This window comes from Talpa occidentalis, unplaced genomic scaffold, assembly GCF_014898055.3.
Source record: "Talpa occidentalis isolate TD23 unplaced genomic scaffold, MPIMG_talOcc4v2.1 talOcc4.12, whole genome shotgun sequence".
Taxonomy (NCBI): domain Eukaryota; kingdom Metazoa; phylum Chordata; class Mammalia; order Eulipotyphla; family Talpidae; genus Talpa; species Talpa occidentalis.
The window spans coordinates 96458416-96599327 of NW_023601212.1; the positions used below are offsets into that span (position 1 = coordinate 96458416).

The window sequence follows — 140912 nt, forward strand, 5'->3', positions numbered from 1 at the left end:
CGGTCTGCTGTGCCATGTGGGTCAGCTCCCTGGCCAGGGATCGAACTGGTGCTGCAATGGCTGCATATAGCTTCAGAGAGCTGAGACTTAACCCTTCTGCCACCAGGGAGGCCTCCAGGGCCAGATCTTGATGCCTCACCAGGTGAGGGGAGCAACAAGCCAACAAAGGCAACGTTGCCCAGTGGCTCTACACATTCCCAGCTTATAACACCAAGGATCTCAAAGTGCACTGTCAGGCAACAAATCCGCCTGTGCTGAGGTCACACACGTCACTGAGAACAGCGAAGCCAGCGTGGAGAGTAGTGCAGCCATCTGCGTAACCCACCCCAAACCAGGCTGAGCCTTGAAGAGTACGAATAGCCAGAAACTGCCAAGAAAATAAAGATGATGAACTCAGGACTCAGATGTGGGAGGACAGCCCAGGGCCATCCAGATGGGAAAGGAGCCAGCTGGGATTTCATCCATGTTTCCGGTGTCCAAAGCCCTCTTGTCTCACCCTGCGCTGCCTCCTAACAGCTACTGATGCCTCAGAAGCTCGTTCTCTCAGTCCATTTAGACTGCTCGAACAGAAAACCATAGACTCAGGGGGGCGGGGAGGGTTGGTAGTTTAAACAAGCATCTAGTTCTCCCTGTTCAGGAGGCCGGTAAGTCCAAGATCAAGGTGCGGGCAGGTCTAGCGTCTGGTGAGACCCACTTTATGAGTCTTGACATGGTGGAGAAGGCAGCACCTTCCTGGCCTAGTCACCTCTCAAAGGCCCCACCTCTAAACACCATCATGTTAGAGGTTAGAATTTCAACACTGTGTATGGGGGAGGCATAAACCCTTGGTCCAAAACATGGACCTTGTATTTCTTTGGACAAGGCTGAGGGAGAACACCCTCTTCTTTTGGAGGGAACTTAGAATGCAAATATATGAAACAACAAAACCCCCACATTGGTCAAGTTTGTGAGAACCTTCGAGAACTTCATATCTCAAATAGAACTTTCACTGCTATCACTGCTTAGGTGTGGGAGCTGCTGTCCAGAGAGCCCATGACCCAGGGAGAAATCATTCAAAGTTAACAGATGAGCGTGAGGAAAGGCAGTTCTTTCACGGAGCTACCTAATATGGTTCCCAGATTAAGGGAAAACCAAGGCAACCAGAAATAGTCTTCTAGACTGACTTCTAGTACTGTTGGGAAATCACAGGTAGTGGGAGAAGATATTTGCATGTCACATTTATCTGTCTTCAAAATACATGAAGAACTCATATAACTCAACAACCACAAACAAACAACCCAATCATCAAATGGGCAAAAGACCTAAATGGACAGGTCTCCAAAGGAGACAGGTTTCCACCGTGGTGGTTTTCCAACTAAATGATATTTTCAAAATAGGGACATTTCCTCGTAATGTGATCTAGCTTATCTTGAGATGGGCTGGGATTTCCAGCAAAGCTAGGTTTGTAAAGGCCACACTGGTCAGGAATCAGGTGCTACCTTAGCTAGAGGAAATGCAAACTGGTCTCCCACCCCCACCCGGCAGGCTACACTCATCACATCACTTGCGATGCCCCCTGCAGGAAAACAAGTGTATGACCCAGTTGTGTGACTGACCTATGAACCATCTCTTATGTTTTTTTCTTTATAGCATTTACCATAACCACCCTCTCCACTTCCCAACCTCCTATCTCCAACAGTCTTCCATTAGTACTGATTCATCAGCCTCCCGCCCTTAATGACCACCCCCACTCCTGATGCACCCTGCATTTCCCTTTTATGCACTGCGTAGATTCCTATACTTTTTCCAAAAATTTTAATTTTTGCATAGAAGAACTGGGGTGCAGGCCAGAGGTGTGGGGGGTGAGAGGATTCACCAGAGACAGAGTGGGGAGAGGAACAGGTGGATGTACTGAAATACACTGCTGAGGGGAGCAGTGGGGAGACAGGAGAGGTCTGCTGCGCCATGTGCGTCAGCTCCCTGGCCAAGGATCAAACTCGGGCCTGTGATAGAGCTGAGACTTAACCCCTAGGCCATGGGGAGGCCCTCTCTCTGATACTCTTTATGATTTACTTATATTTTGCTTGTCTGTTTCACTCTCCTGGAATTTCAACTTCACAAAGACAATATGTACTTTGTCCAAGCAGCTACACCACCACCTGGGACGGTAGGTGCTCAGTAAATATTTGTGGATAGAAAAAAGAGGTTGCTCCCGGGTGTTCCTGCAGATTCTTCTGCCTACCATGGGGCACACCTAGAACCATGGATGTTCAGATTGTACAAGATTACTGCAAGATCATTTCAAATGTTGTCGGCTGCTGTAAAGAAGGCCAAACAGGGTGATGGGTTCATGAGTGATTTTAGAGGGGCCGTCAGGGAAAGCCTCTCCTGGAGAAGTGATGAAGCTGAGACTTGAATGATGAGCCTCCCCGGCCCTGAGAAAAACTCCTTCCCCAGAGGGGCCTGCCCTAGAGCCACAGCCCCAGCTCTCCTTAAAATTTCTGTGAAGCACTGCCCTGGTGTTGTGAACCAAACTATCTCCCTCCAAATCCATACATCAAAGCCCTGACCCCCAGGGTGATTGTAAGGGGTGGGGGGAGAACGGGCCTTTGCTGAGGTAATTAAGGTTAAATGAGGTCATAAGGGTGGGGCCCTGATCCAGCAGGACTGGCATCCTTGTAAGAAAGACAGCAGGGGTGTGTGTGCACAGAGAAAAGATCCTGTGAGGCAACAAGAAGGGGGCCCTTTGCATGTCAGAGGGAGGCCCCCCCAGAAACCAACCCTGCAGACACCTTCATCTTGGACCTCTGCCTCCAGAACTGTGTGAAAAGTCTCTGTAAGCTGCCAGGTCTGCAGTCCTTTGTCAAGATGAGCCTGGTCTGCAATTACCTCACAGACCATCCTAAGAGCCGCCCTGCCGGCTCCTTGTCCCTCCTCTGGCCCAGTCTCTTGCACAGTAACCCCAGTGAACTTCCTAGGTTGCACTTTGGATGAGCCACTCCCAATGAGAGAGTCCCAGTCCTCAAAGAGCAAACTCCTCTGTCTCTCAGGGCGTTCTTTCTTTATGATTTATTTTTATTTATTTATGCACACAAGAACTGGGGTGTAGTCCAAAGGTGGGGGTGGGGTGAGTGGATTCACCAGAGACACAGTGGGGAGCAGAAGAGGCAGATCCACTGAAATGCACTGATGAGGGGAGCAGTGGGGAGACAGGTGAGATCTACTGTGCCATGTGGTTCAGCTACCCTGCCGGGATGGAATTCATGCCTCAGTGGCTGCAGATACCTTGATAGAGCTGAGACTTTAATCCCTGCAGTGCAGTACCCAGGCAACAGCATCTCCAGCCTCAGGGCCTTTGCACTTGCTCTTCCCTCTACCTGGGACCTGATGTCAGGCACTGGGAAGCCTTCCCTCACTTATCTGCCCCCTCCCCTCCCTGTCACATCACCCTGGCTTCCCTTTCTTTCCCTCTCACTGTCCCACATGGTCTTCTCTGTGTTTTGTTGTGTTTTGTTTTGGCCCACTTCCAAACCCACCATGGGGCGGGGGCACTGCCTTGGGCAAGGCTGGGACCGAGCGTAGAACAGGGCCCTGCAATAGGGACACCTAACTGTTGAAAATACAGGTGGATTGGGCCTCCCTGCGGGCGGAAGGGGTTGAACACTGTACGATGAAGCTATCTGCAGCCTCTGCATCACGAGTTCGATCCCCAGCCAGCCAGGGAGCTACCCACATGGCGCAGCAGACCTCTCCTGTCTCCCCGCTGCTCCCCTCAGCAGTGCATTTCAGTCAGTCTGCCTGTTCTGCTCCCCACTCTGTCTCTGGTGAGTCCTCTCACCCCCCGCATCTCTGGCCTGTACCCCAGCTCATAAATAAATAAATAAATCTTTAAAAAAAAAACACAGGTGGCCGGGGCCTGAGGGCCGGGCGCCAGGACTCCGTCTTCCGTCCCACGGCCGCCGCTCGGCCTGAGCTCCCGGCCGGGTCCTCAGCCGGCAAAACCGGCCCGAGGCGGCGGCCCCGCGGCTCCGAGGGCTCCTCCCGGCGGACGGGGGCGCCGCGGGTGGGGTCGGAGCCGAGCCGCGCCCAGGCCCGCGACGGGCCGCACCCCGGGGCGCCCGGGCGGAGGGTCCGCCCTCGGCCTGTCGGCGGCTCCGTCCCGCGGCTCCGCCGGGCCCCGCGCGCGGCCGGGATCCGGGAGGCCGCGGCGCCCCGGCCCGGGGTCCCGCCGCGCGGCCCGACGTGGCGCCACGGCCGCCCCCGGCGCCGACGCTCCGCGCGCAGCCAATGGCCGCGGCTCCCGGGCGGCGGGCGCGGCCTCCGGCCGCCAGAGGGCGCCACGCGGGCCCGGGAGCCGCCGCCGCCGCGGGTCGCCGAGGGGAGCTGCGAGCGAGCGCCCAGGCCGCCGCCGCCCGCCGCCCGCCGCCGGCGCGACCGTCCCCGCAGGTAGGTGCGCCCGCGCCCCCCCGCGCCGCCCCGCGCCCCCCGCGCCCCCCGCCGCGCCCCGCGCCCCCCCGCCCGCGCGCCCCCCCGCCTCGTGCTCGCGCGGCCGTTAACGGACGCGGGGGGAGGGGCGGGTGGGGGAGGGGCGGGGGCCGCGGCCGGGCCGGGGCGGGGGGCGCGGGGCGGGGAGCGCGGGCCGCCGGGCGCCCCCGATCCCGCCGGACGGCCGAGCGCGCAGCCGCGGGGCGGGCGGGGCGCGGCGGGGGCGCGCGGGGGGCGCGGCGGGGGGCGCGGCGGGGGGCGCGGCGGGGGCGCTCGGGGGCCGCCTCTCCCGGCGTCGCGCGCCCCCCGCCCCGCGGGCGCCGCCCCCGGTGACGGCCTCGCCGCGCCCCCCCCTGTGCGCGTCCCGCCCGGGTCGCGGCCCCTCACCCGAAGCTGGGGTGCGCGAGCCGCGGAGCGCCGGGCCCGCGGGTGCGGGATCAGCCCGCGCCTTTGTGTGCGGGCGCGGGGCGCCCGGGGCGGGCGAAGGCGCCTGTGGGGGCGCCGCGTCCGGCGATGCCAGCTTTGGGGTCCCCCCCCCGCGAGGACCTGTCAGTCCCCGCCGGCGCCGGGAGCTGCGGGCGGGCGTGGTCGGGAGCGCGCGGCGCCTGCGCCCTGGGGGCGGCCGCGTCGGGAGTGGGGTGCTCCCGGCGCCCGCGCCCCGCCCGGCCCGGGTTTGGGGTGCGAGGCGGTACCCGCCGAGGCCGTGGTCCGCCCCGCGGTTTGTCTGCGCTGGACCCGCGCCAGCAGGGCCCGCCGGGCGGGGGGCCGGGGCTGGGGGCCGGGGGTCGGGCGGGGGCCGGGCGGGGAGCGGGGGCCGGGGGGGGGGGCGGGGGGCCGGGGGGCGCCCCGCGCCCGCCCCTTTGTGCTCCGCGGGGCCGCTGGAAACCGAAACTCGGCCAGTGGCCGGCGCCGCGCGCTATGGGCCGCCTCGCCCGAGCCCCGCGGGGTGCGGCCGCCCCGGCCCTTCCTGCTTCTGCCGGCGGGTGGGTCCTCGCCCCGGGGCGCGCGGGGACCCCCCTTTCATTCTCAGTTGAACCGAACTGGTGATTGCGCCATGACCAGCTTGTCTTGGTTTGCTGAAGAAGCCAAGTGTGTGGACCGATTCGTGGCTGTTGCATTTCGCCCTGTCTGCTGCCGGCTGGGGCTGGAGTGGCCGGATGAAGGGGCGGCACAGAGTCGGGGCGCGCGTCTCGGGGCTGAGGGGGTCAGCACTGGCGCGTGTTCTGGCCGGAGCTCGGGGCTTCTCTCCCGCCTAGAGGGGAGAGCGCGTGCCGCCCCCTCCCAGCCCCAGACTCTGTCACCTTTTACCATTAAAGATGGGGCTCAAGTATGTTGCCCCACAATATTTATTTATTTATTTATTTGTTTGTTTGTTTGTTTTGTTTGTACAAGCACTGGGTACAGTCAGAAGCGCAGGAGGGTGAGAGAATTCACCAGAGCCAGAGCGGGGAGCAGAGCAGGCAGAAGGACCGAAGTACACTGCTGAGGGGAGCAGCGGGCGGCAGGAGGGGTCTGCGCGCCATGTGGGACCCTCCTCCGGTGGCCGGGGAGCAGCCGGGGATCGAACCGGCGCCGCAGAGGCCGCGGGCAGCTTCGCAACCCAGCGCTCAGGCCCTGCCCCACAATTCTTAATGTCGATTGACTTTGAAACTGCCGGTTTGGGTGGGTTAAGTTGATGTGGCAAGTGGAAAGCATCAGTTACCGTAGGAATCTCAACTCTCGGAACTGGGAGGTAATTTTGGGAGGTTTCGAGGCTTCAGTAAAGGATGTGATAGAAGCAAAACGAGATGTCAGCGCCTGCTGCCTCAGATACTCCAGAATGAAGTTCCCAGAAAAAATATGTTCTGGGGACGCTTGTTTTCCAGCTAATATCTTGAAGTGTTTTGTTTTAGTGAAAACGTCTTTTTTCCAGTTTTGAAGAAAAAATTGTTTTCTCTAAAGTGTGAGGTGTTTGTAAATTAAGAAAAACTTCCAGTTGTTATTTTAGGGGGGGGATATTAAAATATTAATCTAGAAGTTTATAGTGAATGCTTGTGACAATCCACCGATCTTCATTCTCAAAAGAAAAAAAGGCTGATGTGAGGTGATTTTCCTTGACGTAAAGAAACTTAGCAGGTTTGGTCCTACTAAGTCTGCTTTTTTGTTTTGTTATGAGTTTAGCAATGTATTGTTTAGTTAATGTCAATTAATGTCACCTGCCTTGTGAGACTTTGTGGAACCTGTAAGAAAGAAGCAGGTATTTTCTGTTTCACAAATCAGAAAAAAGGAATGTTTGCATTTTATTAGAATGCCCGAATTTGGCAGGATATTAAGCTGGCGCTCTGGAAGACTGGACTACAGGCCTGGGCAAACTGTCTGTCTCTGGGGTTTCCCATCTTTCTCCTTGATTGCTACCCTTGCAGGGTGGGTGGGTGAGGTGGAGCTATGAACCGTGGCGGTGACCTGGCAAAAGTAAGCATTTCCTTTCCTAATGTCGTTTGGTGACATCTCCATCACCACGTTTTTTTTTTTCATTTTTAGTAAAAGGGAAAACTCTCATTAGGATCCTTCTCCTCCTCCCACTACTGTCTGTCTCTGGAGGGTGATAGAACACCCCAGATACTGTTTCACTACTGGGTTTATAGTTGTTGAGGTTGCATTGTAGCCACAGCTTTTATGAAGTGTTACTGCTTGAGCTGACACACTGTTGCAAGACAGAGTTGGCAAGAATGTTACTTTAATTACCTTTCCCTGTTCCTGCCATTATGCAGAGAGGCTTGAGTCTGGGGAGAGACTCCAGTGCAGACCCCTAATTATACTTTTTCACTTGAAACTTAGGAATCCCTTTTTAGGTAAAAATGCAAGCACTGTGCACAATTCCTGGAGCTCTTTCTCTGACGGTATTAGTGCATCTTGTAAGGAAGGCTCTCTGATATTTATTCCCAGTGTCTGACCACATTATGTCAGGGTGGAGCATGCTTCCCCCTAAAGGCATCCCCGGAGTGGCACCCTGCACCCTTGCCTGCTGCATTCCTGCACTTGCCCTGTGCCTTGTGCAGGTTTCTCTAAGTGACAGACAGCCTTGAGCGCGCCGTGCATGCGTGTGTGCGTGCATTTGCTCCAGAAATGTTTCTCTTACACGTCTTTGAAGTGCCCACCCGCCTGGCAGCGCTGTCTTTATGTTTCAGAGTCTGGCCCAGCACCACCCTAACTGCGCTCACCGCCCCATGCAGGAGCGCGGTGGATCATGATGGATGAGAGCGTGGGCTTGGAGCCAGGCTGTCTGGCTTTGAGATCTAGCCATGCCACTTACTGGCTGTGTGATCCTGGGCGGCTTGCATCATTTCTCTGCTTCAGCTTCCTCGTAGTACCCATCTCTTAGGGTTATCATGAGGACTCAGCGACTTAATAAAGGGAAAGCCCTTTAACAAGGCCTGGCGTCGGTTGGAGCAGTGATGGCCGTTATTTCCGTCTGTACAATATGTTGCAGTCAGTTTCACTGCATAGGTCTTTGTCTTCTGTTAGCAGGAGCTAAAGTTATTGCCTAAGACCACATTGTCTCGTTGCTGGTATTGCCCTAGACTTGAATGAGGATGAGTTCCGCCGGGCAGGAGTCAGCACTGAGGGAACTGTGATGATAATCCAGGGTACCCTTCATCCTTCTGGAAACTTCAGAGGGAGTGACACTTCTGAAATCAGCTGATTCCAGAAGAAGGATGTTCCAGCTTGCAAGACTTTGGTTACTTGATAAAATTCATGCATAGTGAGATCAAAACTTCACCCCTTCTGCATCTCCATTTCCTTTTCATTGAAGGAGAGTGTGTCTGACCTGCTTTCTCCGCTGCTGGTGATGAATGAAAATTATCCCCACGCTGCTTCGGGGGCCCCCTGGTTTCAGGTTTTCTTCTCTGTCCCTATCTCCACCTTGTTCCCTTAAAGGTTGGGGGCTGAGCCTACTGTAGCTGGCTCTGCTTGTGCCCCAACATTTCCTGTGGGCATCTTCTTTCTGGGAGCAGTGGTGCCAGATTTTAACTTGGCACGAGTCCTCTCCTTATACTGGCACACATTCATTCTTCCAGTTCAGTAGTGAGCGCCCTGGACCCAATTTGTAAGACAGGCTACGACAGGTCACCCGGGAAAGGGTAAGGAGGGCAGGAGTGGGCTGTGGCCACATCCTTGGGTGCAGGGGAAGGCCTTTGAAGGTGACAGTGAAGGCAGGACCCCAGGGTGAAACGCAGCCAGCACTGTGCAGGCCTGGAACGTGTGTGGTGGGCAGAAGGAACAGCCGGCACAGGGCCCCAGGAGCGGGAGCCCTTGACTTACCTGGGAACCCAGAAGGCTGGTGTGGTGGAGCAGAGCCAGGGAGTCTTCGCAAAGTGGAGCTTTGCGAAGAGAGGTCAGGAAGGGTGACCCAGATGTGGTCAGGGCAGTCAGGAATCTGGATCTCACTCCAAGTCGTGGAGAACCCATTGAAGGATCTTAAGCAGGGATGTGAGTGATGGCCAATTTGTGTTTTTGAAAGCGCATTCCTCTTAGTTCACTGTGGGAAGTGGATGGGAGAGGGGGGTGGGAGGACAGGGCGCTGAGGCAGAGGCAGAGGCAGGGAAGCCGGATATTGCCTCATCCTCGGTGGAGGTGTGTGCCCCAATCCCCGATGGCAGGAGTCTGTGGGAAGTGGCCAGATTTGAGGTGCCTGGTAGGCGCCGTGAGCCAGTTGGCTGGATGTGGAGCACGAGAGGCGGCGAGGGGCCTACCAAGCTTCCGGCTAGAGGTGATTTTGTTACTGAACAGGCCAGATCAGGCAAAGGTTTAGGATGGGGAGGAGGGCATAGGATCAGGCATAGGACCGCCGGCAGTTGGGGGTCCCTTGGTGAAGTGGTGAAGGTCAGAGCCTGGGGCACTGTGGGTAGGTCGGGACATTTGGTATAACTACCTGGGTCGAAGCCACAGGTAGACACAGAAGCCCCTGCGCGCCACAGGTGAGCTTGCGCTTCAGTGTAGAGCAGACGGGCCTTTCTGCCTGGGATGTTTGGGCAGCTGGATGGCAGTTCAGGAGGGAGATGTGTGTATCGCCACATCACTACTTGCAGTAAAATGGTGGATCAGATAAAAAACAAATTTATTGCCTACGACTCTTCCTAGGCAAAAAGAAAAAAAAAAAAACCAAAAAAAAACCATGAAAAATTGTTTTGTAATCACAGAGAGGAGAATGTATTTCTGAGTATGTCAGAATCCAGCAGCCATAAAGAAAAACATCCATAAGCTCAGCTGCTTAAAACATAAAAGGTCTGCTGTCAAGTACCGTAATCAGAGTCAAAAGATTGACATAAAATTGGAGAAATATTAACAGCACCACAAAGGACTACTTTCCGCAACATGTAAAGAGCTTCCAGAAATAAAAGCTCAACCTGGGAAGAAAGTGGGCAGAGGAAATGAGCAAAGACTTCAAGGCACATGCTGACTAGTGGATCTTAATTCTGAAAAGTCGTCCAGCCTCTGACGAAAACCCTGAGCACGCAGGGCCCCGCCGCAGGGCCGCACTTTTTCTCACAGCCCTGATGGACCGCGGGCAGTTGGGGGTCCCTTGGTGAAGTGGTGAAGGTCAGAGCCCGGGGCACTGTGGGGAGGTCGGGACATTTGGTATAACTTGGCAATAGCTGGTACAACAAACAAATGCATCTGTCCTGCATCATACAGAAATACTTCAAAGATACACATACAGGAAGCATCCTGTGTGCCTGGTGAACTTTTAAGATTGGAAACAACCAAAACACCCATTGCCAGGAGCACAATCATATCACAGTACCGGGCTGTGGAAGATAAAGCTGCTTTCTATGTACTGATAAGGAGTGACCTCCAAAGTCAGGACCCACGTGAAAAAAGCAAGGTGCAGAATGTGTTAGGAGCCCCAGTGTATTTTTAAAAGCAGCACATGCACAGGATATTTTTAACCTTTTATTTTTGAAATAATCCTAGACTTAACAGGAAATTGCAAAAGTAGTGTATAATCTGTGAACCCTTCATTGCCACCCCTCCTCCCCCCCCCCACCCCAGTGCCATCTTACATAACCGCAATATCAAAGCCAGGAAACTGGCATGGTTTAACACTGGCAACCAAACTGCAGTTTTTTACACATGCTCCTGTGTGTCCCTGTGTGTGTGCGTGCATGCATGTGTGCAGTTTCATCTTATGCATAGATTCATGTAATTACCACCACAATCAGGAAAACTGTCTTTTTCAGGACTTGTGGAGATTGGTAGCCCTGGGTGATTTGCCTTCGGATGGGTGATTTGCCTTCAGGATGGATAAATGGGTCAGACTTGGCAAGGATACTTTCCTTTTCACTGTCATTGCAATACAACTTTAAGCGTGTGTATAGTTGAGACATCCATGTACAACTGTCACTTAGGCAGCGGGTGTAGACTCTGCCTGAGGGTGGGTGTGGGGACTTGGCAGGGTGCTAAGCTAGGGTAGGGAGCCTCTGGGCAATGTAGAAGGCCTCCAGGAGAGACATTGGGGAGCAGCAGGAGTCGGTGAAGCTCTTGCTCCTGCATTTCGAGGTCTACTGGAGACAGAACCCAGGATCAAGGAGGAAGTGGTCACTGGTCATGTACTGCTGAGTATGAATACGTGGCTTTATAACATTTTCCCTCCCTTTAAAATGGAAGCCAGCTCTAACTGGATCCAAGAATGGTGGGGGAAAAATCAGAACAGTGGCTGCCTGGGTGCGGTGGGGCAGGGGCTGGCTGGGGAGCAGTGGGGGCAGGGACAGAGTGACCATCGTGTTCTCCATCTTCATCGTGGTCTGGATGACATGGGTGTGCCATTCGTCAAGTGCCTTAAAATTTGCACATTATACCTTAAAAACCATAAATAAATATTGAATTCTGCTTATGTATGTAGAAGTATTTCATGGTGGATTATAATTGATGTCTGTAATCCACTTTGCAATTTATCAAAATAATAAGGTGGACTGATGGGTGCACAGAAGGATGGGTGGATGATAAAAGTGAGCATATGTGATAATAGAATTAATTAATTGTAGAGTATGCACATTTATATTAATTGTAGAGTATGCACATTTATATGTATGTGGTGTCCATTGTGGGAAAAAAATCAAATTTACTGTCTGTGTAAACATTCCCATATTTTTGGGAAAAAAACAACTTGAAAGACTCTGTCATTATTTTAAAATGTCATCTGATTTTATATTCCCAAATCTCTAAATATGTAAAGAGGCCTGAATTGCTTCATTCTCATTTCTTTTAATCACTTACTTGACCTGTCAGTTCTTTGCCTCGTGACCTGTCAGTTCTTTGCCTTTGTCCCTAATAGGTTCAAGGTTTTCTAGCACTTTCTGAGGGAATAGCACTATGGCTATTAACTTGTTGGATTATCATTGCTCAGAAGTCCCTTTTTAGCCTACAGATGTACTTTCTGAGTGAACCTCAAACTAACCCCCGCCTCATCTGGACGAGGTGGGGGAGGCCTGTCCCTCCCTGAAGGGAGGGCTTTTGGCTTCCTGTTCTTTTGTCCCTGCTGTGTCCTCACTGCCATCGTGCCCCCCCCACCCCAAGAGTTTGGCTCTGGGTGCCTCTGAGCTCGGAAGTTCTGACTCTAAACTGGCCTGTTTTAAATAAAGCAGAAAGAATAAAAACCTGATGGCCCTGGAGCTCATCTTTCCCACAAAGGGCTCAGGCTACATAGACTTTTGAAAAAATACCTTTTCCCCAGAGATAACTCATTAACAAGGTTCCTTCTCCCTCCAAAGTTTTAAGACATGCAATAAAAAGACACTGTCCCCTGCCCTGGTTCTCTAGCATCCCTGTGATTTTCTGTGATTCTTCCTGGGCCTCTTTGGTGTATACACAAGCAATTATGCCCCCCCCCCCCATCATTTGTGGACACTTGGATCTTACCACTCCCTTCCCTTGCCCCCCATCCCCTGCATATTTCGTTCAGTCATTTCCTTTTTGATAGATGTTGACTTAATGTCTTTCAGTCCTTTTCTGTTACAAATAGTGCCTCCTTAAATAACTTTGTACACATGCGTGTGCATTTAAAAGTTGTTGGTGGGAATGGTGAGGCCTGCAGGGGTGAGGAGATGCCCATGTACCTGCCCCCAGTTACTGTGTTCCTGGAGCTCTTGTTTCATTTCTACCTGTTCATCCCCCGGCAGGACTGTCCTCAAAACAAGTTCCAGAAATGCCATTTTGTTTCAGCATCGTGGGGGCTTTTCACTTTGGAAACTTTTCACTTTGGAAAGTTTCAAACATACACCAAGTAGAGAGAAACCCCCCTCTTTACTGCCAGCTAACATCCTACCCTTTCATTTCCATCCCCCACCCCCCATTTTTCAAGTGACTGTATTTTAAGGCAAGGCCCAAATTTCATATCCTTTCACCTGTAAACACGTGAGTGGAGGAAGAGATCAACTTTTAAGTATAAGAAAAAAAGAATCAGAATGGACAATACTTAGATATGAAAAGAATCAGGAGCTGTTATTAACCTCCATCCCCACCGCCACCCTGCCTTACTTTTAAAAAGGTAGCTTCAAAGATAACTCTTCACATGGTAAGCAATAATGAAACCAAAAAAATCTCAGCTATGTGCTTGAAATAGTTGTGCAATGTTCCTGTCACGTGGTTTCTGTGATAAGATGTCTTCTGAGGTTTAGATCTCAGCAGTTCTCAACTGAGGGTCACTCCTGCCCCTGCCCCTCCACACCCACCCCCCTCTACCATTCAACAATGTTGGGGAAATTTCTGGTTGTTACATGGGGGTGAGGAGGTTGATGCTACTGGCATCTAGTGGGTGGAGGTCAGGGATGCTGCTAACGCGCTGTAACGCACAGTACAGCTTCATAATAAGGATTTCTCTGGTGCACACTGAGACTGAGAAACCCTCATTTAGGACATTGAAAGACAAGGTTTCATCACAGATCTCTTTGCTGTGGTTCTTCCCCCTTAGCTCCATGCTGGGAACTGCCTAACGACCGTTAATTAGTGGGGTAGATACAGCAGCACTGACCTGTGTTGACATGAGCAAGTGTACACTGAAGGGAAACCCTTACCTTCCAGAAGATTCCAGTGGAAGTGGTTTCACTTAGAGCTTTACTCTAGCAGTTGTAAAAGAAGGGTTATTTCAGAAGTTTGTATAAGAAAATATGTAGAGGGTTCAGATTCTCCCCGAGGAGCCATGCTCCCTCAGGCAGGCGGATGTGCGACCTTTTTACTTCTGGAGCATTTCCAGGAGCCAAACAAGGCCCGGACTGTTCTCATGGCAGCTTAGCCAGTGTGTGTGGACAGGGAAGGAGGGGAGAGGAGGGAGAGGCAGGAGAGGGATGACTCTTTCATGGAGATTACCTCGGAGAAGCTACAGAATCTGCATGGCTGTTCAGCCTGGAGCCCTTCTGCTTGACCACAGGGCCACAAAGAGCTGGGGGTGGGGAGTTGCAGGGGAGGGAGGCACCTGGACTCATCAGAGTCAAGTCAGCAGAGGTGGACCTACCCACAACTGACTGTGTGACTGGACTTCAATTATGGGTGTTTTCACTGGGGTTCGGCAACCTTATGCAATGTTGTGCCTTTCTTTCTTTCCAGGCCCTTCGTTTAGAAAGTGGATGTGCGGGGTAACATGTCCTGTGTGTCCGAGGAGAGAAGAAAAAGGCAGCAGAACATTAAGGAAGGACTGCAGTTCATACAGTAAGCGCTTCCTCTGGCCCAGGGCACTTGCAGGCGGTGTCTGTTTTGTGAGATTCCGAAGTCTCTAGTCCTGTTAGTTTGTGTGAGGAAACTGATATTTCTGTCCCAACACTGTTTTCTGCTCTGGTACATTTTGTAAGGTTAAAATCCTTTAGTAGCCCCGAAAATGTTAGACTGAGGAATTTGAACCCAGTGTCATCAGAGCAGTTCCCGTGAATGGAAAGTGGCTGAGAAGGCACCTCTGTGGCTTTGCAGTGCACGCCTGGCCACGAAGCTGGCCTCTCCCCGCCTGCCGAAGCTGGCCCCTAGGAGACCGCCTGCTCTAGGCCCAGGCCCTGGCTCATCCCGCGCAGGGACCTTCTCCTCTGCCTCAGCCGACTGAAGCAAACAGTCTTAGTGGTTTCTAGTATTGTAAAACCTTTTTGGCTTTTGAAGGATCCAGACCCTCTTTTAGTACAAGCAGATTTGAATGGAAAATGATGTACTTAGTCCAAAAACTGCAAGGAGTGGGTTTAGATTTTTTTTTTTACCGAGCAGAGTTACATGTAAATAATGTCAGTAAGGTGAAGTGTCTTTTTTGCGGGCTTGAGCCCGTGGCAAGCTCGTGGAACCTCAGTTTCATGATGACTTCTGGGTGGGCAAAGCCTGACAGGAGCCTGATGATGACCGCTGATCTGTTTCTCCTCAGGTCACCGCTGTCGTACCCCGGGACTCAGGAGCAGTATGCGGTAATGACTGGGAATAGGTGCAGCCCATGGCAAGGGGCTGTGCGGAGCGTGGCAGCACATGGGTCCAGTACCCGCCGTGCAGGAGCCTGAGGGAGCCCAGCACTGCCTGTGCCTGGCGCTCTGTCCCACCTGCATGCGTGGGGAGTGCAGACCCATGCAGCCCAGAGCCTGGGGTGTCACCATGTGTGTTTCCACAATGCCAGCAACCCCGCCTGCGGGAACGCTGTGTGGTGTCCTCGGACAGTTGTGCTGGGTCTTCTTTATGGCTCCAGTGTAGTTCTGAATTAATTCACTTTTTGAGCCCCTCAAAAGTTACTTCTTTTTTTCCCATTTTAAAAGGACAGGCTTATTAGGAAAAGGAGAAAGGAAAAAAGAGGTGCCTGCATAGACACGAGTGGGCAGTCTTAGGACAAGAATTGCCTTGAAAATTCCTTTTTTTTTTAAAATTGTGCATAGAACTGGGGCATAGGTCAGAGGCGCGGGGGGTGAGAGGATTCACCAGAGACAGAGTGGGGAGCAGAACAGGCAGACTGACTGAAATACACTGCCGAGGGGAGCAGCAGGCGAGATAGGAGAGGTCTGCTGTGACATGTGAGTTGCTTCCTGGTCGGCTGGGGATCGAACTCATGCGGCAGAGGCTGTGGATTGCTTCATAGTGTGGTGCTAAACCCCTTGCACCACCAGGGAGGCCCCACTTCTGAAGTTTTAGATCCAAAAATGAAAATGAACTCGTATTCCTTAGTGTGCTTCACGTGGTGACCTTCTTTTTTCAGGTTTACTTACGTGCTCTTGTGAGAAATCTTTTTAACGAAGGAAATGATGTTTATCGGGAAGGTGATTGGAACAACTCGATAAGCCAGTACACAGAAGCTTTGCACATAGCTGATTATGCAAAGTCCGAAGAGATTTTAATCCCTAAAGAAATCATTGAAAAACTACATGTAAATCGTATTGCTTGTTACTCTAATATGGTGAGTGGTCATTTTTAAAACAATGATTCTGGAGAGAAAAGTGTTTGCAATAACATACCTAACACATTAATAAAAGTTTTCTAATTAATCAGTTTTTTAATTTGAGGTTTTTAAGAGCCATACTAGCTGCTTTTAGAGTAGCCTGAAACTTTCAATGTTAACTTTGGACATATGTTTGGGATTTTGAAAATAACTTGTTTCTGTTACTCGGTCCTTGGAGAGTCGCACTGACGCTGGCTGGCCTGGGTCTGCCCACCAGAACGCTGCCTGGGAAGGGACTCTCGGTCTCCTGCTGACCGTTTGTGACTCATCAAGATTCAATTAGTCCTTCTAGCAGCATTTTTAGTACAAAACAGTAATTAGCCTTCAACAGAATTAACGCAAGTTTTCCGCATTTCTGATCTTGAACAACAGGGCTTTGAAGTGCCTGGGTCCACACTTACCGGGAGTTTTTTTCTAACTGGTTTTGCATTCACGGATTTAGCCAGTCTCTGGTGTGGGCTGGTTGAATCCCAGAAAAGGGGCCTGTGCTTATGGAGCGCCAATTCTGAACTATATGAGGTTCTGGACCCGGTGGGGCATGGGCACCCCAATTCCAGTTGTTCAAGGGCCAAGTCTTGTGATGTGCTTACAGTGTTCACTGTGGACATTCAGTAAAGTTTAAGCATGAATTTAAGAAATGCTGTGTTGTCACGTTGTTCTGTACTAGTGAACATTCATTGATGATTTATTTTGTTTTCTCTTTTCCTCATCACTTCCTCATCCTTTGCCATTTGTGTGGTCCAGAGAGAATCACCACAGAGAGAGGGCAGGAGAGTGACCCTGGGGGCCCCAGTCTGGACAGTTTTATTTCTTAAAGACCTGGGACCTCTGGTCCTATGTTACCTTCTGTCTGACTGGGGTAGGGGCACATGGGTGTCTATGATCTCTTCTCTACTTCTATGTGTTTGAAATTTCATAATGAAAATGATTCTGGAAAGAAAAATAAGGCCGCTGACTTTGAGTTTAAACCGGGGGTGATAGACTGAGGCCTTGCGTTTGCAGGAGGCATCGGTGCGAGATTCTGACTTCATTCTCTATTCTTCCACACCAGGGCTTCCATGAGAGAGTTCTAGAGGACTGTGATACTGTCCTCAGCTTAAATGCCAGTAACTGCAAAGCTCTCTATCGGAAATCCAAGGCCTTAAGTGATTTAGGAAGATGCAAAGAGGCTTATGATGCTGTAGCCAAGTGCTCCTTGGCTGTGCCTCAGGTACGAGCTTGCGTTCGAGTTCATTGGTTTACTTCCTAACCATTTCACTGCTTCTCTGTGGAGACATGGCATTTAAAGAGTTAAAATTCCCAGCCAGCTCTCCACCTGCCTCAGTTGGACCTCACTGCTCATAAAGGAAGTGTCTTGGCAAGAAATAAGTCATATCTCTTTGGCCTCTGCTTGTCTGTGGTTGGTAAACTAGCCCTCCATAAGCATATACTCTGCCTTCGTTTTAGGATCAACATGTAATAAAATTAACGCAAGAACTAGCTCAGAAATTGGGATTTAAAATAAGAAAAGCATATGTCAGAGCTGAGGTAAGCTGGCATCCTCTCCGTGAGGTATCTTCATTTTGTTTTGTGACTTGAAGTCAGTTCTGTTTTGATATCAATGTCTTTATTTTCTTTTAGCTCTCATTAAAGTCAGTTCCTGGAGATGGGTCTAACAAGGTAAAGTTGCTATTTTTCTAAGATTCATATTAAAAAATAAAGGGGAGAAAAGAGACATAGTAGCAGATTCACCAGAGACAGAGTGGGGAGCAGAACAGGCGGATTGACCAATATACACTGCTGAGGGGAGCAGCAGGCGAGACAGGAGAGGTCTGCTGCACCATGTGGGTTGGCTCCCTGGTCGGGGGTCACACTGAGGCAGTAGCGGTGATAGCATTGAAATTCAATCCTGAGGCCACCAGGGTGGTCCGAACTTTGCATTTATTGCTTGGATCTGAGTTGGCAGGGAGTCCTAGGAACACCCCCGCTGCTCTCTTAGATGAACGAGCATAGAAGCCTGAACTGCACTGACCCATCATTCTATTTCATTTCTAGGCTTTGAACTCTTCTGTGGAAGATATCGAGCCAGGTATGACTTTACACCATCTTAACCTGAAAAGTGCCAGTGCTGGGCACTGCGATTTGCACAAAGTTGTTGGAAAAGATTGCTCTGGGGTTGTCAGAATGAAAACATGAAAAATTTCCAAAACCCCCTTTGTGCTTTAGGCTGCATTGGCTGGCGTGTGATGGGCACTGTCAGTCAGCCTCACCCACACTCTCTGGGGCTCAGCACCATCCTGTACCCCTGCTAAAAGGGGTCTAGGCATTTTAAGAATGTGGGAAGTTCTCACAAGAATATAGCTTTTCCTGGGTAAAACAAGTTGCTTAAAGCATGGCTTTTACCCTTTCAGTTGCTGTTTGCTTGTATCTGTTGAGTGGTCTTTTTATCTATTTTTGTAATTGCTTTAGATTTTTACCTAATCCTTCATTTTCTCATTGGTTGGCTGTTCTCACTCATTTTGAATAAGTTCACTGAAAAGGAGCACCCACGTTTCTCTCCATGTTGCAGATTTATTAACGCCGAGGCAGGAAGCAGCACCTGTTGTTTCCATACCTGCACCCAGTTTTTCTCACCAAGTCGGGAGCGAGCTGGCCTCTGTTCCTATGATGCCCTTAACGTCTGTGTTGCCTCTGCCAGTGGAGGAGAGCCCTCTGCCATCCACGGCCTTGGCCAATGGAGGAAAGATCCCCTTCACAATGCCGGAAGCTTTTCTGGATGATGGAGACATGGTCCTTGGGGATGAGATAGATGATCTCCTTGATTCTGCACCCAACACTGATGAAACCGTTCTGGTAATTCCAGCATCACTCCTATCTGCTGAAGGCAGGGCTGCTTGCTAGAAACCACAGTGTAGCCAGGCGTGTTCAGTGCTGACGGTAGCCTCACTTTGGTCTCTTATCTGTGATCCTTTCCCATGGTAACTAACTAATACGGACATTATTGAAATAAAAACAGAAAGAAACATGCTATCTAGTGATTAGCCAATTTCTGGAATCACATCTCATGCAAAGGGTAAATGTAACATTCTGAAAAGGAATCAGCAGTTGATATTTAAGGGGAAATAAGTTGTATGGACTAAGGCTCCTCCTTCCTTGAGAATAGTTTTCTAGTAACCATGTGCCAGCGCAAGTCAGCAAACTAGAGCCCATGACCGAATGGGCCCGCAGCCCATATGTGTGGCTAGGGAGGCTGAGAGTTGTTCTCACTATCTTTACTGGTTAGAAGAAAGAAAGGAGAATCATACTTTGTGAGACATGAAAATTCCATGTGATTCCAAAGTCAGTGTCCACGCAGATGTCTTTACTGGCACCCAGCCGGGACTGTCCATTGATGGTTCACCTGTGGCGGCTTTGCCCACCACCCAGTAGCCTGTGTGCCGTCCCCATCCAGCCTTGACAGCTTCCTGACCCTCGCTGAGAACATCAAAGTATCAGATGCCGCGGAGGATGAGAGGGAGCAGTGCAGGGCCTTCCAAAACCTCCAGCTGCCTTTTCTTCAACACACTTCCTTCTGCCCGTGCCCCCCACAGCCTCACAACCCCCCTGTAGTCAAGTTCATTCTTAGGATCCTTAAGGTCGGGTGAAAGAGAGGACATCATAGAGAAGTTTGGAAAATGAAGCATGACTGTAACGCGTGGATTAAAACACTATGAGATATTGCTCCTGGCGCCATTTTTAAAGAAACAAGCTTTTAAAGAAACAAGCTCTGTAGTTGACATTCTCCTACTGAGTCTTGTTTTTGACTTTGTTGTGCCACCATAACTGCCCAATGTAATACTTGCTTTTAAGAGCCGTTCGGCTCACATGGAAGTGACTTTGGGGGTTTTAATCAGGTCTTCGTTCTTTTCCAGCCTTCGGCCTTGGTCCGAGGACCCCTCCCATCGGCCAGCGTCCCCCCTAGGCTGGCCTTCTCGGCCTCTCTGTTAGGCACCTTGTCCATGGGTGCGAGGTATGCTGGACCGCCCTCCCTTTCCGAATTGTATCCACCTTTGACTTCATCCTTAGAAGATTTTTGTTCTACTTTAAATTCATTTTCAATGAATGACTCCAAACGAGGTAAGCATTGAGCCATCAGTATAAACAATTGCAGTTCATTTTCTAAAAAAGAAAAATTTGTGCCGTGCAGTTTTTGACTGTAGGTTTCAGGTACTTGTGTTATTATCTTTGTAGCTGAAAATATCAAAACAAAACCTATTTAAACTCACTGGGGCCTCACCTGCCATCTTGGAGGTCACAAAGCAAAGGCCTGACAAGAGGGGTATCTGTGGCACTGTTTATTTTTTAATAGGATAGTTTGTTAAGTGGGTGTCTCTTGTTTTGGGGTCTGAAGTGGCTTTTAATCATATTTCTCTGAGACCATTTCAAGCATTTGAAATGAAACAACTTCTTAAAGGGGGTTGAAAGGACAGATTATCCTTTTAAACTCTGAGCTAGGCAGCTACTTAATTAAGAGTGATAGGAGCTTGTCTGTCTTAGGCTTTGTCCTCTGAGCTCAGCCAGCTCTGCCTAGTGCCTTAGCTTCACCAGGGTTGCAGTTTTTGGACTGATTCTTGGTTCTGTAATCCTGGTTTAATATTTACTTTCAACAATGATAATAAAAATCTTCATTTTTTTCCCTGAGACATTTTATATGCTGAAAGGGACAAAAATCTAAATAATAGATTTAAAGATTGACAATGAAAGAAACTGAAAGGGAGACAGAAGGGCAGGGAGACAGGGAGTAGCAGACAAAGAAAAAGAAAGTGATCGAATTTTCCTGATTTTCTTAATATTCAGGTGAGCTCATGTTTCATATTTTCAAAAGGAGAGTTTCTTTCCCCAATTTGAATATGAGTTATTAGTCTTTTTCACAGCCCCCTTCAGTAGCGCTGGCCTTAGCTTATAGCTCTGAAGTAGCTTCTGATTTAAATGTGTTTCTTTAAGGGCCGATTATGCCCTCCCTCCCTCCCTCCCTCCCTCCCTTCCTGTTTTTTTTTTAATTTATTTTTTATTTTTACTTATTTTTGCGTAGAACTAGGGTGTAGGCCAGAGGTGTGGGGGGGTGAGAGGACTCACCAGAGACAGAGTGGGGAGCAAAACAGGTGGATCCACTGAAATATACTGCTGAGGGGAGCAGCGGGCGAGACAGGAGAGGTCTGCTGCACCGTGTGGGTAGTAGCTCCCTGGCTGGGGATCGAACTCAGGCCGCAGTGGTAATAGTGCTGAGACTTAACCCCTAGGCCACCAGGGAGGCCCATGATTATGCCCTTGGTTTCTTGAGGAAAGAATAAACTCCATAGCATTCTTTGAGTGTCATTAATGAGCACGAAAGCCCCCAAGAATTGGGTTGGGAAATAGCTTGGGAAAGCCACAGCCAGCTACTTGGCCCTGATGTTCTTTTCACATGACTGGAATGAAAAGGTCTGTTGATTTTTTTTTATTATTTTAGATCTGTCCACCTCAACTTCTAGAGAGGGAACATCGCTGAATGACAGTGATCCTTCCCTTTTACTTGTAAGTGTCACTTCCTCTTTTGTAAATACCTCTCTTATGTTGAAAATAGGTCTTTTACTTAAGTAACTTGAGTTGTCTGAATGAACGTGACAGTCGCCTTTTCATTTTGGGGGTGCCCTGGGAAATAGCGTAACCCCCTGGAACATCCAGCAGTCGGTGCTTCAGGCTTAAGATGGATCTCCCAGCGAATCCTACACAAAACAAGGAAATATAAGCCCAGGATATGTACAATGTATCTCCTTTTTGGAACAGAACAGCAACCCATTATTTCTTTTTATTTTATTTTATTTTATTTTTTGGGGACCCTCGCCGGTGGCCGGGGATCAAACTGCTGTTGCAGAGGCTGTGGGCAGCCTCGCAACCCAGCACTCAACTGCTGCGCCACCAGGGGAAGGCCTGCAACCCATTATTTCTAACAACTCACAGAGTCCGAGTAGAGGGACCTAGAGAGGAAAATGGAGAAAGACCCTATTTCCAGCGTAGGCTGCAGCCTGAAGATCTTCCTTTTCAGATGCACGCACTTCCCCTCTAGAGACAGCGTGGTGTGGGGCGCTTTCTTTTTTTATTGTTCTTCTCATTCTTCTTGCAGATGAACGGACCTGGCAGTTTGTTTGCCTCCGAGAGTTTCCTGGGAATTTCAAGTCAGCCTAGAAATGACTTTGGAAACTTTTTTGGAAGCGTGGTGGCTAAACCGCTGGCGTCACTGGCCCCAAGACATCCTCTCGAAGGGACCCACGAGCTGAGACAAGCTTGCCAGATATGCTTTGTGAAATCAGGTCAGGACCACAGAAAGGGGCAGCCGTCCATGTAGTCAGCCCCCGAAAGTTCTTAGGAAGTTGCTGACACAGGTGGCTGCTTGGGACCGCAGGAGGCGGTCAGGAGAAGCCCGTGTTCTCTCTCGCTGTGCCTTCACGGACAGAGTCGGACGGGAGCGGATAGTCACTTGGTTTTGAGAGCTCGTGGAGCTTTTTGAGAAATTCTTTTTGTCCTAAGTTCATGTTTAAGAACTTGGTAACTTTGGAACAGAAGAACGGGAGCTGGGGCCGCCGGTCTGTGTCGCTGCCCCCCAGGGTGAGCCAGAGGAGCAGTTTGTCTGAGTGGGACCCGAATTTAATTCTTGCTAGTTGTATATTTAACAATGTGCTTTTTATCTTTATAAGCCAGCAGAGTTCCTAAGTTATTTACCTAATAGTTAAAATTGGAGAGACCTGGTGTTGACTGGAAGTTTTATGTTGTCTGACAAGCAGCTTAAAAGGCAGCAATGAGTAACCTCTCAACCTTCTGAGGTTATGAAAATTGCATATTTGTGGGAATTTGGTAATCAGTATTCATGTACTTGTCAGGGTACCTGTGAAAGGAAATGGTATTTTTGTGCATTATAAGCCATGCTTTTTGTCTTTTTCAGGCCCTAAGTTAATGGATTTCATTTACCATGCTAATACAGATCATAAGTGTAAGAAAGATATTTTAATTGGTAGGATAAAGAATGTTGAAGATAAATCATGGAAAAAAATACGTCCAAGACCAACTAAAACAAATTATGAAGGACCTTATTATATATGTAAAGGTACATACTTTAATTCCTTCCTGTGTATATTTCCATTAGTACTAGGTGATTCGCCACATTTGCTGTCATGGTCCCAGGAATATGGCTTTTAAAATTATGTTTTGCTAGCTTAATAGCAAGTTCCTTGGGGTGAGACATTAGTATGTTTTATATTGTTTTCACCTTAATTTTTAGCATATTGTGTGTAAATGTTTTATACTTGATTATGGAAACAGGACCAAGTTTTAAGCCAAAATATTCTCAAACTTTGTGTTCTCTGATTTAATCTGGACAGAATCAGAACCCAGAATTAAGGCTTTGAAAATGGTTCTTTTAAACTGATGTGAAATACACAAGGGTGCTGAGGCCTTTTGCCTTCTGAAAAAAAAAAGACCTTGTGGGCTTGGGTGCTGTTTCTCCAGAGAGCCCTTCCAGAGCCCTTCCGTGCCACACCCCTGTGCTCCTGTGGGAGGCCACGCACGAGTTGTTTGGAGATGAGGCCTCAGCACACGTCCTGCTCACTGGCTTGGGAAAGACAACAGCATGTTTATTACGTGTCTTTTCACCCCCTCCAGATGTGGCCGCCGAGGAGGAGTGCAGATACGCAGGCCACTGCACGTTTGCGTATTGCCAAGAGGAGATCGACATCTGGACGCTGGAGCGAAAGGGCGCCTTCAGCAGAGAGGCTTTCTTCGGTGGCAACGGGAAGATCAACCTCACTGTGTTCAAACTGCTCCAGGAGCATCTCGGAGAATTTATATTCCTTTGTGAGGTGCTTTCTCCAAACCTTATTTTCTGCTGTAAAATTGGTGATATATATATATATTTTTTAAAGATTTATTTATTTATACAAGCACTGGGTACAGTCAGAAGCGCGGGAGGGTGAGAGAATTCACCAGAGCCAGAGCGGGGAGCAGAGCAGGCAGAAGGACCGAAGTACACTGCTGAGGGGAGCAGCGGGCGGCAGGAGAGGTCTGCGCGCCATGTGGGACCCTCCTCTGGTGGCTGGAGAGCAGCCGGGGATCGAACCGGCGCTGCAGAGGCCGCGCGCAGCTTCGCAGCTCAACGCTCAACTGCTGCACCACCGGGGAGGCCCAGTGATAGTTTTTTTAATGACTGTTTTAATTTTTTTAAAAGATTTATTTATTTATGCATACAAGAACTGGAGTGTAGACAGAGGTGCTGGGGAGGGGGTGCGGTGAGAAGATTCACCAGAGACAAAGTGGGGAATAGAACAGGTGGATTCACTGAAATACACTGCTGAGGGAAGCAGCGGGGAAACAGGAGAGGTCTGCTGTGCCATGTGGGGTCACCTCCCTGGCCAGGGATCGAACTTGTGCTACAGTGGCTGCGTCTTAACACCTTGTGCCAACAGGGAGGCCCCTGATTTTTTTTTTTTAATTTTTAGAAGATTGTACTGAGGTCACATGCGTTGAAAACACAGTGTATGATTTCAAGATCAGGCTCATGTCCTTTAGGTGTATGTTGCCCAGCACACCCACTCAGGCACCCAGAGTTCTCCACCATGGTCCACTGTGCCCCCACTCCCTCCTGCCCCTCCACCACCATCGCCTCATCTAATGACTTTCAAGCCCAACGTATTAAGTATCTAGTATTTAGTATTTAGTACAGGTCCTGCCATTTGATAACACATTCACTCAGCACATGGTGGCTGCTGCTGGCGTGACATTAAGACCCCATCCTCAGTATTATTTGGTCCAGTGTGTGATGTCTCAGGATGCCTCATTACGTATAGAAATGTATTGTAAGTAAGAAATAGTCTAGGTATGGAAGTTATACTTTGTATTATGTTTTTGTGATAATTTTTCTTCTTTATTCCAGAAATGTTTTGATCATAAGCCTAGAATGATAAGTAAAAGAAATAAAGATAATTCTACTTCTTGTTCTCATCCTGTTACAAAGCATGAATTTGAAGACAATAAGTACGTTGGCACTTTCTCATTTTTTTTTAAAGATTTATTTATTTATGCATACAAGAGCTGGGGTACAGGCCAGAGATGCGGGGGGTGAGAGGATTCATCAGAGACAGAGTGGGGAACAGAATAGGCAGACTGACTGAAATATACTGCTGAGAGGAGCAGCGAGTGTGACAGGAGAGGTCTGCTGCGCCACGTGGGTTGCTCCCTGTCCGGCCGGGGATCGAACTCGTGTTGCAGAGGCTGTGGATTGCTTCATAGTGCAGGACTTAACCCCTTGCATCAGCAGGCCCTGTTTCTTATTTTTATACCAACAACGCAGGTTCTTAGATCCATGCAGAACCAGAGCAGTACCCACCTTTTGTTGTTTTTTTTTTTTTAATTTTTATTTTTTAAAGATTTATTTATTTATTCATACAAGCACTGGGTACAGTCAGAAGTGCGGGAGGGTGAGAGGATTCACCAGAGCCAGAGCGGGGAGCAGAGCAGGCAGAAGGACCGAAGTACACTGCTGAGGGGAGCAGCGGGCGGCAGGAGAGGTCTGCGCGCCATGTGGGACCCTCCTCCGGTGGCCGGGGAGAAGCCGGGGATTGAACTGGCGCCGCAGAGGCTGCAGGCATCTTCGCAACCCAGCGTTCAACCGCTGCGCCACTTGGGAGGCCCTGTTGTTTTTTTGAATGATGGTGACTATTTAAAAATATTACCAGGCCATTAATAGACTTGTCTGGGCATTAGAAAATGAACTGTGGATTTGATTATTTAATACAGAAAACATTATTGACATAGCTTCTCCTGGCATGGATTTAGGGATTTCACGACTTCACGTAGTTCTCCTAATTAATCCAATAGTTGTATGCAGTGATTTTTTTTTTCTGATAAAGATTTAAAACGTATTTTAAATGTACTTGAAATTATATATATATATCAAATTATATAGCACGTATATGTGTGTGTGTGTGTTTGGCTGAACAACATTAAAGTGTCCCTCCATTTTCTTCTTAGGTGCCTTGTCCATATTTTGCGAGAGACAACAGTAAAATATTCCAAAATACGTTCTTTTCACGGTCAGTGTCAACTTGATTTGTGTCGACACGAGGTCCGCTACGGCTGCCTGAGAGAGGACGAGTGCTTCTACGCGCACAGTCTCGTAGAGCTGAAGGTCTGGATAATGCAGAGTGAAACAGGTGCGTGCGGGCGGAGGCGTGCCCGTGAAAAGGGACCAGAGCCCCTTCCCCGGCTCCCCGAGCTTTAGCTGTGTCCTTGCTCTCCGTGTTTACAGTGGCTGCTCTGTGTATGGTCTCATGCACTCAGCGGCCAACACCCGCTCACGCATGCTGTATGTGCGAGGAAGGAGGATTCCTGAGACCCCCCCGAGAACTGTGTTTGTAGACATTCCATTTTGAGAAAGAGTAATGTGCTGTCCTCTCCTCCCTGGCAACGGGCGAGGCTCCGTGGGAATTATCAGGGCACTGAGTCTGGCTAGGACTGAATGGGGGGACGGTTGTCACATGGGGAACCTAGAGCAAGGTTGTGTGTTTCCAGGTATCTCCCATGATGCTATTGCTCAAGAATCTAAACGATATTGGCTCCATTTGGAAACCTCCATGCCTGGAGCACAGGTATCTCTCTCTCTCTCTCGCTCGCTCTCTCTCTCATGCTTTCTGTATTTGGCATCTCTAGGCTGACTTGAAGGTTGTTAGTTGTCAGCAGAGAGCAGTTTGCACTTACAGTCCAGTTACCTTCTTAATGTTTATTGAGTTGAGTGATTAGTAAGGGGGAAAAATAGAATTTTGGTTCATCATCCTAAAAATAAAATCAGGATCCCACGGTACCTGCCAAGAGTGGAGGGTGTAGATTTCTCATTGCAGGTCCTGGGCTTTGGGGATTCTTGGAGTAAGGGAGGTGGATTGTGTTTGTAGTTTTGCTTCCCACCTGGCAGAGCTTCTTTGTACACTTTGTACACTTCTTTGTCCTCTCCTTTCTTCCCCACCCTTTCCCCAAAACAACACAATTCTGTCATCAGTTTTAAGCTGACTTTCCTAAGTTGCAATTTGGCACCTGTAATCTGCAGTATTATGCTCTCCCGCAGTTGAGTGGAGAATTGGAGATTTAGTTATCTGTGTGTATGTGTGTGTGTGTAAATAAAGCAGTCATGTCAAACCAGATAAAACCAGAAATTGTATGCTATTATGAAAAATATGCGTGATGATTAGGTATTTTGCAGAAAACCTGTTTTCTGTTAAAATTAAAACTGATCTTTTAATATTCAAGGTACTTGGCAATCAAATAATGCCTGGATCTCTTAATATGAAGATAAAATTTGTGTGTGCTCAGTGTCTGAGAAACGGCCAAGTGATCGAACCAGACAAAAACAGAAAATATTGTAGTGCGAAAGCAAGGCATTCGTAAGTAGCGTGGGGCTGCCTTTTTTCTGACCGATTCGTAGGTATAAAGTCTTATGTAAAGAAACAGAGGTGAATACCTGGAAGGGCGCAGAGGAAAGTAGATAATTTAGGAATAATTACAAAGCAGAATGGAGGAGATTTTTAGGATTTACTAGCTAAAAACGCAGAGAATTTAATAAGTGTTTTTTCCTGTATGTTACGAGTTCTGCTTAAGACTTACAGGGGACGTTGTTTACAAATAGGAGCAGGAAATGAAGGGACAGAAGCATAAGGCATTTTTTTTAGAAGGGTTGGAAAAAAAAGTCTCTGGACCTCTGGGCCCAGACTTGGCCCCTCGCCCGTGTTCCGCCTCTTCCCGGTGTGTCTTTGTCTGTTCTGACTCCATTTTCCTTAGGTGGACGAAAGAGCGGCGTGCGATGAGAGTGATGTCTATTGAACGTAAGAAGTGGATGAACATCCGTCCTCTCCCCACAAAGAAACAAATGCCTTTACAGTTTGATGTACATACGTAATTTTTAAGCCACTTTTTTTTTTAATTAGGCATTTCAAATCATGCGCAAGTCCTAGTAATTCAGACAGAAGACCTTTCAATAACGCTCATCACGATAATGAAATTTAAATGGTCCTCTCTCGTGCTCCTTCCCGTTAGCTCATGTGGTTCTGTGAGTTTTCAGATTGACTGGAATTGTCTGCGTTACTTGGAAAACGCAAATGAGGATTCGAGTAACAGTTACGGGCACGATTTAACTGATTTGTCAGACGAATTACTTTGCGGAAGGAATGGGAGAGAATTTCATTTAAATTTGCTATCGAGCCCAGGGCCTCCCGGGTCAGTAGGAATGCTGTCGGTGCGTTGTCTCAACATCCCAGTGCCCGTCGCTGAGGACGGGGCTGCTAGCCAGGAGCGACCCAGCCTATAGGACGCTCAGAAAGGAACGCAAGGAAACACGCCCAGTGTTAAGAGGAGACCTGGCGCAAAATCCTTTCGAATGAGAAACCCCAAGACCCCTTAGGGCTGGGATGGCATCTTGTTCACGAGGGGCCTGGCTCCTCTCTGCCTGGGGCTCTCGGTCCCGCAGATGGCAATCCGAGCAAACCGCTTGAGCTGGCTCTGGACTGTCCTGCCCAAGAGAGGCGCCGGAGGTCCCTGGTCCCTAGGGGGAGCTGCTGGACAGAGGCACTCGGAGCACTCACAGTAGTAAACTTCCTGCCACTTCAGAGGAAGTATGGCTACAGAGTCCCCTGGCAAATAGGCCTCCCACTGAACTGCCAGGTGGGGTTGAGGAGGAGGCAGATAAATTCCCCATCACCCAAAGTACCTGCTGGTTTGTGAAACTTACAGGTTTCAAGGTCATCCTTTGGAGCTGGTGGTGTTTGTGACTCACCTATGGTGGTTCGGACTCAGAGGTCCGGGTGTGTACTTAGTGGGTCATGTAGGAGCCGGGTAGGGTCATTGGAACCGCTAGTAGCTTGTGTTGTAAGAGATCGTGGAGAGGGTGGTGTCTTCTTCGATGCGTTGTGAAAACGAAGATGACCGAGGACAATCCTAGTTCATGAGCTGGCTGCCCAGGACTGCTGATGATCCAGCTGTGGCATGCGCTCCGCGGCGTTACCGAGCTGCGAGCTGCCTCCTCTCTTTCTCCCGACCAGGAGTGGCTCAGGGCTCCTTTTCTTAAAGGAGAAATAATATTCTATGTGTACATGTGTAGACAGTACAGTGAGGTGAAGAGCCTGGGCCCGAGTGTCTGCCAGAAGGCCTTGGTCGAGCTGTCCAGCTGCAACTGGCAAGGTGATCAGAGGCAGTGCCATATAAAAGCCCAGCACGGTGCTGGCCTTTGCCCTTCCCTCCTCTCTCCCTGCTCATCACTGAGCTTGGAAAGACTGTTTCCTTGGTGATACTTGATGAAGCAGTCATGGGGGTTCAAGTGGGGAAAGGCTGTAATAATGTCAGTGGCAAGAGCGTTGTATTGATGGAAGACCCTGTGGGTGAGGTCACTGACTTTGGAGAAGTGCAGCGTCAAGGGCTGGTTGCTTCAGGTTTGTAGTAGACACACAGGTCAGCATCGAGCATTGTGGAAACCAAGTGGCAGGGCCAGGCCCTGTTGCCGAAGGTCCACGGGCTGTCGGTTGCCCACCGCCTGTGCTCCATGCAGACAGGCCGACAAGCGCTGTGGGCGACCGAGGCATTCTTATTCTTGATCGACATCATTCTCACGGGAGTCTGGTCCTGCTGGTCACTTTGTCTTCCTCTTCCTACCAGTATCACTGTATTCCCTTTGTGAAACAAAAACGTAGATGCCCAGACAAGGTATTATTTGAACCTTCTGTGCCCTGATGTCTTGGTTCAGACAACACAGGCAGAGCGAGCGATGGCCGAGCTGAGCTGCCAGCAGCGGTTGTGAGGAAGCTGACTGGCCGGGGTCTCTGACACCCGTCAGTGCTTCAGCTTAGCCCGCAAGTTTCTTTTGTGCTGCCCATGTGCTGACGTGCGAGTCAGGCAGGGAGAAATCATTGCTGTCAGGCCCTGGGGCCAGGGGAAAATGCCTGTGAGGTTGAAAGTGATTCCTCCCCATCAGCGAGTTAGTAGACAGATACCTGTAGGAGAATGGTCCATATTCCTGTTCTGTCCTTTTCTTTTGGAAACTTTCTTTTGAGACATTTTGAGACAGAAAGTTTAATCTTACTATCATCTCATGTATGTTGGACTTAGAGATTTGAATAGAGTCAATTTTAATAGAATCAAATCAATTTCATTGTAAAAGTATATTACTCAGCATTAGCATGGTTAATAACACTTATTTTGCTTTAATGTAAAATTAGGCAGTTTATTTAGTGTACTCTGTCTTAAAGCTTATTCATATTTTCCCCTCACAGCTGTGCAATCATATTGCTTCTGGGAAAAAATGTCAATATGTTGGAAACTGTTCCTTTGCTCATAGTCCTGAGGAACGGGAAGTGTGGACTTACATGAAGGAGAATGGGAGTAAGTTGACGTTTTGCTGTGGCCTTGACATCTGTGGAATGGAGCTGAACTTTTCTTTCCTCTCTGTAAATGTGCCAGCTCCTGTGAGCACAGGACGTGCTGGCATGCCGGGCGGCGCTGTGTGCCTGTGGAGCCCAGCCTGACACCAGCCTGGGGCGCTGTGTGGTGTGCGGCCTGTGGGGTGGGACCCCAGGTGGGTGGGGGGAGTGCAGCTCCCCCAGGACCGTGGCGGTCAGATCCTCTGCTGCTGGTGAACCCCTGAATTAGTCCGGGTAGAACTGGAGGTTTCAAGGAGGCCTTGCTGGTGGGACAGGCCTAGATTTCAAGGCCAAGGAGAGAATGGCATCCTGGCCAAACTTCACGTTGATTGAGGAGCCTCAGCCAACCTTTCACTTTTGATCAGAAAATGTTTTACTACAAGGATCGCTGTTCTTTAATCTTCAGTAAACAGATGGAAGCTTGCTGATCGCTTAAGATCTGCCCTCTCTGGACGCAAGCTCCCACTGGAGCTGGGCATGTCACTGGCCTTGTTTCAGCCACAGACAGCCAGTGACTGCGGGGACAGGGCTGCTACTTGCTGTCCTGCTTGGAATGGGGATACCCATATGGGCCTTCTGCTATGTCCTTGCATCTTGAGGCTCCGTGGTGGTTTCTGCTGACCCTGATCTTACCTGAGGGCCAACAAAACAAGTTTTGACCAGATCCGTATTACCAGTATTTTAGCTTAGTGGTTCTCAACTGGGAATGAATTTAACCACAAACCGTGTCTCCATCTGGAGACATTTGTCTCGCCTTGGGGGGAGGTGTCCCCAGCATCTGATGCTTAGAGCCCTGACATGGCACTCACCATCCCACAGTGCACAGAATGGCTCCCCACACCATGGAACATGGTGCAGAGCCTCAGCAGTGCTGTTAGCTCTTGGTAGTAATGCGGGTGTTCTCACCTGGTCACGCCTGTGTTGTCATAAACTGCATCCCACCTGTCAGTACTCTGGGACTGTGGCTTGGCTGATAGACCCCCCTCAGGGCCAGCACCTCAGTCCCAGTCGCAACGTGTCTCATCTTGCCCAGTAAACAGTGAGGAGCAGGTCAGTGCGGCTCCAGACGTTGGTGGCCACTGTGCCTGTCAGCCATACCTGGTGCTTAGAGCTGCACAACGTAGGGGCCTCCCCGGTGGCGCAGCGGTAGTGCGCTGTAGTGCGCTGGGTTGCGAAGCTGCCCGCGGCCTCTGCGGCACCGGTTCGATCCCCGGCTGCTCCCCGGCCACCAGAGGAGGGTCCTACATGGCACGCAGACCTCTCCTGCCGCCCGCTGCTCCCCTCAGCAGTGTACTTTGGTCCTTCTGCCTGCTCTGCTCCCTGCTCTGGCTCTGGTGAATTCTCTCACCCTCCCGTGCTCTGACTGTACCCAGTGCATGTATAAACAAAAATAAATAAATAAATAAATAAAAACATGCCTCTTAAAAAAAAAAAAGCTGCACAACGTAGACTGAAGCTGGGCCCAGGCTTTTTACCAACACCTGTGATGGTTTCTGAATTTTAGCACCCCCCCATCCCCAGTGTCTTGTACATGTAGGGAGGGGTGGATTAATCTTGAAAACTATTGTTTGTGGCTTGACAGCTCTGAATTGGGTTCTCACCCCTGAGGATCTCCCTGCCGCATGGACACGGACCCTCTCTCCAGGGCCGACGCTTAGGCTCTGTCCGGCCCTCTTTTCTCTGGAAAATGATGCCAAACGTGTGCGTGATTTTGCTTGTATTCAAATGGTGTTTAGGTGTCGCTGCTGAAAGTGATTCATTTTTCTTTAGTACAAGATATGGAGCAATTTTATGAACTGTGGCTAAAGAGTCAAAAAAATGAAAAAAATGATGATGTAGCGAGTCAGTCAAACAAGGAAAATGGGAAACAGATCCACATGCCGACGGATTACGCGGAGGTCACTGTGAGTACTGGCTGCTCTTCCTCCCCTCTGCTGCTGCGCTCCTGGGAGACTTCCTCACCTGCTCCATCACCCGCTCCCCACTCCCCCTGCCCTCCTCTGGAGTCTCCTCCGAGGCTGTCCTCCTCCCTCCACGGCCTCCCTGCCCTGCGCTGGTGTCTCCTCTCAGAACACCTCTCCTGACCCTGTTTTCTGACCTCGGAGTCAGAATTGCTGAGTCTGGCTTGTCCCCTCACTGCTGGGGACCACTGGGTGGGTCTGGGTGTCTGCCGTGGGGTGGATGGTGGACAGGGAAATGCAATGCCTCTGTAGCACGTTTCTCTGTGCTAGGCCCCCAAAGGTACTCAGGAAATGTGGGCTTCCTCCGCCCCCCCCAGTCTGCAGTCCCTCCTTCCCTCCTACAGTCTGGCCTCTGCCTCCCTCCAGGATTCTCTGGGGACATTAATTGCCTGTGGACTTTTACTGTTTGTTCTTTTTTGTATTAATTTTTCACAGAAGTAAAAAGGATAATATGACTATTTTATCCCACCATCCCAAGGGAACTAGTAATAGTTTATTGTATTTGCTTCTGTAAAATAAATAAGAATGTTACAGATAACGTCGGTGCCTGATTTGACGCCTTTCCCAGAGAGACCAGATCCAGTGTGTATTTTTCCAAGCCACGTTTACCTATCTTTGACATATTGATTCCTCACCTGCACTTGTGCCTGGCATGCTTTGTAAAAACTGACGTCAGTGCATTATCCTGCAGCTTAGTTCTTGGTCCCTCTCTGCCAGGGCTCAGCCACGACTCCCTGGCACCTTCTCCTAGGAGTTCCTTGTGTTTCCAGAGCAGGGTCACCCAGCCTGCTGGGGTGACATTGACCTGGAGTGTTTAATAAAATTCTCATCTATACCCCAGATGCCTTCCCATGTTAAAATCTCATGGGAAGTCTCCAGAAATCTGCTTACCCAGGGCACTGGGAGCACCACATGGGCACATAGCACTAGCGTCCTTGGTGGCACATGTGCTCCCAGCGCGGTGTCCTTCTGTGGACTTGCTGTGCCTTCCTGCCTGCAGACAGGGCTCGCCCATGTGCATCGAGTGCCCTGGTAGCTCGTCCTGGGCTTCTAGTCCTCTGTTTTTCCTCATGGTCTGAATTCTGCCCAGATCCTTGTTTGAACTTGGCTCTTGTCCTCCCAGCAAACATCCTTGTTTGCACACAAGCTCCTGTCATCTGGAAGTGTGTGTCCAGGTGACACACCCAGTGACACACCGGGTTGGGCTCATCGCCCCTGTTCTCTGCTTGTTCCTTCTGCCCTACCTCCCAGCGTTGGGACCCTCTCCTTGGTCCTGGGCCCTGTCTGGTTCCCTCCGCATGCCCCAGGCGGGGTCCATGAAATCCAGTCTGAGTCTTAGGCTGACTGGTTTCTGGTCATCCCGGTGCCCTGGCCTGTGTTAGACTGGCGAGGGGCACACAGACACTCCCACTTTCCTCTGCTCGTGCAGGTGGACTTCCACTGCTGGATGTGTGGGAAGAACTGCAACAGTGAGAAGCAGTGGCAAGGCCACATCTCCTCCGAGAAGCACAAAGAGAAGGTTTTCCACACCGAAGATGACCAGTACTGCTGGCAGCACCGCTTCCCGACAGGATATTTTAGTATTTGTGATAGGTACGTCGGTTTCCTTCGTTGCCCCGGGCCTTGTATGGTCACTGTGTGTAGGAGGATGTGGGGTGAGAAGGTCTTTGTATTGATGCTGGTGTTTGGGCTCCACGATTGAATTGCCCCTTGAACATTTCCTTCCTCTTCTGTGATTGCGTGAAAAGATTTCACCGTCTGCTGACATGGGTTTGAAATGTCTTCAGTCACCTTCAAGGTCACAGAGATGATTCTCTGACCCTTTGCCATGCCCTTTTCTGTAGTACATGTTCTGCAGTTTTGAAACTGCCTTTGCATTACATTTCAGATGTACATTTGGGACTCTTTCAGGTCAAAGGAGAATGTATCATGATCCTTTAAGTTTACTTGGAAAATTTCTCAGTGAAAAATTAGCTAGCTCTGAACTGCTTCTCATTTTGTTAAATCGCGGTTTCCTTTTCATTTCCAAATTTAGACCCACATGATACTTAAAACTACTTAAGACTCTCTTACCTGATGCCATATCTGATTTCTTTTCATGGCATTAAGAAGGGTTGTGGTCTTTTCTCTCCCATCAATCAGTATTTTCCATGAGATGCATTTAGTTGAAGGTACTGCCCTATCATGTCTGTCAAGGCTGTGAAATGATCATTTTTCTAGGCTTAAGCTTTTGAACTAAGACTTTTATGCAAATCATAAAACTCGTGAAGTGCCCATCTTGACAGAGCTTTATAAAACTCGAGGGCCCTTACGAGGCTGATTTGTCCTAACAGGTTTATGAATGGCACCTGCACAGAAGGAAGCAGCTGTAAATTTGCCCATGGAAACGCTGAACTTCATGAGTGGGAAGAGAGGAGAGATGCCCTAAAGATGAAGCTCAACAAAGCAAGAAAAGATCACTTAATTGCCCCAAATGATAATGACTTTGGAAAATATAGTTTTTTGTTTAAAGATTTAAACTAATATGCTGGCTTTTATGTATGTAACCTAATCAGAGCATTGGCCAGAAAAATTGGAAGTGTTCTAAGGCACCTAGCAGAGAGCTGCAGACTTTCTGCTTGTATTGGCGTATATCGAACCTCCTGAGCAGCAACCCACAGTAGGTAGAAAATGGGCTGTTTAACAGGTCTGGTCACGCTCTCACGGAACCATTGGCATCATGTGGCCAAGTGACCGCTACCCGGCTGCCATCTGTTGAACAGACTTTTGGGTGAAGAGTGTTGGGGAAAGAGGATGAGGTTATGTCTAGGATGACTCCTGGAGTTGAGCCCTCAACTCCAGAATCATGATGGTGAGAGAATAAACACTTGTACTAGGTTCAGAACACATGATGGATAAAATTCTTTACATGTTTTAAGTGGAACGAATTTGTTTAATATAATCAAGTTTGCTACTTATCTGTATGTAGGTTGCTAAAAAGGATTTTCTTAACTCAGATTTTAAGTCAAATAACCATTTAACACTAGTATTAAGTTAAATGGGGTATTTTTCTGTATTTGTATGTTTCACTATAATAAAGGAACTGAGGATAATGTGCATTGAGATTTTTTGGAAAATAATCAGTTGAATCAAATTTTATTTCTTAGTCTTTTGCTGTTTAAATGATTTTGAAAGATTAAACTTGTACTGTTGGTTATTGTGTAGTGTATGGACCAATATTGCCCATAATAAAGATTTTATATATAGATGTCTCATTTTTGGGTGTGGTTCTTTCCCCACAAGGAATTTTTGAAAATGGGTACCAAAATCACAAGGTTTGATTTTTTTTTTTTTTAACATTTTTATTTAAGCAGCCAAAGATGGTATGCAAATTAGAGGAACCCGAAAACAATTTTTCACTATGTCCCTTCTCTGGTTCATTGTTCAGAAAACTGTTCTGGTGTCAGAGCAGCAGCCAGATGTCTAGAAAGTGGAGGAAAGAAACCATGCTCTTGTTAATCCTGGCCTGTAAGATGTCACTCTGCTTTGTCACCAGATACTGTGGGTCTTGTAAAAGCAGCAAAAGTACTTTGAACCTTAGGTCCGTGCAAACGACAGCTGTCTTATGGACATATACATTAAGAGTCTATCCTAGCCTCCCACAGTGAATGAGGGCCTATGATCTTTGACCATATTTGGTTTTGTCAGCAATATACCAACTAACTCCAGTCTACACAAAGAAATCAAGAGAACTAGAAATGGTACATAAGGTTAATATTAAAAAATATTTTTTTTCCCTCTTCATAGCTTCTTGAAACCAGAGTATATAAAACAATATTAAAAAAGTAGTAATTTGGGCCTCCCCGGTGGCACAGTGGGTTGAGCGCAGTGCTGTGAAGCTGTCCGCAGCCTCTGCAGCACCGGTTCGATTCCCGGGTGGCCAGGGAGATTCCCACATAGCACAGCAGACCTCTCCTGTCTCCCCTCTGCTCTCCTCAGCAGTGTATTTCAGTCTGCCTGTTCTGCTCCCGGCTTTGTCTGTGGTGAATCTTCTCACCCTCTCTCGTCTCTGTTGTATAAATAAATAAATCTTGGGCCTCCTCGATCCCCGGCCGCCTGGAGGAGGGACCCACATGGCGTGCAGACCTCTCCTGCCGCCCGCTGCTCCCCTCAGCAGTGTCCTTCGGTCCTTCTGCCTGCTCTGCTCCCCGCTCTGGCTCTGGTGAATCCTCTCACCCTCCTGCGCTTCTGACTGTACCCAGTGCTTGTATAAATAAATAAATAAATCTTAAAAAAATAAATAAATCTTAAAAAAAAAAAGGAGTAATTCACCAGGAAAGGAGGGGGGGAATGGAATTACACTGAAGAAACTTCCATATCTCACTGAAATCAAGTTAGTACAGATGTGAAGTCAATGGAGGGGGGCACACTGGATCCCTCATGCAGCTGATGAATCATTGGAGGAATGAATGGTATGCTAGAAAACATCCACCTAGTACAGAGGAAGACAGTGAAGAAGGTGTCCAAAAGGCATGAGAGAGAAAACAGTCAAGCGTCCGGTGTAAACGAGCGAGGGCCATGCGGGGCCTCCCCAGTGGACACTCGCAGGGCTCTGGCACAGCCTGGAGGCAGCCACGCCCAACTTCACCTCCCCGGACATCCCGCCCCGGGTCCCACAGCTGACTTGTGGCAGAGACGGGGGTCACCTTAACTTTGTGGGGCTTTTTTTGCCTGACATCATAGTGCCTTAGTTTCCTCAGTTTTGAGTGACTTGCAGCTCATGACCGTGGAGATGGAGTCCTGGCCTCGGGCCCCAGCGCGGGGTGGCAGGCAGGTCCGCCCTCCGCTCTCGGGGGAGCAGCGCCTCCCGCCGCTCTCGGTCCCGCCTCGCCGCCCAGCGCCGCGCCCCTGCGCCGCTCACTCAGCCGGTTCTTCGGCGGCTCCGCGAACACACGTGCGGGCCTTCCCCGGAGAGCCCCGGACACTCTCCGGCAACCGGAGCGCCTGCGCCCAGGCCCCGCCGCCCGAGCCCGAGCCCGTGACGGGGCGCGCGGGGGCAGCATTTCAAGTCCCCTCTGAACCCCGTCCCGCCCCGGCCGCGACCTCACAGACGGCGCCGAGGCTCTGCCGGCCGGACTGCGGCGCGCGGCCATGACGTCCGCCCCTCAGGGCCCGCGCCACCTCCCGGCGGCCCCGGCGCCGCCCCGACTTCCGCGCCGGGAGGACACCGGGTAGGCCGGGCGCGCGGGGGCGGGCTCCGTGGCGGGGGCGGGGCCACGGCGCGTAGCGGGGCGGCTCTCGCGCGGACTCCGAGCGCGGGGGCGGGGCCTGTGGGGGCGGGGCGGCGGGTGGCGCGGGCGAGGGGCGGGGCTGCCAGGCGGAGTCGCCGTCCGCGCAGACTCGGAGCGCGGGGGCGGGGCCTGTGCGGCGCGGGCGGGGCCGCGGGCGGCGCGGGCGAGGGGCGTTTGCGCAGGCTCCGTGGGCGAGGGGCGGGCCCGCCGAGGGGCGGGGCTGCCGGGCGGAGTCGCCTCCGCGCAGACTCGGGGCGCGGGGGCGGGGCCGGCGGGGCGGGCTCCGCGGCGGCGGCGGCTGACGTGGAGGGCCGGGGTTAGCGGGCGCGGCGAGCTGCGGGATTGGGGGGCGACGGGCCGGGCCGGGCCCTCGGGCCGGAGGCGGCAGCGGCGGCGTATAAAGCCGGCGAGCGGGAGCATGTAATGTCGGAATGCGGAGGCCGCGGCGGCGGCGGCGGCAGCAGCAGCGACGACGCCGAGGACGAGGCCGGCGGCGGCCCCGCGGGCTCCGGCTCCCCCAGCCCGGCCCCGGCCGGAGCCTCCCCGGCGGGCCGGCTGCGCCGCGGGCTGCGCGGAGCCTCCCTCATGGCGCGCCGGCGGCCCGAGCTGCTCTGCGGGGCCGTGGCGCTCGGCTGCGCGCTGCTCCTCGCCCTCAAGTTCACCTGCAGGTGAGGCGGCCGCGCCCCCGTCCGCGGCCGGCGCCCCCGCCGGCGCCCGAGGCCCGCGTCAGGGTCGGGGGGTCGCAGCGGCCGCGGCCCGGGACGGCGGGGCCTGCCGGGGCCCCGAGCCCGGCCTGACCCGCGCCCCGCGCGCCTCCCGCGCCCGCCGGGCGGCCACACGGCGGGGGGCTCGCCCGTCGCGCCTCGTCCCTGCTGGCTCCGAGGGAGGCGGGCCCGGGTCTCCCCGTCGGCTGCTGGGGTTCGGGGCGCACCTGTCACCTCCCCCCGGGCTCTGGGACGCTCGTCTGTCACCCGTGTTAGTCCCCCGGTCCCGGCTGTGGTGATTCACGGCTCTGGCAACTGCTCGCGGCACCCACGAAGCGGGGCGCGCTCTCCCGGGTGAGGGAGATGGAGGGCCCCGCTCTCCGTGCGTCCCAGGGGTGGGACGGCTCATGAACAGGTAAATTTACCTGATTCTGAAGGGTTTCAGTAAGGGCCTTGCAGGAATAGAAGCGATGAGGGTGAGGCAGAAAAGGCAATTTCAGGAAGCGCAGAGGAAGCTCAGGAAAAGGGGCAGAGACCACCGTCGTGAAGGCTGGGGAAAGGGAGAGGGAAGAGCAGGGGCAAGTCCTGAGGCTGCACAAGCCTGGTGTTTCCTGGAACTGGAAAAGGCCCAGAGTGTCTTCCAGCCTGGTGAGCGGGAGAAAAGAAGACTAGTGTGCCTCCTTTGAGATAGTACGCAGAGGCAAAATTAACCTTAAATTTCAGGTGTGCTTTAGGCCTCCCAAATCTACACTGTGTCCCCTGGGACTCCAGTTTATGAATCTGTGTTGCCAATTACTGGCATGTTGGCCAAGAGGAAAGTTTCAACTTGGATTTTGATTGAGTCTGTTAAGCACAGTTGGCGGCTTCTGTTGTGAAACGATTGGGGGATTTAGTGGAAAGAGAACAAGTTACATTAACTATCATTTGCCCATATGTCAAGTACTCTGCTGTCAGTGGGTTCGCAGTCTCAACACTTGATATTGTGGGCCCGGACATTTTTAGTTGTGGGAGGCTGTTCTGTCCATTGTAGGATGTTTAGCAACATTCCTACTAGATGCCAATGGGACACCCTCTCACCGCCCCCACCCCCTCAAGCTGAAATAACCAAAACGTCCCTAGACATTGCCAGATGTCCCCTGGGGAGCAAAATTTGAGAACAACAGGTTACATTAGCACATTTATTCATTTAACCTGCCTGCTAGTATGAATCATTTCAATCTCGGGCCCCTGTAAATAAAGTCTGGATATACTATTATCCTGCACAGTTAGAGACAAAAGAGTTGAGCTTTGGTCATGTTACAAAACTTGCCCCAAATGACACCCATCTGTTAAGTGGCTGAGCTGGAATTTGAATCCTTCATTGTCAGGAACCGAACTCTTCAACTTGCTCTTTATTGTGTCCCCCACAGGATCATAGACAACTTATTTTACAAGGCACCATATTGCAGGGTGGCGTTTGGGTTCAAGTTAGGAAGAGAGTTCCCCCTCTCCACCCAGTTGGGGAGCTTACTCGCATCAGTAAGTAGTGTTTGCTCTGAGAGAATGTGACTTAATAGTTAGGAAGTCTTGAGCGATCTCAGAAAGAGGGAAGTGTGTAAATCCAGTTACTGGAGCAGGCACAGCAATAGCCCCACCTGCTTCAGGCCAGGGGAGTGAGCCAGTGAGAGGCTGCGAGCCTGTCCAGCTCCCTTCTGTGCCTCTGGCAAATCTGACATTCTTTTAATAGACTCAGATGGACGTTTTTTAGAGTCTCTCATTGAATGGTTCCACGATACTTTATTGCTGTACTACCCTAACATTTCTGTTCCCCCCTTTCCTGTTTTACTTTTGAGCTCGTTGCATTAATGAGGACAGAGTCTTAAGGGAGAGACAGATTTTTCCCCCTAATTTAATTTTATTAATAACTCCAGGCCTGACATGTGACAGCCCTCTACAATGTCTTTTGCTTAGCTGTGTTCAAATAAGATTTTACAAAAGAAGATTGATTTGGGGTTGAAACACAAGTAATCGTGCTTTTCTGGGTATTTAATCTCTATCCTATCTACCTCTCTGTGTATTGAATCTCTGTGACATCATCCTACTCACTTTACTTTCATTCTGGTTTGGAGGGAAATAAGTGTGTGTGTGTGTGTGTGCGCGCGCGTGTGTGTGTATCTGTAGATGTATGTGTGCATAAATTTATTTTGCCTTATTGTGAAGCTGCTTCAGATCCTTTTTGGAAGGAGGGGTAAAGGGGCAAATAATTGGGAGTTACCACATGTCTTTCTTGTTTGCAACTACTCTAAATTTTTTTTTTGTACCTGAGACTTAGACTTTAAAGCTGCAAGACATCTTTTTTTTTTTTAAAAATATTTATTTTAATTTATTTATGCATGCAAGAACTGGGTGTAGGCCAGAGGTGTGGGGAGTGAGAGGTTTCACCAGAGACAGAGTGGGGAGCAGAACAGGCAGACTGACTGAAATACACTGCTGAGGGGAGCAGCAGGCGAGACAGGAGAGGTCTGCTCTGCTATATGGGTCAGCTCCCTGGCTGGGGATCGAACTCTGTCCGCAGTGATTGGCCATAGCTTGATAGCACTGAGACTTAACTCCTGCGCCACCAGGGAAGCCCTGAAAGACATCTTTGATCTAAGTTTAATGTCTCAGAAAGCACTTAGCAAATTTGAGAATTAAATAGAAACTTGTGAATGCGTGTGATGGACTAATTCCCTGGCTAACGTTGACTGTCTGCTTAGCCCTGCATTTTACCTGTTTCACTTACCTAGGAACTGCTCCGAGCTGGCAGACAACACTAAGTTGATGATAATTCTTTATTGTTTGTTTAGCTGTTGAAAACCCACATCTTCCCTCATTGCATTATTTAACACTTCACATGCGATTTGAATAGTAGAAAAAGAATTCCTTCCAAAGCAGAATCTTGGAGCTATTGAAGATTCATTTCTTCTGCACCAGGCCTGTTCACTTCTTTGCACGACTATCTTTCTGTCACAGGTGTAGGCTGTCACAGGTGTAGGCTAAAAGCTTCCAGCCTGCCCACTCCCCCATCAGAGGAGCATCACGTGCCCATCATGTCACCTGCTTAAATTCTCCACACGCAGTGGGTGGTTGTTTGGGTTTTTTTGTTTATGAGTTTAGTTATTTCTTGTCTTCCTTCCCAAGAAAGCAAGTCCCCTGACAGTCTGCCTGCTTGCTGCGGTCTTGGTCCCCATGGCGCGCCGCCTGCAGTGCAGCGACCTTTGCTCAGTGAGCCTGTTTTCAGTTGTTGAGGTGACTGATTTTTTCAGGTTCTGAAGATATTTTCCATAGACAAAGCTCCCTGGGTTAAAAAGTTCATTTCAGTGGATCCGCCTGTTCTGCTTCCCACTCTCTCTGATGAATCCTCTCACCCCCCGCATCTCTGGCCTATAGCCAGTTCTTATATGCATGCATAAATAAATACATCTTTAACAAAAAAAGTTCATTGGAGGAAATAAAGAGGAAATTTGCTCCAATTTTTAACACCACTACCTTACTGTGTTAGTGATTTTTGGTTAAAATAGGGAAGTGTAATACATTTAAACTCTCTTCTTAATTCCGGAAGCCTGAATTCAAGTAAGTGACTGACGGGGAGAGTGTGTGGACTCACCCGCATGCTAAATGCCCAGGCTCTTAGAGTAGCCTGCGTGTTGGGTGTTGATATTGGACTGACTGCTAGTCCTTAGTGCTAGCTTCTTTCAGCATAATTACTTTGCACCCCAACATGTTATAGAATGTATCTTTTTTTTTTAATTGCCGAGTAACATTTAATTGTAAGAATATATCCCAGCTGGTTTAGCCTTTCACCTAGTGAGTTTCTCCACCTATTAATGCTTACTGTTTCCACAAGTTATCTTTTCTCCCGTGTCTTTATGTTTCTGTTTAAAATGTGTGTCTCTTGGGCCACATATGCCTGGTCTTGCTTCCTTTTCCTGTCTGGCCATCTCTTCCTCTCAGTTGGGCAGGTTAGTCCTTTCCTATGTTATGTGATTTTCAAAATGGTTGGATTTAACTCTGCCTGCTTGCAACTTTCCACTTATACCTTTTGGCTTTGGTTTCTTTTTTGGCCTTTTTCTGCTGCCTTTTGGGTTAATCAGATATTTATTAGGATCCCATTTTTATTTCCTGTGTTGGTTTCGTAGCCAAAATGCCCTCATGGTTTATGCCATGTTGGTGCAGATGTGCGGATAACTCGGGGTTCTCGTTAGAGCCCTGTAACATGGTAGGGTGCGGCCTCTGCCAAGGCCCATTTGTCTTGCTGGAGAAAGTAGTCGTGGCAGTTCTGACTTCCCACTGACCTCTCCTTTCTGGAACCTCAGGTACTCGGGAAATCTTTTTACAAAACAGTTAAATGGCCTATTGCTTTGTTACTTGTCTTTATTAACCTTTGATCATGATATCTCTCTGGAGAAGTCTGTATTATTATTTAATGATTGCTTTTGCCTTATTTAACGATTACTTTTGCCTGAATCAATACCCTGGAGTAAAAGCTTTAAGTACGACGTGCCAACTCCAGCTGATGATGTTTTCTCAGACTTGAGTGATGTCCCATAGAGATCCCAGCATTGGTCATAGATGCTCCCTCCCTTCCTTCTAAGTGAGGCACTGCAGGCTCTGGGGCCCTGGAGAGCAAGTGCCTCCAGGGAGAGCAAGGCTGCAGAGAGATAGGATGGAGGCTTTGGGGGTAGAGACTGAATATAGATTATATAAAGACCTCCTCTGCCTTCTGCAACCTGCCCCCACGTGGGGAGACAGTGTTAGAGAATTGATTTCAATGTATTATTCATTTATTTTTTTTTAAGATTTATTTTTATTTATATAAGAGCTGGGGAACAGGCCAGAGGTGCAGGGGTGAGAGGACTCACCAGAGACAGTGGGGAGTAGAACAGGTGGATCTACTGAAATCCACTGCTGAGGGGAGCAGCAGGCGAGACAGGAGAGGTCTGCTGTGTCATGTGGGTCAATTCCCTGGCCAGGGATCAAACTGATGCCAAGGTGGCTGGTGATAGCTTGATAGCTCCCACCAAGGAGGCTCTACTGTTCATTTCTTGCATGTTCTTTGCGAAATTTTACCGTGGCACACAGAATGTTTCCTTTTTATTTCAGGACAGTGTTTTGGAGACTCCATTTTCTTAAGTAAAAGAAGATTTTTCTTTCAGGCATCATTCTCCTGCCATATAAAGCTGTTGCTAGAAGATAAACTAAGCAATGTTGTTTGTTTGCTCTTTTTTAGTCGGGCAAAAGATGTGATAATACCAGCAAAGCCCCCTGTCAACTTTTTCTCCTCGAGGTCTCCAGTCCTTGACCTCTTCCAGGGGCAGCTGGACTACGCGGAGCATGTGCGCCGGGACTCGGAGGTGGTGCTGCTGTTCTTCTATGCCCCGTGGTGCGGGCAGTCCATCGCCGCCAGGGCGGAGATTGAGCAGGCAGCAAGTCAGCTCTCTGATCAGGTAACGCTGTCATTCAGCCTAGGAATAAGTGACCCTTGGTCCTGCGTGCAGTGGTCTCATTGGGACACCATACCTCCCTGGCTGATCTTGCCAAGGAGAAGGCCATCCTCTTTGTGAGTTGTATCGCCTTTGATAAGGAAACAGGATCCCCTCTGGTGGTGATCACAGCCGGTCAGAGGCAGGAGTGACAGCAGGTTCTGCATTTCCTGGGCACGCAGGCCAGTGCACACCTGGGGCCGTGCTGTTGGTTTCAGTGCTGCAGGAGGTGGGGGCTGAAATTCTAGTGCTTGAGTATCCATTTGCTACTTACTGGTTAGGTATTTTGCGTAAGAGCAATTTATGTATCATGACCACTATGTAAGAGGCAGACCTTTTAAATATTTGGACCAGAACTATGTTGGACAGAACTATATTGGAATCTCATCTTGTGCTAATTAAGAGGGACACAGGCAGATAGTCACCTCCATAGGTTTGCCTCCCAGCCACGTGCGTCCCCGTGTCTTTTATGAAACAAGTGTTTTATGTAAAACAAGTCCAGAAAAGAATTCATGGGTGATAATACTTCCTGCACATATAGTTTCAAAATAGTCAGTCTGATGCACTAAGTGTAATGTAAAAGTGAGGGAAAAAAGGAAAAAGAATGCAAAGTTACATCATTCATGTCTCAGTCTGAAATGCTTGGGCACAGCAGTTCCCGTGCCTCTGTGTAGAGCTGCTGGGTGCAGGACAAGTGCAGGTGCAGGCCAAGGTGTGATGTGCTGGTGACTCAGACACCATGGTGCCTGTTCTCTGCGGTGTGATTTGGTCTAAGTGGTGAGCGGCTCTTGCTGAAGTCCCAAACTAAACAGAGTACTTCGTGCCCTCAGTTTATACAGAAGTTGCCTTCCTGAGAAATTCAGTGAATACAAAAGCCAGGCTTTATGCATATTTAAAATAGAGTTAGATTCTGAGCTGGAATAACAAGTTTCTTCCAATCCTGGGATGGTGTGATGTGAAAACAGTTGTGAATGCTGCTCGCTTCGCCCACTGCGCCTGCCCACCGCCTGCCCACCGCCTGCCCAAAGCTGCCTCAGATCTTGTGGGCACTTTCTAGGTGAGAGGCTGCTGCTGAGGTCCACTGACCTGTGGCAGCTGTGCAGGCAGTTGGCTCCAGAGGTTCTTTGAAACTCTCAGAAATCTCTATATGATAAATGGTGGCTGGATTCCTGCCCAGCCTAGCAGAGCCTTTGATCCATGTGTCCTTGAGTGTGGCACTCAGTATGTTTACAAGACAGTCTTCAGTCCCTGTAACATTAATTCTGAGTGCTCCAACTTTGGACCCATGGGATTATTCCATGTTCCCTGTCTTTCGTTACCTGCTGCCTTCCTTTCAAAAAATGGTGACTAGTAACCTGTCCATAGCAGACACTCCTAGGGAGGAAACAGGAGCTGAAGTGGAGCACCAGAGGCAAGGGGTTTGTTAACACAAAAGGAATCACCGCTTTGTCAATCACTTCCAAGTTTTCTGAATTTAGACAGCTTCTGGGAACCAGGGGGGAAGCTGGTATGTGTAGATGAAGTGTCAGTTCCTTGCTACCGTCTGTCTTCTAGGCGGAGATCACTAGGGTGGCATCTGCCGAGCCCGGCCCGTGTGCCTCACGACAGCTCTGCAGGCTGATGCTGGACCCCTGTCCTTCCCATGCGGGCTTAGGGGGCAGGTACAGAGCATACTTTGCGGGGTGGAAGTCATAAAGCTGTCCACAACTAACTAGTTTTCATATTTTCTCCAGCTTCTTCCAGATTGAGAGTTAATTGTTATATGTTCTCCAGAGGAAACAGACAAAAATCTTTTGAACCTTTTTGTTTAGTGAAATTAACAAACATGGTGAATTGTGCCTTATTAAAAAATGAGGGGTCCACCTTTAGTAAAGATGTTGTGTATGTTCCTCATATGGGAGCCCTGAAAAGAAGCCCTAACAGCATGCACTGCGCTCTGAGCGATATGCCGGCGTGCAGCTCTAGGGCATCTCAAGGTGACTGTTCATGTATGATCTCCTTGTTTGTTGAGTGTTTTATCGTAAAGAGGTAAAAGAATTTTACATTTCCCCCCATTTAAATTCTACCTGTGAACGTGCTGTTAGGCGTGTTTTACCACACGCCAGCGCCTTACCCTTTACTAGTCAGTGTCTGAACTGGAGGCAGCTTTGCCACCTTGTGCTGGCAGCGGCGCTGCCTGTGACCTATTTCCGTTTTTGGTTGTCACCGCCAGGCATGCTGCATCCAGTGTGTGGGAAAGCCCCCCCAAACAAACATAACACCCCCCAAAAAATTCAAACCCAAATGTCAGTAATGCCCAAGCTGAGAGACTCCGCTCCAGTCTCTACTAATACATCTTATTTGTGGCACATTTCTAAATGCATTGCAGACATCAGGATGCTTTTCCTTAAATATTTCAGCATCCATCCATACATATATACTTAATCCATATTTTTCTATTCAGTATTATCTTTTAGAATATAGTTTTATGTATTTTTAAAGATTTGTTTTATTTATTTATGCATACAAGAACTGGGGTGTAGACCAGTGGTACGGGGGATGAGAGGATTCACCAGAGACAGAGTGGGGAGCTGAACAGGCGGATCCACTGAGATACACTGCTGAGGGGAGCAGCAGGTGAGAAGGAGAGGTCTGCTGCGCCATGTGTGTCAGCTCCCTGGCTAGCCAGGGATAGAACTCATGTCGCAGTGGCTGGTGATAGCTTGATAGCACTGACTTGAACCCCTGCACCACCACCATGGAGTGTAGCTTTATTTTATTTTAGTTATTAAAATAAAACTATTGTTTTAGTTTTTAAAATAAGTCATTAAGAGCTGCCCTTGAAAATTTGTGATGTTTTATTAGCATTTTTCTTTCTCAGTTGCTTAATTTGACTGTCAAAGGGCATAACCTTCTACTGTATTAGTGTCATCATGCTCAGAGAAACCTCACTGGTACTTGTTCACTTCAGAATTCACAACAAATCATTTTCCTTTTACATAGACTGCAAAATATTCAGAATCCTCACTAGCCTCTGTAGATTATTCTAACTTCTTTATTACTGTTGATCCTCTTTGAACATTTGAGACAATTTTTTTTCATACTTTCTCTTTCGGTAGAGGAATAGTTCCATTTCTATATTTTCATCTTTTAAATCTTGGTAATTTTTCAGTTGTTATTCATAGTCATTGAAAACCTCTCTTGCCCTGCAGGTGTTGTTTGTGGCAGTTAACTGTTGGTGGAACCAGGGGAAATGTAGGAAACAGAAGCACTTCTTCTATTTTCCTGTTATCTATCTGTATCATCGGAGGTAAGAACTTTTAAGTGGTGTCTCTAATTCCAATTTAATGTATCAATATAAAAGTGAATTTTTTGCCCTGCTTATAAGTATTAGATATTCACTGTAGAAAACTGAGAATATATAGATAAGCTAAAATAAAATGAATAAATCTGGGTGATTTTATCAGCCATACATAGTCACTGTGTTTTGATTTATAGCCTCCTGTGTCTATACATATTCGTACACACATTTTTTTTAAATAAAAGAAAATGGGACCATGCAGTAATAACGTCTTAAATTGCTCTTTCTTATTTTTGTGAACATCTTTTCATGTCATCACGTATTACAACATTGGTTTTAATAGTTCCAGTTATTCCATGTAGGGCTGTACACTTCAGATATTCTGAAAGTGTGTAACAGTACACACAACTCCTTGTCCTGCTCTGTGGCAGCATAGCTTAGTCAAGAGGGCGTCATGCTATCTTGTCAACTGGGAAGATGCGATCATAAGTCTGCAGTCTCATGCCCATAATTCACCTGTAATGCTGACATCCAGAAAGCTCTGAAACCTCAGAGATACTTAGGATTTTTGTCCCCCAGTACATTCATCTGGCCCCAAGTAACAGAGGGTACCTGTAGTCTTTATCCCTTTAGCTACCATTTTATTCATTTTGCTGCGGAAATACTGATTTTGGACTACTTAGACCCTGCTGTGGGCATTCAGTAAATGTCTGAAATCTGACTTGAGGACTTTTAGAGACAGGAGATTGGGTTTTGGACTTTACTTGGGGTGATTGGCTTGAAGTTTGTTAGTGCAGGTAAATGGGTAAAGAGGATTGGGCTAATCAGAGCTTTACATTATGGATTTTATTTTTTTCTCTCCCTCTGAACTTCCTGGGCCTTAATCAGTAGGATTTATTACATCAACAAAATTTCTTTTGTATATTATCTTTCATATTCCATCACACTTCCATTATCCCTTGCATAAAATGTTGAGGTACACTTAGTATTGTTTCTCGGGAGCTGTGAAATTTGGGCAAGAACACACTTTCCTGCCCCATCTCTACCCTCAAATTTTTCTCTAGATATTAAATGTCTTGACTATTTGTGGTAACAAACCAATTTTTGCTTGGGATCCATTAGGAATATTTTTGCATTTTATCTTCCCCTCTACCCCCTTTGCCAGTAATTTGGAGGTCCTGCTGCTTCAACTTTGAAGGTTGAAGTTCAGTTTTTTTAAGTGTAAGATGATTATGCTTGAAGGTTCTACAGCTCTGCTTGGTAACAAAATGATGCATTTGCTCCCCTATACTAAGGTTCCTGCATTTCTTTTTTTGAAATAAGAAACAGGGAGCAGGTGCCTAGCAGGTTTTCCTGACCCTGCAATTTGATAAACCAAGCCAACAACCCAGAGGTGAACTTAACTTGATGTGTCATCAAAATCTTCCCTTAAACTGAGTATAAAATGCCTTGGATAGTTTGTTTTCTAGGAAGATTGAAAGGAACTTTAGAAATATCTTGTCCAACCTCTCATTATACTGATGAAGAATTTGAAGTCGGGGCTTACCTGAGGTGCTTACCCCTCATCTTAAAACTTTATTTGTTTGAGTCAATTCAGACCCATTAATATGTCAACATCTGCTCTCAGTGTGCTACAAACAGAAGGGGACCTTTCCATATTTCATTTCAGACTCTTCAAGCTGTGTTACACACACACACACACACACACACTCTCTCTCTCTCTCTCTCTCTCTCTTTTTCTCTCTCACTCTCATGTCTTCCATGACACTCTCTCATAGTGCAAGGGCTCTTACAGATGTGGCCCTTGAGTCTCACCATGGGGTGAGCTACTGTCTGTGTTGCTGCTGCTACTCTCTGTGTAATGGCTTACCTTGTAGTGGCTGCTAAAAAAGTTACTAGTTGTTTCTGTTTTGTGGAAGTGGATTCTATTTTTTGGCTGGTATTGATGCCAGTCCTAAAGAAAGTTTATAAAAGGCTCCAAAGCCGGGATCATTTCTCAGCCACACTAGGTCAGTAGTCCTGTAGCTAAGACTGTAAGATGTGGGTAAAAACTGTTCCACATCCTGCATTTTGCAATCTTCTTAGCTCTTACAAGACACGGACACTTGGGAGAACTCAACAAAATGTGTTTCCTTTGTTAGTTGAGGTTTCCAAATTGGATGGCTCCTTTTTCTGAACAGATGCTTTTCTGGGTTCTTCATTTAAATTAAAAGTTGGTGGCGGTGGGTGGGGTTGGTGGTGGTGGGTGGGGTTGGTGGTGATGATAATTTTTAAAATCAAATTAGTTAACAAATTAACCATATTACGTTCTGAATTGATAGAATCATGAAAACTCTCCCAGCTGCACACGTAGGAGGCTATTTTTATTTTTTCCATGCTAATTGTCCTCTGTCTGGCATCATATCTGCAGTGCACACTGAAGAATTGTGTTTATCTCATCACATTATATGTGTGTTTGTGTTAATTTCTGTAGCCATATAGTACAGTATTGTCATCACAGCAGTCATAGAATTCTTTACTGTGCTCTGGCTAGTGTTGCTATTCACAGTGAGCTTAACGTCAGTTCCCGTGTAGAGGAAGAATGGCTGTCGAGCTGCTGAATTTCTCTGTACTCCTTAACCCCTGCCACATACTGTCCAGTTAGAGCTGAGCAGTGTGTGTACTGTGCAGGACTGAAGAAAGCCATGGGAGGACTCTGACTGGCATAGTAGGGGCAGAATGGCAGTAGTAGTGCTTAGCAGTACCAAGAGGAATTCCTGTGCATCCCCAAGCACAACTGGGGCTGAGCGGGAGGAGTTAGAGTCCCTGACTTCCTAGTTTCACAGAATTTTTTTGTTGCTGAAATAAAGTTTTCAGTAGGTGTGACGTTCATTTAGTGATCCTTTCTGTTCCACTGGTTACTTATTTTAGAATGATGTGAAAGAAAATCCGCCCCCTCCATTGAATCTGGTTAAGATCCTGAAATTCTTTACCATTTGTTCCAGTTCCAGGGTTGCTTGTATGTTTTGCTTTGTTTTTTAAAGAAATGTTATTGTGGGAATTATGTATTTCACCCCCCCCCCCCAGACTAGAATGAATGTTCTTTGTTTTGAAATTAAGCTTGCAGTTGTATTAAGTTTGAGATGAGTACTGGCTGTGTCTGCCTCCCCTCACATACAGTGGTGATTCTCAGTTGGCTCCCAGGCACCTCCTGAGTCAAAGGTGTGAACCAGTTGGGGTCCTAAAGCAAGATGTTTTCATTGTGTGGTGTTGATGATTTCAGTTGCACATTACCGGTTTAATGCATGGTGTATTATTTTTATTTTTTATGTTTATTTTTTTGGTACTAGTTTTGGACCAATCGAATACAAAGGCCCCATGAGTGCTGTTTACATTGAGAAGTTTGTCCGCCGAGTGATGACACCACTTCTCTACATCCCATCTCAATCAGAATTACTAGATTTTCTCTCAAACTACGAGGTACCTGTCTTTCATATCTCCTCCTCCCCAGGCTTCATCGGGTTGGATTAGATTGTTTTTGGGGGGGGGGGTGTACCTCGTGATGTGCAGCAAATGAAAGATCACATTGTGGAAAAGCCCCAATTAAGTGCTTTTGGAGAAACTTGATTTTAGGAATTACTTGGCCAAGCAAGGTTTAGGGGCATAGAATACTTACAAAATCTTGTCTAATTTTTGAGAATTTTTCACCCATTTTTCAGCTTGTCTCACAGTTAACTTAGAACCTGTAAGAATTAATTTATCTGTTGCTACAAATTTTTTTTTTTAAGATTTATTTATACAAGAGCCGGGGTACAGGCCAGATGCGTGAGAGGGTAGAGGGTGAGAGGATTCACCAGAGACAGAGCAGGGAACAGAACAGGCAGACTGATGAAATATGCTGCTGAGGGGAGCAGCGGGCGAGACAGGAGAGGTCTCCTTGCCATGTGGGTTGCTCCAAGGCCGGCGGGGATCGAACCTGCACTGCGGAGGCCGTGGACAGACAGCTTCACAGCGCTGCGCACAACCACCTGCGCCACCAGGGAGGCCCCTGTTGCTACAAATTTTTAAAAGTTTTATTTGATGCTTTTGGGCCCTTAACTATGAGCTACCTGGTTTTTGTGGTCAGTTGTAGCTTAGTTTAAAAAGAAAAACATGTTCCTTTTTATTTTATTTAAGTCCTAATTATTCTGAGTTTTCAGTAACAAGAGTTTCCTAACTTGGTTTCTGTACTGCTTTCCCACTGCAAGCTTCAACCCGGAGTCTCATTTTTGTAGGCGCTTCAGTGAGTGTTCAGCTTTTATTAAGGAGAGAGGCGAGCATAAAGTTTAAAATAACCTCAGTAAATGATAAATAGTTGCACATAAAAATTAATTGGAACAAGTGCAAAATCATACTTGGGCACAGCAATTGTAAGTGACAACTTAGGCACAGCAAAGGTGAGTCCCCTAAGCACCCGAGGGTGAAAAGAGCCACAGGAGCCCAGAGCTCACTGACTGAGGATCTGCTCCCTGGGTTGGACCTGCCCTTTGCGCCGTGTGTGTTGGATGTTGATCGCGTATGTGTTGCTTCCAGAGTAGCATCTATAGCTTTTTTTGGATCATGTAGAAATGTTATTTATATGTTAACGGTGAGTGGACTCCCCAGCACCAGTGTTAAACTCTGGTGCGCAGAACTAAGAACTCTGGTTCTTAGATGTGCAGGACAGCCCTGTGAGTAAAGACTGATTTCCATGCTGCTAGGCTTGTCTCCTGTGTTGCCTGGGCAGGCCGGTGGGCAGGGGCTCCCCTCGGGGGTAGAGCCCCAGGTCCAGCCCCTTTGGCCACACTGACTGGATCTGTGACTTGGGGCAGGTCATTCACCTGCCAGGAGTCAAGCGCCTGGACCCCAGGATGTTCTTGAGGCTCCTTTGAACTGGTAGGTGCCACGCAGGGTGATAGCGGATTTGCTGCAGATGGCAGGCAGGGTGACCAAAGAGCGGTGCTGGGGAGGAAATCAGGAGTCACAGACCTGAGTTAAGCTCAGCTCCAGCCTGTGGGCTTGTTTCTTCACCTCAGCTGTAAAACAGGGTTTCAGTGAAGTGAACTAGAAAATGCACTGGATTCCCAATAAACAGAAACTTATTATCAGTAAAATAAACATATTGGAAAAATCCTGGTATCTAGTACTATTGAGAAAACTTAAAATGTGGATAATACCAAATTCCCTGTTTATGTTAAAAAAAACTTTGTCTTGTAATTAAAGTATTAAGAAGTGACCTGCAGAGGTCTGGGCATCTTGCTTTGATTTTGCTCTGTTAGGACTTCTGTGGAATTATTGGACCCAGCTTTGGTTCATAACCTTTCTTTTTTTCTTTAAATTTTCATACTGTCTCCTAAAAAGTAAAGAGAAATGGGAGCAGGACTGTGGAACATCTGCAGATATCACAGAGCATGTGTTTCCTCTTCTTAAAAAAGAGTAGAGAAAAACTTGAGATCTGTTAGCATAGTAACCAGAGCACTCACTGCAAGGCAGTGGCATTGTAACTTCCAGCTCTATTAAGAGTTTGGTGTCACCAAGTTCTGAGCCAAATCTGCTTCAGGTCTTAGCAGAGGTCACGGGATAAGAAGAGCTCAGCTAGGATTCTAGAAGCCCTGATATGAATGAGACTCGAATTTCTGAGTGTTTTGCAGATGTCTTGTTGGCTGAGATAATGTCTCCTGACTATTTTGCCTTTGGGGAAGTTTAGAGGTTGGAGAGAGGCAGACAGAAGAAGGTGCATCAGGTTTTAGTTGGGAAAATATTTTTTAAGACAGTTTTATTTATTGCTTATTTTATTTATTGCCCCTGAGCTGACTGTAGTGTTGACTCTAGTTGTCTCTGCGGACTGGGACTGAGCAGCAGAGGTGATAACTTGCCTTTCAAAACCTTTGCAGTCCTTGAGTCCGCTGCTAGGAGGCATCCAGAGGCTCTGCTGCCAGTACTGACCCTGACTCAGGCTCATTGACTTACCAGTGAGGTCACCCCAGTGCTAGTCATTTCATTAGAATGATGTATAACAGTAATTACCCAGCCTTTAAAAGGGAACTGCCTGTGTGCCACCTAGCTGGGCCCCTGCATGTGCGTCTGTCTTTAAAATGGACTTCCTCCCCAAAGCTGTAGACGGCTTTTATTGTGCTAGTGTCTATTCTATCTCATCGAGATGAAATCTTCTGGTTGGCAAGAGACAATATTTGACTAATTGTGAAAGAACTCGGGAGTCAAGCCCAGCGTGACACTTGTGAAGACGTTTATCTTGTGAAACCTACCAGTTCTGCCTGGGAGGATGTGCTGTCTGTCTCAGAAGCTCCAGATCCAGAAATGCCTGTCCTGAGTTTGATAGACAAGTAAATAGGAAAGTTAAAAGAAGTTTTGGAGCCTACTTTGCAACACAATAGACTTTTAAACTTTCTTTTAAATTGAGTTTCTCAACCTAAGAGTTTTCAAGTTTGGGCTCAGGGAACTCTGAGTTGAGGGGCTGTGCTGTGCTCAGCAGGATGTGGAGCAGCATCCTGGCCTCCGCTCACTGTGTGCTTTCCTCTTGTGACAATTCAGAGTATCCAGACGAGGCCAAGTATTCCTTGAGGCTGCTCTAAATGATTCCATTTCTCCAAGTCAGGCCTTAAGATGATACATCTCCAGCTTAGTAGCAACATCGCTCTTCACATAGTACACAGAATGCCAGATTCTGCCTGTGGCAAGTTTATCTGTTTATGGCAATGGAGAGGGGATGGAAGTTAAGCAGTAACTGAATGGAGAATTCTGAGGTGGTGTCTGTGGGGCACTAGAGTCAAGAGTGAGCATACATGTACCCTCACTGTGTTAAGGAGCTTGCCAATTTAAAGAAATATTGCTATGAAAGATTCTTGTGTTGATCAAGAGACATATCTCCTGATTCATATTTTTTTAAAGTATGGATTGCAATATCAAGTGTGTTAATTGAGATATAATTGGTCTGAAATAATTATTTAATGTTTTTGCAAGACCAGTGCTCTGACCACTGAGCTATAGAGTCCACTTTATTTAATGTTTTTATGGCACTTCTGAGGTTTATTAAAATGACGTCATTTTTTGCCGTATCTCTAGATGTATTTGTGACATCTTGTAGGAGTGCATTTGATAATTTTCCCTTATTAGTAAGTCATATTGATGAATTTTGTTTATTTGTCTCTAAGCCAGATATATATGAGCAATACAAGCCAACATAAAATTGTGCAGTTAAGAATGTAGAGCTTAGGAAGTGGTGGTATCTTGGAATTAGCAATTTTCTATTTTGACACAAAGTTTTATTATATATATACTAAACTGTTCATACAAACTTATATTGCTGTTTGAATTTTTGCAAGTTCCCATGGAAGAATACTTTCGAAATCCTATTTCAGAAGATTTGGTGGCGAATTACCTAGTTTGTTACCAGTGGGAAATATTTTACTTTGACTCAGATATCTCAAACCTTCCCAAATCAGGTTGCTAATCATTAATCATAGTTTTATGTTTATAAAGTATGCCTCTGAGCCCAGATGCAATTTTTAGGAAAACTAATTGCCTTTAGCTCACTTGAACATCACAGAAGGACAGTGAAAGGGTGAGTGTTATAAATAGCTGGCTGTAAATTCCAAAATATGTTAGTCGTTAATTAGCAAACAGTGAGGAGACTGTGCCTTGGTAAGTACCTTCCAGTTTGCAAGTGCCTTGGGGTTTTCCCGACTAAGTCCTTTGAGCACATTTGGAAAACAAGGCATGGAGAGGTCACGGCCCCCCAGCGTCTTGCTTCTACGAGAAGGTCATTAGCTCTTGGAATTGAAACTTTGAAGATTTAACGTTCATGTTGTTTTTGAACGTTTCTCTTTTATGGTAGAACTTTTTTGAAGATGTTGGCTTTTTAATTTTACTGGAACTTTTCTCCTTCATTGTGACAAGTGGTTCTGAGGATGAGCAGTGATCAAGGAAGGGGCCGTGGCAGTTGACCTACAGTTACAGCAGCAGGGTTTTACTCGTTCCCATCATTATCAGCTCATTCTTAGCCTTTCTTCTGCAGAACTGGAACTCTTCTGTGTATGGTAGCATTTTCTTCCCAGTGCACTAATTTCATACCTGCCTTATAAATAATAAATGCAGGTAAAAACTGAAGTGAACTTGCAGTGGATACTGCAGAGGAAGATGAAGAGCTTTACGTCTTCTTGTAAACCGCTAAGAGCTTCTGCTTTCTTCATTTACTCCAATTGCAGACTCCCTCTTCCTTGAGGACTCTTCAGCCTATTTAAGATGCAGATACAAAAAGTAATTTGTTATTGTGGGCAAGTAGAACCCAGTGTTAATTTTATTATGGTGGACGGTAAGTTGACCCAAAAGGGAGTAGGACTGAGAAGTGGTTATGTTACTTGCAAGTCACTAGTTTTATGACTGTTCTCATTTTGGTATTTTTTAGGCATCGTTAGTCTCGGGAATCAGTAGCATCTTTATCAGTCATGTATGTGTGCCTTTCATCTACCCACCACACGCCCGCAGTGTTACCTGTAACTCTCCTGCCTGTGGTCACAATGTTTCCTTAATCTTTTCATTAATTTATCTAACTTACCTGCTTAAGAGCAGTGATTTAGCATGCATCTGTTCATTTATTCTTTTTTTTTTTAGATTTATTTATTTATGCATACAAGAGCTGGGGTACAGGCCAGAGGTGTGTGTGTGTGGGGGGGTGGGGGTTGAGAGGATTCACCAGGGACAGAGTGGGGAACAGAACAGGCAGACTGACTGAAACACACTGCTGAGGAGAGCAGTGGGGCAAGTCAGGAGAGGTCTGTTGCACCATGTGGGTTGCTCCCTGGCTGGCCAGGAATAGAACTCGTGCTGCAGTGGCTGCAGATTTCTTCATAGGTTGTGTCTTAACCCTTGCGCCACCAGCCCCAATGTTCATTTATTCTTAACAGTTTTGGTAAACCAAATTGTTTTAAACTTAAATGGGATGGGGAAAGGCTTGGGAATCTTTTGTTGAAGGTGGGGGAGATGCTGGTAAATTGCCAGGTGATAGGAAATCTAAGGATTTTAGAGAAAAACCTAGTAGAATGCCTGGCACTGGCTGTTGTCATATTATTTGTTAGTAAAGGCCCACTGTGAGCACATAAGTAAATGCTGTTTCGGTCAGTTCATAGTTTCATAGCACTGTTAATTAAATAGTTCAAAATTTTCTTAGGTGTTTTTTAACATTAATACAGAAATACTTAAGTTGCTATTAAGCACACACGCAGCCACTTGGGGGGGTGTGCACGCCCTCTGCTGACACTTGTGCCACACTGCATGTGGTGTACTCTTAATTAAAGAAAGCATTTACGCTGATGAGGATTTCCCGGCCTCCTGGACATAGCCAGTTTTAGCAGGTATCACATATTCTGTACATCACAAAGTGAAATTAAAATCCAAAACTGGGTCAAGTTATAATCTGGTACTTAGTCATGCTTTGTTCTTTGCTAAAATTGTAAACTTGTTGGAGGAACTTGTCTTACTTATTCTTGTTCATTCATTAACATATTTATTTGATGCTGCTCCGTGCCAGGCATGGAATTGTAGTAATGAACAAGAGAGTGCCTCTGTTGCATGGAGTTACAGTGTGGAGATAGAAAACAAGCAAAGCATAGGGGATTGAGTAATGTCATCCCACAGTTCACGTACGCCTGGAACATCAGAATGTGGCCTTATTTGGAAATAGTGTCTTTGCAGATGTCATTTGTTAAGGATCTCAATTCTGGATTGCGAGAGGGTCCCTAGCCCACTGACTGGTCTGTGTTTATAATTAGAGGAGAGGACACAGAAGAAGGCACAGGGAAGAGAGAGGGAAGAAGGCCATATGAAGATGAAGGCAGAGACTGAAGTGATCAGCCCCACACCAAGGAATTCTTGGAGCCACCAGAAATAGGGAGAGAGGCAGGGAAGGCTTCTTCCCTAGGGCTACAGAGAACATGGCCAGGCCAACACCTTGATTTTGGACTTCTAGCTTCCAGAACAGTGAGAGAATAAATTTCTGCTGTTTCAAGCTACCAAGTTAGTGCTCATTTGTTATGGCAGCTCTAGGAAACTAATATACAAGGTAATTCCTGGTAAGTCTCACAAATAAAAATTAAGAAGGATGATGATAGAATAGATCTGAGGGCAGGGAATTGGGGTGTAATTATTTTAGAAGACACAGCAGACCTCTTCAGGGAAATGACATTTGAACAAAGGTTATAAAGTATGGCTATGTGGTATGACCCAGCCCTGAGGAGATTTGGAGAAGGTGGAAAGAGTAAGTGCAGAAGTCCTGAGGTGGGATGGGACTGGTGGGGCCAGAGCTGAGGGCTGAGTGGTAGGAGATGAGCTTACGGAGGTATGTCCTGATGGAAACTTTCATTGGACAATGAGGAGAGAAGAGCGCTGGCACTTGGTTCCTCTGACTGTTCCTCTGGGGACTGTTTCAGCATCTGGGAAGGGACCAAGAGAGACATGCAGTTGGAACCCAGGCTCAATGGTCTTTACACTTTGTTGAAAGTCAGAGGAAAGATGGGTGAGCTGTGGATCAGCGGGGCTTGTGCCTCTAAGTGGCCAGGTTAGTCTGGCTCCTCTAAAAGAGAGCCTCAAAGTGCACTAGGCAAGCTTAGGGTTGTCTGCTGGGAACCCGCTGCTCGGTATAGTTGCACCTGAGCAAACCAGGGGCCAACCTAGAGAGGTTTGTGTATGGGGATACCCAGGTGCATTTTGTCCCTGACTCCCCTTTTCCCAGATATACAGGCACTCTCAGAAATATGCTATCACCTCTCAAGTACAGCTTCTGGTGAGCAGCCATTGAAACTGGGGAAATGGTTATAAATCTTGTTTTACCTAAAGCATAACCAGAGCTGGCTTAGTGACTTTTAAATGCTGCTTTGCAGAAGAGATAAATGGATAACTGTCATTTCATTTTATTTTCTCCTTTTATTATTTTGAAGTGTTAATTTTAAGTTATGTTCTGAAATATCAGTTTCCAAAATTTAATAGACTTGTCACAGCATTGTGAATATTGGAAAAATAGCTCATAAAATAGATTTGCCTGTTTTGTGTGTTCTAAATAGGTAGTATTTTACAATTTATACAACCTCAGGTCATTGTTCTTTATTTCTTTGGCAATGAAAGTGAAAATAATGATGCCGTGGAGTTGTCTGTGTGGCCTGTTTGTGGACTTCCTTTAAACAGCCTGCTTGAAAATCTTAACATCAGTTCTTTTGAAGATAGAGGCTCCTTTGTCCAAGCTGTGGAGGCCCCTTGGGGAAAATGCAGCAGTGATGACATCGACAAACCCTCACCCTGTAGAAGACCCAGGAATGACCCCTGCAAACACCCCTACCTGTATTCACTTTTAAAGGTTTAATTTGGGCTTCCCTCAAAGACTCAGTTAAAGTGTCTGAACTTCCACTGATGTGTGAAGTGCGTACATGAGCATGTGTGAAGTGTGTACATGAGCACATGTAGTTGCCTGCAGGCGTGTAGTTACAGCTGTGTCTGCGAGTCACATGTCTGCCTGAGGTGGCGTGTTACAGGGAGAGAACTGATTGTCACCCTTTTTGATCTTCAGCCATGAGTTGTTTACTGATACTTCGAATGAATTCATTACATTGGGTTGGGTTTAGGAGATTGTCAGAATTTAGAGAAACTTAATGAGTCTGTTTTCTTTCCATTAGTTTCCATTTTGATTTCTTCTGTCCAGTATTAGCTAAGTGAGTAGAATTTTCGAAGGTGTTTTTTTATAGTTTTCAAAGTCCAGGATTTTTTTTTTTTTTCAGTTTTTTTTTTTTTTAAAGATTTATTTATTTATTTATTTATTTGTACAAACACTGGGTACAGTCAGAAGTGCAGGAGGATGAGAGAATTCACCAGAGCCAGAGTGGGGAACAGAACAGGCAGACTGACAAAGAAATGCACTGCTGAGGGGAGCAGTGGGCACGGCAGGAGAGGTCTGTCGCGCCATGTGGGACTCTCACCGGTAGCTGGGGATCGAACTGGCACTGCAGAGGCTGCAGGCAGCTTTGCAGCCCAGCTCTCAACCGCTGCGCCACCAGGGGAGGCCCGAATTTTCAAAGGTTTTATCTTAGTTCTTGACAGGAAAACTTCCTACACCAGCAAAGTGTGCTTTGAAACCTAAGAACCCAACACTTTCTGATCATACAATGTCTGTCAGCTCTAGCTTGGTTTGTGAAACACGTTTGAAACATGTTCAGGGACGAAAAAAAAAAACCCTGTCTTCAGTGACTGTGCTTCCTGATTTGCTCTGTTTGAGAATTTACTTATTTGTTGGGTTTTTCAGATGTTAGGATTAAACATTGTGGCTTTCAGTTTTCTACCAAATGAAAACTAATGGGTTTCTTTAAAGTTGAATCTTAATTAGAATAAGCAAGTGATTTAGATGTGAAAAACCAGTATGTGTGCTCTGCTGCCCAGCAGAAATTTACGCTTTTATACAACACATGGATTTTAAACTTACCGACAAATGAAATTTCCACCTTACCTTTTGAATCAAGTGACTTTGACCCAATAACTATTAAGAACGAAGGGGGCTTGCCTCTGTGGGGTGAGGCTGGGTTCCGAATGTGCCCCTTGAAGGACTCAGTCAGTGTGAAGTGCGCGCGGAGCGAGAGGAAGCAGTCGAAAGAGAAAGGCGCGATGGAGATAGCTTGCCTGGAGTCGTTGGACAAAAGCTAGTTGTACTTGACAGTGAGCTTTTAGCCAGGGACCCACAAGACGGGGAAAGCAAAGCCCCTCGTGACCACATGCCCGCCTGTCCATGCTGCTGTGTCGCAGCCCCTAACCTCCACCGGGCGGCTGCTCAAGCGGAGGGCTCCTCACCTGCACTTCTCTCGCGTGGCTCGCCCTTGGGGGAAAGTGGGGTGCCACAAATTGCAGTGTTCAGATGACAATGGCACGTCTTTCTTGTTTCAAAATGCCCTGTGCACAGTGACCAATGTTGCCTGAGTCACCTAATTCTGTTCTTGTCCCTGCAGCCTGGAGTCCTCGGGTACTTTGAGTTCAGTGGCTCACCACAGCCTCCTGGCTACCTGACCTTCTTCACCTCCGCGTTACACTCATTAAAGAAAGGTAAATGGTTCACGTTAAGACCATAGCACTTTCACAGACGTGTGTCCTGATACCTCCCTTTGCATGGGTTATCATGGGGTTATATATTTTAATTCCGTTAATTCTGTTTCTCTGTGTGTTCGTAGTAAATAATTACATTGTTTTATGTTCTCTTGGCAAGCAGAAAATACTGTGCTCTTTCCGGTGTGGTCTCTTAGATGTAGCTTGACCTTACTGTGCCTGCAGTTACAACTTTTGTACCTATATTTTATATATTTTGTAGTTATATATTAGGACACTTCTCTTTATTCATGTAGTTTTAAGCGTGGGTCCGTGTTCAGTGGTTCCGTTGGCTGTTGGGTCTGCCATCACTTACGGGTCCGTTTCCTTCAGGAAGTGTTTTTATAAGAGTAGAAGCCGCATCACATTACAGCATAAGCCCGCCGCCAGTTTCATGTTCTGAAATCCATCCTTTTTTATTCGGCTGAATCCTATGCTGTTCGGGGTCCTGCCTTTCCAATGAAATGTTGTGTCCCACCTGTTTTCCTCGCCCTGTGCCCTTTCTCTGCACCCATCATCCCGTCGGCTCTCTGTTAGCTGCTCTGTCATCTGTTCACCCGTCGCCCTCTCCTTTGGGACTGCTCTGGCCAAGGTCCCTCCCTTGCATTCACTTGTCCTTCTTCACACTAAGCCTTTGCACGTGCTGGTCCTGCTTGGAAGGCGCCCTCCATCTCCCCAGCCCCTAGGTCTCAGCCTCTACCTAACAGCTGGAGGTTCAGGGTTCAGCCACGACCCCTGCACCATCTCAGCTGGCGCCACACTGCTGTCTCGCGTGACAGTGACGTCGGGTATTCGTGTCTGGAGTTAGGAGACGATCTGTCTGCTGGCTCTCTTCCTCCCCAGACCGTGAGAGTTCAGAGGGGAGAGAGTGTGTGTCTTCAGATCAGTGTCCTTTCTCCAGTGTGTGGTTTGTAGCAGCAGCTCAGGCAGGATTTGTCAAGTGAGAGGGTCAGGGTAAGGACCATGTCTGCTTTCCCTCAGCAGCTCCTCCGTAACATGCTGTCCTCTCCTGCTACTGCATAGTAGAGGGCCTGGAATTTTATTTTTTGCTATTATAGCAGTATATTACTAATATAGCAAATAATTGCATGACTGGCCACTTTAACGTGTATAATGTCTTAAGTTTTTTTTTTTTTTTAAAGATTTATTAATTAATTTATTTATTTATACAAGCACTGAGTACAGTCAGAAGCACGGGAGGGTGAGAGAATCCACCAGAGCCAGAGGGGAGAGCAGAACAGGCAGACTGACGAAATACACTGCTGAGGGGAGCAGTGGGCAACAGGAGAGGCCTGCGCGCGATGTGGGACCCTTGCCCAGCAGCCGGGGATCGAACCGGCGCTGCAGAGGCTGCGGGCAGCTTCGCAACCCAGCGCCCAACTGCTGCGCCACCAGGGATGCCCTACAGTGTCTTAAGTTTTATGTGTAGAGAATTTACTGTAGTCATTATTTTCACCTGGGGACACTGGGGGGAGGAATCAAGCTGTCACATCAGTGTGTCTTCTGTCCGCTTGATAGACACAACTGCGCCCTCAAGACTCAGTTTGAGTCAAAGTTTGAACTTTGGAAATAAATCAGCTCAAAAAGCAGATATTCAAAGCTCTTCTTTGAATATTAAATAAAGTCCTTCAGAGAAGATCTCAGTTGAAGATTCCACCTGAAAGTGTATCTAGAGTCATTCCCCAAAAGTGGTGCATTCTGGCTATTCAGAAGATACTTCAAAATCACAGAAGGATGTTTTATTACCTGTTTAGCTTATATTGTGTACCCAATGATTCGACTTAAATATTTTTTCAACCAGAAGTTCCTGAAATTCTGGAAAGATCTGTAGAAGATAGTGGCCCCCTTTTTCCAAGCAAAGAATGATAATACATTGGTAAAAAGTATTTGAAGGTGGTAAGTGAACCCCGTTGGTCAAATCACTAATTTGGGCAGGCGACTGCATGACTGTTCCTCTCCAGACCAGCCCAGTGCACGGAGCCTTTGCAGCTTTCTTCCCAACGCTGTGATTCTAGCTGCATCTCATAAATCCTGTTTCAAGAACTGAGATTCATTCTAATTAGTCATTTTTTACCCATTTTTGTGGGTAAACTTCCACTTAAGCTTATTGAACCATTGTAGAAGAAAATGACAAATCTGGAATGATGATTTTTCCATAATATGTGCATTATGGAGGCTTGCCTAAAATAATTCTTGCCTTGGGCATTTGGGGTATTAAACCCTTTTCTTTCTCCTACCCAGATTCAAATGGTATTTTATTTACTATTAATAGCACATGTTTGGGTAAGAGAAACATGTGCTCACTTGTTTCAGTGGTACAGTTTCAAATGTAAACTCTGGGTCAGTGTGGTATTTAGATTGTGTAGGGACATGGAGGCCTAAGACTCCTCTGACACTTAGTGTTTGCTTATAGAGAGCGTAGGTAGAGAGTTTAGACTGGTGGAAGGAAGCAGACCTGGTAGAGTGGGCCACACGGCGTTGACAGAATGGGCGTCTTTCCATTGACTTCATGATTCTTCAGAAACGTTCTTAGAAGTAGCCAGGCTGTTCTCTATTTCCCCATTTGTTGCGTGAAGCTTCCTGGCCACGTGTTTTCTGAGCCCACCCTGGATAGGGCATCCTCCCACCAGCGGGGCGTGCAGTTACATGGCTGCATGTGAGGGGGCACACGCCTGCCCTGAGGAACGCGAGGTCTAGTTGAAGATCCTCATTCCACCCCCCGTGATACCAGCTGATGTTCGGTGCTCTATACCGCGCAGCAGGGGAGATGGGGACATTCTCTTAGCGCCTCGCCACTTAACACTGAAGGCTTCTGTTTGTGTTGTTTCAACTCTGCTTTCAGCTCAGCCTGCGGACCTCAGGCTTGGGGCTGACTCATCAGTTTCTGTAATCCCTGCCTGTTCCTGTAAAATATAACCCTTTGTTATATTTCTGCCCATTATTTTCTTAGCTGTTTTACTTTTATCATTATTAATCAATGAGTCTGTATTTTCATGTAGTTAAATCTGTGACTTTTGTCTTGATTTCCATTTTTTTCCCCTAAAATGCTGATAACTGATTGGTTCACTTTTCAATGTAAAAATTATTTAGCACTTTACATTACCTAGATTTACTTTGACTTAAGATACAGAGCACAGTGGTTCCCCTCCTCCTTCATTTTGGTTCATCAGAACCATTTACAAAAAGATGTTTCCTTTCTCCCTCATCTTGATAATGCCTGCTTGGTCACAAAGTAGATTCCTATATAAGCAGTTGGATCTAATTCTGTGTTTCTCTTGGTCCAGAGACCTCATTTTATATGAGTAAATATTATTTCACTTCTTGCCTTTTAAGTACCTTGTAAAGTCTGTTAGAATATTCTTTTATTTCTGGGCCTCCCCGGTGGCGCAGCGGTTGAGCGCTGGGTTGCGAAACCGCCCACGACCTCTGTGGCACCAGTTCGATCCCCGGCTGCTCCCCGGCCACCGAAGGAGGGTCCCACATGGCGCGCAGACCTCTCCTGCCGCCCGCTGCTCCCCTCAGCAGTGTACTTCGGTCCTTCTGCCTGTTCTGCTCCCTGCTCTGACTCTGGTGAATTCTCTCACCCTCTTGCACTTCTGACTGTACCCAGTGATTGTATAAATAAATAAATAAAAATAAATAAATCTTTAAAAAAAAAAAAAAAAAAAAGAATATTCTTTTATTTCTATCCAAACAATTGACTGGACTTTGGCTGGAATTATATTACATTTATAAATTGACTTTGAGGTAATTGACATGCTCATGACATTTGGCTTCCTCTTCAGGATCACAGCATGACGATTTATTTATTCCAGCCTTTTAATTTTTTATAATAGATCTTATCTAGCCATGGTGCTGAATGATTGTGGGCTGGCAGTCTGTCTGTGGGTGTCTGGATCCTGAGGGGGAGACCAGAGCTCCTGAACTTCCCTACTCCTCCCAGACTGCAACGCTGTTCCTCTTTGAATCTTTTTCATATTTGATTTTGGCAGACAGACTTCTTTCTTCTTTTGCCTATAGAGAATTTGGTGGAGGAGTTGCATTTTTAAGTTGCTTACTTGATTTTTCTTTTTTTTCCCCCCAAAGATTTATTTATTTATTTATTTATTTATACAAGCACTGGGTACAGTCAGAAGGGCGGGAGGGTGAGAGAATTCACCAGAGCCAGAGCGGGGAGCAGAGCAGGCAGAAGGACCGAGGTACACTGCTGAGGGGAGCAGCGGGTAGCAGGAGAGGTCTGCGTGCCATGTGGGTGGGACCCTCCTCCAGTGGCCGGGAGCAGCTGGAGCAGCTGGGGATTGAACCGGCGCTGTAGAGGCTGCGGGCAGCTTCGCAACCCAGCGCTCAACCGCTGCACCACCAGGGAGGCCTGCTTACTTGATTTTTGTCCACCTATGTTATTATATGCTGTAAAGTTTGGCTTGGTAAATGTTGCTATATTAGCTGTGTCCTTTTTATTTATTTATTTATTTTTTTAAAACAGAGGCATGTTTTTATTTATTTATTTGTTTGTTTTGTTTACACATGCACTGGGTACAGTCAGAAGCGCGGGAGGGTGAGAGAATTCACCAGAGCCAGAGCAGGGAGCAGAGCAGGCAGAAGGACCGAAGGACACTGCTGAGGGGAGCAGCGGGCGGCAGGAGAGGTCTGCGCGCCATGTGGGACCCTCCTCCTGTGGCCGGGGAGCCGGGGATCGAACCGGCGCCACAGAGGCTGCGGGCAGCTTCGCAACCCAGCGCTCAACCGCTGCGCCACCGGGGAGGCCCTGCTGTGTCCTTTTTAAAAGAGAAAATTTGGAGGGCCTCCCCTGGTAGCGCAGCGGTTGAGCACTGGGCTGTGAAGCTGCCTGCAGCCTCTGCAGCGCCGGTTCGATCCCCGGCCACGGACAGGGGTCCCACATGGCGTGCAGACCTCTCCTGTCTCACCCACTGCTCCCCTCAGCATTGTACCTCATCAGTCTGCCTGTTCTGTTCCCCGCTCTGGCTCTGGTGAATTCTGTCACCCTCTGTGCTTCTGACTGTACCCAGTGTTTGTATAAATAAATAAATAAATAAATTTAAAAAAAAAAAGAGAGAGAGAAAATTTGGAACAAATTTCTATACTATTTTTTATTTGACCTAAAAAGGGGTTGCAGTGCTGGGGAGGGGGTAGGGGGAAAACAGTGGCCTAGAAGCCAGCAGGGTCTGGTCCTCACCCTTTCTCTGCCCCTGATGGGATCTAGAAACTTGAACAAGACATTTAGCTTGTCTGAGTTTATCTGTAAGGTTGGAGAAGATATAGATGAAGGTAAATGCTTGTTTCATAGGGCCACATTACATGTGCAATGCTCTGTGTGTGAATAAGGGAGTGGCCTTAAAATTCTGCAGTATAAAATTACAAACGAAGCCATGTGACTGAAAGCATTTAAACTTAGGATTTCTTCTGTTTTGTTAAGTCACCTGTACCAGATGTTACATCACCTGACTGACCAGACACAGGACTTCCTCTTCCCTTTTCTTGCAAGCGGGCCGCGCCCACTCGTGTTTATGCTCCTGTGTGCCCCTGTGTGTCCCACCAGAGTAGGCCACTTTGTTCAGACAATATTTCCTGAGTGCCTCAACACCAGTGCTTTGTCTCCTGGCTCCTCCCCCTGCTGTACCAGTGTTGTAGCTAGAAAGTTAGGTGAATGTGATAGAGGACACTTCACCTTGGTGCTGCTCATGTGGGGAGGAGTTTGGCAGCCAAGTTCAAGTCCCAGATGCCCCTACTACCCCCATTTCTTATGCCCGGCCCTTCAGGTTCCAAGATCAGTGTGCAGGGCTCACTCAAGGGGACTGTGTGGAAGCCCTGACTGCCGCATTCTTCTTGCTTCCTCTTTCCACTGCTTTCTCACTGCACCCTGACCCTGGAGTCCTAAGGAATTGGATTGAAATTCACATTCTACCTAAATGTCACCTTGAAAATACACTAACCTCTTAACCAAGGATATCTTTTCCATTCCCTTTTACCCTCTTTAAGAATTCCTACACTTAGCTGACAATACTTTTTTTTTATGATTTATTTATTTGTGCATATAAGAATTGGGGTATAAGCCTGAGTTGTGGGGGGGGTGGTGAGAGGATTCACCAAGAGAGTGGGGAGCAGAACAGACAGATCTACTGAAATACACTGCTGAGGGGAACAGCAGGCGGGACACGAGAGGTCTGCTACACCATGTGGGTTGCTCCCTGGCCGGCTGGGGGTTGAACTTGTGCTACAGTGGCTGGCGATAGCTTAATAAAGCTGTGTCTTTAACCCCTGTGCCACCAGGGAGGCCCCTGACATTACTTTTTTTTTTTTTTAAAGATTTATTTATTTATTTATACAAGCACTGGGTACAGTCAGAAGCACAGGAGGGTGAGAGAACTCACCAGAGCCAGAGCGGGTTGCAGAACAGGCAGAAGGACCGAAGTACACTGCTGAGGGGAGCAGTGGGCGCGGCAGGAGAGGTCTGCGCACCATGTGGGACCCTCACCCAGTGGCCGGGGATCGAACAGGTGCTGCAGAGGCTGCGGGCAGCGGGCAGCCTGGCAGCCCAGCGCTCAACTGCTGCGCCACCGGGGAGGCCCCCTGACATTACTTTTTTAAGGGACACCCACCGGGGAGGCCCCCTGACATTACTTTTTTAAGGGACACCCTTTGGGAAATACTGTTGTAATGAACCTTTTAAAGAGCAATTTGTTAGAGGAAGAACTCTGCCAGGTAGCATCTGACGGTGCCGTGATTTGCTGGTACGGGACACAAAAAGCCCCCACCTCCACTTCCTTATTCATGAATAAAGCTTTTTGGAAACAATTTTTTTTTTATTAACTTGTGAACTTTTATACAACATCAAGAAATCTGAAGGTCCCCTTTAGGTGATACTCGTAAAGTGGTTGAGAAAAGAAGTGGCTGGTTTCTGAAGCAAGATTGACTTTGAGGTGGCTTTTTGTTTTCTTGGGCTCCTGGGTCTGACTCTTGGGTGTTTAGACCAGGCATTGGGCTTAACAGTTCTCCATGGATGAAAGGTTCTGGTGTTGCTTGCTTTCCTGGGAGGATGTTATATGTGGTCACTGTTATTACTCCTTGAGATCTTTTTCTAACCACATGCATTCTGAGGTGCTCTGGGAACTGGTGGTACACATTAGAATAATGTCTCTGTGTGTGTGTGTGTGTGTGTGTGTGTGTGTGTGTGTATACATATATTTTCTACCTGCATCCTTTGAAGTAGAGCTATGACTTCCTCTTAATAGGTGAGCGAAGTGAGACTCTGAGGTCAACACTTGGGGTCACTCCCCCAAGATATCCATGTTCTCACTTGCAGCACCTGTGTATCTGTCCATTACACAGCAAGGGGAGTTAAGGTTGCATGTTGGGTCGTGAATCAGCTGACCCTGAGAAAGGGAGATTACCCTGTCATATCTGAACTGCCCTAAAAGTGGACTCAGGAGGCCAAGAGCGGTGCAAGAGTGATGCAGTGTGAGAACCTGTCTGGTCATGGCTGGCTCTGAAGGTGCAAGGAATGTGGGGGCCTCCCGAAGCTAGAAAAGGCAAGAAAGTGGTAGGTTCCTCTCCTGGATTCTCCAGAAGCAACCAACCCTGCTAGCGCCTTGATTTTAGCACTGTGAGAACCACTCCACTTTGGACTTCTGTCCTAGAGAACTGTAAGATAAATTTGCGTTTTAAGTTATTAAATTTGGTAATTTTTACCTTAGAAACAAAAAACAAATGTAATCACATGCCAATGACTGAGGAGGTGAGCTGGGAACACAGGACTGCGTTACCCATGCACCTCTGCTCTCCCTGGATGGAGCTAGTGGCACAGTATGGACACTTCTGCCTCCTGGCCTTGTCCCGTGATACGGCTTTAAATAGAACACTTCTCTCTAGTCATTATCCACCTTCCTGATTTCTCAAGGCCTAGCTGCAGTCCTGTGGGATGGATAAATATTGTCTGCCTAGCATGAGGCCTGGCAGATTGGGAACATTGAATGGAGGGAGATTCTATACCACTTGCTCCCTTTTTGGAATTCCTGTTGGGCTAGTAAGCCAGGCTCACATTTAGCTACCAGTATTGTTTTCTAATTTTACCTTGAACTTTCATGGTCTCTTCCTTATACAAGGTTCCTGTGGGCAGGGGCCGACTCTTCTGGATAAATTACTTTCATGGCTAGTGTCTGTGTGTATGGCCCATCCGCTCACCCTTCAATCTGGTCTTTAGGTCCCTCACCAGTGAGATAAGGGAGCTTTGCCCAAATTACCTCTAAGAACACTTCAGCTTGAATGCATTTTCCAGGGCCTCCCTGGTGGTGCCAGGAGTTAAGCGTCAGAGCTATGAAGCTGTCCGCAGCCACTGCATCACGAGTTCAATCCCTAGCCAGGGAGCTGATCCACATGGTGCAGCAGACTCTCCTGTCTTCGCCCACTGCTCCCCTCAGCAGTGTATTTCAGTCAGTCCCGCCCATTCTGCTCCCCACTCTGTCTCTGGTGAATCCTCTCACCACCACCACCTCCAACTTCTGGCCTACACCCCAGCTCTTTTATGCATAAATTAAAAAAAAATGCATTTGCCTTGGCTTGTTTTTGTGGGCAAGAGCTAAGAATTGTTTTCTGTTTGTGAAGCACTGTTTGAAGGAAAGAGCCTATGACCCTGTGCTAGAGGGAGTTCAGAGCAAATATGTTTCTTCTATGAAGTCCTTCCTTCCCTGTGGGTGTAAAGGGGGATGTAATCGAAATTCCTATGAGGGAAATCTTTGAGTGGGTCCTTTTAATGCGCTTTTTGGTTAAGTGAGAACGGATGGTATGCTTCCTGTCCTGTGTGAGGCACTGCATGTGTTGCTGTGTAGCTTATTTGGAACCACTTCTCTTTCCTGCCTCCCTAACTCACAGGAAGAAAAATCATGAGGGAGTTTCATGTTTATTTTGTAGCGTTTGGGCAAACTCCAGAGTGCGTGTCGTGTCTGTGGTGCCCAAGTGCAGATTTTTTCTAGATCAATGCTTTGTGCTTTCCGTTAAGGATTTTGAAAACCTCAAAGTCACTTTTCTAGGAAAAAATGCAGTAGCTCTAGTTCCTACATTGCAAAAAACCTTTCTTCAGTCGCTTCATTTCTTTGAGGTGTTTTCACTTTGATGAATGTCTTTGTCACTGGAAATGTGTGAAATCCTCATCCAGTGGCTGATCATGAATCGCCGCGTAATGCCAAGTGACCCTGAGGCGGTGCCGGAGCACTTTTTTGTCATCCTGTGGCTCTCCTTTTTCTTCCATGTCTAAAGCCTTGGCCAGAGAGTGGGAAAGCAGAAATTAATAAAAATGATCTGAACATGCACAACAATTCTTGCTCTTTCTGGAATGTTTGAGAACTTTAACATCCTGCCTCACTAAAGTAGTTCCTGCCTTGGTGTGTGTGTTCTGAGCCCTATTGCTGAACTGAAATTTTAATATTAAAAATTGAATTTAATGCAAATGGTTTTAAGCAAAATAGTTGATAATTCCAACCTTATGCAAAAGGCCAAAACCTAAAAACCTTGATGCATACCAGAGAGATCAAAGTGAGCCCCATGAATTTGAGTGGAAACCACATAGAATTTCAGGTCCTTCCATTCTCGATGCGTCCTTGGTGGTTGCCATGAGGTAAATGGTGACAGTGGGGTATGGGGTCAATGGGAAGCTGTGCCTGGGGGTGTGGGGGAGCAGGGGGAGCATTCTCTTAGTGGCAGAGGAGAGCTGAGCCTCATGAAAGATAGTAAGGGGGTACATCACACACGCATGGGTGCCAAGTATAGATGAACTTCAATGGATCGAAGCGAGGCCTGTCCCACCCAAAGCACACCCGTGAGCTAGCATGGAGGTGTCAGTGGCCTCGACCTGTGTCCTGCATGGGCACGACGCAATGGGCCTAGATGTTGGTTGTGTGTGCGGTCCATTGGCTTGCAGCTGAGGGACCCAGGACCACAGGCTCAGCACCTTTGAGGCAAGCAGCCAACAGGTGAGTCTGCCTGTTGTGGTCACCTTGACCTAGTTTCCTTTACAACCAGCTTCAGAAATCCCTCGGTAATGATTTCTTGTACCCAGATGTTCTTTCAAGATCTGGTCTCACAGGGGTCTTCTGACACCCTCACTAGCCGGTTAGTGGATGCTTTAAACTGGCCAGCTAACAGAGCTTATTGAGTTTTTATTATTATTAATTAAATAGAATTATGCTGCTTTAACCTTTTTTTTTTTTTTTGGTGGGAGAAGGGAGAGCATTATTTCTGAATTTATTTAACAAATTCAAAGTCTTAATTATAATATTGAAGTGTATTTACTTTTAAGACAAAATAGTTCATTTTATAATGCAAGAACCCTTGTTGTAGAAAGCCTGGGGGCCCTGCTTAACCGAGAATGTTCTTAATACGGATACGAAGTGTCGCTTTCTTGCATCGTTCTTACTCTATAACCTTGCTCTGCTAATTTTTTTAAAGTATTTTTATACACACGAGTTGCCTCGTAGGATTTCTGCTCTGGAAGAACTTAAATAGATGGGTGGTTTTTGTAAAGTTCTCCACGTGTGAAGAATAGTGTGAAATTGCTGCCTGAGAGTGTGCAGCAGAGTCCGCTCTGCACAGACCTCCTGTCCGTTCTCACTGATGCTGCTGAACAGGCTTTTGAATGGCCCCTTTCAGCTTCTGGAGCACGCTGTTGCTTCCTACTCCTCTGTTCCAAGAAATCACGCTGGTGACTTTGGCAGACTATCAAATGGATTTCCTCTCATTTTGGTTTTGACCGTCCATCAAGATCCAGCCCTCTCCTGGAGAGTGTTGGCTTTGGGTTCTACCCGTTCATGTCTTCTCTTAAGTTCCTGCTTCTAATCTTACACATTATGGCCTTTTTCTTAAAATTACATTTTGAATTAGTTTCCTTCCAGAAAAGTTGTAGAAGTAGAACAGACTCCCCATATTCCCTGGGGTTCCCCAGTATTAACATCTTATGTAACCATTTGTTACGATACTTTTGTCACAACTAAAAATTAACATTGGCACAATGTTATTAACCGAACTGCAGACCTTATTTGAATTTTGCCAGTGTTTTCATCAGTATGTACTTTTTGTTCCAGGATCTAATCCAGGACCCCACATGGCATATAAGTTTTTCTTTTCTCGTAAGTGTCCTCCAGCCCATACAGTTCTTTACGCTTTCCTGGTCTTTCATCTTGATGCTTTGGAAGAATATGGTCATTGTTTATTTGTTGCTCAATGGGTGTGTCTTAGTTTTGCTCCTGTGTCCTTTGAGTGAGGCCCCATGCTTTCATGAGCCTCTCCACTTCGGGCATGACAAGATGTTTCAGGCTCATCTCGGACTTCTGGCCCCGCTCTGCAATCAGCCTGTCTCCAAGGAGCGCTGGCTGCTTTTATTGAAGAATGGTGTGGAGAACAAGTCCCTGGTGCTGGGCATGCTCTTTGCCGTGAGGTGGCATCACCCTGGGGCCTCTCAGCAGGCTGTGCTAGGACGTCTGTGTGCTTGTACCCACGCAGAGGCACGCTTCTGTGGGTCTGTATCGTGTGTGTATGTGTGTGTGTATGAGAAAATTCCTCCTAATTCCATCTTCACACCACAGGGTTCAGTGTAGCTTTCCCCTTTCCCCCTGCCCCGAGCACTCTGGCACTCACTGTCTTCAGTGTGGCAGGATCCAGTCCCTCCAGCTTCCTCCCGCCCCGTCACTGTGCTGCAGTCGTTGTGCACGCGGAGGTCTCCTCGGCAGTGCTGGGGCTTGCGCGGCTGTCCTCCGCTGGTGGGGTTCACGGGTGGTTTAGCTTTTGAATATGAGGAAACTGACACATGGCTGTGGTTCTGAAGCCCAAACAAGAGGTCTTATCCCTGTTCTCCAATTCCTGTTCCCCCTCTTCTCACCCTCTGTTGTCCCCCACCCTAGAAGGAACCCATCTCTGATTTCTGATGTGTTTCTTCTGTGTTTCTTTGGTTTGTGCCTTTTTTTAACTCATGGATTCGTATGGAAGATTGTCCAGCATAGCATCAGGGGCACTTCACTTGGGGCAGCCATGCTTCTCTGAGAGAAAGAGGCTCCCTCTGCTGGAACTGGGGGTCCCAGAGTTAAACTGGGCACTCTACATGTTTATATTTTAGCTACTTAGATATAAATTGGTGACATTTAAAGTAATATTTTATTTAATGTCTGTGAATAAAGATGGGAGAATAGGTAAGAACCTGCACCTTCTTATCTGTCCTCTTTTAATACTAAACATTATAGTGATTTTTTTAAATCACACAAATATTATTTACACACACACAGACACACACACATATTCATTTCCTGAGGAAAAAAGATGGTTTCACAACTTAAGAATAAAATCCCCTCTGGTCTCCCCCAACACAAAACTTCTTTCATTGTCCTTTCAGATTATTGACACTTGTGTGGCTGTAGGAAAAAACAAATTACTGTTTTATGAGTGTGAGTTCTATTATTTTTTAACATAAAAGGAATATATCTTTCTTCGGCTTGCCTTTTCACTCACTGCATCTTGAAAACCCATTCGGGTTGGCCTGCTGTGTTGCTTTAAACATCTTCAGAGGACGTCCGGGCGACTGTCTCCCAGGTGACCCAGGCCCGTGGGTGCTCAGCAGTGGTGTGTCCGCTGCCCCCACATGTGCTTGTCATCAGCCCTCAGTTGCTCTCCCAGTTATCTGTGCCTTTTACCTTTTCCAACAACGTATACTTGTTTCTCTGCTGGTCGCCAGTACTTGCTGTGTACTGTAATCTGGAGTAATTTGAGGGTCAAAGGTGGTATTTTGTTTTATTTTCCCTTGAAATTGTTAAGGGTAGGTGGATTCTAATGCATTTGTCAGCCTTTTACATTTCCTTTTCTATGATTTGCCTATTTTTAATTGCTTTCTTTTTCCTACCGAATTGTATGACTTCTTTGTAAATGCTGGTTTCATCCATTTTTATTTTTGACCTCTTACTATATGCCTGAGGTACTGCCATGGGAGCTAGGTCCCAGCAATAAATAAACAAGGCTTCTGGCTTTACAAAACTTTGGAAGAAATCGGACCAAAGGAAATCTGAATAGATTGATAAGATGATAGAGATGTTAATAAGTGCAGTTAATAAATAGGGCGGTGGTAGAGTGAGTGGGGAGGGAGCCCCCAGTTCCCCTTACTGCCCTGGGCAGGCTTCCTGGAGCAGGTGGGTTGGAGCTGTGATCTGAATGGTGAGAAGTAGCCTTGGACATGTGCCTGGGCCCCCAGGGGGCTGGGGAACAGGAGAGGCCAGGTCAGCATGATGGACACAGCCCACTGGGCTGCTGTCAGAGCCAGTGCTCAGGAGTAAGGAGTAGTGAGGCTTCTTCAGCTCCTCTTCCTTCCCTGGGCAGGCGACGTTACCGAAGAGAACTTTGCTCAGGGGAATTTGTGCATCAAGACTTGCTCAGTGGGTTTGTGGTTGCTCGAAGGCATAGGTCTTTTCTTTAATGCAGAACAATTTTCTGTTTCAGATTACCTAGGAACAGTACGATTTGGGGTTATCACAAATAAACATCTTGCGAAACTGGTATCCTTAGCACACTCTGGAAGTGTGTATTTACATAGACATTTCAACACATCACTTGTAAGTATTTTGAAATCATGTTTATATTAGTGCAGTGGTTCTTAACCTTGTCTAGGTCACAGAGTTCTTTGAGAATTGAATAAAATCTGTGGACACCCTCATGCCTTTTGTGTAAATTGAGAGCACCTGCAACTCCCCTCCTCACGCCCAGCCCCTGCTGAAGAACCTGTGCACTGGCGGGCTCCCGAGTGAACATCTAGAAATTCTTTGTTTATATTCTTAGATTTGGGACCATCCTTGTTAGTTTTCCTTCTTGGATGAAATTGCAGGATTATTCTGGTGGAGAGTCATTGCTTTAGGCCCATGTTCCCAGAAGTTAAGCTTCCACTGAGCCGTGTTCTTTGTTCATTTGTTGCATTTTTCTGAGTAGTGATGTAACACGCTTTCTCCGTAGCTGATGTAATGGACTTTGAAGTTCTTGTCAACTCACAGTGAGAAGCTGATGCCTGTCATACCAGAGTGCCTCAGCTTGCCATTGCCGTCTTGCTCCCTGACTCATCTGCCTTTTGGTGGAATGCCCCCAATTCAGCTAGTTCTGAGCTTTTGACCTGTATCTTGCTTAGTCCTGTGCTTCTGCTCTACTTACTGCTATTCTCTCAATCCCATCAGCGAAGACTTTATTAAGTATTTTCTGACTGTAACTTCATTGACAGTGTCGGTGACTGACCGGTCAAGTGAGAACCAGAGTCCCTGTCCCACTGCCTAGGCCCTCTAGGCCTGTGCCAATCTCATCTTTGGCGGCAGTGCTGGACCTCTTGGGGAACCAGCTAGGGCTCCCCAGCTACTCTGGCTTCTGTCTCTCCAGCAGCCCAAATGTGTGCTTTATTTCTTGCAGTTTATAGTCCAAAACTCAAATGTGTATTTATATTTTCGAAACAGAAATGTTAATTATGATGTTTGAGTATGTTTTTCCAACTCCCACCCTCCACTTGAGATGTACCCCAGGGCTGTCCCCGCCCACCGCTCTCCTTGCCTCTGCGTGTCTTTTGACTCATCTGCTTTTGCTGTTTGTCATTTTCCTTCATCCTTCTTTTACAGCATGCTATCCAACCAGCATACATCATATTAAATTATAGTGAAGGGTAACTGAGGAAGAAATTTAAGTAGATGGAGAAAAGAAGGTAGGACTTGAGAATAACAAAAAAACTACTGGGTTTCCTGCTTTCATCCCATAGTGGTTAGGGCTGGTTGGCTTAGCAGCAGAATTCCTTTTATCAAATGAAATATTATTGAGTATCAGTATACTTTTAAATAAAAGCTGACATTTTTATTATAAGGCAATTTAAATTTCTATGTGTGGGGGGTTAAAATACTTCATTTTGTGGAACCCATGAAGGCACATTTTTGGGAGTTATAATTGAAACCCAGTGATTGATATTATCGGAATATCAAAAGTAATTTTATGTTGACATACTCTGGTTTTCAGAAAACCAGAGCCCCAAATTGGGTGTTGTGTGTTCATCCTGTGCATATGAGGTGTGGCCCATGCCTTGTCCACACTTGTCATGGATTCATTAAAACATGCACTGGGCCTCCTGTGCTGTGCTTAGTGCTGTCGTCCCTGGGTGTCCAGGCAAGCAGAGTGGATACAAACTTCTGGCTCAACAGAGGTTCTGCTGCTGCCATCTAACCAGCTTTTGAGGGACCACGGTCCAAATCTGAGTGACCTTTAACCCTATCATTTCCATTCCCTTAGGTATTTGTCTTTTTTTTTTTTTTTTTTAAGATTTATTTTTTTATGCATATAAGAACGGAGGTACAGGCCAGAGGTGCGGGCAGTGAGAGGATCCACCAGAGACAGAGTGGGGAACAGAACAGGCAGATTGACTGAAATACACTGCTGAGGGGAGCAGCGGGCAAGTCAGGAGAGATCTGCTGCGCCATGTGGGTTGCTCCCTGGCTGGGGATCGAACTCATGGCCACAGAGGCTGCAGTTAGCTTCATAGGTTGCATCTTAACCCTTTGTGCCACCAGGGAGGCCCATATTGGTATTCTATCAAAACCCAACTGTGGCAGCAAACAACCCCCTTTGCACAGGGTGACAGGCCACTATTGATGGCACCAGGCAGAGAGAACTATGTGGTGATAGATGGGTCTGTCACTGAGAGGGGATTTGGGTCTTGTCACTGTTTCACTTTTTTTGCCAACTTGTGAGGAATTGTTCTGTCCAGAGAAGTAGAGCCAGGTCCTGGCGCTGCTTTCAGCCTCATTTTGTGCCTGTGAAGTGGTGGGTTGAAGAAGCCTCTTGGGGGCTGCACTGATGCACTTTGACCTGCCCTGTCTTTTGACCTCTATGCACTTGTCCTTCACAGGTCTTCCCCAGGGAGGTCATCAACTACACAGCCGAGAACATTTATGAGTGGGCCTTAGAGAACCAAGAGACACTTCTCCGATGGCTGCGGCCACATGGCGGCAAGAGTCTCCTGCTGAACAATGAGCTGAAGAAAGGACCAGCACTTTTTTTATTTATACCTTTTAATCCCTTAGCCGAAAGTCATCCTTTAATTGATGAGGTAAGAGCTATATGTTGAAAGGCCTCTCACAGTGGCAGGAAAGCTTCAGTGCCTTGGACTTCCCTCCTGTGACCCTCAGAGGACTTTGCTGCAGGGCTGGCAGCTCAGTTTTGGTGGCCTCACGCCTTTTTCCTGTGAATGGGCTGGAGCGCTTAAGCCTCAAAGAGGATACCTCACAGCCTCTGGGCACGGTTACTGACAGCTGCTTGGGTCTGGGTGAGTGGGAGGGGCTGACATGCCTCTCAAGAGAAGCACTACAACCTTTGGCTGTCAGGGCCTGGCACTGAGGGAATGGGCGGCAACCTGGGCAGGCGTGGCCTAGGAGAGGCCATTGTCATGGGGCGAAGGGTGGTCTTGCCAGCCCCAGCCCCACGGCCAGGAGCAGCAGTGAGCTCGTTGGGATTCCTTGTTCTCTAAAACCTTCCTGCCTTGCATCTAGCCTGAGTACATTTCAGTGTCAGCTGCTCTCAGGAGTCTACCCCGCCTCTTGCCTTTTCTGGGGTGTGAACTAGTTTTATACATGGATCATTTAGAGGCGCGTACAGTAATAACCATCATCAGAGTGCCTGGGATTGCTAAATTGGAATTATTGGGGTTTTATTTTTTTCCTTCATTAAGGATCCCATAATTGGCCAAAACCAATTTCAGACAGTGCACCACTGGCCAGGCTAACCAGACACTGCCTCTCCCAACCCCTGCCCCCAATGCCTGCTGTCTGCCTGCAGGGGCCAGGCTGTGGGACTTCTAGCCCAGGCAGACCCCTCCCTTTACTGCTCTGGAGCAACTTTGTTCAAGTTATTAACCCTGCTGAGGAGCATTCTGAATAAATGATGCCTCCCAGCCCCCCTCCCCCCCCCCCCCCCCCCCGCGCCCACCAGCTCAGAGGAAGAAAGCAGGGAAATGAAATAGCTTTGTTTCTTCCCATCCAATTAAGGAAGAGTTGAAGTCAAAACCTTCATTTCTTTGGAAAATGTTCACTACATATTTTATGAACAAGACACTCTTCCAAATGACTAGGCCTTTACTGTGTCTAATGTTAAGGATTTTAAAGCTCTTTGGAGGATACTTACCTGGCAGGGGAGACTGTGATCATGAAGGTGGTTTTCCCATGGCAAGGCTTATCTATTGAATTCCAGATGTGCTGATCCCTGCCCTGCGATTTTCCCAAGTGTGGGAAACTCAACTGCATCAGAGCCACATTCACACTCTCTCCTGAAAAAAAATGAAAAAGAATAAAGCTCTTTGTAGGAAAGGTGGGGCTTTCAACCAAGATATTAACTATGGTTTTGCATTTTTACTTTAACTTTTAAAGTTTCCTTCTGGAGAATTGTGTATTGAGCACATCAGGGCCCAGGGTGTGTGGTGTGTTATGACAGGCGTCCAGTTCTCTGTTGAGGGGTGGTGAGAGGGCAGCCTGCTTTCCACACTTTGTCTCTGCTGAGTGTCTTTCCCCATCTTCCCAAAGTGCCCCATCTAGGGTCTGGCCTTCTTTTCCTCGGGGTTTATAATGTCCTTGCAAGATGGATGAATTCCTTTAACCTCAGCATGTGGATGCCGTGTTAAAACCCAGCCCATCTCTTAGCAGAATTGTGGATCACTTACTGTCTAGTTCATTGCCCTCTCCTTTCAGGTCAGTTTAGCAAGTGTTGTTTGAGGCTCTGCCAGTGAGCCACAGGAGAGACAGATAGAGAAGGCGCAGCCTTGGTCTTCTGCTCTCAGGGGCTTGCTGACAGGGGAGAGCCTGCTTGTGAGTCAGGACAGAGGAAGGTAACCCAAACCAAGGTCAGGAGGAACTGGAGGTGGGAGCTCTGTCCCAGGAAGCCGAGGGCTTGGCAGGGGTGGGGCTAGGAGAGGCTTTGAGTAGGGTGAGGATTTAATCTTGACGGATGGAGAGAAATCTAAGGGTAGGGAGAACCTGAGCTAAGACAGGAGGCATGGGCTGGGGAAGTGGCAGCAGTTTAGGTTAGGAAATAGGAGGGGTTGTATGTTTTCATGAAGAGCTGATTGGAGAGACCCAGGGAGAACCTTGGGAGGAGAGGGCCTTGGGTGCTCCTCTGATGTCAGGGTTAATCTGGCCATCTAAGTCTTGGTGACAACACAGCCTGTGTCACAGTTGCTCAAGTTTTCTGGCAGCAGTGTTCTAGAAGGGAGAAGTAGTAAGCACCTGAGCTTAGATGGTGGAGGGAATGGGATATAAGGTATGGGACCAGGGGAGTAGTGACGCAGTGACCAGAGATGACAGAGTGTCAGAGTTGGGAGTGGGGTGCACCAGGTGCACAGGTGAGTCTAAACTCATCAGCTCCTTGACCATGAGTTTGGAGCCTTTAGCCTGATTTTTCCATTCCTGCCCTTGGGCCTAATTTAGGGCAGAAAGTTGAGGAAGCTTACATTGGTGGGGAAGAGGTGACGGCAGAGCATAGGTGGGAGAGTGTGTGCTCGCCAGGCAAGGGTGTTAGGGGCAGCTGCAGGGGGGAATGTAGCAGGGTCAGCCGGAGACCACGGGGCAGATACCACACCCTGAGCTCCAGCATCGGGCAGCTGCTCGACACTCCTAGCACCTCTGGAAAAGCACAGCCATCCACAGCGCCAGCCCAATAACCCCTGGTGTGTTAGATCTGAAGAGGTCTCGAGGCATCTCGGTGTGCTTAACACTTGCAGTGCCCAAGTCTATGTTCTCAGCTTTTTGGGCATTGCTTTGAGGCAGGCGTGTGCGTCCTGAGAAGACGTGGCTGGCTCCTTCAGAATTACACATATCTCTGATGAAAGAAAATGGAAGGAAGTATTTGCAGTGCAAACATTTGAAGCTGTTTGCCAAATTATCCCTATTAGTTCACATGAAATTAAATATGACATCAAGTTACTCATATACAGGATGCAATTCCAGTTGAGTTTTCACAACTGCCTGTTATGCAAAAGGAATATAAAACCCATTTGATTTATAGGAGAAAAATAAGAATTTGTCACTCTTCAAGAGCATTATTATAAGAAAATAAAAAGCATTTTCTTTAATTAAAAATACCCTTTTATGACTGCTTGAGAGATATTAAAAATGAAAGTGAGGGCCTCCCTAGTAACCTAGGAGTTAAGTCTCAGCTTTATCAGAGGCCTGAGTTCGATCCCTGGCCAGGGAGCTGACCCACATGGCGCAGCAGACCTCTCCTGTCTCACCTGCTGCTCCCCTCAGCTGTGTATTTCAGTAGATCCGCCTGTTCTACTCCCCACTCTGTCTCTAGTGAGTCCTTTCACTCCTCGTACTCTGGCCAATACCCCAGTTCTTCTATGCCAATGTAAATAAATAGAATCCTTTTTTTTAAGATTTATTTATTCATGCATACAAGAGCTGGGGTATAGGCCAGAGATGCCGGGGAGGAGGGGGGTGGGTAAGAGGATTCATCAGACACAGAGTGGGGAACAGAACAGGCAGACTGACTGAAATACACTGCTGAGGGGAGCAGCAGGCGAGACGGGAAAGGTCTGCTGCGCCATGTGGGTAGCTCTCTGGCCGGCCGGGGATCGAACTCGTGCTGCAGAGGCTGTGGATTGCTTCATAGTGTGGTGCTTAACCCCTTGCGCCAATAGGGAGGCCCAAATAAATAGAATCTTAAAGAAAGAAAAAGAATGAAAGCAATAAGGAAGATTTTTTAGTGATTTTGGTTGAACAAATCACTAAATGTACTCCTACTTGGACTTTTTATTGACACACTACAGTAAATTCTTGGATTTTGGTGATTTTTTTGGAGGGCAAGTGAAAATCTACAATTGGGTCTTTGAATAGGAAGTAGTACCAAGATGGGGCTAGAGGGCAGTGGACTTTCTATTCTGTGTGAAAAGACTGAGATGTTTTTATGGGGGTGAGGGGGAACACTGGCTTATCTTCTAAAATGACTTTTTTTTTAGTGCGTAAGAACGATTCCAACTGTTTTTCTGTACAAATGCATCTGTCTTGCGTTAACTCTATATAAATATTATGTGTTACAAAATTGGGGGCTCTTTTTAAAATTGGAAATGCACTCATTACATGGTTTTTACACATAGACACGTGTGTGTGCACACACTCACTTGAACAAAACAAAATCCCCACTGACTAAACACTTTTTAATTAAGCGTGGCGACATTTGATCCAAGTCAACACACAATTCTGTTTTAGAGTGAATGCCTTTGGATTATAACAATTGGCTCGTCATTCTCAGGAAACTGGCATGGGGGTGGGTAGTGAGAGACACTGAGTTTGAAATAGAGTCTTGGATGAAGTATAAATCTAAATGGCTTGTGAAATGATCTGAGAGCAGAGCGTGTGATTGTTGACATACAGTTGTTCACCTGGTGTGTGTGCTGAGTGACGAGGTCCCTGGCCCTGTGCTAGGATCAGGGGATAGCGGGATAAATCAAAAGTGATCCCTGCCTGTGAGTGCCCCTTAGCTTGTGGGCATCTCAGCAGGCACCTGGAAGACGGGGAGGGAGAGCAGAAGGGAAGGGATTGCTTCTAGGAAGCTGCCAACATAGAACCCATAACTCTTCCCAGGGCAGGAGCCGGGGATTGACTGCTGAAGCAGCCAGCCTGGGAGGTCTCGGAACAGGACTGAGGTCTGGGCCAGGCCTGCGGAGGCGTGGGGTTGGAGAGGGCCTGGCCTGGTTCAGGAGGGAGAGGCGAGAATGGAAGAGCAGCTGTGGGCCGGATCGTAGGTTTTATTTTCCAGGTAGTAGGGAACTGTCAAGAATCATTTGGTGGAATCTCATGCATATGTTGTGTTTTTTAAAATAAACAGTGGCCGTGTGGAGGCTCAGGTAGGTAGGGAGAGGAAACGGTGGTCTGGTGATTGAGAGCCCATCTGGAGGGGAACGAGGGACATGCTGCATGCCGAAGCTGGACCCACCGGGTGTGAGCGGTGCCGTGACGCAGAGGAAGCTGCAGAGCCACCGAGCTTTCTGATTTGTTGATCCTGTTTTCCCAGAGAGGGGGTCCTGGAGGAGGAGGAAGTTATAGGGGAAACAGTGGGTGACTCTGATGGGAACAGGTTGAAGATGTAGCCTCCTGTTGGGGAGCGGGGGGCATTTACTTAGTAACATAAATACTGTGAGGTATTTTGATCCATGTGAAGGTATTTCTTCACCTTAGACCATTAGGGTGAAAAAAAGACTTCGTAAGGAAGAGTTTTAAACTTATAAAAGAAAGTGCACTTGGCTGGGAGTTGAAAGATTTAAATTCTGTTCCCGGTTCTTGCATGGCCCAGCTGTATCTTGGGGTGAGCCGCCGCACCCCTGGGCTTCATTTTTGTCCCACAGTCGCCTTAGACACTGTGTCTCTAAACAGTGGGTGCACGCTGCTAATGGTGTGACACCTTCTGAAAACCAGCTGGGCCTCTTTGTGAATAGGTTTTTGGTATGACCGCCTCCTGGCTGAGGTGTGCTTCTGACCAGGGTTCCTTCTGGTGGATCAGACGAGTAGCTTTCCAAGTCCCTCCACTGTGGGCTCCACCCCCGCCCCCAGCACCTCTCATCAGCTCTACCACCCCCTCCCCCCCCCCCCCACACACACCTCTCACCAGCTCCGCCCTGTGTTTCAGATCACCCAAGTGGCCTTGGAGTACAACAACTGTCACGGGGACCAGGTAGTGGAGCGGCTCCTGCAGCACCTGCAGCGCGTGGACGCCCCGCTCTTCAACTCTCTGGCCCCCGAGCCCCCAGCCCAGCGGCCCGAGCCGCCACTGATCACAGCATCGCCCTGCTGCAACACGGTGGTGCTGCCCCGGTGGCACTCCATCTCTAGGACCCACAACGTCTGCGAGCTGTGTGTCAACCAGACAGCCGGGGGCCTCCGGCCCAGCTCGGTCAGCGTGCCACAGTGCAGCTTCTTCCAGATGGCCGCGGCTCTGGATTCTTTCTACCTCAAGGAGCGGACCTTCTACCACGTGGCGTCAGACAGCATGGAATGCCGCAACTTCCTGAGTTCTTACAGCCCCTTCAGCTACTACACTGCATGTTGCAGGACCATAAGCAGGGGTGTGGCGGGCCTCCTGGATTCTGAACCCAGCGTCTTTGAGGCCCCGACCATCGCGCTGTCTTCCCTGGAGAAGAAGTGCGAGGTTGACACGCCAAGCTCCCTTCCTCACATTGAGGAGACCAGGTATCTCTTCCCCGATGTGGACACGAACAGCACAAACTTCACAGGCCTGAGCTGCAGAACCAACAAGACTCTGAACATCTACCTTTTGGATTCCAATTTATTTTGGTTGTATGCAGAGAGGCTGGGTGCCCCAAGCGCCATGCGGGTGAAAGAATTTGCTGCAATTGTTGATGTGAAAGAAGAGTCTCACTATATCTTGGATCCAAAACAAGCTCTCATGAAGTTCACCCTAGGTACTGTAGGCCGTTTGCGTTCCCAGGCTTACTAGGTTATCCTTAGCTTGATCTAGGGAACTTTGATTCTAGAAATCACTGCCTCTGGTGGTGGTATCAGCGCATTAGCTCAGCTCAACTCTTTAGCCTGCAACTGGTCATAATTTTGAAAGAAGTGAATTATGTCTATTAAATGGCACAGAATCCAATTCTGGAGGTCATGTAGCCTTGGGTGGGTGGGTAAGAGCCCAGCTCTGCAGGGTAGCAGTGCCTGCACATATCCATGGCAGGGTGGGTTGCAGTCAGGGTATCAGGCCACTGCCCTGCAGGGTGGTGGAGAGCCATGGAGGGGCTGGTGCAGGTGAGCGTGGCAGCAACTTGTTCTAAAGGAGCTTCTGGCAAAAGCTGTGCAAGTAGTGCCGCCTGCCTGCGGTTCCCTGTCAGGTTTGTGTATCTGTGTTGAGTAATGCTGCTATGACTGACCCTGGGTACCTGGCTTGTGGCTAACTAGTGTCAAGTGCAATTAATGGGTGTTAGTTTGCAAACCAGCAAAAACCCTTTTGGGGGAGGGAGTAAAGCCCCGTTATGGGAAAGCCTTGGAGAGCCTGCCTTTGGGGCTTGGCAGCAGCAGTGAAATGACCCGCACAGTGCTGTTGCCAGGACTTAGCTGACACCCCGATGCACGCACAAGGAAGCAAGCACTCAAAAGCCACGTTAGTTCAGCCTCACTGGAAACCCCGGGTGGAAAGTCAGTGTTTGCCAAGTGGAGACAGAACGAACTTCCTAGGGAAAGGAAACCTTTTATTTTCAAGTACAAGTGAATTCAAAGCCCTTAAGTTAACAGTGCATTTAGCAGTCTCCCTCCAAGTCCTATTCCAGGTGAAACTTGTTTCTTATATTGGACACATTTGAAAAGACTTCTGTAAATGTTGATTCTTTTCTATATCAAATTATATATTAACAGGGTTCCTGAGCATTTGAAGGGACCCTGTGACCAGTCACTTTATGAAGTGCACGCTCGTGTTATGAATTGTTCCTGATTTGTCTTACTACACATTTCAGTGTATTGTGTTTTCTTAAAATGAAACAAGCCTGTAGTTTTAAAGTACCTGTTGACTGGATTTTGGTGAATTCTGTTCAGTTATATGCAAGTGTTCCATGAGCTCATTTGTGTGTTCATTTTGAATTTCAGGGTAATGTGAAAGAAGCCTCCTCCAGATCTTTTTCCGTCCTTGGTATCTACTCTGAAATATCTAGCTTTTGGTTCTCTGTCCTGTAGTTGGGGCCAGGGGTCCTTCTGAAAAACAAAACAAAACCGTGTCATTGCTGACTTGGAAAACTGACTCTCTAGTCAGCTCTCCCGGGGCCATTTCAGAGTTCAGGCTTCATTCAGATTAGGAAAGAATTCTTGGTTTTCTGTTCCCAAGCCAGAGCCAACTAAGTGTTGCTCAGATGCTGATAGTGAATTCTCCTTAGTATCCACATGACAGTCTCCACTCCTCCCTCTCAGCAGCACATGTCATTGTTCACTAGGACCTCAACATGGGGAGAGTTAGAGGACGAAAGAGAAGCGAAACCCAGATTAGTGCTGCCTCAGACGCCACATGGGACGCTGCGGGGGGCAGGGACTGTGGGCTCAACTTAGGTTTTGGATAATTGGTGGGTTCTTTTTATGTATCTTTCCACTAAATATAATTTGAGCTTATTTTTATGAACCTTCTAAGAAAGAATCATGAAGAATTTTAATAAAAGAAACAAAGAAACCCCATAGCTCCTTGTCCTGAAATTAATGAGCACGAGGCCTTGGCAGTCGTACTTAAGGCCTTGGTGTTGCATGGTGAGATCTAGAGGTTGTGGCTGTTGACGATCGATCTCTACAGCCTCAGGTGCCAGTTTGTGGACCAGTCCTGTCAGAGCCAACAGTATAGAATCCCCAGTCTGTCGATTGAGACCATCTAAACTGCCTTGTTTTTATTGCCTAAGTCACTTCTACTGAGTCAGTTCTCAACCTAGCACCTCCCTGGGCAGCTTTGCTCAGGGTTTTGCCAGTAGGTGAAGTGTTAAAAATGTGAAGCTTTTCTAGCTATTAAAATGTCGAGTGTGAAGTAGGCCCGCTCCTCTCCTTATACCTAGACAGAAGTTGATCTCATTTTCTCTTTATTTTCAGAGTCTTTTATTCAAAACTTCAGCATTCTCTACAGTCCCTTGAAAAGGCATCTTATTGGAAGTGACTCCGCCCAGTTCCCTTCTCAGCATTTAATCACTGAAGTGACAACTGATACCTTTTGGGAAGTGGTCCTTCAAAAGCAGGTATGGACTTGTGAGAGAGGCAAAAATCAGGCCCTATATCCCTAAGAAAATAATTTGCAAAGAAAGCTGCAATGGTTGGGGTGAGTGGTTGAGTTTTGATGTACAGAAGGTTGACCTCACGGCAATCTTACCATGAAACATGCAGAGACGACAGGGTGGCTTTCTAGTTGCCAAAAGTCTTTAAGAAAGTGCGTAATTGGAAAGATCTGAGGGTTACATCTTGCACTGTAATTTCTGGATATAAGCAACGTGTATTGGATGCCTGTGGGTTCTGAGCACAGTGAGGAACCGAGGAGCCTGTTTCCAGGCACCAGTAACAGCCGCCTTCCCCCTCCACAGGATGTCTTGCTGCTCTATTACGCACAGTGGTGTGGCTTCTGTCCATCCCTCAATCACGTCTTTATCCAGCTAGCTCGTCTCCTGCCTGCGGACACCTTCACTGTGGCCAGGTAAGGAAGCGCTTGGGGCTCTGTGCCTGTCTTCACCCTTCCTTACAGCTTAGCCCTACGGTTCTCGGGGTTGTCCCATTTTCTATGAACCTGGGGTAAGACTTGGTTGAATTGTCTGCTTACACCTTAAGCACAACCTCATCAAAACCAGTTTTCCTGTTGAATTTTGAATGTTCCTCCTGTGACGTTGCATGTGTGTGGTCCTGAGTGAATTCATGGGGCCAGGGGGTGCAGTTCTGTGGGAGGACAGCAGACCTGGCTGCCATGCAGCCCTCTGGTGGCCCAGCTCTTAGAACACTGAGGGAAGGGGCTGAGGTGCTGCCCCCCTGCCCTGGAGCACCAGCAGCGCATCTCCCCACCAGGTGCAACTGTCACTCCCCTTGATTCCTGCAGTTCAGAGGTGATGTTGGTTGCCGTCCGTGAGTCCTAGTCCGTGACTCCATGGTATTGTATGTGGGCTTTTCAGTAAACAGAAAAAAAAAAAAAATGTATCATTGCTCTGTAGAAACAAAATTCAAATGAAGAGTTTTAAAAGATAAAGTAATGGGGGGAGGGGAGGATAAGGTAATAAGCGGATTTGGGGGAGAAATTGTTTAGATTTAAGCTATTTTCTTCCCCCGCCTCCTCCCCACAAACCCTTCGGGACAGACTTAGAATTACTTATTAAAGATCCAATCATAGAAAAAATACCAGAAGGTAGAACATTGAATTTGTTAGTTCCTTTGGGAGATGGAAATTTTCCAAAATGAAGCAGTTAAAAGAACAATGAAAGGAAGATGAACAGACTCCACTCTAACAACGTGCAGTGGAAATCAAGACTGAAAACAGGCTGAAAAGACAGTAGCTCACCAGTACCTGTGCCGCGTGTGCGGAGTTACGATGCCAGCACGTTTCTGACTGAGTCCTCAGAACGCTCAGCGGCGGTGTGATCCACTCTTTTTTTTTCTGTCTGATGGATTTGGTTTTTTTATTTTATATATTTTTTACATCATTTTTCATTTTTGTACAATGTATGCAGTCTTAATTGAGGAAACTGAGGCACAGAGAGATGAAGTAACTGGCCCTGTCACATAAGCCTTGACCAAGAGACCAGGACTCAGAATCAGTGTTCATGTTCCAGACCCTGAGAAATTAAGTGGTTTAAGAAGCCACTGAGAGCAGGACGGGTGGGGGGGGAGGGTGTGTGTGTGGAAGGCAGCTGTGACACGACAGGTGTGCTGCGGGTGAGGTGAGGCAACAAGACAGGCCTGTGATGTCCCGCCTGTACAGGGCACTGGGAATAGATTCACAGAGACAGGAAGGCAAGTGTGGGCGCCGGGGAGAGTGGATTGGGGCAGCTTTGGTGCTGTAGGGCGGGGGTTGGGGTGGGGCCACCGAGGCGAAGGCCGCTCAGTGGAGCCGGTGGACTCAGTGGCACTTGCTGACACGTAGGGTGGGGTGCGGTGGGCAGTGTGACGGTGTGTGTTTTACCACCAGAAGGGAAAGGGGAAAGTAGCCAGCCGGGACTCCATGTGAGCAACAAATGAGAAGAGGTTTTTCTGTGCAGGGAGACTGAAAGCAAATGGGGAGGCTGTGGTCTGATAACTGTAAGTTGACACTAGAAAAGTGTCGCTTGCACTTACTAAATGAACAACAGCTTTTATGAGACTGACGCGCTCCCTACTGGCTGAGAAGGCACCCAACAGATGCTTTTGAGTGACCACCTTGTGTTGATGAAGTGGAATTTGCACAGTCAGATGTCGTTGACACAATAAGCAAATTGGCGTAACCTTTTTGAGAAGCATTTTAGCAGTGTTTGCAAGAAATCCCTCCCAGTGTTTGACCCAGTTGCTGTCACTCTGGGGCGCTAAGGAAATAGGGCTTGCAGAGAACCATGTCACGTGGCTTCACCCTGCCCCTGTGTAGAGGAGTGGCCGGTGAATCACAGGTGGGCATTGGGCGGCACCGTCACCCGTTCCCTAGAGCAATGCCCTCCATGCAATTCAGTGAGAAGACGAGTATGTGAAATTCGTGATTTCGGCTCCTAAATGTCAGACAGCCTGAAGAGAAGCCCAGAAAGAAGGCCCAGTTGAGCCCCGTGGGTGTTCACAGGTTCTCCCTTTAATTTCAGTTTGGTCTTTCTTTGAAATAAAAATCAGGAGAAAAAGCATCTGGTCATAGGACACTGTGTTTAACCCACTGTTTTAACACCAGCGCGCCAATGTTCCTGGCTGTCGTGGGCAGGGCCCAGCATGGGTTTATTAGTACAACTGTAAAACCATCAGTTTTCTTAGGCCAGTCTTTACAAAGTAAGCATCAGCTGGGCCTCCCTGGTGGCACAAGGGGTTAAGTCTCAGCACTATCTTGCTATCGGCAGCCCCTGCAGCACAAGTTCAATCCCCTGCCAGGGAGCTACCCACATGGCGCAGCAGACCTCTCCTGTCTCCCCGCTGCTCCCCTCAGCAGTGTATTTCAGTGGATCCACCTGTTCTGTTCCCCACTCTGTCTCTGGTGAGTCCTCTCAGCCCCCCACACCTCTGGTCTACACCCCAGTTCTTATATGCATAAATACATAAAATCTTTTTTTAAAAAAAGTAAATATCAGCTTTTTGGACCAATGCATGGCACTGGACCCCTTCCTCCCATTATACTTTCTCAAAATTTCCATCAAGTTAACGATTAGAAACATTTCCTTCATCTCTAGGCATTGTTTGTGATAATTGACGTGCCTGTACCCTCGCAGCTCACTGAGGGCGGGTCCAGCCTCCCGCCCAGCTCAGCACAGCTGCAGGCAGCCTGCCTGGCCCGGCATCACTGGGCACAGATTTGGTAACTTAGTACCTTGTCATTTTCTGTATTAGGAAATTAAAATCTGCTAAGATTTTAAACACCTCCTTTGGTCTTAGGTCAGATTTACAGAGTATGTATAGCTTTTCTTTTCTAGTTTTCTAGTTTTCTCCCATCTTCAGAGAGGCCTGGTGCATTTTGTGCAGTGATTTCCTTTTTTTAGAACCGACTCAAGGATGGCATGCGTGCCCAGATCCGCCAGGTGTGGCTTTGGAAGTCCTTCTGCACTTTCAGGACATGGCATTTCCATGCAGTAAGCACAGCAGCAGGTGGCAGGTCCTGGCAGCACCAGCACTTCTTGCATGAGGCGTACCTGGCTTCCCCTCGTGGTACAGTCACCACACGGCCCAGAACACACCCAGGCCCCTCGGCTGCAGGGAAGCTGCTTTCAGGTTAGAGCTTCTTGTGCTGATCCTTTGTTCTTTGCCTTTGCCAGGATTGACGTGTCTCAGAATGATCTTCCCTGGGAATTTATGGTTGACCGTCTTCCTACCGTCTTATTTTTTCCCTGCAACAGGTAATTTTTTTCAGTATTTGGGTAGATGGGATTCTTTGGCTGTAAATGAAATGAGTCTGCTGTTTCACAGAAGTGAAATGCGAATCATTGGTGATCACTCAATGATTTTGAATAAAATGTATTGTTCCCATAACGTGCTGTTACGACCCAGAGTGAAAGGGCTTTGCTGTCAGAGTCGAGGGTGGCGGTGCTCTTTGCGGCATGTTGCCTTCCCAGAGTTGTGTTGTGTACGCGAATGTGAAGGTGGCCATCGGAACACCTTCATTTTCTTGATCTAGTGAGCACACGGTGGGTGCAAAGCTTGACTGCAGAGAATCCCGTCCTTCCTATGGGGCAGAACAGCTGCCCCCCCACCCCCACCCTCCCGTGAGCTGCACTTCTCTGTGCATCATTTCTCAACGGGCCCCTCCGACAGCTTCTTCACCCCCTTGCAGGGAGGGAACGAAACTCTTCTACCCACATTGCCCCTGTCCTGGGGTCCACACAGCTCTCCCCAAGTGTGTAGATGCCTGTGGATGTCCACCCCAGGTTGCCACCCTGATCCTTTACGTTTGTCTAAGTGGCGCCCCACAGGCGGTGATGGCGGCAGCCGCAGGGGTGTGGGCTGCGCAGTCAGTGGGTGCGGATGAGGATGTTTCCGTAGAAACGGAAATGAACTCTTGGCCATGAGAGCTCGACAGACCAGATGTTCTCTCCCCTTTCACAGATCCCCTTTTGTTCTTAAAAGGGGACCCAGTTGCCCAGCTTCGACAGCATCAGACAGGGATGAGCTTGCGCAGGGTGATGCTGGTGAGGCCCGCCTGACACGCAGTGTTCACTGTGGAGGTCTGCGCTCACACTTGTTTGTTGCCAGGCTTCCCGAGGAGGGTGCTTCCTGCACCCGGATCGGATCATTTCCTCAGTCCGTGGTCTTTATCGCAAAGAATTTCTGCTGAACTATTTCCTATGGTGGTAGCGTCTTGTCCAGTTAAGCCCTGAAAGCAGCATGACTCGCTCTGCCCCACTGCTGACTCTGTCCCGATGAGCTGTTTCCCTCTAAGAAGTGTGTAAAGTCCACGCAGTCAGCAATCATGGGCAGCAGCACTGGCCATTTCATCTGTGCGCCCAGAGGGGGTCTGAAGTTTTAAGGAGGCATAATATCTGAATTCCAGACATAGTTTGAAGGCGGGTTCAGGTCCTAATGCACAGCAGCTGTGATTCGTGGCTATACAATGAGGAGACGCCCTCGATGTTCAGGGGGTACCGTCCAGGTCCAGGGCCTTTGGGCCTACGAATGTCTGACACCATCAACGTGGTGATGACGCCAGTTCTCCAGCCCTCTGAGGGCTAGAATATAAATCTTGAACGAATGGACCATCCCGTTCTGTGTTCATGGAAAGTGCTTGTAAGCCTGGGCCTCACTGCGTGGAGTGGGCTTCTGGCCCCCTAAAGATAAAGAGCAGGAGTAAAGCGCGTGCCGCATTGGCTGGCCCGGAGTGATTGTTGAGTTTACTCAGAAAGAAGGTAGGTGGGCCAAGGACACGGCTGGCAGCTTGCAAAAGAGGAAGTGGAAAGGCTGTGGCGACACATGGCGAGCCCTTTCCCACGGTGCCGTCTGCGCTCTTCCAGTGAAAGATGATAAAGTGTACATGTTTTGAGAAAAAATTTACATGTTCACTGGGCCAAAATGGGCACAGAAGGGAAACTGGCAGGAGGAGTGAGCGATCTGGGGGTGCCCTTCAGGCCCTTTGCAGACGGTCTCCATGAGTGGGGCCTCACAGTGGTGAGCGCGTCCTCACCTGAGTGGCCAGGCCTGCCTCACCCCTGCACCTCCCTCCTTCTCTCCAGGTGACATTGCAAAGTCAGGTGCTCAGGGCACCTGGGTTAGGAGGTAGAAGGGGGTGCTCATGGTAATGTGTCCCCTGGGGAAGGGCTTGCTTCTTCTGAGGAGCAGCTCCCCCTGTCAGCCCATTCTCTGGAGTAGCTGTTGTGTAAGTCCTTGCTATTTCTGAAAAGTTGGAAACCATTTTAGCACACCTGTCAAGGAGTGATTCACAAAGACTGTGGGAAATAGCGGGCGCACCAGGCTCCTGTGGCGTCAGAATGTCTCCCAATGCACACGCGAGGGGGTTCCCGCCACTCCTGCCGGGGTGTTCACGCGCGCGCTCTCCTGGACTACCAGGCTCGTGCTGCGGAGGGAATTGAGTGGCAGGTCAGCACTGCTTGTCCTTCCTCGCCTCCACTTCACAGATGCCAGGGTGTGGCTCGTTGTTGAGTGAATGGCTGGGAGACCCCGTTTGGAGAAAACTTACATGTTAAGAAAATGATGTTTTAAAGGAGGGTGTGGCTGTGCACTTAGCCCAGAAATACTTCCCCAAACAATTCACCTGCAGAGCTCCAAGTTCTTCACGTGTGCAGTTACTCCATTTACCTGGAAGTTTCCATAAACACTGTATAAAATGGGGCAGATCTGGGTTGAATTTCCTGGTGCCTTTTATTTGTTGCGGAAAGGCCTCCTCCATTAAAATACCATTTGTCTTTTCTTAGATATTTGGCCACTGACTTTGTGGGAGGGGGTGGGTGTAAGCTTTTTTTTTTTTTTTTTTTTTTTTTTTTTAATTTTTTTTTAATAGAGGCATGTTTTATTTTATTTGTTTGTTTGTTTTGTTTATACATGCACTGGGTACAGTCAGAAGCACGGGAGGGTGAGAGAATTCACCAGAGCCAGAGCGGGGAGCAGAGCAGGCAGAAGGACCGCAGTACACTGCTGAGGGGAGCAGCGGGCGGCAGGAGAGGTCTGCACGCCATGTGGGACCCCCCTCCAGTGGCCGGGGAGCAGCCGGGGATCGAACCGGCGCCGCAGAGGCCGCGGGCAGCTTCGCAACCCAGCGCTCAACCACTGCGCCACCGGGGAGGCCCTGGGTGTAAGCTTTTAATGAACGGTTTCTGGTGGTTGTTTTGTTTTTTTAATTTTTTTTTAAGATTTAGTTATTTATGCATACAAGAACTGGGGTGTAGGCCAGAGATACGGGGGGTGGGAGGATTCACCAGAGACAGAGTGGGGAGCAGAACACTGACATACACTGTTGAGGGGAGCAGCGGGGAGACAGGAGAGGTCTGCTGCGCCGTGTGGGTCAGCTCCCTGGCCGGCTGGGGAGCAAACTTGTGCTGCAGTGGCTGGCAGTAGCTTGACAGTGCTGTGTCTTTAACCCCTGCGCCATCGGGGAGGCCCTGCTGGTTGGTTTTGTGTTTTTTTTTTTTTTTAAGGAACAATGTGAATTTTTTTTTTTTTTAGCAAACACTGAGCGTTCACTTAACCCACATTATCCTTACAACATCCTGTGAGGTAGAGGGGATAGGCTTACCCCCATTTTACAGGTATGGCAGTTCAGGGGCACAATACAGTCACTTGTGCAGGAGCTCATGATGGCGAGCGTAGTCCTGCGTGTCCACTCTGGGCAGGGCCTCTGGGGCCATCTGCGTGCCCATGTCATGCACTGAGCTGGGGTTGTCAGGCACTGCAGCTAGTTGTATGTACACAGGTAAATGCATCTGTGTACACCTTTTGGTCATCGGACAACTAAATGAGAAGTTCTAGAAAGGAACTTTTTACCACAGGACTTGCAACCAAACTTCAGGGGAGATGCCTCCACCAGTGACCTTCTCTCCTTCATCCATGCTCTCAGGGCCGGCCCCTCAGAGTCCCTTGGCTGGTTTGTCAAGGATTGGGGGTCCAGTAACACTTCCCCAGTCGTGACAATAAAAATGTCTTTGGATGTTGCCAATGTCCCCAAGTGAGGGGGTATAGTCACCCCCAGTTACAAACTCCTGCTTTGGATGGTGCATAATAAGCACTTACTGAAGAAACCAGGTGTTTCAGGCGTTTGCCCTTTCACCAAGCACCGAGAAGGCCACAGAGGGACAATGTGGTGGTCCTGCCCCAGGTCGCGCTTCCTGACACGCCATGGCAGTCAGATGCATGAAGGCCCCTCCACCAGCTCTCCCAGCACCCACGTCACTGACTCCATGCTGGGGCCCGGAAGCGCTGGTCTTTTTTGGAAAGTTGTGTATACAAACTGAGTTGTTTGCCCTCAGGAACAAACACGCATTTAACATAAGCCACCTTCCTTACAGAACAAGCATTTGGGCACCTGCAGCCTTGTAGCGATTTTGGGGGCCCAGATAACATTTTCCTCGTGACCTTTCAGTGCATACAGTCCTCGCTGTCTTTGGTCAGGCCTGCACTGACCTCACCAGCATCCTGGGTTTGGCCTTGCAATGTCAGTGACTCTCATCTCTGACTCTTCCCCTTTCCCTCCAGAAAGGACCTCAGTGTGAAATACCCCGAAGACCTCCCCATCACCCTTCCAAACCTGCTGAGGTTCATTTTGCATCACTCAAACCCTGCTTCTGCCCCCCACAACTTGGCTAACCCTGCTACCAAAGAGTGTCTTCAGAGCGAGGCCGTGCTCCAGCAGGGACACATCTCCCACCTGGAGAGAGAGATCCAGAAGCTGAGAGCAGAGATCAGCACCCTGCAGCGGGCGCAGGTACAGGTGGAGGCCCGGCTGTCCAGCGCGCGCAGGGACGAGCACCGGCTGCTGCGGCAGAAGCAGACCCTGGAGAAGCAGCACGGCTTGCTCCAGCTGCACAGCGAGCAGCTACAGGCCCTGTATGAGCAAAAGACCCGCGAGCTGGAGGAGGTGGCCCGCAAGCTCCAGGAGCTGGCCGACGCCTCAGAGAGCCTCCTCACCGAGAACGCCTGGCTCAAGATCCTCGTGGCCACCATGGAGCGGAAACTGGAGGGCCAGGACGGAGCCCAGCACCTGGCCGCCCCAAAAGAGGTGCACTCGGACCGCCCCGAGCCCGCAGGTGCCCCCCGGCTGCCTGGCAGCTCTGCGCCGCCTCCCAACATCAGCACTGCGCTGGCGGCCGAAAGGAGCAACGAGAATAGGACAGATGAACTCTTAAAATGACATGAAGAAATCAGAGATGAACACTGTACATTGGGAATATTTATGCAAATTTTATTGAAATTTATTGTAAATAAAGATTTTCTCAGTGGTCTAGAAAATCAACTTGAATGTCATTCAGCTTTTATTGAACAGGGATGCCATCCCTTCCACTTATTGCACAAACTTGGTAGCTTTGAGACAGAAACAGTAGCACAGTCCATTTGAAGATCTGTTTGGAAAGTTAGTCCGTATCTCGGTGGCTCAGCGTCAGAGTTCCCTCCCTGCCCCTCCTGTTGCTGCTGCGATGACGTGCAGGATGAAAGGTTAGTTTCTTGACAGACTAGTAAGAAGACTTGCACACAACAGTCGGGCTATTCAGAAAGAATTCAATGAGAGGTCATAACTTCCTAAGCCATTGGAGTGTGTGGCTCTGGTGTCTACGCTAAAAAAAAGTAGCTATTGATACATAAGAACAGTGAGAGCTATTATGTGGTTATTCACCAGTTCTACAGGCATTTTTCACTACCTCCCCACCCCCCCACCGGTGCCCCACCATGCCACTCACCCCCACCCGCCGCCCCAGCGTGGCCACTGCACCAATGGGGCAGACAGGCTGCCACCCTCACAAGTGAAAATGAGGCAAAAGTGACACTTCATCTCAACACCTCACTGGCAAGCAAAGAAGCTCAGGGCAGGTCTGGCAGTCACGGTCAGGCCCAGAGACTGCAAGTCCCAGACGTCTGCTCCTGGATGACTCAGGTGGACAGACAGCCCAGGTGTGTGCTGCTGGCTGTGGAAAGTAGAGGTAGAAAGCTGGGAAGTTCTGGAATGAGAGGGGAATTAGAAAGCAGACCTCCCAAATCTTTCACCAGCTCGCTGCCTGCTCTGTATCCTGGTCCCTCCAGACCCATGCCTGGCCACCCCAGTAAGGGACCCAAAGGCATGGCCTCTCTGCTAAGGCCCAGCTGCTTTCTAAGGCTTCCCTGGTCGCCCACCTGGGGTATCTCATTCATGCCTTCAGTTGAAATTGCCTAATTAGCTACTCTCTCCCTTTTCCCCAAGCTCATTTTGATCCCCCGATGTAGGCATGTTTGCTGCTACAATGAGTGTTCCCTAAGCTCCCTGCTTGGGGTTCCAGAAAGTAGTTTAGTTCTCAGTGGGGACTTGATGAGGCCAGAGGGGCGCTTTCAGCCTGCCCAGGAGACCAGAACTTTGGTGGGGGTGGCGGGGAGGCTGTGGTCTGCTGCCACCTGGGAGCCCTCGCCCCGGCTGCTGGCAGGCTGCCCCAGTGCTGAGGCCAGTTTTGGTTCCCAGGATGCCAACTGGTCCTGTTTAATTGCAGCCGTGGAGAATGTGCTTACAGTGGTGGGCTAGAGATCTAAGCGAGCTTAGGCACATGCACACAGGGTCACTTAGGAGAAGAGGCTGCTGGGGTGCTGGCCTCTCCTGCAGCCACCAGCCCCTCATCCTCGTGAGAACCAGGCCCTGAACCTGTCCTTGCCTGCCGCCCCGCTAGGGGCATCTGTGCTTGTGTAAGCAGGAAATGGCCTGGGGCTCTCAGATCAGGGACGGTGGACACAGCACCCAGCAGATGGGTGGTAATCTGAGAGGACGTTATTTAGGAAAAGGGAAGGGGGGGAGACCATTCAACTCTCCTGCCCCCTTCCAGTGCAGAAAATATTAAATACAACAACCCACAGAGACACATTTTTTTCTCTTTCCTGGGCCAACTGGGTCTCAGGTAGAGGCAGCCACATGGGCTCGGGAGTTTCCAGGGGGGTCGGAGCCATGACGGGGAGGGGGGGCTGGGACGGGCATACTGGCATGCGCAAGGCCAGGGGGCAAGACACTGCTCCGCTACGTGGCCACCGGGCAGCCCTCAGGACTGTGGACTCGTCCTTCACTGGCTCCCAAGCAGCTCAAATAGCTTCCTTGCAACTGCTCCACCGACAACAGGAGCAGGCGGCGCACCTCCGGATCTACCTAGAAACGTCGGGGGGCGTGGCTCGGCTCCGCCCACGGCTACCCAAGCAGAGGTCACCGGAGCACCCCCCCTGGCCCACTGCGAGACTTCAAACCAACTGGCCACTTCCTCTGGCCGCGCACACACCCCTACATCAGCGGGCCCCTCCAAGTGCACCTCGGGCCTGACAGGTCTGCGCCCCCCTCCCTAGCCCTGGCTCAGCCCCTCCGCGGCGCGGTCGGTCCCATGTGCTCTATACAATGTTTAAAAAATCAGCAAAAAAAGGTTTAAGCACGTGCTTTGGGGGCCTATTTACAGTTCACAGGTTTGTGAGTTCACGCATTACAGTAGTAGCTCCGTCAAAAACAGGCTCAGCTAAACATTCAAGTAACAAAAGCGCTAGGGGGCCAGGAGCCCCAGCAAGGCCAGGCCTGCCCACTGCCTGCAATGGGTGGCCCGGCCAGGAAGCCAAGGGGATGCCCAGGGCCATGGCGTCCTGCTCGGGACGGCTGGAACCCCGGGAGTCAGTGCATGCGATGGTGAAGCCAGGCGAGGCCATGCCGGCATCAGCCCTCCTCCGGCAGCAGCACGTCTGCATGATTCCGCTCCTCGCACGCCGCTCGGCTGGCTGCAGCCCGGCCCGGGAGCCGCTGCATCCCAGCTCAGCCGTGGACTTCCGGGCCGTTGGGGGTCAGCTTGGCCTTTCTCTCCACGCAGGGTCCCTTGGCCGAATACTGCACCAGCAGGAAGGGCTCCTTGGTCTCGCCATCCCCCACGATGCTCTCCTCGTCCTCCGACTGGCTGATGCGCTGCAGCCGCAGGTAGCACCAGCAGCCCAGGATCAGCGCCCCCAGGGCGGCGATGGCGATGAGGATGACGATGACCGTGACCACGCCAGTGGTGGGGCTGTGGTCCATAATAGACATGGTCGGCGTGTGGGGCGGCTTCTGCGGCAGGAAGCACGTGGGGGCGGCCGCCGCTCAGCGAGGCTGGAAGTCGGGCTGGACACGGAAGTCCTGAGAGACAAGGCAAGATGAGATTACATCGGGGACTCCCCCTTGGCCCAGGCTGCGCGTGGACTCAGCCGGGCTCTCCGTTCTTAAGCCTGATGGGCCTGCCCTCAGCCCAGTGAGAAACGCGCCAGTTGGCTGTTACTGTTTCCCTGTTTGCGACGTGACCAGCGTTCTCTTCGCTCACCCCAGCTGGCTGCCATCACCACCTCCCACCCTGTAGTGCTTCTGCAGCGAGGCAGCCCCGGACCTCAGCCAAGGGCCGAGACGCAGGGTGGGCGGGCGCCAGCAACCCGAGACCCGCTGCAAGGGAGGCTCAGTGAGGGTCAGAGGTCGGGCAGGCTCTTCTGTTTAAGGTGCATGTTCTGGAAGCCTGGCACCACCAGGAGTTCAGACACTGCTGAGGGACCAGAGGAGCCCGAGCTGGGTGGTGATCAAGGGGGGCTCAAAAGCAGGGAAATGACATCCGCCCGCCTGGTGAACGGGAGACAGATAGAGCTGACCACGTCTTCCGGAACGCCTGTGAGCGCTGCAGCTGACAGCAGCCTGTGCCCACAGGGACTGCACCAGCCTGGGGAAGGGATGTGCCCAGGAGCTCCGGGGACAGTGGGACCGAGGGACCCCACCCCAACCCAGCTCAGGCCTGGTACAGGAGCCAGACCGCGAACGGCCAGTCGGTACATCAAAGCACCTGTCACACAGATGCGGGGAGGGCCTGCCAGAAAGCGCCGGTGTCACATGCTAACTAAACGTCGTCGGGGCAGGCAACGGCAGGGAGAGGCTAATGCTGAGACCTGCGGGAAGATGTGGCGGGGGAAGAGCATCTGCTAAGGCTCTGAAGGCAGCACAGGGCCTGCAGCCGAGGCTGGTTGGGGTGGGGGCAGGGACGCCGGCCCACCACTCCCTGGGCTGGGATCCTCAGACCGGCCAGCTGCAGAGCGCTCCTGCTGGTGGGGCTGGTGAGGAGCACAGGCAGGGAGAACATGCAGACGGGGTGACCCAGCGCTGAGCAGGCTCCCCTGCGCCCCAAGACCCTGCACTTGCTTATTGCTCCTACCTCTCCACCAACGGAGCATGTGATGGCACCCAGCACATGACTATGAGGGCCAGGGAGAGCCCTCGACGCCTTCCTACTGCCCGCCGGAGGGCTGTGCTTAGCGAGAGCTTGCGTCTGAACTGCCTTTTTAAAGAGGACTGACATCAACTCAAGTCAGGAGAGAAGCCGTCCCCTCCATACGGGATGGCACCTGCCCTGTCCTGAGCATTCGCCTTAATTGGAAATGGTTCGCATCCAGGAAGTACCCCCCCAGACTCCCAGAGTCTGCCCAAGAACCAGACCCTGGGAAACTCTGCAGACCGCCAAGTACCAACCTGCCACACATGCCCACGTCTGCAGAGGGGCCTGGGCAGCGGGGAGATCCCGGGTTCGGCCTCCTCCTTGCCACCTTCAGGGCATGGGCCTCAGCCTGCAACCCTAGTGTGCAGCCCCATGGCATGGTTGCCACCTGCCTCCCCATCATGCCCCTGCCTGAGTCACCCCGCTGCCCTCTGTGCCCCAGGCAACCCCGGCCTCTCCCCAGCCACCATCAGAGCTGCCCTCAGCTCCCACAACCAGTTCAGCCAGTTCTCTCAGGCATCCAGATGGGCAGGTGACCCCCTGACCCTCCGCACAGCCTGTCTGCGCACAGCCTGTCTGCTGCGGCTGGGGGCTGGGTGAACCTGCCCCCCCTCCATGCCCTCACCCTGCGGGGGGGGGGGGGGGGGGGGGGGGGGCATGTGCTTTCCTTGGCGGTCCCCACCTCCCTCTCTGCTGCCCACTGGAGCCTCCATGGGGCTCCGCACAGGAAGGCAAGTCAGTATCGGTTCGGAAGGGGAAGTGTGTGCGCGTGTGTGTCTGCATGCGTGCGCTTGTGTGTGTGTGCTTGGGGTGGGGGTAGTTCAGTGGCAGGAAGTGGGAATTCAAACAACAGCAACAAGAAGGAGGGACCCCCTGCCCGCCCCCCCCCCCCCCCCGCCAGAGCCAAACCAACTGGGGGGTTCAGGAGGCACCGTCAAGTCCCGGGGGAAACCAGGAGTCCCAAGACTAATGAGGAAACTGAGGCAGAAACAGCCCCAATTGAATGAGTGGTGACCCCCAAACCCTGTCAGCTGCTGCTCCCTACTCTAGGGGCCAGGTGAGCAGGCCATAGCCCACCTGGCCGTGGGCGCTCCTCCTGAGAGCCCTGTTCACTCGGCAAGTATTTCCTGAGAACTGATCTCAAAAGTCTGATCACGTCATCCCCCTCAGCGCCTCCCTGACAGCAGGAGAGAATCCAAATTCCTGCCTCCCGAGCTTCTTCACACCCCCGTCCTCCCACCTCAAGGCTTCTGCATTTTCTGTTCCTTCTACCTGGAAAGTTCTTCCCTGTAAGTCCCGTGACTGGCTCTTTCCTCTTACTCTGGACCTTTTCTGAAGGCGCCTCTTGGCAGGCGCCTTCCCAGACCATCCCTGCTCCCTCGCCCCTTCACCCTGCCCTACTTCAGTTGGCTCTCCTCGCTCCCTGAAATTCTGGGAACCAGTTCCAGGGCTGCCGACTCCCTCCTGCAGTGGATCTCAGCCCGTCAGAGGAGCACACCGTGTCCATCTTGCCCACCGCCCAGGGCCTGGGCTCTACTGTCAGTACACAGCCAGTGCTCAATAAAGGCTGCATTTCCCCAGTCCTGGGACTTAATGAGTGAGAGACCCTCCTCTCACGGGGCTCCCAGTGGCGCCTGTACCCCCAAACCTGCTCCCTAAGCTGAAGCCACTCGCAGCCCCTGAGCACCAGCCTGCCCCAACAGCCTCGGTCTGCACGGAGGGCGGGAGGACAGGCTGCGGCCTGCATGCGGGGGCAGAAGGGGCGTGTGCAAGTGGATTTCAGGCAGGCCTGTGCGCGTGAAGGGGCAGCTGTCTCCACGAGTGCAGGGGAACGGATGGGAGAGTATGAGGACAGCTGCAAGCATCCCCTAAACCCTCCTGGTATGGGCCGCCTGGTTGCTCGGCCTCTCTGGGCCTCCCTCAGACCCCTGTGAGCCAAGGTATCCCCTACAAGTTGGCTGATCCCCCCACCGTGATCCAGCACAGCTCATAGCTCCAGACCCTGTGTGGGACCAGCGGGCTAGAGCTTGGGCTGGGGAGACACCCAAGATGGCACGAAGGAAACCTGGACCCTCAGGCCAGCCCCTAAGGAGTGACTGCCCACTGCCTGCTCGCCGTCTCCATCCCCGCTTTACACACGTGGAAACTGACACAGGAGTTGTGGTCTCTGGCACTCGGGACTGGGGAACAGCCCATACCCACCACCTCTGCTCGCCAGCTCCCTCAGTCAGAGCCAGACCTGGAAGCCCAAGGCTACTGGGATACCTCCCAACATAGGGGCCAGTCCCCCACTACGCCCCACCCTCCGGCTCCTTCAGCCCTCAGTCCCCTCCCTCGGCTGGGCCAGTGCTGCTGGAAAACAAGCCCAAACGCCAGCCTCACCCACCTGCGTAGGCCCCCCTCAGAGCCTCGCAGGCTCCCCTCCATCCACCAGTGGGCTCAAAAGGACGGGGTCCCTGCCTTGGCCACTGGCAAACCGAGGGCGGTGTCTCCCGATGCCAACTCTCCCGAGGCCACAGTTCACACCCTAGGTCCAGGGGCGGCAGCCAGCAGCACAGAACCCGAATCCCCTCTACACCCCACCCTATCCCACCACTCTCTGGCGCTGTCTTGACCAGCCAAGCAAGCTGCAGCGAGTGGCCTCAGTTGCTCATTGTGGAAATGGAAATGAAGCCCGACCCCAACAGCAGACTGTGGGGCGGATGAGAAGTGACAAGTGTGAAAAGGACCACGGGGCCACCAGTTTGCATGTCACGGGGCATGTCTTCCTGGGTGCCACAGGGAGGATGTACCCCTCAGACCTTACTTCCCCCACACTGAGCCCTGCCTCCCAGGAGGGCCAGAGCCCGTCCCCGCCAAAGGCACAAACAGGATGCTGCATCACGAGTGTCCCCGAGTCTACCTTGTCACCCTACCCGCAGCCTCCACCTTCTGGGGCACCCTGCCATAGGGGGCCAGACACCCCCTCCATAGCTTCCAGCACTAGCTCCAGGGGTTGAGCCAAGCCCCCTGAACCCATCAAAGGCCTCTGCCAGGTGTACCAGGCCCTGCCTTTTTAGGGAACCTCAGTTCACAATCCAAAAACATTGTCTGCCTGTAGGGAGGGCACAGATGGGACGTCTGCTCCGTGCCAGGCCCGAGCAGTCATGGATACACGGCACAACATCGTGTCACACAAGCCCCTGCCCTCCAAAAAGCCAGAACCCAGCCAGCCAGGATGGGGAGGGACACTAACAACGATGGGCTGTGCCCAGCGCTGCATCTCACCCTCCACGGCCAACCACCGCACCCCCCTCCTCCTGAAGAGGAAACTCGCAGCAGTACCCCCAGGTTCCCTGTGCAGAAGAGGAAGCTGGGGCACGCAGGGCTGGGGGACTGCCCCAAGGTCAGTCCTGGTCCCCTGGGGCTCAGGCCAGAGACTCAAACCCCCACCCTGTGAATCAGTCACTGGTCATTCTCCCAGGCTGCCCCGGGGGGGGGGGGGGGGCGCGCACTTGGCCAAACAACTTTGGCAATAACAGTAGCTGCTCGACAAAAGTTGGCTATGACGACTCCGAGCCAGACTGAGCTAAATGCTTCTTACAGATGCCTCTGTGGCCTCAAAACAAGCCCAGCACTGAGTTTACTACCTTACACACTTTGCAGATAAAGAATCTGTGGCTCAGAGAAGTCACGCCAGTGGCCCAAGGTCACACAGCTCCAGAGTGGCTGCGCAGGGATTCCAGTCCCGGCGGCCTGGATCCAGAACCCCGGATTTCGGATTTCAACCCAGACACTCTAATGTCCTATCTCTGACCCTCCCCTCGCCACGCCCTCGCCTTCCCGGAGCGCTGGGGGCCAGGAGACCCCGCCGGGCGCCGCTGGGCAGGTGGGCGACCTGCGTTCCGTGCCCGAGACCCGGAGACGGGACGCGCCGGGCGGCGCCGCGTGCCAGGCGCGGGCGGGGTGGGGCGCGGTGCCAGCGCGCTGGGCGCACCCTCTCAGCCGACCCTGCGCGCAGGGGGTCGTCGCCCCACCTCGGCCCCGCGCGGCTGGGGGAGGCAGGGGCCCCGCCCGGGGGCGACAGCCGGAGGGGAGCGGCGGCGGGAGAGGCCGTTCAAGCCAGCCTGGGGGCGGCGCGGGGGGAAGTGGGGGGCCACGAGAGTCAGCCCTGCCCGCGCCGCGCACCACTGCCAGCGGCACCCGGCGCCGAGCGCGGCGGCCGGGCCTCAGTTTCCCCACCCGCGAGAGGGGCGCTGGGGCGCCGGACCCGCCACCCCCCCGGGAGCCTCCGGGGAGGCTCCGTCCAGGCGCCGCGGGGACCCCGCCTTCTGCATCGCCCGGCGGCCGGCCCGGGGGGGCTGCGGGCCGCGGCGGGGTGCGCGCGCCGGGCTCGGGGACACCCGCTCCCCGCAAAGCGGCCGCCGACTCCTTTGTCCCGATTTCGCCGCAGCGCCGCGGACAAAGAGCCCCCGCCCGCGGGCGCGGCCCCCCGAACAGACCCTCCCCCGAAGCCGCGCCCCCGCCCGCGGCCCCTCCCCCGCAGCGGGGACCCCGGCCCGCGGGGGGCCCCGCGCGCCCCACCCCGTCCGCGGCCGCCCTGCTCCTCCTTCAGGCTCGCGCCCGGCCCGCTCACCATGGCGCCCCCGCCGCTCGGCCCGATCGCCCCGAGAAGCCCCGCGGGCCCGGCTCCGCCCGCCCGCCCGGTCCGGCCGCCGCGCACCGCGGGGACGCAGCAGCCTCGCGCTGCGGCGGGCGGGGCCGCTCCGGCTCCGCTCCGCCCCCGCCGGGGCGGGGCCTCCGGGCGGCCAATCGCGGCTCGCGCCGGGGCGGGGGCGGGCCTGCCGCGGGATCACGTGCGCCGGGCGCGGGGTGGCCCCGGCGGGGCGTGGGCTGCGCGCAGCTGGCGGCCCGGGGGCGGGTGGGCTCGGCCGGCGGCGCGCTGGGAGCCGGCGGGGGCGGGGCGGGGCCGGGGGCCTTCGCTCCAGCCCGCTCCCTGGGGTAAACTGAGGCACAAAGCCGGTAAGAGTAGGGCAAGGAGGCGGGGACTGGCGGAGTCCCCTGCAGGACTGGGGCGAGGCCGAACCCCGAGTGAATGTTCTTGTTCGGAGAGGACAGAGCAGGACCCCGTGTCCCAGGCGAGGCGGCCGAGGCCCCAGGAAGTCCCACAGCAGGTTCATGAGGAAGCGGGATTTGCGGCCAGGCCTGGACCGCCGAGGCTCAGCGGTGCAGTGACCCCCACTTGTCCACCCGAGGAGGCAGCCCAGCCAGGGACGCCCCCCTTTCGGCAGTGGGAGCCCGCAAGAGCGGGAAGGATGAGTCCTTCAAGGCCTGTGTCACCCGACTTTCCTGGGCCACTGTCTTTGGCTTGGAAGGCAGGAGGGGTGCAGGTGGAGCCCCACATCCTGGGAGGTCTTTCCCAGCTTTCAGGAGAACCCTCTGGGAGAAGATGGAGGTCCTGACTCAGAGGATGGGGGACCCAGCTTGCCTGACTCCCCCCAGCCTGGCTGTCTCTCTGTTCCCCATCTGGGGGCCTTCAGCTGAAACATTCTTCCACTTCATCTTTCCATCAGCCTAAATGTCCTTCCTTAGGAGCCCCTCCCCCATCTCCACCCAAGAGTGGTCCCCTGTGATTGTGAAAGTGTACATTTCCCAGGATGTGTGATTCCCAGGGTGTGTGATTCCCAGGGTGTGTGATTCCCAGGGTGTGTGATTTGGGGCCGTCTGTCGCCCCAGGACGGGGCCTGTTCCATCCATCACCAGGGCTGCAGAGCAGTACCTGGACCTGGGGTGTTGAACGAATGATTGGGCTGCAGAGTCCCAGGCCAGGCCCAGTGCATCCTAACCCGGAGCTCCAGAGGCAGAGGGCAACCTCGCCCAGGCCAGCTGCTCTGGGAGCCCCAGCCAGGCGGACCAGGCCTCTGTCCTGAGCCTACCTTGCGTTGCCCTCCAAGACCCCTGCCCCATCCTCCACACCTAGCAACCCAGAATGGAAGGAAACAGGTTCTTCCCACAGAGGCAGGCCCAGTGGCCGGTGTGGGCCCAGCCTCAAATTGGCAAAGACCTCATTAGTGGTGAGGATGTGGGAGGGGCAGCTCAGAGGCCCAGAGCCAGGGCTGGGGAAGCAAGCTCAGGGAGGCAGGAGGGGGTGTGGTGTAGGGCACTCAGCATGGCATAGATGAGAGGCAGGCAGAGTGGTTGCAGCCCAGCCTGTTCTGCTGAGTAGCTTCATCTCTCAGTTTCCTCATCTGAAAAAGGGGGTGACAGAAAGGGTAACCTCACAGGCTGGTTGTGAGCATGTCAATTGCCAGATAGAGAAAACGGTTCCACCCATTCGCCCTTACCATTAGTAAGAGGGTCGGATAGGCATGGTGGCAAACTTGGGGTTGCCTGCGTGGATCTTGGGCTAGTTATCGCACCTTGCTGAGTCTCAGGCTCTACATCTTCACAGTGGGTCATGTGGAAACCCACTTCTGGGGTGCTGAGAGATGGGGGGCTGGGAGTGGTCCACTTGGGTCCAGCCAATGTCTTTCCCATAGTTGCCTCGATAACAATGATAATCATAATAATAGTGTCAAACACGCTGCTAAGTACCTCTTAAGCCTAATTGTAATCCCTGTTTTGCAGATGGAGAGACTGAGGCATAGCTCAGCACGTGACCATAGACATCACCTGGGGGCTGGTGAGAAGGCAGACTCTGACTCGGCAGGTCTAGACCTGAAGGCTCTGCATTCTCAACAGCTCCTGGTGGTGCTAAGGCACCCCACGCCATGCTGAGCAGCCAGGGGCTAAGACGCTAAAAGGTGCTGAGCGCTGAGCCTGGGAGGCTGCGGAGGTCTGTGCTTAACTGCAACCTTAACTGCATGTCGCAGCCCTAGCCCCAGCTCTCCCCAACAAAGCAGAGGCAGAAAGTACAGCTTCCTCTTTCAAGGCCCTGCCACTTTCCTCCATGGTGACATTTGGCCTGAAGAACTTCCCTGCCCCCAGAGTCCCAAGGGTCCTCCCTGTCGATGGCATGGAGGTTCTCAGATGCGCATTAGCCTGAAAATAATTAAGGGCAAGGGATGAGCTCAGCCGGGCTCCCTAGGGCTTGCTGGGGCCCAGCTGGACCTGCCCTGTGCCAGCCTGGCCCTGTGCCTGCCCTCCTTGGGGCACTGGAGGGGCTGGGACAAGGGAGGGGCTTGCAGGGGAAGAGAGAGGCCTCAGCTAGCCTCAGGGGAGACTTCAGCTGGGGCTCCCTGGCCTGCCCAAGGTCACCCAGCTGGGCAGGCGCCTGCCCCCAGAGCACACCGCAAGGGCTCCAGGTCTAAAAGTGGAATGGGAACTGCTCGGCTGGAAGGTGAGGGCTGCACTGGTGGTTCCACAGGGTGCGGTTCGATGGGACCCAGAGGGGGTGTCACCTGACTGAGTCACACAGCAGTTCTTACACGTCGAGAAAGCCTCATTTTCTCTTCTGTGGCTTTAATGTCTCTCCAGCCTGGCTCTGCCCAGTACGCTGGGAAAGAGCAGACCTGGGCTCCGAACCTTGAGCTAGAATTGAACATGGTTTTTTATATTCATGCTTACAGTCACCCTCTGTTTGGGGCACTGGTATTGCTTTGCCATTATGAGTCTCTTCACTTTTAAGGCAATCTACCAGGGAGGCAGGCAGGGAGTGATTTAACTTAAAGCAAACTATAAGGGCCGTGAGGTAGAGGAAGTCCCGGCACCTGGAAGCAGTGGGGCGTGCAAGTGGATGACCGAGGGGGCTTCCCGGTGGCGCAGCGGGTTGAGCGCAGCGCTGTGAAGCTGTCCACAGCCTCTGCAGCGCAGGTTTGATTCCCGGCCAGCCAGGGAGATTCCCACATGGCACGGCAGACCTCTCCTGTCGTGCCCGCTGCTCCCCTCAGCAGTGTGTTTCGGTAGTCTGCCTTGTTCTGCTCCCCACTCTGTCTCCGGCGCCTCTGGCCTGTACCCCAGAATGGAAGGAAATGTGTCCTGTGTCCTCTAGAAACGTCCGGTTGGGTTGTCATGAGCTAAGTAGGATCTGGGTGAACTCTGCTCCTCATTCCTGGTGTCTGGGTGTCTGTGCATGGGCACTGGACAAAGAGAGGGGGTATCAGGTGTCCCCCCGTTTTCCATGTGCCGTATCTACAGCCCCAAACACACACACACATGAGCGCTTGAGCCCACTGAGCAACTGTTCACAAAACTGCTCATTCATTGATTCAGTATCCTTTCTTTCACCTCCTCCTTATTAAGCGCCTACTGTGTGCCAAGTGCTAGGGCCTGGGGAGACAGCCCTGAGCCAGACAGTCAAAACTCAGCCCTCCTGACGCTGCTGGGGGGGACTGCAGACAAGAAAAGCAGAAGCAAGTACAATGACCAAACACCAGGCAGTGTATGTGCTTTGGGGCGGGGGGCAGAGTGGGAGAGCCCGGGTTGGGAGAGGGACAGGGCCTCTCTGGGGTGTGCTGGGCAATGGGACAGATGCCCCCTGGCCCTGGCACCAGAGCAGACCTGGAAGCGTGCTGGGCTTCCAGATGATGGGCGGGGAGCCGTGTTCTTTTTAAGTAATTATTTAATGAGCTTCAGGGGGCCGAATGGACAGCCCATAATCCACAGCGTGGCCTGTTCTCTTCTTTGGGCCTTGCCTGACCTGCTTTTTAAAAACTTGTCCTTAGTGGTTTTAATCTGGTCACACACACCAGGTAGTCCATGGAGCAGACCAAAAGCCAGGACCCTAATGGTGGCCAAGATCCAGTCTGAGGTCCCCGCACCCTCTCCCTGCCTGGGGTCTGCATCGCCCCGAATCCTGTCTTCCGCCCTCCTTCTATTCCTTTCTGTGCCATTTTATTATACCTACACTAGAAAGTATGTCTTTATTTTAGTTTCTTCTTCCTAATTTGATTCAAAGGGCGTATTCGCTTCCTAGGGCTGCCAGAACAGATCACCACTGACGGGTGGCCTAAAGCCGTAGAAATGTCTCCTCACAGTTGTGAGAGTTTAGAGAACCATCTGCTCCAGGCCTCTCTGACTTCTGGCCGTTGCCAAACTCTTGGCACCCATGGCTGTGGGTGCCTCACCCCAATCTCTGACACCGTCTTCACATGTATTCTCCTTGCATGTCTTTCCCTCTTCTCCACGCCCCAACATTTTTTTTAACATTATTTATGCCTTCAAGAGCTGGGGTACACGCCAGAGATGCGGGGAGTGAGAGGATTCACCAGAGACAGAGTGGGGAACAGAACAGGCGGAATGACTGAAACACACTGCTGAGGGGAGCAGTGGGCGAGTCAGGAGAGGTCTGCTGCGCCATGTGGGTAGCTCCCTGGCCGGCCGGGGATGGAACTCATGCTGCAGAGGCTGCTGATTGCTTCATAGTGCGGTGCTTAACCCCTTGCGCCAACATTATTGAGTAATTGACAAATATCCTTGTATATACTTAAAGTGTACAGCGTGATGATCTGAAACGTGTCTACGAAGGGAGTGATTACCCAGATCAAGATCTCGTGTCGCTCGTGCTTTGTGTGTGTGCTGCAGATCCGCTCTCGTGACTTTCGAGACGACAGCACTGGATTGTTAACACTAGTCACATGCCGTATATTAGATCCTCAGAACTTATCTTCTGTAACTGAAAGATTGTACCCTTTGATCCACATAGTCCCATTTCTGCCCCTGGTCAGCCTTGTCAACTATTCAGTGTTTTCATGAAATTGGATTTTTTTTTCCTTTTAGATTCCACGTAGAAGTGATATCATGCACCGTTCGTCTGGTTAATTTCACTCAGCAATGCCCTCCAGGTTGATGTATGTTTTTGCAAATAGCAGAGCTTCCTTTTTTATGATCGAGTACTATTCTGTTGTATATCATCATGCACTGAATTATGTCATTGGGCTCATCAACGCGATCCCCAAATTTCTAATTCCTCATGACGTTGTAGCATCCACTGTGGCTCTGCTCGGGAACAATGTGAAATCTCAGATGATCCAGCTCTTCCTAGATGGCCTTCTGAAATTCTAAGCCAGTGAAATGGAGAAGTGGTGTCTGGAGACTGCTACAATGTTCCTACAGTGGCGAAATCACCTAATGACACGTTTCCTGGAGCACAGGCCGAGGTTAAGTGATGCAACTAGAGACAGACCTCATTTTCTTCATGCAGTGGGTGCAGTGAAGTATATTTAGTTGTTCCCATGTCTGAGCTGTTGTAAATAATGCTGCAGTGAGCTTGGGGTGCAGATACCTCTTTAAAATAGTGACGTGCCATCTTGGGTCCGTGAGGTCCACCCAGGGCGCAATAAATTTTCCCTTCCTTTGAGAAATTATAAAAAAAAAAAAATAGTGACGTGATTTCCTTCAGATATAAACCCAGAAGTGGGGTGGCGGGATCCTCTGGTAGTTCTATTTTTGAATTATTTGGGGGGATCTCGCTACTGTTTTCCATAGTGGCTGCAGCAATTTACACTCCTCTCCAGAGTCTGGGGTCCTTTTCCCTCCTGTCTTTTTTATCATAGCCATCTTAGTAGGTGTGAAGTGGGATCTCACTGTGATCTAGATTTGCATTTCCCTGATGAGTAGTGATATTGAGCACCTTTTCATAAATCCGTTGGCCTTTTGTATATTTTCTTTGGGAAAATATCTATTCAGGTCCTTTGCCCATTTTTCAACTGGATCGTTAATTTTATATATTTATTTATTTACACTATTACATTGTTTATTAGTCTCCCTCTTTTGGATACTAACCCCTTATCAGATATATGGCTTGCAAATGCTTTTCTCACACTCTGTAAGCGACTTCTCAATTTTAAAAAAAAATTATTTATGCATCTAAGAGCTGGGGTACAGGCCAGAGATGCAGGGGGTGAAAGGATCCACCAGAGACAGAGTGGGGAGCAGAACAGGCGGATCTACTGAAATACATTGCTGAGGGGAGCAGCGGGCGAGTCAGGAGAGGTCTGCTGCACCGTGTGGGTTTCTCCTTGGCCCGCTGGGAATTGAACTCGTGCTGCAGAGGCTGTAGATCGCTTTATAGCGCAGTGCTTAAGCCCTTGCGCCACCAGGGAAGCCTGCAACTTTTCAATTTAATAATGATTTTCCATTGCTGTACAGAAAGAAGCTCTTTAAGAATCCCACTTGTTGATAAGCTTTTGAGCCTCTGCTTTTGGTGACTTATGTAAGAAAATATTGACAAGGCCTATATCAAGGAGTTTTCCCCTCTGTTTTCTTCTAGAAGTTCTGTGGATTCAGGATCAAGTCTCTGATCCATTTTGAGTTAATTTTTGTGAGTGTAATAAAGTGGGTCCCATTTCATTCTTTTGCTTGTGGATACCCAGCTTTCCCAACACCATTTGCTGAAGAAAGTCTTTCCTGTGTTGTGAGTTCTTGTTGCCTTTGACAAAAATTAGTTGACTGTGTACATGCAAGGGTTGATTCTGAGCTTTTTATTCACTTCCACTGATGTACATGTGTGTTTTTATGGCAGCACCATGGTTTTTTTTTTTTTTTTTTTTTTTTTAGACAGAGAGGCCCTGTGAATTTATTTATTTATTTATTTATTTTTAAGATTTTTATTTTATTTATTTATACAAGGACTGGGTACAGTCAGAAGCGCGGGAGGATGAGAGAATTCACCAGAATCAGAGCGGAGAGCAGAACAGGCAGAATGACAAAGTACACTGCTGAGGGGAGCAGCGGGTGTGGCAGGAGAGGTCTGCACGCCATGTGGGACCCTCGCCCAGCGGCCGGGGATCGAACCGGCGTTGCAGAGGCTGCGGGCAGCTTTGCAACCCAGCGCTCAACCGCTGCGCCACTGGGGAGGCCCAGCACCATGGTGTTTTGATTACTACTGCTTTGCAGTATAACTTAAAATCAGGACGCATGATTCCTTCAGCTTTATTCTTCTTTCTTAAGATTGCTTTGGTTATTTGGGGTCTCTTGTGTTTTCATACAAACTTTAGGAGAGTTTTGTTTTCTATTTCTGTGAATTAGATTTTTGGTAGGGATTCCATTGGATTTTTAGATACCTTTGGATAGTATGGACATTTTTACGATGTTAATTCTTACAATCCAAGAACATGGGATAGCTTCCCATCTATTTGTATCTTCAAGTCCTTCATCAATGTCTTAGAATTTTCATTGCAGGTCTTTTACCTTCTTGGTTAAATTTACCATAAGTGTGTTTTCTTCTGCATAGAAGAACTGGGGTATAGGCCAGAGGTGAGCGGAGGTGTGAAAGGATTCGGCAGAGACAGAGTGGGGAGCAGAACAGATAGATCTACTGAAATACACTGCTGAGGGGAGACAGGAGAGGTCTGCTGTGCCATGTGGGTCAGCTCCCTGGCCAGAGATCAAACTCAAGCTGTAATGGTGATAGCACCAGGCCACCAGGGAGTCCCCCTACCATAAGTATTATATCGTTTCATATTTAAGTTGGATTGTTTTCTTAATTTCCCTTCGTCAGCTTGCTGTTAGTGTATAGAAACAGAAATGACTTTCACATGTTGATTTTGTATCCTGCAATTTGATTGAATTCATTTATTCTAACAGTTTTTTGGTGGAGTGTTTAGGATTTTCTATATATAGGATCATGCCATCTGCAAACAGAGGTAATTTTACTTCTTTTCTCATTTGAATGTGTTTTGTTTCTTTTTCTTGCCTGATTGCTATAGTTAGGACTTCCTCCTGCTCTTGTGAGGACACCACTCATTAGTTAGGGCCCTCCCCTTAACCTATTTTCAGATAAGGTCACATTTATTGGTACTGGCGATTAGGGCCTCAGTGTATCTCAGTGTATCTCTCTGGGGACACAATTCAACTGACAACAAAGGGGATCCAGACAACTGAAAATGGTATTAAGCTGTATGAGTCTTCTGAAACTTAGTTTTCTCAGGTAATAGGACATAGCTAAGATTGAGCCAAGTCACAGTTCACATATCTTAACTGCTGTGTCATATTTTCCATGTCAGTGCACCACGGCTGACCCTTGTGCCTCCTGTGGGTAGTCTCCAGATATTTGCTAATATGAACTGATCTTTCACTGTTCTCATGAGTGGCTTCTTTTTTAAAAAAAAAGATTTATTTATTTTTTAATTTATTTATGCATATAAGAACTGGGGTGTAGGCCAGAGGTGCACGGAGGTGAGAGGAGGAGGGGATACCAGAGACAGAGTGGGGAGCAGAACAGGCAGATCTACTGAAATACACTGTTAAGGGAAACAGCGGGCGAGACGGGAGAGGTCTGCTGCGCCATGTGGGTCAGTTCCCTGGCCGGGGATGGAATTTGTGCTGCAGAGGCTGGCGATAGCTTGATAGGGCTTCACCTTTAACCCCTTGTGCCACTAGGGAGGCCCCTCTCACGAGTGACTTTTGGTGCAAGCATGCAAAAGTTTCTCTGGATATTTATCTGACACTGGTCATATACATATATTCAACTTTAGGTGATAACAACAAGCTAATTTCCAAAGAGACTGCCCTGATAACACTCCCACCAGCAACGTATATAAGCCACATCTTCTCTGACACTTTATGTCATTAAATTGAAGAATTATTGCCAATTTAATTTAAAATTGTTGCTTGTTGGGATTTTGATTTGCATTTTCGTGATCACTAACGATGCAGAACATCTTATTTAATCCTCAGGTCTAAAATATATCTCAACTACTTTTTCTAAGGATTCTGAAGCTTTATTTTTTAACATTGAAATTTATAATCTTATCTTCCTTAAGGTCTAAAAGATATTTACCTATCATTTCTACTAAAGATTTAACAGGTTTTTTAGTTCTTTTTTGGCATTTAAGTCCTTAACCTGGAGCTGATTTTGGTATGTATGATGTGAGGTAGGGATTGGTCATATAAACAGAAGAGGTTCTGAAGGTGACAGGTGTATTTGGGGTACACTGGGACGGAATAGTTGACAGGGACTCTCAGAAAATGCTCACTGGATTTTGAGTTCAAATTCAGCCCCTTCTGTGGATTTTTTTGTCCACTTGTATCCAACAGATGTGTCCACATCTCTTACTTCATCTCTGTGAGCCCTAGATTCCTCATCTACAAAATGGGAGTTTATCTGAGATAATTGCCATTGGTTGCCATGAGGATTACATGAGAGAAAGCATACAGACTGCTCTCATTCCACCCGACAGATCACATAAGAACACTAGTGTTTATTGAGCACTTACTATATGCCAGGTAACATGTACATGCCAGGCTCTGTACATGTGTTATTAACTCATATAAACCCCTACTAGTCCATGAAGTAGATGGGATTTCCCAGCCTTCACACATGAGGGAACTGAGGCTCATATAGGATGAAAATGCTTCCTAGGACACAATATCAGGCGACTTGAGTCCTGGAGATCTGGTTGCATGACCCTCATCTGTCACCACCACACATCAAAGGCATTTCCCTTCCCTCCCTCCATTCTCCAGAACCCAGACCCCAGGCCTGGGCACAGCTGGAGAAATGGATGCCTCTCCAGGAGGAAGGTCTAATGGGGGAGTAGTAAAGAGCAGGATTGGCTCCTGATTCCCCTGTGGCCCCTGCCTTAGTCTCTGAGGCTGTGAAGGTAGAAGAGGGAGACGGGCCATCTGATGGGGAGTCCATCCAGCCTCCCCTCCTCCGCAGTCGGCCCGTCACAGTGGAGATGAATCACTGGCCGCAGAGTTCCCCTGGTGCCATTCATCATTCACAGCCACCATCCCCAGCCTGGGGTTGTTTTGAGGTCAGGCAGTAATTATTCCCAAGGCCCAGCTCAGGGGGACTTTCATCCACAACGGAGTCTGAGCACAAAAACCCCTCTTCCAGACAGCTGAGGTCTGGAACTTGCCGTGGAGGGGGCAGACACTCCAGCGTGAGCTGCCCACCTGAGGCCCTTCAGCAGACAAAAGGCGTTGAGCTGTGTTTGAGCCCAGCTCTGCCACTTCCCAGTTACCTGCTCTGAGTCTCCGTTTCCTTATCTGTAAAATGGGAAGAACTGGCCCTGCCTTGCTAAAACGGGTAGAAACAATGTGCACAAGAGGCGTAAGTAACCCTGAGCTGGGCTTGACCTCCAGAGTGGCTCTTACTACATTCACGCTTTCAGTTAGATGGAAGTTTTCAGCTTCCTAGGAGACCCCAACCACCAACGTGTTACCTGCAGAGAGCATTCCAATAAGCCAGTGTGTCTCCCCATAAAAGCTGGTTCAGGGTGACGATCAGCTGTTTAATGAACACCAACCACATGCCCAGTAAGCTGCAGTGGTTAAGCTAGGCATGTCCCTGCCCCCGTGGCACTTACGGTCTGTTGTCCCAGGAAAAGCAAGGGACACTGGACCCTGTTGGGAGGGTCAGTCCACAATCAGGCTGGGGGCAGAGGACTCCTAGATCTACCAAGCTCTGAATCTAGTATAGGTAGGTAGAGGCTCATGCACACCCATGTCCTAACTGTACAAAGCTCACATCTCCCACACCTGCCTGCTGGGAGACCCTGATGAGGGGTAGGGGTAAAGGGAGTCCTTGGAATCACTCAGACCTAATTTAATATATGGGGCACCTTAGGTGTGTATTGCTGACATGGAGCACACACTTATTTTCTCATAGAATGTGTGGGTCGGAAACTCTGGAGTGGCTCGGCAAGGTGGTTCTGGCTCAGGGTCTCTCATGAGGTTGTAGACAAGGTGCCAGCCAGAGCTGCAGTCCCATGAAGGGGACTGCTCATGTGGCTAGAGGCAGGAAGCTGCAGCTCCTCACCACGTGGCCTAGCCTTGGGACTGTTTGAGTGTCCTCACAGCATGGCGGCTGGCTCAGGAGAGATTCCAGAGACAGAGCAAGAAGAACCCCCTATTTTAAAAAATTATTTATTTATGCATCCAAGAACTGGGGTACAGGCCGGAGGTATGGAGGGTGAGAGGATCCACCAGAGACAGAGTGGGGAACAGAACAGGCAGATTGACTGAAATACACTGCTGAGGGGAGCAGCGGGAAAGTCAGGAGAGGTCTGCTGCGCCATGTGGGTAGCTCCCTGGCCAGGGATCAAACTTATGCTGCAGAGGCTGCAGACAGCTTCATAGGTTGCGTGTTAATCCCTCGTGCCACTAGAAAGGCCCAGAAGAACCCCTTTTATCACCTAATCACAGAAGTCACATTCCATCACTCCCTTCACATTCTACTCATCAGAAGGGGGTCCCTAAGTCTACCCCATGCTCAAGGAGAAGCTCCACTTTTTGAAGGGCATGTGATGTAAGAAGTTGTGGATATTTTGGAAACTTTCCACGCTGGGTGACCTTGGGCAAGTCCCTCCTATCTCCACCTCAGTTGTGAGATGGGCTTGGTGAGTCATGGCTGTTGATGAAAAGATACAGTTGGAGTGTTTAATGCAGGGCTTGCCATGTTCATTACACCCCCACTAAACACCAATTGTTCCCTCTGTGGTTATTTAGAGGGATTTACCCACAACCTGCCCCTGTTCTCCTAACTCAGTAGTTTTCAACCTAGCCAAGGAAAAGCTTGAAACACAAAGAAACCCCCACCCCATTTTATGATTTAATAGGTCTTGAATGGGGCCTCTAGGCATATTGTCCTTTTTTCCCAAAGATTTTATTTATTTATTTTTGCATAGAACGGGGGTGTAGGACAGAAGTGTGGAAGGTGAGAGGACCCACCAGAGACAGAGTGGGAAGCAGAACAGGCAAATCGACTGAAATACTCTGCTAAGGGGAGCAGCAGGAAAGACAGCAGAGGTCTACTGTGCCGTATGTGGGTTAGGTCCCTGGCTGGGGATCAAACTCAGGCCGTAGTGGTGAAAGTGCTGAGACTTAACCCCTAGGCCACCGGGAGGCCCGACTTAATAGGTCTTGAATGTGGTCTCCAGGCATATTGTTGTTGAAAGCACACCAAGTCTTCCTTACTTGTAGCCAGTGCTGAAAACACTGTCCTGCCCCCATGGAACACATTCCAGGAGCCAACCCTTCTCTCTCGGTAATGGGCATTTTGAGCCCTGTTCACCCTGGAGCTGCCCAGTGACCTCTGGGCCAGGAGCCTGGCCCACCTTCCTCCCAGGAAGCCCCCACCCAGACTCAGGCCAGCCCCAGTCTGGGAATCCCCACTTAGCCAAGTCCTAGAGCTAGAGCTTTAGAACAAGAAGACAAGATTTAGAAACAACCTGAGTGCCACCATGGATGAGTGACTATGGAAGATGTGGTTTGTGTACACCGCGGAATACTGCCCTTGTGTGGGGAGCACTGCCACTTCACTGTGATGAGATCTTGCCATGTTCTATAACACAGATGAAACTCAAGAGCAATATGCTGAGTGAAATAAGTCAGATTGAGAAAGACAAGTGTGATGTCTCTTAGATGAGGAAGTTAAATAAACATGAGCAGACAAAACAAAAACAAATTCTTAAATTCTGAGAACAAAATGCTGGTCACCAGCAGGGGAGGGGGGAGGTGGAAGTGGGTAAACTGGGTGAAAGGGTCAGTTGCTCAGGAAGGATGGAAACTAGACCTTTGGGGCATCATGGTGTCATGTACACAGATGTCCAAATTATAAGGCAGTACACCTGAACCTTGCATAATTTATAAAACAGTATCACTTGAATAAAAATTGAAAAACTAAAACAAAACAATAGTTGAAAGATGGAAACAACTGGAATTTTCCAGGAACAGATGAATGGCTAAAGAACATGTGGTACACGTGCACACGCGCGCGCGCGCGCGCGCACACACACACACACACACACACACACACACACACAGAGGAATATTACTCACCCCTAAAAAAGAAGGCAGACCTCCCATTTACAATAACATGGATGGACCTGGGAAATGTTACACTGAGAAGCCAGATGCAGGAGGATGAATACTGCATGACTCCTCCCATAAAAGGCATCTGAAGTAGAGTAATGGAGGCCAACAGAAAGATGGGGGATGGGGTGTGGTTGCCCAGTAGGTGGAAAGCTCCAGTTTGCAAGATAAATCCGTCCTGAGCGTGTAGCTCATGCTGTTGCACCCTTAAAATGGTATCAAGAGGACACAAGGCCTCCCCTGGTGGTGCAGCGGTTGAGCACTGGGCTGCGAGGCTGCCCGCAGCCTCTGCAGCGCCAGTTCATTCCCCGGCCGCCAGCGAGGGTCCCACAAAAAAAAAAAAAGAGGACACGGCTCACATGAAGTGTTGTCACCACAGCACAGCAAACAAAGGGACAGAAGGAAACTCTTGGGGGTGATGGGCAGGTTTCAGGAGTGGGCACACCTACCAGCTCCTCTTACCAGATGAATGAAATATGCCCACTTTGTAGTATAACAATCAAACCCCAATAAAGCTGTTTTTCAAAAAGCCCATGAGATCTTTGTGCTCCTGGGACTGACATTCCAGGGGAAGCAAAGATGCACTAATAAGTCAACCCTGTGTTGTCATCTCAGAGAGGGGTAAATGCTCTGTCATGTGATGGAGACTAGAGCGGAGGGGAGCCTGGTGCTGCAGTAGAGGGGAGACCCACTCAGGATGGGGGCTAAATGATGCCAAGAAGCCAGTTATGGAAAAGCATTCCAGGTGGTAGGTTGGGGGGAACATCCAGGGTCAAGGCTTGGGGTGGGAAGAAAGGCCAGGGCGGCTGGGAGGGGAGACGTGGTCAAAGGGGCTGGAGAGGTGGCCGGGCCTGGAAGGCTGAGGTGAGCATGGCAGAGGGGAGGCACAGAGCATTTCATCCGGGGGCTGCCAGAATCTCCCTTCTCCTTCAGCCTGGAAGCCCCCTGGCCTGAAGTTCCCGTTTTCAGTCCTATCCCCAGGGCCTTTCCAGCGCCTCTGCCCTGTCATGCTGATTACAGGTACTCCCTGCAATGGAATTTCCCCAGTGGGTGACAGCGGCCTGCAGCCTGGGAGGGGCTGTGCCCTTTCTCGGAAAGGCCGTGTGGACCTCCGACTGTCACCCGCTAGGCGCGCACAGCCCACCCTTTAGATTTCCTGGGCCTGGTTCTCCAGCCCAGGAGGCCCAGATGCTGGAGTCTTGTCACAGGGCCTGCCGGGCGGGAGCCGGGATTCCAGCCCAACTCGGTGCAACCCCGAAGATCTGTCCAGCCTCGGCCTCGTGTCAGCCTGTGAAAGTGGAAGGTAGGACTTACAGATTCTGTTGCCCCCCCCCCAAACCCACTTCCTTTTCTCCCTACATTTCGCTCAGCAGCCTTACCAGCTCCCCAGTTACTGAGCTGGACTCCCCAGAGCCATTCTCTGGCCCCTCTCCTGCACCACCCAGTCTTTCAGGCCCGGTCATACCACCATGTGGTGACTGCTCCCTCCCTTTTGAGGAAAAAGGAAAAAATTAATTGTGGCAGGTTATCATTGATCTAGAGAAAGCCACACTGAGGTCTGCGGGTACCTTCCTCTAAAGATACACCTCACGTGACCACAGTGAACACAGGGCGCCGGGAAGCCAGGCAGCTGGCAGGCCTCGGTGTCCCTGGAGCACCCGCGGCACTGGCGTGGGCTCCGTCCAGAGCAGCCTCGGGGAGGCAGTGGTCCCCACAGCCCACCCCTCCGCCGCAAGAGAAGTCCTCAGGGAGTCAGGGTTGTCGCCACTATTTGGGGAAGTATTTTGAAACTGATGAATGGTGCATCCCTAACTCCACAAACACCCTAAAAACTGCAGAGGTGCACGCTCTACATGGGAGCTTCGCCTGGTCTGTGAATTATAACTCAACAAATCTGTTTTGAAAAATCAACTCAGGGGCCTCCCTGGTGGCACAGGGGTTGAAGTCAGTGCTATCAAGCTATCGCCAGCCGCTGCGGCCTGAGTTTGATCCCCGGCCAGGTAGCTACCCACATGGTGCAGCAGACCTCTCCTGTCGTGCCCGCTGCTCCCCTCAGCAGTGTATTTCAGTAGATCCACCTGTTCTGCTCCCCACTCTGTCTCTGGTGAGTCCTCTCACCCCCACCTCTGGCCTTGTATGCATAAATAAATAAGTCTTTAAAAAAAAAAAAGAAACCCACATTTTCATTTGAATACCATTTCACATCTATAATAGTCGGTGATTCTGTGATTTCCTAAATATGTTTTCACGGGCATTTGTTCAGATCACAAGACAGGACCCACGAGTGGCTTTTTGCTGCCATATCTCTTAAATCTCTTAAGCTATATTGAGTTTCTTTTTCATTTCCTTGCTTTTTGGTTGTGGCAGAAAGTGCGGAATCCTTGCTATAAGCAGAGACTGGCTTTCTCTTAAGTGGCCTCAAGCAGAAATTGTGGAGAACTTGGGATTTCTACCTGACTGGTTGTTCCAAAGAAATGAAATCAGGCCTGGATAGAAAAGGGCAGCATCTAAATATATTCCTCTGTCCATTCCGTCACAACTGCTGTCCGTCCGCCTTCAGTGCTTCTGGAACTTGCTGCTAGCCACCAGAAAGTGGAATGAGGGAGGTGAGGAAGGACCGGGGGGGGGATGGGGGGATGTGCTTTGGACAGCTGGCTCCTTTCTCACTGGGAGAAGCAGTTTTCTTGCCTCAAGCTCATGTACCCAGAACCCTCCTCCCAGCTCCCAGCTGCAGCTGGGGAGATCACACACACACACACACACACACACGCACAAAATGAGGGTGACTCACCCCTTAATGTGGGCCACCAGCACCCCACGCTCAGTCCTCCAAAGAGGATGAGCCAACATGAGGAAAAAGAGGGGGTGGGGGGCAGGGTACCCCTGCCAGAATCAGCCACCCCCACTCCCCCCCCAAGCATGATAGCTCAATACCTCTCTGAGCCTCAGATTCCCCATCTGGGCAGTGCGGATGCCCAAAGGAATTAAATGCTCCTAAGTGGTGGTCTAAGAAAGAGCACTGAGCAGGCCATCAGGGTGTGGACTGGCTGGTAGGGGCCTGGATGTGATGGGAGCTGAGTCTGCAGCCGACCAAGATAAGATGCCAGCTGGCTTGAACCTCAGCGTGCTCTGGGTACAGGCCCCACCCAACTACAGAGGCTGAGGGAGGGTGCTGTCCATGGTTCTAACACACCCCAGACTGGCTTCTGGGGAGCCTTGGGCAATTTTCTTTCTACTTTGATGCTGCACATCCTGCCCTATGTTGATGAAGACAGCTGGGAAGGTGGCTCAGGGCCTGGACTCTAGAGCACCAAACAGCCTGGGTGCAAATCCTCACTCAGCCACCTACCTGCTGTGTGATCTCATAATTCACTTAATCTCCCAGGACTCAGTTTCCTCCTCGATAAAAATGATACCCCCCATTGGCTTGTTGTGAAGACTAAATGAGGTTAAGTAATCTCCTAAGGATGAGTTTATCTTGTAAAGGGCTTAGGATCAAGCCAGCACGAGGACCCCAGAGCCCCTGACAGTCAGCAGGCTTTGACAGTGTCCTTGATTTCTGGATGATGACATGCCCCTGTTCATCACGTCGGTCTCCTACCTGGAACTAGACATTTCTCACAAGGGTCTGTACTTCTTGTGCGTAAGTGGGAGCTAGGGACCACAATCTAGATATTAGGGGTGCTCGTTGTTACTGAGGTATCGCGGTGTCTGGGCTTAATGCTAGAAAAACAGGTAACTCTCCTTCATGTCTCAGATCACAGTTTTCACTTAAATTCTTTGATTTTGCCTTGCACCTCTTTGTTCTCGTTTCCTATCTTCTTTAGTCTGTGTTACAAAACTAACCTTTGCAGCAGAATGACACCAGCATAATTACCATCTACAAGATGATTGCGTGTGGTTGAGGATTTCACGTGTGGTTCTGTTTCTTTGTGGTTCTGTGGTCCCGAGGACAAAGCCCGTTCAGGAGGTGCCATCAAAATGCTGTTTTAAGTACGTCTTCCAATAATCCTCCTTAGCGTGCCAAGTGGATAGTTGGGTTTATTCATTTCTGGCTGCTTTTTTTTTTAATTTCAAGGAATTTTTTTTTTTTGTCTCTGCTTTATAATTGTGTGAACTGCTTACGTTTACAAAAATAGAAACTCCAAGGCAAGATGCACTCGGGGACGCCAAACTCCCACTCCTGTTCCTTCATTAATTTCCTCCCTCCCCCACGGGTGCCATTTTTGTTCATTTGTATGTTACACTTCCCTTGGTGCTTTTTGAAAAGATAAGCCAAGGCAGCAGGGCCACATGGTTGGAAGGCAGCGAGCTCTGCTGCAGGCTCTGCTCCTTGGATTTTGCTCGTTTCTCCACCTGATCTTCCTCCCTGGAGGCTCACGCAGTGTCAGGGGCTCCTGCACTCCCTCACTCAGGGGCAGGGTGCTCTTCTGTGTGGCCACCCACAGTTTACTCAGACTTCCCTCCCAGCAGATGTTTGGGTTGTTTCTAGCATTTGCAACAAAAACCTTGTGTGTTGCGTCGGCAACACCACACTGACAAAGAAATGGGAGTCTTGGAGCAGGCTACACAATGCAGGATGCTGCTGAAGAGCAAGATCCTGGCCTTTTTATTGACACACAGTATTGGTTGTAAGAGGGAGGAGCGAAAGGAGATTATGGGAAAGAGATTAAAGAAAGGCTAAGGGTATAGAAGATTAGGGATTGTGAGTCTGCCCTCCAGGCACTTCTTATCTACTTGATGACTCTGTATTGTCATTGAGATCACATCCTAATCCCCAGCCATGATTTTAATCTTATCAACAAGGCATTCCACTGATCAGCTTCTGGGGTCCCTTGTCCTACATTGGTCCTCGGCCCCAGGGTGTTCCCAGTCATACCTGTGATGTATAAGTCGGGAGTACATGTTATGCATTGGTCCTTAGCCACCCCCCAACCCCCCACCCCCGCCCTGGGCGTTCCCGGTCATACCTTGTGATGCATAGCCTTCCAGCGTGATCCAGCTTTGTGCTCTTGTTTGATTTGAAGGATACCTTGAAGAATTGGGCTCCTGTACCTAACTGACCGGGCCATTTTGACCTTGCTTAGGATTTAGAACTATAGGTGACAAAATGGTGGTCGAACAGGCTGCTTAGGAGTAGCAGACCCACACTTGTGCATATATGATTTTCTATTTTGGGCGATGTATTTGGGGGACACATTCCTAGATGTCCTCTTGGGACTTTAAAAAAAAAACTTTTAAGGGGAAAAATGTTTAAGATGACTTTTTAAGAGCAGTTTTAGGTTCACAGCAAATTTAGAGGAATTTTAAATGTAACTGTGTCATATAGGACACAAGAGTTCATGATACTGTGAAGGTACAGAACAGGGATTCTGCCCTAGCCAGGGCAGTCATGGAGGGCTTCCTGGTGGAGGTGGTTCTCATACTGGGAAAGTGGTTGGTGATTTGAAGAGATGAGGAAAAGTGTTTCAGGTGGCAGCATGTGTTAAGGCCCCGTAGAAGTGAGCATGACCCCTTCAAGGAACTGAAAAAAGTCCATGACACTGGAGCTCAGTAAGTGAAAGGAATGGTACCTCTGTTTGGGATGAGATCAGAAGTCACTGAAGGAAGTAGATGTTATCAGGTGTTAATTAGGAGGCAAAATGCACAGAACCTGGTGACTGTGGGGATAAAGATTCTTCTGAGACCCAAAGTACCTGGTTCAAACAAGGAGGAACTTTCACAGAGTCCGGGTAGGTATTCTGGTTCTGGTTTGGCTGATCCAAGGCTTTAGCGATCGAAGCTCCTTCCACCTTGTTTTTCGGGGGATTCCTACACTGTTGCCCTAGTTCTGACGGTCCCGATAGATCACCACCTTGCTCTTCACTCTGACTAATGGGAAGGGGAATAGAGGAGGGAAGATAGTGAAGAAAAACCCACCTTTCCCTTGAGGGACGTGGCACACATCACTTTTGCTCACATCATGTTTGTCAGATTTGTCACTTGGCCACACCTAGCTGCCAGGAATGCTGGGAAACACACTCTTAGAAATCCACTCCCAGCCAGGAGGATCCCAAGTGCCCAGTTCACAAGCAGCCTTCCATCTGCCTGAGCTGGATCTGGGGGTGCCACCAAGCCCACCCATTGCTACGTGGTGGAGGAGCCCACAGGCAGGTTCCAGATGGCTGAGGTCCAAATCCTGGCCTCACCACTTCTGCTCTAGCTCACTTTCCCCTGCCTCTGATCCTCAGTTTCCCCACCTGGGAGAAGGAAGTGAGCTTAGACTTTTAAATTGCTCACCCAGGACGTGTAGTTGCTGTTGAACTATGATGGGTCTGGGTGTCCCTGCTGAGGGCTCTTGGGCATGCTTAAAGGATCATTTATGTAAAAAGTAAAGCATGACTCTCAAACAAATATAAGATCTTTATATATGTGCTAAAGATTTGATTTGTCTCATTAATTAATGAGGGAACTAATAAGATATTTCAACCAATTCAAAAGAGAATTAAAAAGCATGCAGTCGTGCAGGCAATTAGGAATGCTGAAAGCAATTTACAAATAGATTCAAAACTGGCAATAACCACAGGACAATAATCTGTTGTATCTCTACATGCAGTTCATTTGCATTTCTAGGGAGGAAGCAATTTGCATAACAGTTTGCTACAACTTGAAAAATAGCTTGAAGATGAAGAAAGACCAAAATAACCCAGAAGATGCAGGAGGCAAGAAACCCAGGTATCCTTTTTGTCCATTTCAAAATCTACCATAGTTGCTAACAGTGCGCGCACACACATGCACACACGCACACACACACACAATGTCACACTGAGTAACTTGCCGTCATCCACATCTGTGTCACACAGCACGTGTGTCTGTGTGTCTGTCTGTCTCCCCCACTTTCTCTGCCTCTTTCTCTTTCAGATGAGACTCTGGCTCTTCCCTCTGCCTTTGCCCAGCTCATCCCCCCTCACTTCGCCATCACCTGCATCCTGCTCATCTCTCAAAGTTCCCACTGAATGCCTCTGGGATCCCTCTCACCTCCCCACTCCAAGGGGGTAGGGAGGCTCATTTTAAAGATTAAATCAGAGGCAGGGAGTCTGGCAATAGGGAGCTCCCAGTCTCGGTTGTGCAGACGGGGCGATTGGGGCGATTTCCATCTACTGGGGAGTGGGAGGCCCCGCAAAGACAAAGCCTGTGAGGGGCTCTGTCTGCTGTCAGTGGGGCTGGGGCAGGGGCGGGGGAGGGCCACTCTGGGGCCTGGGCCTCCTTGGCTCCCAGACCTGCCAGGCCAGCCCAGCTGCTGTGGGAGGAGCCAGGTCAGAGCTGGGATTAAGTGGATAGGCTGCCAGGAACCCCAGCCCCAGGAGGGGGTGCTGAGGCCCTGATGGCTGAAGCTAGACCAAAATCCCAGGGGCTGCGGTGATGGATGCAGCATCGGTGGAAGAAATGGTTGCTCTGGCTGACATGTGGCCAGACACTGATGGATGGGGAGGAGGGGGTGGGGTATGTGGGGTGGGGTGAGGGGTGCAGGGATGCAGGGCCTGAGGAAGGCTAAAGCCAGATCCTGGGAGAGGAACAATCTGGTAGTCAGTGTTAGGTTGGGGATGTGGAGACTGTATGTCCTGGACTCTCCTTCCTGAGAAAGGAAATTGCATTTTGGGGCCCTGCTTCCTGGTCTGACAGGAAGGACAAAGCTCCTGCTTAGCGGGGAGTCAGAAGCATTTGGCCCTGGTCTGAGAAGACAGGAGACCCCCACCTGGCCCAGTGATGTGGCAGCCCTTGAGCCCATCCGAGAGACACGTTCTGGCGCAGGAAAGCCAGGTTCACTCAGAAGCCAGTAGCTGGGGAGACTTAGAAGCATGTAGCTGGGGTCTCCTGTGATCAGGAAACCGGCTCCCTTTTCTGGGCCTAGGGCTCGCGGAGTGCGGGGCAGGAGTGTTCTGTGGGTAAGCAGGACTCAGCTGCTCCCCTGGGGATGCTGTTCTTTCCTCTCCTGTGAAACTCTGGGCCGCCGTGTGGGTGCTGGGGAGGGGGTTGGTAGGGAAGGAAAGCAGCCAGGCCAGTGTGGGTGCTGTGGGGGTGGAGGGAAGCAGGACAGTCATCAGTCTCTGATGCTTCATCTCTTTTCAATCCATCAACAGAAACACCTTAAAAGGGATGAGGTTATTCCTGGGAGGTTGGTTTGGGGGAGTCTTAGGGGCGTTCACAGGCTAGCGACTGGAGACACAGAACTGCGTGTTCTCAAGGCTATGACTGCAGCCAGCTTGGGCATTGTTTTGTGCTTTTAACAGGAAGATCAGAACGAGTCCCCAAACAAAATCCCCTGAGCAGAGTTGGGGTCAAGTTCACCTGCCCTGACGTCTGGCTTTCCTGGATGCTCAGACATCAACAGTCTCTGAGTCAGGAAGTGCGTGATCTGCCCTTGAAGGGAATGCTGCTAAGGGACACAAAGCGATTACATTTTGTGTAAAATGATTACCCATGTAAGTTTCACTGGCATCTATAACCTCATAGTTACACATTTTCTTCTCGTGATGAGCATTTTTAAGATCGACTCTTGTTACAGAGCAGCCCCGATATAAAACGGGTTACCTGGCTGTGGGGTCCTCACCCGCGCGCTTACAAGGGACTTATTAATACTCCACTGCATGCACACACAAAAGGTTAATAAAAGGTTTATTTACAAGGGAAGGGGAAATGTGGAAATGTACAACTCAAGAAGAAAATAGGGAAATAAAATCTTAAATGCTTCCTACCTGATCCGCTGACCTGGAAACTCAATGGCACTCTCAGAGCTGGCCAAGAGCCAAAAGGGCCCCCCCAAAGCCCACGTGTCTGGTTTTATACCACACCTGGCTGCTTAACCCCACCCTCAGGTCCCAGCCACCTTCCCTTGGGTGGTGATGGGATTTGGAGTTCCCAGTGTCTTTTGGCTTTGGCCTGGGGTGGGGGTGGAGTCCACAAAGCCTGTATGGAATTAGCTTTAGGACAGCCTTTTCCCCCTAACAATTGGAACCCAGATTTGCCTAGACCAGAACCGGGGTTCCCAGAGCAACCCAGGAGTGTCCAGGTGATACCCCCGGACTCTGGTCTGAGCCTTGGTGGCTTTCATCAGCATGCCCTTCCTCCCTTGGCCTGCAGGGGGAGGCAGAGAGCAGGGGACGGCACCAGCGCCCCAGAGTCACCTGCCTAAAGGGGGCGCTGCTGTCTAAGATGGGAGGCGGGACTGGGCAGCCACCCTGACCTCCGTCCTGGGGGGTAATAAATTGATAATCATTTATTTATTATTTAATTCTTATTTATTAGGTAATTTATGCTTTATTATGTTATTTCATTTTTTATGTTTTACAGAGGAGCACCCCAGTCCCAGGCAGCAGGAAGGGGGATGGACATCTCAGGATTGCCCCAGACCAGTACTTTATTTATTTATTTATTCATTTATTCATTTATTTATTTACACATACAAGAGCTGGGGTACAGGCCAGAGATGCAGGGGGTGAGAGGACCCACCAGAGACAGAGTGGGGAGCAGAACAGGCAGACTGACTGAAACACACTGCTGAGGGGAGCAGCGGGGAGACAGGAGAGGTCTGCTGCGCCATGTGGGTGGCTCCCTGACCGGCCGGGGATCGAACTTGTGCCACAGAAGCTGTGGATTGCTTCATAATGTGGTGCTTAATTCCTTGCACCACCAGGGAGGCCCAGACTAGTACTTTAGTCGGAAACTTGAGCTGTGCTTTCTGGGTCCGTGGCACAAAGAAACACAATTAGGGAGCGCTAAGAGGTCGGGAGTGGGGTCCAGGTCTCCCCGATCTTCCCTTAGGAGTAAGGGCCCCGTTTGCTGAATGCCAGGTCCAGCAGTGCTCAGCACAGTGGGGGTCACGATTCCGGAACGAAATGTCCTGCTGTAACAGGGTGGTCCCCAGGAAAGGGGGAGGTTCCAGGTTCCCTGCCCCACCCAAGGGAGGGTGGAGCTGAGCAGGAAGAGGGGAAGCTGCAGAAGAGACTGAGGAAGGAAGGAGCAGGATGGAGCCAGAAGACCTGGAGGAGGTGCATGGAGCCTAGAGACACGTGAAGAAACTGCGCTTGTCTTTTGGTCGTGGACTGGGTGACACAGATGTGGGTGAGACCCGTGGGGAGGTGACCATGGCAGCTTTTATCTGGATGTTGATTTTGCTCTTTTCCTTCCGGGCTTGTCCAGTTGTTTGTGACCCTTTTCTGTGGGTCCCCACAGGAAGATGCTTTAGACTTGTAGCAGGCTTTGGGGCCTTGTTCTGGGCCAATCCCATTTGGATGGACTTTTACCCACGAGGGGACGGGTAACTTTGGGTGCTTCATTTAGAAACTAGACTCTTTGCCTTTCCTGTATTGTTTCCTAGTTTTATTAAAGTTCCTTCCCATTAAAGTCTCATGTGTTTTGTGTTGATGCGGCGGATGGCAGAACCCATTTAGAATAGGCAGGTTTGCGGGGCTTGGGCTGCCCCTCTCCCTGTCCTATAACACTGCTTCACTCCGAGTCCCTGAGGAGGGCACTGCGGTGTCCCATGTAGGGGGGACGGAGGCCAAAGCTGGTGGCTCCCTTCGCGGTAGAACAGGAATTTAGCACAATAGCTGCAGCCCCTACCTCCCGGTCCAGCATGTCTGAAAAACAGCTGTGCCCATTTCAGGATAAAGTGACGCAAACCTGTTGGTTTGATTCAAACCCCGTTAGCTTATCTCACACCGGGCTCCACTAGCTGTGAAACTTCTATCTTATCTAACAGGAGCTTTGAGGTCCGGTACTTTGTTAAACAAAATGGGCCAAATCTCTTTATCCCAATGTGTAAATTCCTGCCTCTTTTGTTAAACAAAACTGGCCCAAACCCATTCTCTCATCCGTAAATTCCTTCCCCTTTTGTTAAGCAAAAGTGGTCAAAATCCATTCAGGATCCCCTCTGTGCGGCCCCCCATGCTGCCCCCTCCATCTAAGCAAGTATTTTTCTGGGCTACAGCCTTAAGCACCCAGGGGGGATTCTTCTCCGAATCTGCCCGCACTCCCTCGCTGTGTCCTCGCACCCACATAAAGCTTCCTCTCCACTTCATCTGTACTGCCTCCCCACGAATCCTTCCTGTGCAGAAGTCAAGAAGCTCCGGTTCACTCAGCACCGCGGGGCCCTAACCTTCCGGCCGGGAGTCCTGCAACCCAAGTCCTCGAGGCCCTCTGAAGCATTTCCCCTCGGCGCCTTGAGGGCAGAGGATTGAGGCTGGTGGCAGTGGCCCCTGCATGGCCTGGCCTCTCCTCCGGGCGCTGCCAGCGGTGAGCTTGAGCAGGTGGGTGGGAAGCCGTGACTCAACCGTGCGCTGCTCACTGTGTGACCCAGGACTCTCACTCGGCCTCTCTGAACCTCAGCTGTCCATTGGGGAGGCTGAGCCCCGTTGCCAGAAAGCAGACGCTTGTGTAAAATGGAGATGCCCCCCGTGGGCCTGGCACACAGAAGGGCTCTCTGTCCTCCGGTGGACCCGTGACCGGTTCAGCTGCCTAGCGTGCCCCCAGCCCAAACTGGCGGTTGCGTTTATGGAGATGCGTGGACGGGGTCAGGCTGGTTGTCGCTGGAGGCTGGAGGGAACGGGGTGATGGGTGGGGAGTCTATAGCTGAAGGGTTGTGATGAGAATGGTCTAAAATTGACCAAAGCTGTGGTTGTGCATAACTGAAAAACCCCACTGAAATGTACACTTTTTTTAAAAAAAAAGATTCTTCTATCTATGCATACAAGAGCTGGGGTACAGGCCAGAGATGCAGGGGGTGAGAGGATTCACCAGAGACAGAGTAGGGAGCAGAACAGGCAGACGGACGGAAGTACACTGCTGAGGGGAGCAGTGGGGAGACAGGAGAGGTCTGCTGTGCCATGTGGGTAGCTCCCTGGCTGGGGATCGAACTTGTGCTGCAGAGGCTGCGGATTGCTTCATAGTGCGGTGCTTAACCCCTTGTGCCACCATGAAATGTGCACTTTAAAGGGATGAACTGTGCTGTACGTGCACGATCTTTTGATAAAGGTGTTGGAAAAAAAAAAAAAGATTCCCAGGATCTCTCCAGAGACTGGCCCAGTTTTTAGGGTATTTCTCAGAAAGTGCACACTTGGCCTCCAGGGGGCCGTGTTCAGCTGGCCAGAGGCGAGGCCCTGGTGTTTGTGTTGCAGTCTCCGGGCAGTCACGAGCCTTCCCTTCATCTGCCCGGCCCACTTCCCGCACGGGCACGCCCATCCGGCTCCGCTGGTTTTCTGGGCCCCCCCAACTGAGCCCCCCTCCCGGATTCTTTGTCCTTCTGTCCATCTTGAGCATCGGCCCCTTCTTTCAGCTCTGTCGACTCCTCAAGAGGTGCCCCTGGGGTGGAGGGTCAGCAGTGCCACAGCGGAGACTGTACCAGTGAACAGAGGAGCTTGAACTCAGGGCCCCAGGGCTGGGAGAGCCGGAAGCCTGGAAGGTGGGCCTGGGGCTGCAGGCAGGAGAGGACACAGGCAGGAAACACATCTGGCTGCTCCCCTTCTCCATATGGGGGTGGGGGACGAGCGGGGAGAAAGGAGGTGGCTCAGTCCCTGGGAGCAGAGCAGAGCTGGGAGGGCAGGGGTGGCTGAGGACCCAGGTTGGCCAGATGGCTGGAAGCTTTGCCACCTGGCAGCTGGGATGGGGGCAACTCACCAACTGCCCTGTCCTGCCTCTAGCCTGGGGAGACGCCCCACCCCCGGTCCTTCCCCACCCATGGCTTCTCCCAAGTGTCGCTGGCAAAAGTCCCTTGTTGCCTGTTTTTGCTTCTGTGTGTGAGGACCTGGGTCATTGGGGGGGGGGCGCTTGTCAGATAGGGAGGCTCTGGGAAACGAGGGAGGGGGTTAGGGGTGGCTGCCACCCTGGGTCCTGGAAGTCAAGGTGGAGGTCACTGTGCAGAAGCCAATAGTCTCCCAACCAATTTGAGGCAGCTGGGGGGGGCAGGGGAAGTGCCTGAGTGTCGGGGATACATTGGGTTTGAATCCCGCCTCCGCGCCCCACCTCCGTGGAGGCCAGTCTGGGTAAACCTGTCTCCTCATCTGCAAAATGGGGCTCACCACACACATGGCGCCTGCTGGGCAAACTCCAAGGCAGTGAATGGTCTAAGCTCTTGGCAGGTGGGGCTGGGTGACGTCCTCCCCGCCTCCAGCCCTGGTTCTCCCTCTGGGAAGTGGAGACAGAGGTTCTGCCCACGGGGGTGAGGGGGGGAGGATCAAGTGGGGCGGGCCTGTGGCAGGAGCTGGTTTCTGCCCTGGTGTTGGGACCTCAGTTCTCTCCTTCCGTCCTCCCCCCGGCGCGAATGGGGCTGAGCTGTGTGGAGGGGCCCGGGCTGGGGCAGAGCGCTGGAGGGTGGCCTGGGGCCCTGTTCAAAGGTGGCCGCTGGACACCGTGGCTGTGACCTGGCCCCAGGGGCGCCCTTGTGACCGGCGGAGGGGCCGTCATGACACCGCCTCCCAGCTCTGGGGGGAAAGTCCTCACCGCGAGCCCGTCCCCTGGTGTCACCCTGTGAGCCACACGTCTGGTTCTTGCGCTTCCTCTGTCAGTTCCTTCAGCTCATCGTCTGGTTTTGACGGGGCCTTGAAAATAAGGTGATTTTTAAGATGAATTTTTTTCTTTGCACAGTTTTGAATGTCCTTGTGTTTTATCCTTTTCTCTCTCTTTTAAGAACCTGTCCCCAACACTGTATTGTGAAAATGTCTGAACCTACAGAAAATTGGGAAGAATGGCGCCGTGAACACCCAGATGACATCGTTTTATTGTAGTTGCTGGACCACCCCTTCCTCAGCCATTCACCCACCCACCCATCCACTCAGCCAGCCAGCCAGCATCCCCCAGGCATCCGGTGACTCTGGGCTAGAAAGTGGGCAGCAAACTCATGGCCAGGGCCTTCCAGGTGGGGTTCTGTCCCTTTGCCTGCAGCACTGGCCCAGCAGTGGGCACCTCTGCCACCTGCTTCTTGGTGGCCTGGGGCCTGGGTCACGTGCCCACATCCTAGCTGCCTGCGGCTGTGGAAATGCTAAGTTGCCATTTTCAGTTTTCTGGGTGGGCCGCAGGGCTTTCTCCCATGGAGACCTCGTAGGGTGAGGACTTCTCCTAGCCTGGGAGTGCGGATGGCCTCGGCAGCCCCAGACCATGCCTCTGCCCATGGTGCCCTTCTCCCTTTCTCAGACTGCAGACAGGTTCAGGAGGACGATCACCCGGGGCCTGGCTCTTCCTCATCCTCCTCCTGCCTCTCCCATTACCGCCCAGGGTCTTTGTGCCACCAGAAGCAGCCCTGGCCCTGGTGGGGAGGCACGCATGCCCAGCCCCCACCGTGGCCTCCAACCACAGAGCAATAAAGGCTGGAATCCTTGATCAGAAATGCCCTTTGTTGTCCCCCAGACAAAAGGTTTCAATCCAGAGGGCCTGGGTGGGGTGCTGGTTGGGGGGGTGGGGAGTAGGGAGGGAGCTGCCCAGTTTAGGGTTTTGTTGCTTTACTTGGGGGAGGGGAAGCAGATGGGGTCAGGCTGTGGCTGTGGAGTGTTGCTTGTTCCCTGCGGAGCCCAGCCTGGGAGGGAGAGGTTCCAGTGGGGGCTGAGCTTTCCGGCTCCTAATTCCAGACCCGGCAGTGTGGGGAGCAGTGGGTGTTTTGCAGTGTCTGCGGTGCCAGTACCGGGGAGTCGTAAGCTGAGAGGTGACACAGGTGCTTATGGAGGGCCAGTGAAGGTCTGTGGTCCCCGTGGCCACTGACAGATGTGCTCATACACAGCTGAGGGGGGAGGGCTGGGGGGTACAGGGAAGCACTGAAAAGGCTGAGCAGACGTCTCCCCTGGCTGGCTTTTCTGCAAGTGTGTGTGGCTCTTATGTGCCACATGCGTGCACTTTTTTGCACGCTCATTGTGTGCACGCCTGCCCACTGGGCCTGCGCCTGCTATGTTCTGTGCAGATGTGTGACTTCCTGTGTGTGTACGCGTGCACGAGCATAGCCCGTGTCTGGTTGCATATGAGTTTCCATCTGGGGCTGCCTCTCCCTCTGCTGCTGTCTCTGGAATTGGGTAGTAGCTTCATTTATCCCTGTGGCTAATGCTAATGACCTTCACAGATGCTTGACTGGGTCTCCCTGTAGAAGAGCTTCTGAGTGTGAGGGTGTTAATCCCCTCAACAACTCTTTGGGGTGGATACTATTATTCTTTCGATTTTCAGAGGAGGAAACTGAGGCACAGAGAAGTGGAGTGACTTGCCCTCGGTGAGATTTGGACCAGGGCTGACTTGCTCTAAGTCAGCTGCTGGTTGCCCCAGCTCCTGCTCGCACAGTTGGCCCTGGCTTGCCGGAGTCAGAGGGTGGGTGTCCCTCTGAGAACATGTCCCCTACATTGCACCCCATGTGATGGCCGTCGGGGGGAGGGCTCCTGCATACCTGTGTGTGTCGTGAGGCATGTAGGTGGATCCTGTGCTTGTGTATGCACGTGTGTGGGGGGACAGGTATGTGCATGTGGGTGTGGTGGGGTCAAACCCTTCATGGGGGCTCCTCCTATCCCATCTCAGAGCAAATATCCAAGACTGGTGGCCCCAGCAGCTGGGCCTGGGTGCTCTTGGGCTCCCCGCCCCCTCCTACTCCCCAGAACCAGCCTTTGTTTGCTCAAATGGGCGCTGGGGGGTGGGCTGCTATGGGAATTCCTGTGGAATTCAAGGCATTTGGCCTTTGGGGTGGGGCGGGCACATGGAAAACGCCAGGGAGGTGGGACTGAGGGCACTGCAAGGTCACATGCACAGCCGCTGGACTCACTCCAAAGCGGGGGTGGGCCTGGTGGCATTTGCAGGACTGAAGCAGGACCTAGGTGGTGGCTGCCGTGGGGCTGGACTCCAGCCAGCGCCCTGGCTGACTTGGCAAAGCTGCCCGCAGGCTCAAGGGACCTCACAGCCAGGATGCCAGGCCAGAGGTCCAGGGGTGGGAGCAGAGAGCGGCTCCAGGAGCAGCTGTTGGTCCTGAGCTGGGATGCAGAGCCTGGTGGCCTCCCAGAGCTGCTTCCTACTGTACCCTGGTTTCCAGCCGGGAGCGAAACCCGGTGGCCCTCTCTGTCCCTGCTCCACTCTGTGCCTGCCTCCTCTCCCAGGCCAGGTCGTTCCCCCGAGCTCTCTCTCCGAGGGGGAGAGCAGCTAATGGCCTAATTCTGATGGTGTTCCCCCAAAGTATGTCCCAACCCCTGACCCTGTGAAGGTGGCTTTGTTTGGGAATAAGGTCTCTGCAGATGTGATCAAATTAAGGATTTCTAGATGAGATCATCTGGATTTAGGGGGGCCCTCAGTCCAGTGAGTAGTGTCTCTCATTCGAGAAAGGAGGAGATTTGCAACACGGAGATGCAGAGGAGGGGAGAGAGGCCCAGCCACAGGCCAGGGAACGCTGAGCCCAGGAGCCGGAGGAGCCTTCACAGAGAGCAGGGGCTGCCAACACCTTGACTTCAGACTCTGTGCTCCAGCACTGCAGTGAGTCACCCAGCTAGTGGGCATTTGTGCTGGCAGGGCGGAGCCTCACCTGCCACCTGCTGCCCCGCCCCAGCCCTGCACTCAGCCCACTCTAGCCTGATTGCTTCTTTCCTCTAGTCCTGGCTTTCAAATCCCTATTCAGTCACCTGATGGGCAGGGGATTTTACAGATTTAGCCTCCATTTCCACAAAAGTAAACTAATAATAAAAATGCTCGGCTAAGTCAGGGGCAATGAGAGTAGCAATGACCGTTATCAGCATGACTAGACAGTGCCTTTGGCCGTGCGTCCCAGGCAGGGTGGATTTTAATTTGGTGGGGAGGGAGGGGGTGAGCTTTATGGATAAACAGAGCTGAGAGGTTTAGCCATCACAAGCCATGGTCCAGATCAGCGTGGAGGAGTGTCACCGGCTTAGTGCGATGTGAATGGATATAATCAGTGGTGGCACAGGAGTGGGGCCGGGAGAGGGTACCCACCCCCTCACCAGCTTTCATTCATTTATGCCACACTTGTGTCCTGCTCATAAAGAGTGTCTGACATACACCAACTCAATCAAGACTGAGGGCTGCCCTCTGGGTGCTCAGTCTTGCTGGGGAAGCAAGTAACGAGGAGATGGTACAAGGTGCGGAGGTGAGAAGGGAGCAGGAAGTTGGGGGTCTACCCAGAGGAGTCAGTGGAAAGCTTCCTGGGGTCCTCCGAGGCCTAAGGCCAGGACAGGATAAGTAGACTGGGAGAAGGCAGGGAAAGGCATTTCGCCAGAGAGAGCGTCTCGTGCAAAGGCCCAGGGGTAGGCACACATGTGCTGCACTGGGCAGCCTGGGCACAGGAGATGTGTCATGGTGAGCAATGAGGCCCAAGAGTTCTCCTCCCAGAGCATGGCCTGGGAGGAGCAGGGACTTGGTCAGCACATTAGGGGTCATTAGCTGTCATGTCTAATTGCCCCGGCTTAGAATCTGCCCATAGGTCCTCAACCTTTGAGAAGAATCCCTCCTCCCTGGCTCAGTTTTGAAGCTGTTCCTTCTTCAGTCCGTGCTGACCCCCTGCACCAACACCCCCCCCCCCCACTTCAAGCTCCTGAGCTAGCCCATCATTCAGTAAGAAAGGGCAAGACCAACTTCTTGGTTTTTTTCTGCAATTATTTATTTGTTTTTAAATATTTATTTGTTTATGCATACAAGAGCTGGGGTACAGGCTAGAGGTGTGGGGGGGGGGTGAGAGGATTCACCAGAGACAGAGTGGGGAGCGGAACAGGCAGACTGACTGAAATACACTGCTGAGGGGAGCAGCGGGGAGACAGGAGAGGTCTGCCTCGCCATGTGGGTTGCTCCCTGGCCGGGGATCCAACTCGAGCTGCAGAGGCTGCTGATTGCTTCGTAGTGCGGTGCTTAGCCCCTTGCGCCACCAGGGAAGCCCCTGCAATTTTTTAAATTGTGTTTTAAAGATTCCTCTTCCTTTCCCCACCACCATCCCTTCTGCCCCTTTGCCTCCTCTCTCCTCCCTCCTAGCCTTACAAAACTTATTAGTACCACAAGTTTTTAGAGAGTATTTTGCTTTGATGATCATCCACTATGTAAATGTTCAGTATTTGTCTTTGTCACTCTGACTTGCTTTACTTCCTATCATTCCCTTAAATCCTTCCATTTTGTTGTGAAGGCAGCATTTAGTTTTTTTTTTCAAGATTGATTTATTTATGCATACAAGAACTGGGGTGCAGGCCAGAGGTGCAGGGGTGGGGGGCGGTGAGAGGATTCACCAGAGACAGTGGGGAGCAGAACAGGCAGATCCACTGAAACACACTGATGAGGGGAGCAGCGGGGAGACAGGAGAGGTCTGCTGCGCCATGTGGGTCACCTCCATGGTGGGCCGGGGATGGAACTCGTGCTGCAGAGGCTTCAGATAGCTTCATAGTGCTGCATCTTAACCCCTGTGCCACCAGGGAGGCCCCTAGCATTTCGTCTTTTCTTATGACTGAAGAGTATTCCACGGTGTGGACAGCCCCCATCTTAGTCAAGACCAGCTTCTTTGGACACTTTATCAAGGAGAGATTTCCAGGCGCCTCCTTGGACAGGCAAGCATGTGTGGGGGTTGATTTGGTGGGAAATTCCACAGTGTGTTGTTTTGCAGCTCTAAAAATGCAGCTCCTGAGACTCTGAGCTGAAGGAGAAAGGAGAGATGGTATAGACAGCCTCTTTACAAGAACATGGAAAATCTGAGGTGGCTGCAAGTGTAGCAACCATACCAACCAGGGCTTGTTGGGCCTGGTTGGGCCTGGGATGAGTCACGCCTGTTAGGCAGGATGCTCTGCTTGAAAAATGAACCAGGTCTTATTTTGGCTATTGATTCATCTCAAAAGAATGAGAAATATTTTTCCTTCCCTCCAACTCCTTCAAAGAGCAGCTGTGTCTTTGTGTTCTGGAGGCTCATATTTGCCTTGGGCTAGTAGAGCAACCTTGGTATTTTTTAAAGCTTAGTATGTTAGTCAGGACTCATCCAGCTGCAAATGACAGAATCCCCTTGAAATGAGCTCATGACAAAGCAGAACATATTGTTTCCTGTCACTGGAAAGTCAGAAGTGCTATTGCTTCAGGCATGGCTTGATCCAGGGGCTCAGACAATGATGTCAGAGATCTGTCTCCATCTCGTGGCTTTCTTCTGTCTTGGCTTCATTCTCAGGGGAGTTCTCTCCACCTGCTGGCAAAGGTGGTTCTTCACAACCTCAGGCTTCTGTCTCCCCAGCCTCGCAGAGAATTCCTCATTTAATAGCTCTAGCAAGAATCCAGGGGCTGAGGCTCACTCATTCAGCTTGAGTCATAAGCCCATTCCTGAAGCAGTCACTGTGGCCAGTCTTGGACATGTGTATTGGGTCACGAGAGCCTTTTTTTAAAAAAAAAAATTATTTATTTATTCATACAAGAGCTGGGGTACAGGCCAGAGATGTGGGGGGTGAGAGGATTCACCAGAGACAGAGTGGGGAGCAGAACAGGCAGACTGACTGGAATACACTGCTGAGGGGAGCAGCAGGCGAGACAGGAGAGGTCTGCTGCGCTATTTAGGTAGCTCCCTGACTGCCCGGGATTGAGCTCATGCTGCAGAGGCTGTGGATTACTTCATAGTGCGGTGCTTAACCCCTTGCGCCACCAGGGAGGCCAGGGTCATGAGAGCCTTGCTCATGAGACCTGAGGGGTAGGCTTGGAAGAAGGGACACTTTGGCAGCAAAGGTAAGAGATACTGCTCACACCTGGAATCTCAGCGGGATGGAACTGGGCTGTCTGGGAGAGGCTTGTGATGGGGGGCTGTCTAGGGAGACAGGTTTCTGAGTGACAAATCTCACCCCTGGCAAGGGGGATCAGTGCCTAATTTCATGGGACTTAGAAAAGTAAAGTATAGAGACCTTTCTCACAAGTATGATGAAGCTGATTCATACCATTTGGTGGAGCAAATCCTAAACCACCCCAGTCTCCAGAACTCCTGAAGAAGTAGTTAAGATATGGATCTGGGGCCTCCATGGTGGCGTAAGGGGTTGAGCACAGCACTGTGAAGCTATCTGCAGCTTCTGCAGCACGAGTTCGATCCCTGGCCAGGGAGCAACCCGCATGGCTCAGCAGACCTCTTCTGTCTCCCCGGTGCTCCCCTCAGCAGTGTATTTCAGTTAAACTGCCTGTTTCTGCTGCCCACTCTGTCTCTGGTGAATCCTCTCACCCCCCCACACCTCTGGCCTGTACCCCAGTTCTTGTATGCATAAATAAATAAATCTTTAAAAAAAAAGATATGGAATCTGGAGTTGATGCCTGGGTTTGAACCTGTGCGCTGCCACTGAGTAGCTCTGTGACCTCAAGCAAGCCACTCAGTTGCCCTTTGTCTTTGTTTATTCAACTGAAAAATGGGGACAATGACATTCCTGCTTCAGAGGACACCTGTGAGCATTACAGATGAGCCCTGAGAAGCTGCCCATGTCTTGGGGCCATGTCTGGAGTTAGCCCCACCTCCACCGACTCCAAGTTCTGGGCTCTCTCTCTCCACACAGCCTGTTGACTGTTGGTGAATGAATAAAGACAGTTTTCTCAGTAAATGAGGAGGTTAGGAGGTGGGAACAGGAGTCAGTTAGGACCAGGAACAACTGACTGGAACCAGGAGGGTGTCCCCAAGCCCAAGCGTCCCAAACCCATTTATCAAACAGAATGTGGAACAATCGGTTGGAGTCAGGGTGCCCCCAACCCAGTTAAAAATTAAGTGTTCAGAACACCAACACAATCACACAATGCCGAAGCAGTGGAGCAAGGCTCGTTTCGGGAAAGCAGGTCAGGCAATCTGGGAGACTGAGTGGGCCTCAGTAACGTCAGAGACCCAGGGGCCTCAACTGATCAGCAAGAGACACAAGGCCACCGAGACACCCTATGGCCAAACCCCCACTCCGTGCCCACTGTACCCACCTGAATACCTACTTCTTGCCCCCTTGGTGGCTACCCATCAGGCACCTCTCTCTGCTCAAAGACCTTTCCTGTCATTCTTCTGATCTGTCAATAAACGTCTTGCTTTTCTACTTAATTACCTAACTTTTCTATCCAACTTCTAACTTCCCTTGCTTAGACAAGAACTGAGAGCCCCGTGGGGTCCTCACGCCCCCAGGCCCAATTCATCAGGAGACCCCAAGGTCCCCTTTGTTATATGCTGAAGGAACTGGAAGACTGTCTTATACTTGGTCTCCCCTGAAGCAGACTCAGACCAAGATTTGGACATGAGCAGTTGATTTAGGAGGTCATTCAAGACGTGCTGTGATGGTGTCTGACCGCGCTGACCTTCAGGGAGACTGATGGACTAGTTTGCTTCCTCTGTCCAAAGGACACTCATGATCCTCTTTCAGCTAACTTCAGCCCAGAACTACATGGAGGGGGACTTCTGGGAAACTGAGTCCCAGCTTAAGTGAGTTGACACAGCACAGTTACCTAGTAGTCTGTCCCACCTCCCAGGTCCTCCAGTCCAAAGCTAGGGCTCTGGGGCACCTTGGTTCCCCCCTCACATGGCCTATTCACTTACTGATGCAGGTTTCCAGCAGCATTCCAAGAGGGTAAAAGTACAAACCAGGTCTCCTAATGCCGAGCCTCAAAATTTGCAACGTCACTTCTGCTATATTCTGTTGAAAGCTAGTCACAAGGCTAGGGGTGAGGAAATAGATTCCACTTCCTTTTTTTTAAAGATTTATTTATTAATGCATACAAGAACTGGGGTAGAGGTCAGAGGTGGGGGGACATGAGAGGATATGAGAGGATTCACCAGAGACAGAGCGGCAACTGAACGGGCAGATGGACTGAAGTACACTGCTGAGGAGAGCAGAGGATGAGTCAGGAGAGGTCTGCTGTGCCATGTGGGTTGCTCTCTGGCTGGCCAGGGGATTGAACTAGTGCTGCCGAGGCTGCAGACAGCTTCACAGGTTGATAAGAGTTGCAAAAAACTGTGATCATGTTTCTCAATCACAAGTCACCTTACTGTTGGAGATTCATCATATTAAGTGTATTAATGTACAATGACAGTTAGTATAAATGGAACTCCCTAGAAGTGTGCAATATACAGCTTGTGCAACTGGCCCATCAGCCTATGGATGCATGGAATTTCCCTGTTCTTCCCACATGCCTTGTCATGATTAGTCAAAGGACGGTTCAAGACCATTACCCAATCCAGACCAATGAGGTCGGTCATGGGACTTTTGCTGACCCATTAGAAAAATGGTTTTCTTTTCCACTGGGATTGCTGGGTTGCTTGAAAACCTGGAACTTCTGGGGAACATCTTTACAACCATAACAGAAGGGCCTGACTAAAGCAGTGACAGAGGAGCATAAAACTAAGAGCTGGAGTGAGAGATTCCCCATGATTGCACTTGAACTCCTGGATCCAGCCATACCTGACATCCTTACCATGAACTTCCCAACTACATGAACCCCAAATCCCCTTTGATGTAGGTTTCTGTCCCTTATAGCCAAAAGCTAGCTTACTGGTACAATGCTAATCAACTCTTTGGGTCACACTGAAGATTAATCAAGCTAACACTATATGAAATATGGCTTCTAGGGTCCTATTAAAAGTCACTTGTCAGGAATTTCTTCTCCTCCACTCCCAGGGAATATAGTTTCAACTTAAAATCTACTAAACTTATTAACAGTTTAGAACAGGCATGGAGGGTTGGGCTGGTTGTAGAACAATAAATACACAGAACTGAAATTTGACATCATCTACCTTTACTCTCAACACTCTGTATTCGTATTTAAATTCTGAAAAGGCAGCAGAAAAGTGATTCCTTAAAATAGCCATGTGAAATGGTGCAAAAGCAATCTCGAGAGACACCCTTTTTGTTTTCACTGCACAAGGAAAGAAGGGGGCAGTGTGGGGAGAGGGAATCTGTAAAGACAGCCTCTTCCATCTGCACAGAATTAAGAAGCAGTTCCCAAGTGTGGGGCCTAGAAGTGGCTCTCTCACGAGGACCTCCTCCCTGGGAGCTCAGGCCTCCCTGAGTTTGTTTTTCCTGGGCCTGAGCTACGATGTCAGGCGGATGGAGGGGTCCTGGGATTTCTCCCCACCCGGCCTGGCGGGGGTGGCTCTAGGGTCTGTGTTTGGAAAAGCATTCAGGCTGATTGTTTATTCTGGGTCTACAGCCAGCCTAAGGGTGGCCACACTGCGCCTTCCAGATGCTTCCAGCTGGGGTCCTATAAACAGACTGTAACCCTGGCCTACCTCAGGGCCTCCTCCGCTTATCCCCACCCAGGCCACCAGGGTGGGTTGCCATCATGCCCCTCTGACCGCGTCCCCTCGAAAGCTCTCTGTGCCCCTCCAGGCCTGCCACCAACAGCTTTTGAATGGCAGGTGGAGGGTTGGAGGGGTCTGGAGACACATTTTGTTTTGTTCTTTTTTTAATTTTGTTTTGTATTGTTTAATTTGAGCTGGCATTGAAATCTTGGAAGGTTTCACAGGAAATTAGATTCTGGTTTCTCTTGAAAAAGTTGAAAGGTCTTGCGATACCGGCCCTGCCTTCTCACCTGGCGAAAATTGGCTGCAGCTAAATAGCAGTTGGTCTCTTATTTTGGATTCGGTCGCCCCAGAAGCAGGCTCTGAGACCAGGATCTGGATGTGAGTGGTTTGTTCCTGGGGGTGAGGGGGTGGAGGGGTGGGGGGGGCGTGGAGAGGATCCCAGAAAGCAATGATGGGGAACGGGGCAAAGAGGCAGGGTAGGAGGAGTGAACGCAGGAGACTGGCTGGCAGTGAGTCCTCTTCACCTCTGTGGGCAGCTGGGGCTCATCCCTCTGGGGACCTCTGCGAAACTCTGTGGAATGTGCCTCAAGGTCATGCTGCCTGAGGCATGGGGAAACTCTCCTGTCTGCTGTGGGGGGAGGGTTGTATCTGGTACTAACTCCTGGCACTGCTGATTTGCCCAAGAGAAAAACTTCAGGCACAAGTCACAGGTGGAGAGTCATGTGCCAGAACATCAACTGCTCAGGGGAATGTAGACAGGGCCACGTCAGTGCCTTCATAACCTTTAGTGTTTCCTTGGTAACCAGTTTGCCCCAGTCCCCACCACTCTCTATTGTCTGTTAACTAACAGGAGGTTGTGGAGTAATTCATTATATTCCACTCTTGTACCGATGATTCTTTTACAGAATAGAAACGGCCCTCTTTGCCCCCATCATCTTTGAAAGTGGGAAAGTGCTAAGAACACCTGTGGTCCTAGTTATACCCATTTCTCCTGATTCTGTTGCTGGACTAGCTCCTGAAGGGTTTGAGTTGGCAACTTCCCATCAAGAAAATTAAGCGCCCATTCCTTCCCATGACATTCAGGGCCTTTGGGGTGCTGGGTTTCAGCTAATAATACCAAATGGGGCTCCTTCCTTTGAACCCGTCCTGATATTGGGTTCCCTACCCACATATTCACATCCATAAGCCCTGTGCAGCCCCCAGAAATAGCCCACTGACCGGGATTCTAGGGTGTCACCTGGATCCAGTCCCAGGAAGATAAACCATTACTGTCAGCTCACTCCAGGCACCACAGTCTGGAAGAATCCATGGAATACACTCCACTTCTGACAACAACCAGCGTTTGCACAAATTTCTAGACTAAAGTCTCAGTCCCAGAAGGCTGCCTCCAGTTCGGATGTGAGTCACAAATGGGATCCCCAAGCTAGCCACACTTCTGCCTAGTCACCAACAAATTCTGGGGTTCCCCACACCTCACTCATATTTGATAAATTTGCTAGAATGATTCTCAGAAATCAGGCAAGTGCTATCTTTACTATTACTATTACAGTTATTATAAAAGATACACGTGTTCTAGGTCCTGGTCTCAAAGAGTGGGTCCTTCGCCCTCTAAGGAAGGAATTCACCAGAGAATGTTAGATATATTGAACCAGACAGGCTTTAGTAAAGGCTCGTGCATGAGGGAACCATTGCCGGAAAGGAGACATCAGCATGACTCCTCCAGGGAGTGGGGAGGAGATGTTTAAAGGGTAGGCCCACTAGGTGAGGCAAAAGACCCTCAGCCTTCCTCTTTTTATTCTCCCTCCAGAAAATTGCCAGATAGGGCCTTCCTGGTGGCACAAGGGGTTAAGCACAGCACTATGAAGCTATCAGCAGCCTCTGCAGCATGAGTTTGATCCCCAGCCTGCCAGGGAGCTACTCACATGGCGCAGCAGATCTCTGCAGTCTCACCTGCTGCTCCCCTCAGCAGTGTATGTCAGTAGATCTGCCTGTTCTGCTCCCCACTCTGTCTCTGGTGAATCCTCTCACCCACACCTCTGGCCTATACCCCAGTTCTTATATGCATAAATAAATAAATCTTAAAAAAAAAAAAAAGACTGTTATCACTCAGGAAATTCCAAGGGCTTTGGTATCCTCCCTAGGCAAAGACCAAATAGATATTTTTTATTAACTAGTACACACACACACACACACACGCACGCACGAGGAGGGCTTGACTTTCTACCAGGT

At 49.9% G+C, this 140912-nt stretch overlaps 3 protein-coding genes and 1 pseudogene across 3 annotated transcripts; 3 read left to right on the forward strand and 1 right to left on the reverse strand.

The window, feature by feature from the left end:
- The first annotated feature begins 4385 nt into the window (after positions 1-4385).
- Positions 4386-35543, forward strand: ZC3H7A (zinc finger CCCH-type containing 7A). Its single transcript, XM_037507591.2, has 23 exons — positions 4386-4425; positions 14047-14148; positions 14837-14876; positions 15650-15847; positions 16941-17099; positions 17336-17416; positions 17510-17548; positions 17924-17957; positions 18438-18721; positions 19780-19984; positions 21357-21421; positions 22011-22197; positions 22827-22988; positions 23543-23739; positions 24810-24910; positions 25907-26088; positions 26447-26523; positions 27176-27309; positions 27704-27809; positions 30184-30292; positions 32101-32234; positions 33721-33884; positions 34625-35543. The coding sequence occupies exons 2-23, from the start codon at positions 14081-14083 to the stop codon at positions 34812-34814; spliced, it is 2916 nt and encodes a 971-aa protein (XP_037363488.1). The 5' UTR covers positions 4386-4425; positions 14047-14080; the 3' UTR covers positions 34815-35543.
- Positions 35544-37855: 2312 nt separating this feature from the next.
- Positions 37856-93780, forward strand: TXNDC11 (thioredoxin domain containing 11). The gene is made up of 12 exons (XM_037507592.1): positions 37856-38229; positions 43514-43730; positions 46958-47055; positions 50376-50505; positions 60042-60135; positions 73660-73772; positions 76085-76285; positions 81850-82642; positions 84789-84931; positions 85271-85380; positions 88643-88723; positions 93024-93780. Exons 1-12 carry the CDS (start codon positions 37985-37987, stop codon positions 93676-93678), a joined length of 2880 nt encoding a protein of 959 aa, XP_037363489.1. The 5' UTR covers positions 37856-37984; the 3' UTR covers positions 93679-93780.
- On the forward strand, positions 77348-77480 carry LOC119242488 (U1 spliceosomal RNA; annotated as a pseudogene).
- SNN (stannin) lies at positions 93688-102410 on the reverse strand. The gene is made up of 2 exons (XM_037507594.2): positions 102363-102410; positions 93688-96636 (listed from the first exon to the last, which is right to left on the reverse strand). Exon 2 carries the CDS (start codon positions 96544-96546, stop codon positions 96283-96285), a length of 264 nt encoding a protein of 87 aa, XP_037363491.1. The 5' UTR covers positions 96547-96636; positions 102363-102410; the 3' UTR covers positions 93688-96282.
- Positions 102411-140912: the final 38502 nt, after the last annotated feature.

What these genes read in the sequence shown, in the direction of transcription:
- ZC3H7A (XM_037507591.2), top strand. Translation starts at nt 14,081, where the DNA reads ATGTCCTGTGTGTCCGAGGAGAGAAGAAAAAGGCAGCAGAACATTAAG. An exon ending in GTGATCCTTCCCTTTTACTT is followed by an intron (nt 21,422 to 22,010) that starts GTAAGTGTCACT and finishes TTCTTCTTGCAG; the next exon opens with ATGAACGGACCTGGCAGTTT. An exon ending in TATTTTAGTATTTGTGATAG is followed by an intron (nt 33,885 to 34,624) that starts GTACGTCGGTTT and finishes TTGTCCTAACAG; the next exon opens with GTTTATGAATGGCACCTGCA.
- TXNDC11 (XM_037507592.1), top strand. Translation starts at nt 37,985, where the DNA reads ATGTCGGAATGCGGAGGCCGCGGCGGCGGCGGCGGCAGCAGCAGCGAC. An exon ending in ATTTTCTCTCAAACTACGAG is followed by an intron (nt 50,506 to 60,041) that starts GTACCTGTCTTT and finishes TTGTCCCTGCAG; the next exon opens with CCTGGAGTCCTCGGGTACTT. An exon ending in GACACCTTCACTGTGGCCAG is followed by an intron (nt 85,381 to 88,642) that starts GTAAGGAAGCGC and finishes TGCCTTTGCCAG; the next exon opens with GATTGACGTGTCTCAGAATG.
- SNN (XM_037507594.2), bottom strand. Translation starts at nt 96,546, where the DNA reads ATGTCTATTATGGACCACAGCCCCACCACTGGCGTGGTCACGGTCATC.